Raw genomic sequence first — 144,179 nt, 5'->3', positions numbered from 1 at the left:
GAATTCTAGAAACAACAGCAGCCCACCCACACACACACACACACACACACACACACACACACACGTGTGAGTGTGCAGCCTTTTGGGTCCATGTGTACACGTTAAGAGTGAAATTAACACGTACGATTTTACAGTGTATGCAGTGGATGGATATGATTGAAAGGGCAGGAAAATCTCTGCGTCCATCCATTCCTGAGCCAGTCCACAGTAAAAACAACTCCCCCACAGCCTCAGGCTACGGAGCAAATAAAAGAAGGGTGAGACTGAGGGGAGCAATAATAACGACCCCCTCCCTCCATCTTTCTTCCCATTCTTGCTTTCTAAAATGTCTCTTCTGTCTCGGCCCAGCCACAGTTCTAACATAACACAAACCTGATGAGCTGAGTCAGACAGATAGAGAGAGAGAGAGAGAGAGAGAGAGAGAGAGAGAGAGAGAGAGAGAGAGAGAGAGAGTGAGACAGAGACCATGACAGGGAAACAGATCAAAGACAGGCAGCTGACAGGAAGAGAGAGAGATGGAGTGACACAGGGACGATAGGTCACTGGATCTCAACATGGGGTCCGGGCCGGGTACACCCATCGGTCATGAAGGGTGTTTCATGGGGTCCCCAGCTAAATGGTTGATACTGTAGTACACCCTCTGAGTTAAAGTGGGGATTTTACGGTGTAGATTGGGGTCCTGGAGATAGAAATCCTATCAAATGGGGTCTGTGGCCTAATGCACATCAAACTGGAGGTTCTTGAAATGAAAAAGGTTGAGAATGAAAAACACTGGTATTATAAGTCATCATGAAATGTCAGCAAAAGAAAACGCTTATAGGTTGTGTAATAGGCCTATCTCACAGCCCGCTTTCCACTCCCACTTCCGGTAAATAGTGGTGTCATTTAACATGGAGAATCTAAGTACATTTTCTAATGTAAAAATGTGACAGACCAATATTATTATGAAGCAAACAAGATGGTAAATCAGCTCGAACAGATAGAACAAACCTTACCTTGAGAAAACAAAAGTTGTAGACTTCTTAAATTACCTCTGTTAACATGTAGCGTCTATGGAGTGACGTCACGCTATCACCACTAACCCCGAAAGGGGGCGTATTAAGGGGGCGGGGAAATTCTGTGAGATAGGCTTATTGTCTTAATGAAAAGGATGGTGAGCTTGTGTGTCTGCGTGGGCGCGCGGAGGGGGGTGACTACATTTGCTGTGGGAGGTTATAGCTGTAGTTATTATATATACTGTTGGTTTGTGATGTGGAATGTTTTCCACTTGAAATTTAAAATTGATTTATAGTATGGTTGGTTGTGCATCATGTCTCACACAATGCGAAAATAGCAAATTAATTAAACTATTGTTTCCGCCAGGCCGAGACAATATGTGTTCGCCCCTTAAGGATCGGGAGGCCCCGTTCATGACGTCATCATTTTAATAATTAATAATAATTATTATTATTTCTTTTGTTAGTGTGTATTATCGGACTTCAAAGCATGAACAGCATACAGCACAGCACAGTAGAAAAATACACAAAAGCAGCTTGATTAAAGAATTATTTTACTTTGTCTTGAAATTACTGTAAGGTATAACTGGGAGGCAGCATAGGCTATACAATGATGCAATCGCAACTCTCAGCGCTGCTAGTGCAGTGAGTGCAAACACCGGGAAGTGGGAACAATTACGAACAAACACAGGTCAACGTGACATGACAGGTCAAGTACCTACAGTGATTATTAGCTGGTGCCAACTAGTGGTAAGTGGACAGGATGAGGCTGAATAATTGACAAGGCTGCGATGCAATGCAATACTACTACTACTACTACTTCTACTACTACTACAAATAATAATTACAATAATTATTTTGGAGGCCCCTGGAAGCTCGAGGCCCGTTTCAATTGAAACGATTGAAGCATAAGGCCGCCGCCACTGGCCCCTGTCCGTCTGTGCATTCTTGTGTGTGTGTTTGTCCTTCCATGTGGACTAATCACCGGCACCAGTTCAACGTGAAACTGCTCAACGATCAGCCGATCAGCGTGAAACTGTGCAAGCAACACTCCCTGGAGGCCAGAGCAGAACCTCTTGCCCACATTTTTCACATCGGCCAGTCATAGCGCCACAAGCAGGCTGATTTTTGCAAAACACGTTTTTGGCTATTATTCATACAGATTCTGTCAAACATCACGCAAATCGGTACACATCCTCTCTATAGTCATGTGATGCACATTCTCACTAGGCAAAAGAAGAAATGCGACCCTTTTCACATTGGCCTGTTATAGCGACACCAGCAGGCCGATTTGTGAAAAACACATCGGTACACATGGTCTCTACAGTCGTGTCATCAAGACGGACCTGTCCAATTTTTCATATTTCCTCCTGGTTAGCTAAGATTGACTTCTACTACCTGGCAGAGGCACATTTTTTTCATATATTTTCAGTGTGAAACACTGACACGCAGCTATATAAATCAGGTGTAAGGGGGTTACTATGAGAACAAAACTTAAAATCTACCGAGAACAACACTGATGAGAGCGATGATGAGACTGCAGCCGTGCCTCTGTGTGTGTGTGTGTGTGTGTGTGTGTGTGTGTGTGTGTGTGTGTGTGTGTGTGTGTGTGTGTGTGTGTGTGTGTATTACAAGATGTGATAAACTTAATGATATATAACCTCATTTAAAACAACCTAGTAGTCAGGAGTTCACTAACTCTTTTCAGCACATTCCAATAAAGGAAGCAAGATGATTCTGTTCTGCTGAAAAGGTGACTGTAATAAGAAAGGAAGGGCAAGAAAGAGAGTGAGAGAGGAAGCAAAGGAAGGAGGAGAAACAGTGAGAGAGTGATGAGGGAAAGGAATTGTGGCATCTTAATATTTAAGAATGCATTCCACCAACCCCAACCCCCAACAAACCATTGGGACCTTAATTTAGGGATTCCTCTGTGTGTATGTGTGTGTGTGTGTGTGTGTGTGTGTCTTGACCAAGAACAAAGTCAAAACTACAAAGAGTATTATTCACATGCATCTCTAGTCTCTATCTCTCACACACACACACACACACACACACACACACACACACACACACACACACACACACACACACACACACACACACACACACACACACACACACACACACACACACACACACACACACACACACACACAGAGTTTCCCCTTCAGATTTCCTGGAGGGAAGTTGGGTTATGGACTGTACACAGATGCTCCATTTCCCGAATAAAAAGGCGGGTGAACTAGGTTATTGGTTTTTATTATTATTTGTCCTCCAATGTATCATGGCTTCTGATGCTTTTAAGCTCGTCCCCTGGCCTTGTCTGTCTGCACTCTGTCCTGTCTGCCTGTACAGTGACTGGCTCGTTGTTGTGGGGAGTAAAAATGAATGTGTGATGAAAGACAGAGAGAAAGAGACTACCTCTTTGGTCACTTGTCCATCATGTGCAAACAACATAGAAACAGAAGGTAGAGAGAGACTGGTAGAACAACAGTGTAGTGGAGGGAGGGTAGTGGGGGTTACGAGAGTGAAGCAGCAAGCGAGACCAAGGGGGGTGAAACAGGCAGAATGTAGGGGGGGGGGGGGGGGGGGGCAGGAAGGAAAATAGGGAATGTCAGGTCTGGGTGACCCGAATCCCGACAAATTCAACATTTTCAACATTCAATGCTGAATTGTCCCGATTTCCCATCACAATTTAATACTTGTTTTTGAGTGCTTACATAGACCCCATCCTGATGAAACACCAGGTAGTTGTATATGTACAGGTATAAAGTAAACAAAGTGACTGTGTTAAAAAAAACAGAAAACCAGTGCATACTAACCTTAGTAAGACTTTATATTAAGGTCGGTCAATAATGCGTTATAACATTTATAAGGCATTATAACATGTATAAATGTTTATCAATTATGCATAACAACTTATAACAAGTTGCTGGTCATAATGCATTATAAACTTAGTGGAACAGCACATTATAACTTCCAGTTATCACTTTACTTAAAGAACAAGTCAATAATGCATTATAATCTCATTTATAATGCATCATAACACACTCATAATGTTTCATAACACTCGTAATACATTTTTATAATCATGCATAACAAGTTATAACAAAGACACTTTGTAACTATAGTTAAGGTAATTACAATGTGCTGTTCCACTGAGTTTATGCATTATGATAAGTTAAACGTTGTTATTAATTGCCATTTAGAAACATTGTTGTTATTGTCATTAGAAGTGTTATAATACATTATAGACCAGACCATTAAGTAAAGTGTCATCTCTCTCTCTCTCTCCTACAAGTACCCTGCTCATCCCACTGCTCTGCTCTTCTCTCACAATCTATTCATTATCCCAACCAGACTGTGCCACCTGGGAATTTTCCACCAAGGTAGTTTGAGGGCTGGTTTGGAGTCTGTGCCAAGTCTTGAATCAGTTCCTCACATTTCGACAGTTAACATTAAGATCTCTCACGTACAACACCACTCTGTCTGTACAAGCTACAATGATAGTGGCTACATGTCCTTCACTCCTCTATTGGACTTTTATATGTGACTGACTGTCACTTCAGTCTAAAAACAAAACAAAAAACAATGCCATCCAATTATTAAAAAGATGGAGCTTGCACAAAACCGAATTTCACCCACTGTTTGACACCTGTAAACCTGTGATGTGACAATAAAGTTTGCTTTATGCTAAAACAAGACAATTGTGTGTGTGTGTGTGTGTGTGTGTGTGTGTGTGTGTGTGTGTGCGTGTGTGTGTGTGTGTAAACCTTGAAGCTGTCTAGCTCTTGCTTGTTGAATCCATGACTGTGAATGATCTTCATCTGTTTGACCAATGTACTTTTGCCACTCTCTGCAGCACCTGGAGGGGATGTAGTAGGATTGGTGAAAAGGATGGGAGGAGGAGTATTTACTATTTACCCAAGTAACTTATCATTAATTCATCTGTGGCCTAATTGGACAACACACATACTGGTTAGATTTTACACGAGGGGCATAATATTAAAGTATTATTGAAATAAAGTTTGTATAGGCATTGTTGAAAAACTAGCCTGTTGTAAAACTTTTTTGTTGCCTAAATGTCTAAGGAACAGTTGACAGCCTGTCCCATAACTAGGCCGGTGGGCCAGCATGAAGAACAAATCCGTGATTTTCTCACCTAGCAGAAGGATTTTCACCACATTCATCTCCCGTTTAGCGTCTTCATAGAGGTCTCGGTCTATCTTGGTACTGTTTATCCGCGCCTTCTTCTCCTCCTCCGTTACTTCGGAACCGAGACACAGTCCCATGTTGTCCCATGTCCTCTCCGTCCGCTTAGAAACGGGCCAAACGGCGATACGATGCAGGGAATCACCCCCCGGTTTGCAAAAGCCTCATGTTCCTATATCGGGGCAATATTTACCAAGTGGGCGTTGTGCGAAACTTGGCTCTAGTTGGAAGAATGCTAGCAGATTAAAACTAAAGTATTTTTCTACTCAAAGCGTTGAAATATCCTTCAGCCTGTCCCTGTATGTCCCCGGGGCCCGGGTAAACATGCAGATTGAGCTGCTTTTCTTGTTGTCCCGAAGTTTCTCTCCTACCTGGGAGTCTGAGATAGACTTCAACTTGGTAAATCAGGGGTCGGTTGGTTGTCAGTGACCGTCCACTCACCTATTTTCTGATTGCTAGTCAGTAATCGTCCAAGGACCGTCCACTTGTGAAAAGACAACACTGTTTATGTCACAGTGCGCCACAGGGTTTAAAAGTGTGCACCGTCGTCCACCGTTAGCCTCGTGAAAACCCTCCTCCCTCTGTCTGTAACAAGACTATTCAATATTGTGAAAGTTTGGGACTTCCATGGGAAGTGACGTTCTTCCAAAGACAGAATGTGACACCTGAGTGCCCAGCAGTGCTATTCAACTAAAAACTCGTTTACAACCCACGAGGGTCGTAAACTTTGTAAACATACATTATACAACCCCACGGGGTCCCGCCGTTTGCCAGTGTGTCGATCCCTGCAGATGGGCTACAGCCGTTTCTCGCGAGTCGCGACGCAGATAATCCATATGATGTGCGTGGGTCGCGGATTAAAGGCCCTTTGTATTCGTAATGAGGTTCACTCAGTGAATGGGACCGGACCGGGAGGGTTTAGCTGTGTTCCTGAGTGTCTGAGTCTGTGGCCTCATTTCACTGACTCAGCGAACCGTAGCTCGCCTGATCCAGCAAAGATCACTATACGACACGCTATTGTGCTAAACTTCAGACCTAGACATCCTGAATGCATTTGGCTATAATAGACTATATCATATATTTAAACAAGCCAAGCCATATAACCTTTTATTTATAATAACAGTCTGGCGTATTGCACAAATTAGATTTACAACGAAACCACACCACTCACTCATCCCACTGCAACACAAAACGTTAACAGAATAGCAGTCAACCTGCATGCATCACCTTCAGTCAGACTACTCGCACCTGCACCCCCTTTCCCCAGTTGTGGCATTATTTATAGTCTTAACACATGCTGATTAGAGGACAGTAGCTTTTGATTCTCTCAAACATGTCCCATAAAGCCATAATGTGGTTTCTGTCTTGCCAGTCAATTTCATTCATTTTTTGACATGAGCTTTGTCATTCTAGCTGTCCGTGGGACCTAAAACCAAGTAAATGACTGTAAATGGTGCATTTATATAGCGCCTTTATCCAAAGCGATTTACAGAGATTGTGCATTACATTCACCCACTCCGATGCCGGAGGAAACCATGCAAGGCACCAACCTGCACATCGGGAGCAATTAAGGGTTCAGAGTCTTGCTCGAACTTCCGGTCACTCTACCCCATAGCCACTGTCACCCCCACTGTGTGGTCAAAACCATAAATACTCAGACTACCAGCATTGTTTTGGAACCACTGACCTCGATGCAAGCTGTTGAGAAAGTAGAATAGAGACCGTACGTTGTTTTTTTTGCTTTTACCCAACCAGGTTAAAATTCACAGCCCTTACATTGGTAGACTTGAAGGAATGAGGCACTACTATTATTTACAGCGCACACACTCAAAATGTCCATCCTTCAGGCACACACTCACATCCCTGCACATACACACATTCATTTGGTTTAAATCAAACTTGTTAAAATTGCATTACAGATAATCAAACCTAGGAGATTTTCTTCAACAATGGAGAACAGAGGGAACTAGTGCCCTCTGTGGACATTAAATAACATGATTTAATTTTGATATGTTAAAATTAGATCTTATTAATAATTGCTGAATACACATCTAGGATTAATTCCTTAAAAACACATAAATGTTAAAACATAAATTATACCAAAATAAAAAACATGTGAATAACTTATGGATAATTACAAACTCAACACACTTATGGACAGGTAGTGTAGGATTTCGAGATAAGATTAAAACTCCATCAACCTAAAAGCAACAAAACATGAATTCAACTTCTCTGCAGAGAAGAGAAGGCTTGACACTGTCCAATTACTATTCCTTATTTTACATCAGATTTGGGCTGGAATGGTCCAAGTGGACGGACTGAAAGAACCAAGCCCATCAGGTAAAAGATCATTCCTCACCAAAGAATCAATATATTCTGAGTCCAGTGAACTTGTTTTAAGTACAATAGTGTACACCCACAGTTGTGCCCAGTTTGGGCCCATCCTTTAGGTCCAGTTTGACATAAGGTTGGGCGTACCAGGTTTGGTACATTAGGCGTAGGATGGGTTGGATGCAGGTTCTGGACACAGTTGCCCCTGCAATCTGGATTCCTACTACTGACCAACCAGAGCTACTTCCTCAGTTTGCTCCTTTTCCTCTCTCCTCCTCATGGCCTCGATTACAGCCATCTCCTTAGCCTCTTTCTTCTGGTTCCTCGCCTCAAACTGCAGCCTGGAAGTGGACAAAGAGAAATAAAGACAACCATTTAGTCTAATTTATATTTTGGTGAAAAAGAGATCGAGTTAGTGAGTGAGTCCCTCACCTGTTCTCAATGATCCTCTGGACGATGTCGTCAGTGGTGAGGCCGTTCGCACTATCAATTGTGCGAAATATTCCCCTCTTCTTGGGCTCCTGAGGGCATAACCACAAATGCTACATCAAACTTGAAAAATGAATTGTTTATTTCAGATGCATACTTAAGGCATTCAAAACCCCTCACCCTTCTACCAGAGATTAAGTATGTCTGGCATTTACTTCGCTGGTTAATGTTGGTTTTAGTCAAGGCAATTTTACAGCTACTTTGGAAAATATGATCACTTTTTGGCTGAGTATTTTCTGCATATCTGCAATCTCCCACAGGTAAGAGTTTTTACATACATTTCTTTGATGTAAACACTGGATTGGGACTGTTCATGTGTAACGGCCACTAGAGTGCATCAGGGTGGCCTCATATAATCACACACCAAAATAAATTGTTCACTCACATCGTAAGGGTCTGACCCGTCTTTGTCTGGGAACACCTCTGTCTTTCCGTGACAGACCAGGGTCACCTGTATAATATACATACAAACATCATTATTGTGAAATAACCACAGATATAAATGGCAGACAAAGGGCTGTGTCCATAGAAAACATTTTGTGCGCCGCCAGTGCCTTTCTAAAGTCCAGCATTCTTAGATTGAAAGCTCTGGGTACCTTGAGTTGAAACATTTTGGAGAGGAGTGCCATTCATCAATATCACTTTTTTCTGATGAAAAAATTCCCACCCTTCCTCTCAATTCCCCAATGCAGAAGATCAACAACGTGAGAGGTTGATTTACAACCAGACTAATTAATTATAAGTGTTATTATAACTATGAGAAGCCCATGTTTACTTTACTGTTATTTCAGCTAGGTTATTTGTGCTAATAATGCAGATGACATGACATTCAAGCACAGCAACAGATGATAGGATTTAATGTTGTGTCATCAGTCAACAAATGCCCTGTGCGTTCAGTTTACTAAGAAGTGTTACAAACTTGATATCCAAAGCGCTCCTTTTCTCAAAGAAACATTCCCTGGCCCTTACAGTTCTACAGTTCTTACAGATCTACTTCACATTCAAGAAGACTGCCATTATACACATAGTATGTAAATACTGTCACAAAGTGTGTTTTTTTCACTGTTCAGAAATTCGGCCTTGTACACTGTACATGTTACTAATAATTTACATGTTATTTGAAAATGTAAATGAATGATTTATAAAGGACCAACTTACAAAAGAGGCAAATTACTATTGGCCCTAAAGGTGGAGTTTCTATATACTGTAAATTGTTGGTTTTATAATCTACGTCACCTGCACACCATTCTGCCTTTACTGTGTTTATGTTTTCATGTATTTTATGAAGGAAAAAACCCACAAGACTGCAATTTATTCAAACACTGAATTTCAAGCTGAATTTCAAGCACTCATAATATCATTAGACTCCAGGATAATAATAATAATAATGGATTTGATTTATAACGCACTTTAAATTTGTGAGAATCTCAAAGTGCTACAATGAGCAAATGCATACAATAAAAACTGAAGAAACATCACAACATTAAAAGCATCTAAAGAAATGGGGACAAAACATTTAAAAAATAAGGGCATAGCTATAAAAATTCCTTTGTTGAAAAGGAATGAGAGTGAAAGCTAAATAAAAGCAACTGACCTTGAAATGATCCAGGAGATCTTTGCCCACTGCATAGGGAGCTCCAATCACCACCTCTGATACATACTACACAAAGAATGTGGAGGAATATGGGTCAGAGGGTGACATTTTGACATACAAAATACACGTATTGATGCCACGCTGCACCTTTCTTGAACATCCAAGCAAAATAAAAAACACATTTTCCAGTAAATCACATCTCAATAACTCTTTCTCAAAACTGTTTACAATCCTGTAAATATCTTACAGTGTGCTGTAGTAACTTTGGGGAAGTCAGACTCAGAACATGAATGTGACTAGTTAAGACTTAGAGCTGTACTTTAGTTTAAGATTTAATCCATAGAGCAGAGTATTAATTCAGGCAGGTCACAATAGTCGAGTCTTGCATCAGCTGATGCTCAGCTGGTTCCGGCAAGCTTCCTCATCAGTTGACTCTTATCAAGCTTTGCTTGCTCATCCCAGAAAATATGCAGTTAAAAAAAAGAATATGTGTGTGTGTGTGTGTGTAGATACTGGGTCTTGGCAAAACATAGCTATAACAGATTAGGACTGCACAACGTGTGGTTTGGGAACAGAGTGGCATTCCGATGCCGTGGCTTCCGCGTGCGGTTAGGTTTAAGGGACAGGGTTAGTATTTGAGCACGTCGGATGGTGGGGAATATCGGGCTTCGGAATGTCGGTGTGTAACCATGTGGTTTGTGTAATGTGGTAACACATTAGTTCCAACTTGCTCGCACACGCGCGCGCACACACACACACACACACACACACACACACACACACACAAGTATCATTGTTCTTGCCCGTAGCTGCTCTGATCATTAGTGAATTGGAGCAGAAGCAGCAGAGTTTAGATTTTGCTGTGGTGAGAAGAACAAAATCAATCAGTGCACGTGTGAGAGTACCGGTACATGTGTCCGTGTAGGTACTCACCCTGCAAGCCAGGACACTTAGTGTTCTCTCATGGACATTCATAATTGGGTAGTTCTTCCCTTTATAGCGATTCACTTCCTGTAGAGAGCAGGGATAAGGACCACCAGTTTACTTTGGAACCTCGTTCCCAAGCTTTATCATAGATAAAGAAGTTTGATTCTGACACACACATATACAGCATATATTATTTTAGAAACAGGACCCATGTACACAGCACCCAATAAAGGCACCTACAGTATATTGCTGCAATTGTTACTGTACAGGGGTTGACACTAGGCCTCAGAGGCATTTGCCAATTGGGCAAGTACAGGTCATGTTCTACTTGCCCAAAGGTGATGCCCTCTTGCCCGAAAAGTAAATTGTCCATTATAATTGTCCATTATAAAATATATTGGTTAATTTTTCAAATTACTATTTTATTCTAGAGTATGCGGTGTCACTGAGCAGTATGGGTGGGAGGGTTGAGGGTTTTCTTTCTCTTTTTTGTCCTATTTTTTCTTTCATTTTGTTTTCTATAAAAGAACAATGTAATTCATATCACAATGTTTTATCTACAACAATTTATAATCTGTTCTCAATGACAAAAGATATATATATTGGTCAAAACATCAGCAATAAGTGGTCTAGGAATTTAGTAGGACATTATTCGAAATCAAAGTCTATCACAATTCATACACACCCAGAGTCAGAGACGCTTAATGTTTGTGATAACACATACCCAGCGTTCATGTACTGGCATGGTGAGCATGAAACAGTTTCACATCAACATTGTCGCAGTAAAACAAAGCTGTGTCAAGTGTTCCGTCTTTAGATCTAGAAATATAATGACTAATGACTCTGAGCTTTGTGTGCTTTAGTTTCAACTTGTTATTTCTGAAAAATAGGACTGAACATAGAGATCTTCAGTCAACCAACTCCACCAATTAGGACAAAAGTATTTCACTAAATGTTGGTGTGACTGAAGAGATGCATGTACATGTAACTTGACAAGTGGGCATTTCCGTGTGGAGCCTTCTGACTTGTAGTGGAGAGGCAGATCACAATAGCATTATTAACGGGCTAGTAGTTGATCCCATATGCTACACGGACATCTTGTGCAAGATTGTCTAGTTACGGTCCATAGCCTGACAGGTCACGTATTCCATAGCCTGGCAGGACAAGAGCTCAGTCTGCGATAATTCATTCACAAAAATAATGTTAATTCACAAAGCGATGTGAGAAATATTCAGAATTGCAGCAGAATTCCAAATATGACGCTGATCAGCCTAGTATTAGTCAGCTGTGAACAGACAGAATCTCAACTACTGGTCCATGAACTGCCTTCATGTTTCTTCTCAGCATCACTGATGCAGCAGTGTGAATGTATTTGTAATATGGTATTCTGCGTGCATGTGCGTGTGTGTTTACCTGATCAAAGTGCAGGCCTACGATGACGTATGGCTTCTCTGCCTGTTTATAGACCGTCTCTAGGAAATCAACATGGCCAATGTCTGACAGAAGGCTGATGTCAAGGCAAACAACAACATAACATACATACTCTTAGTAATGCCCCCTGCCTTGCTCCCACCCACTATAATTCAACCTCACGTTTGTCCCCGGTCGTGTTAGGATACGGAACAGGTCGAAGGCCCCGGCTACATAGATGATGGTGTCTCCAGGTTGGGGTTCCTTTCCAGAGGCAAATTGGATGATCTTCTGGGAAGTCTGGAGGAACTGAGACACTCCTGTCCATGGACTGTGCCCCTTAGGACCCTGAAAACAAAACAACATGAATAACCCTAAGCATTTAGGACTGGCATTTCACATTCACAATGCATACACTGATTTATGATTACTTCTGTATCATTTAACATCCTGGCACAAATTATGTTATCAGGAACATAATATTCACCTTGCCAAAGTTGTCTGTGTGCTGCTGGTAGTCTGAGTTATCCTGCAAAAATGTAATTAAGGAAAAATAACCTCAGTTAGAACCTCAATAAGGACACACGCACACACACACACACACACAATGGAAGATTTGCCTAGTAGCAAAGTATAAAACACAAGAAAACGCAAATAGAAACAAACACACACAGAGTCTTACAATGTTGCTATGATGGGCTTTAGTCATGAGCAGCATGCGGCCCACCAGGTCAGTGGTAGAGACTCCCTGCGTCCGTTTACACTCCCGGTAACGGCCCTCACGCTTCACCTCCGCATACGTATCCTTGCCATCCACCGTCAAGGTGATATCATCTGGAATACTTAAAACAGTCAGCTACAGATGAACCACTTCCCTGCCCTGTCACTACACAGAAAACAGAACTCACAAAGAAGTATTCACCTCCATGCACACAGAAATCACTGTTGTATTTGTCCAAAGTCTCCAGGGTGGTGACATAAGGTGCTCCCTCCACTATCTCATCCACCCACTTGATGGCCCGCACCATCTTATAGCGCTCCGACTGGGTGAACACTGGAGGACCTTTGTGTTTGGAGATCTCCGCTGAGAGGAGGGGGAACGAAAGATGACAAAGGACGAGAGGTCAATGAAGAGTTCCAAGTTCAGAGATCAATACTTTATTTGTGGGGAATCTGACTGAAGACAGACATGAAACTCAATATAAATACTGAGCAAACATTTTACAATTTAAAATGCATATAAAATAAATAACGGTAGTGGGTCGCACACACCAAGACTGCAGTTCAAAACATTTATTTCATTTTTGAACAGGGACAATTTAAAATGCATAAATTGATCATGAGTAGTTGAGTACATATTTTATGTTTGTTTACACACACGTGTTTGTACTGTACTACTGTTTGTTCTTACCATCTGTATGCACTCCAACTATGAGGTAGTCTCCCATACCCTTGGCCTGCCTCAACTGGTTAGAGTGGCCATAATGCACCATGTCATAACTAGGGAGAAAGAGAGACACACTTTAACTACATTGATTGATTGATTGATTAAATGTATGGCCAATCACATAATTAAAAACAGAAAACCAATATTAAAGTGAGAACTAATATGAAAATCCAATAGAAATCCAAATCCATTTTGTATTTAAAACTTAATGTGTAGTGGAATGGAAGGCTGTCCACAACATGGCAGCAATCTAAACGCATTAGGCATTTTATACGAATGCACAACAAACTGGTATTGTTTTATCTGAACAGCAGTTCCTTGAGCTACATGAATGTAGATGGAGATGCAGATCTCCATTTAAAAAAATTTATACTATTGGCCCATTGGCATCAGCTAAACTAAAGCCAAGTTGTTGCTCCAGCCTAGAAATGGTATCTGCATTTATTCAAGAAATATTTCACAGAATCTGTGCTATTTCTCAAAAACCCAACACCCTACTTTACATTCCTATCACTGCACTCATTCATATCTCACATAACTACAGTACAAACATAGTCATCTACTACTGGCCACTGATGACCTCCACTGGAGCAGCTGGGAGTTTGCCAGTACATGGTTGAAAGACACCTTGCCAGTAGTTGAAGTTGCCAGATTTTTACAGCTGTTACGAGGGTCTGAATCAGCCACCTCAAAGTCTCACTTGCACAATGTAGGAGGCGGGACTAAGGGGGACTTCCTGTTGGGATATCACCCCTGTGTTTGCTTCCTGTCCATCGGGAGTGCATGTAAGTCAGTCATTTTCTACGGACAATTATAGTATTTTCTCGTCACTTTAACGTTTAAAAAAAACTTTCATTCATATGGTTCATTCATTTACCATTCGTTTTTATCGTAATGTTTTATTTAGGGTTTTTTTCTCAAGGGGAAAGTTGTATGCTCCAGTGCCTGTCTGTGCTGCTGCACTATACATACAGGAATACAGTACAGTGGAATACAGTACAGTACAGTACAGTGGAGTACAGTACAGTACTGTACTCCACCGTACTGTACTGTATTCCACTGTACTGTATTCCACTGTACTGTACTGTACGCCACTGTACTGTACCGTACTGTATTCCACTGTACTGTACTGTACTGCACTCCACTGTGCTGTACTCCACTGTACCGTACTCCACTGTACTGTACTCCACTGTACTCCGCTGTACTGTACTGTATTCCACTGTACTGTACCGTACTGTATTCCACTGTACTGTACTGTACTGTACTGTACTGCACTCCGCTGTATTCCACTGTACTGTATTCCTGTATGTATAGTGCAGCAGCACAGACAGGCACTGGAGCATACAACTTTACCCTTGAGGAAAAAAACGCCAAATAAAACATTACGATAAAAACGAATGGTAAATGAATGAACCATATCAATAAAAGTTTTTTTTAAACGTAATTAAAAAAATTACAAGTGACGAGAAAATACTATAATTGTCCGTAGAAAATGACTGACTTACATGCACTCCCGATGGACAGGAAGCAAACACAGGGGTGATATCCCAACAGGAAGTCCCCCTTAGTCCAGCCTCCTACATTGTGCAAGTGAAGAATAGCCAGGCTCTAGGCCACAACAAATAAAAAGCAAACAGGAGAGAGTTTAACTAAAAATGTGTTTTTATTTACAAAAATATCACACAATAAAGCAGGCAAACTGACAAACAATTGCTAGGGCATGTGGTCATGCCCTAGCAATGTGGTCCAGGTGGAAAGAAGAGAAAGTGGAAGGGCAAATGTTTTATACTCTCCCCATGTCCCTGATTACCTCCAACTCCACCTTCCAACCAGCACTGCAACAGAGACGCGTAATAGCCCTGGCAAAGGCCCCAGAGGGCCGTCGCAACAGTTCTGCATATCCCTGGAGTGTTCCCATCAGATCAAGCAGCTTTATTAGTGACACTTGCCTGGTGACTCTCAGTGTCCAATAGGCAAACCTCTCTCCATTTCTCTCTAATGGCATTAACACAAGCTTCTCCTCAAATTCCTCTTACCCAGCTTGGACAAACTCTTTCCTAGCTGAAAATCTATCATCAGCATCATCAGTCACATATCCATGCATACAACTAAAGCCTAACAGTTAAGTTTAATGTACCTGAAGTTGCTTAATATAAATACATTACTTTTTAAATCATTTTGAAATGATCAGCTTTGCAAGCTGATAAAAATTAAAACAATAAAGACATAAGTGCTAGATTAAAATCAATAAAATGTTAAGCATGGGTTGACATCCTAACTAGACCTCGGTCCTCAGCTAGGAAAAGCTATCCTGAATAGGTGGGCTTTGAGTGAGGTTTTGAAGGGGGAGGGCGGGGGAATTTTTTATGTGGTTAGTGTATTCCAGAGGGCCCCGTCATCCCCAAGTATGGTACTTGGCCTGGGGCACCTCAAAGAGGTTGGTTTCACTGAAACCTGAGGGAACGGGAGGGGACACAATGTTGGAGAAGATTGTAGAAGTAGGGGGAGCCCGGTTATTGAGTGCCTTCTACATACGTGGTAAGCAGGATTCTGTAGTGGATGTAGTGTACTCTTAGTAAAACCTTTTATTAAAAGTTTTACTGGGAGCCAGTGTAGGTTGTGGTTGTGGTCGTGGAAGACTGTGTAATATTGTCCCTGGCTGGACAGGAGCAACTGGTGAGCAGACGGGCACTGAGTTAGCCAACAGGATGATATCAGATGGGATCCATCATCTACAGCCCTGTGTGCTGGATATGGGCTTGGTTTTTGGCCAGCCATGCACTTTCATTAAACAATGTCAGACAGATGAGTCTGCTGTTTCACCTTTCCCTCTTTCCTATGGCCTCCAATTGCTCTCCCAAATCCCAATGTACTTTCCTCTCAATATCTCCCGCCTTTCTGTCCAAAAGGGGATGACCCCTCCCTGGTCGTATGTCACTGTCACTGGACAGTGTGTTCTCTAGGTTAGTTATTTATAACCACTTCACAACATGACCCACTACTATGAGCACATGCTTCCCACAGTAGTGTGTGAGGCGATGACAGGGAATTGGAAATGATGTCTGTGGAAAAAGTGTCAGTTTGCTCTTTTCTACCCCTTGTGACCTCAAGGAAGACCACAATATTCCTTACCAGAAACATTCAATACTAGTTTGACTAGTTTAACTAGTTGCTAACTAAGCACAACAGACGTACATGTCATTTGGCAGAACATGCAATGGTTTTGGGAATAGCTGTCCGAAATGAGTAGGCTACATCTGAGTGAAAGCAGACACTGAAAGAACATTCAGTGTCTGTAATAAAAATCTGTTTAAAGCCCTATCAGACACGAGTTAAACTCATACAACTCAGTTTATAGAGAACCTCCTACACATAATCAGATAAGGGATTAAATAAGACAACACCCACTTTGGGTTGTCATCCATAACCATAACCAATTATCACGACCTATTGGGCCACATCAAGGCACGTTGCTGCACCCCATGTGCTAGGTTGAAAGACGAGAGACATGTCATGAGTTTGAGGTAACATGGACAGGTTGTGTAATAACAACAACAGGTGTGACTGCCACTAATAATGGGTTGGTATGTGTATAAGAATAAGAAACAATAGATGATTTAGCAATTCATCTTGAGTTGTGTATTGCCAAATATAAACCTTATGCGCAGAGATCTACCTTTATCCAATAATTGTATCCTGGTTAATGGTGGAACGATGAATACATTTACTCACTATCTCCAGAATGCAATGTTAGATTATGTAACATCCGAGTCAGAACAGACTACACTGTGAAGTCTATGTTCTGACCCGGAATCGGATGTTACATAAACATCTACCAACATTAAATATAATTAAATATATTATATGCATATAAACTATGCACAGTAGCCTGTTTTTCCACACACACCCCCACCCACTGACCGTATGACCTTAATTGTTTTACTACGTTGTTGTGAAAAGAGGACCTTGCTCCTCCTAGAAGGGCAGCTGGTCAACCGTGTTCCTACAACAACATTAATTTAGGCTATTTTATCAAAACGTACTGAAAGTTAATTATATTGGTTTTGGACTCGTTGCTACTACACTGCTACAGTGTAACTACAACAAGTCGTAGGCTAACGTTAGCATGCTAACCAACACCAACACATTCGTTGGAAAAGTAAAGTATCGAATGTGTGGTTATAAAGATCAAACGAATACATGTTCAGAAACCAAATATGAAATGCCTGTATGTATATGAGAGAGAGACAGTTTATTACTTACCAACCATCACACCACACCCGGACGACGCGTTTCCTTTTCTCGGGACTGCGGACTGAACCTCCCGGCTTATTGCCGTCCTCCCTCCCCGGTCCATTCGCAGCGTGGTGGCCGTTCTTGATCATTTTCGATGGCGTTGCCTTTATGCCTTACCTAAGCTAACGTTCAAACTCGAGGGAAAGTAGCTTCAACTGGTTTAATTTATAATGTATAGTAAGTTTATCCGAGGGGGAATTTAAGAAAAAGAATAGTGGCTCCGTAGCTTTCGAGGACCAGAATGCGAGGAGTGACGTTCGCGAAGCCGGGGAATGACGTCACGACCGGACGAGCCCTTGATTCACGGCAGATCTGCAAGCACACACTACGTCGCATTCCCAACGCTATGTGAGCTTGCAGATCTGCTATTTTACCATGCGCAACACCGAGTTTCGTCGTACGCCGAAACTCGAATCCTCCCCGATGGTTGCACAACTCCCTCATGTCAAATAACGTAATATAAACAGCTAGATGGTTGGTAGCTCTGTCTGGTCCATAGCCTGGCAGAATCGTAGAAGCAGTAGCCTTCTAGAAGGCAGCCAGTAGAAGCAGTAGCCTTCTAGAAGGCAGTAGAAGCAGTAGCCTTCTACTGCTTCTACGATTCCGCCCTGCAGGGCAGAATCGTAGAAGCAGTAGCCTTCTAGAAGGCAGTAGAAGCAGTAGCCTTCTAGAAGGCAGCCAGTAGAAGCAGTAGCCTTCTACTGCTTCTACGATTCTGCCCTGCAGGGCAGAATCGTAGAAGCAGTAGAAGGCTATGGACCAGAGCTAGATGGTTGGTATAATGACATATTCAGAACTCCAAAATAACAGATTTTATTGTCTCACATAGGCAACAGTATATTTTGCAAAGTACAGTTCAGTCACTAGAGATTTAGCAGCGTTGTTTTATCTTCACTCCGCCCCTAATCCACCCTTCATAATTGTGGGAGGTCTACCACCACCCTGATCAATAATACTAATGGATCTTCCTGAGATAATTTAGTATGTTTACTAAATCAACTCTGCAGCCTAGGTGACTTAAAATAATTGTACAAACCAATAAATAAAATTACCAATATTTTCTTCCTATAATATTGTAATAAAGGAGGTTGAAAACCACAAAGTGTAAGTAATGCCTGTAATAAAAAGGTAATGTAAACAAAATAATTACATTCAAAACATTTAGCACACATTAGTATGCAGCAGCACTGGTTTGCCAAGGTGACATCAAGCCAAGGTGTGACATGATTTATGGAGGGTTAAGTGTATACAGTATCACTCCGTCTGCAGTGGCTCAATACACTAGCATAAGAAAATGATTTAAACTCCTATTAGACCAATATTCTAAGTTAACTAACCCAATATATGATATGGGGGGCAATTTGGTGGTAAAAGTTAAGAGGGTAAATGATAGATTAACACCATATTGGCATATATAGCATCTTCACTGTTCATCATAACCATGTTACTTTCATTTCAAGATAATGGCATCAAAATGTGGCTTGTTGTGGCTCATCTATGCACACCTCTACATTGCCCTTGTTTCAGTTATTAACTGAAGTAAATAAAACAAAAAAATATGTACCTCCTCTCAAAACTATAGTTGCAGCAAACCTTGCTGGATAAGATCCAGTCAACAATATTAGACAAAGTGTAAACAATCTGAAAATCACCACAAAAAGTTACATTAGTTAACTGCACAACAAATAGAAGATTTTCCATCTCTCTTATATCTACAGTTTAAAAAACAACGTATCTTTGTACTGGGATTCAGGAAATACAAATAAGGAATTCCATGCCATTCCACAAGAGTCACTAGTTGTGCAACATTCTTGACAAAAACAGTGGTATGGTGATCCTTATCTGCTCGCTCCTTAGGAGCTCTCAAGTCCTCTCTTAAAACTCGTTTTTTCTCCATGGCTTTTAACTCTATTCGATTCTGGATTTCAAATTTGGTTTGTTTGATTGTATTACAACTGTGTAATTTGATGCTATTTTGTTTGTGTTGTTATACCATGCTATTTTGTCTTATTCAGTTATTCTTCTTTTATTTGATCTTGTCTTAAGAGTATATATTAATAGAGACGGCACCGGGAGGAAACCCTCAGGCGAAATGGACATAGTGGCCAAATTTGGCATTGCAGCTTGAGCCAGCACTTGTCCATTGACTATCATTGCGCACGGTCATGTTATTGGAGCATGACACGTGAACACTATGTTTCATACGTGAACGTGTGCAAATGGCACAATGATAGTCAACGGCACAGCGCTTTCACGATTTGGCCCAATCCATCCCAGAATATACTCCTCCTTCCTACCCGGAAGAAGGAGTGAAATCGCCTCATGCGCTTTTGAGCAACTTAATGCAAGTGGATGAGAGGAGAAATCCGGTGCAGTCTCTATTAATATATACTCTAAGGACCTTGTAGTGCACTTTGGTTGACATTTGGTCTTTGTAAATGTGCGTTATAAATAGTTTGATTTGATTTGATCAGTGCCTAATAAAATGTTACTGGTACTGCTTAATATTGTTATCTTGAGTCAGACTTTTCAATGAAGCTGGCCTCCAAATCTCTGAATAAAGATACTGTATTCTAGTCCAACACAGCTTGCATCACAGATGTTAGTTAGTTACTAGGTTGTTCTGCAGTCACTGAACAACACAATATACTTGACAGCAAACTAGACAAAGGTAAGAGCTACTATAAATGTTTTTTCTTCTTCCTTCCTTTGGAATAGCCTCGTCCGAACCAGCCTCCCTGCACTGCAGTGTCCCTACTAGCCTGACCCTGGTTATCAGGTAAACAGTCTTCTTGCCCAGCAGGGGGAGCTATAACTTTACGAGTATGGCTGTTCTCCTCTTCTGACCTCAACTGGGTAGCCAGGCTGAAGATGGGGTCCTCTGCCCTGATGACACAATGGGGGAAATGTGTGAAAGAATTCATGCAGAGGTTTGCCATGTGGTGCATGTTTGTTTGTGTGTGTGTGTGTGTGTGTGTGTGTGTGTGTGTGTGTGTGTGTGTGTGTGTGTGTGTGTGTGTGTGTGTGTGTGTGTGTCTTACTTGTTATATCCAGAAAGTTTAATGTTGAGGTCCTCCATCAAAAGACGCATTACATCATCACACTTGGCATGAATCTTCAATGTGGCATGGTCATCTTTTGGTGTCCACTGAAACAGATGAATAATTACATGATCCACCACTGAAGTACAGACAGTATGTAGTTATCTTCTTTAAATGATTTTGCTCTAGCTCACCTGCAGGTTAACAATGTAGAGTTTGGGTCTTTTGCTGGCTGGTCTGTTCATGCACCATAGGCAAGCATATTTTTTCAACACCTACAGGAGTGATAGACAAACAACTTACAGCTGACAAGTGACAACCAACCATCCAATTAAGTAGCTAGCTATATGAATACATATAGCAGAAAAGCAGTGAGAAATAGCTTTAAAGCGGCTATACGCAATAATGTCAAAATTTGAATTACCTTTTTTTTGGGGTATTCAGACAGCCAGCAATGGGTAGAACGCTCCCCAAAACAATGTAGTCTCTGTGACACATCTAGGGGCCTCAATCTGCATTCAAAGATTTTTCTAGAAGCTTTGTCATTGGTCGATTTGCCTGTCTGCTTCCTGATTGGTTAGTCATTGCGACCGCGTTTTTTTCCGACCAATGACAAAGCTTCTAGGAACATATTTGAATGCAGATTGCGGCCCCTAGATGTGTCAGAGACTAAATGTTTTTGGGAGCATTCTACCCATTGCTGGCAGTGGTGAAGAATTTTGTTTTACCAACGTTTCGGCACAAAATGCCATACCCTGAAGAAGGCATTTTGTGGCAAAACATTGGTCATCTTAAAAGTTTGTTGGATCATGACTACGAGTGCGACCTCTCCTCCTTGTAATGTAAACTATCCCATGAACAGGTCCACACTCCACAGCATGATTTTTGGAACCTACCTTCAGACTGGATCCAAGGCAAATTATGACATCTGCCTTCTCGGCTGCCTCAGCAGCTCCCTTCCAGTTGAGAGGCTGCTCCAGAGTTCCACGCTCCCCGAAATGTACAATGGTGTCCCTGAGCTCACCACTGCAGTAGGCACACCGTCGTCCTGTCCAATGGTGGTGCCGTGATGTCCGCTCCGTCACATCAAACAAACGTACATACTCCTTGGTTGGGGAACAGGATGTACACACCTGGGGAAGCAGGATGTTGTTTACATACAATACATAACTTACCCACAATGGCCAGGTCATGTTAACAAGGGAGTATGAGGTTTTGGATATATATTTTAACAAAACACCTGTCAATATAGCGTTATTATGGATTCCACCAACATTATAAGATAGACCCGCCTTAACTGTCGAACTGTTGGCTCCCTGGCAGGCATAGTTTTACTGAGGTTAAGGGTTAGGCATAGTTTTACTGGGGTTAGGATTAAGGCTAGGTTTAGGCATAGTTGCAAAAAATGAGAATTGTCAATCACAGCGACTACTGGCCAATCAGTGAGTCTCCCTAGAAAAGCGGTGGTATCCATAAGCACGCGTAAATATTCATTTCCAATATTCCCATATTGGAAATGAATGGAGAAGCTGCTGCTTGTGTGACTGAGCCCTTACATTTCATGTGTTTCTGCCTCACCTCAATAAACATGTTTCCATGGAGCTCAGATAGGGCATGTCTAGGAAGCCCACTTCGTAGATGAAGTCCATCACAGTTTTGAGACACCACATGCTGCACCTTTGAAGATGGATAAACAAATTCAATACAAATCAACCTCCACACACACACACACACACACACACACACACACACACACACACACACACACACACACACACACACACACACACACACACACACACACACACACACACACACACACACACACACACACACACACACACACACACACACACACACACACACACACAAGGCCGTAGCCAAGGATTCCTTACATACCAGCTTCTCTTTATGCAGCATTCTGATGCACATGTGTGTGAGGGTTGGTTCTGCATCACTCAGGTCAGATGTACTGGGAATTAAACAAAAGACAGTCACTGGGTCACTTATACGTAAAATGCTATTACCCCATCCCTGTGTGCTTACACCCAACATAGGAAATTTGGTGCAACCCTTAGTGCAACAATGCAGCCAACATCACAAGATGAGAAAGCATCTCTAACCTGACATCCCGGCCCTGCCGTAGCTGCGTCCAAATCCCATTCGGGCCCCTGTAGTCTGGGATAGATGCTGCCTGAAATACAATGCATACAATGCATTAGACCCAGTCAACGATCAGCACGAACATAATGAAACCTAAAGATCTCCAACTTCAGCCTACCGTGCTGATACCAGCTCCAGTGTAAACGACCAGGTGTTGTGCCCGTTTCATTTCCTCAGCCAGCTGGCTAACCTTGTTCCTCAGCTCTACAGCATCATCAAATACCTGCAATATCAATAAATGACCAACATGTCACATACAGACCACCTTGTATTACATTTCAGTTAAGGCCTCTCATTCAACTATTGCATCAATAGTCGTTAATTGTGTCATTCTTTCTTCTAGAAGGATAGAGATCTGCACAGATCCACACATGATCAAACTTAATGTTGCATACCCAGATCTTCCACTATCTTCGAGTAGTCGATTTTCTATGGATATGATCAATTATACTTACCATAATATCAGAAACCTTTAGTCATTAATATAATATTAATATAAAGTACGTTTTAGTGAATTCCATGTACAGTTTTTTGTGCTGCTCATGTGAGACATGCCATTGACCGGATCGGTGTTATTGAGTCAATCAACGGTTCTTCTAGGCGTAGTGGATCTAAAAAACAAACAAACAGGGAGAAGCTTCCCAAGGCGAACAAAATGTTTATATTCTACAGTTTCACCCCCTACCTCTTCTTGCTTTCTCTTGAGAACATTCCTGCGGACTTGTCTCTTGCCGAGCTCCTCCACAGTGTCTTGATGCCGAAGTAGCGTCGAGGTATCCTCTTCTGACCTCTCATCTTTTGGTTTCTTCAGGATCCTCGCGATCTAGTCAGATAAGAACCGTATTTTAAATTAACTGTATTGATAAGTACAGTAGTAACGACTGTTCATTACCCACATATAACCATCTTACGCAAACCTTGGTGTCTCACAAGTTTTAACTTTAGCCAAATAGCCACCTAGCTTAGCCAGTCAGACTCAGAGGAGAGTTCACAACACAAGTCTACTACACGCTCCAAATGAACTGGACTTTATCTTACCTGTTTAAATGTCTTCCTCTCCTTTTCTCTTTGTAGGATCTTAGCTTTCTCCAGCGCCTTTCTCTCCGCACGTGAAGATACACCGGTCTCAGTGCATTCTTCCATTCTCAGCTATGATCCAAAATCGGTTCCAAACATTGAAAACAAACGCACACTTGAGCCAACGAAAGCGAATGCAGATGCTAAAAATACAGCCGCCCAGCAAACAGCGCCACCTGCTGACCTACCTGGTTTTGATTGACTGATTAATTTATTAACAGATTGGAGAATTACTGTACATTTCAAGCACAACTCAATACAAAACTGTTAACTATGGACGAGACCATAAAGTATTACACTTGTTTACAATAGGGCCCACCATGTTCAATTCATAACAATGAATAGAGACGTACAAATATACTCTTCTATATAGCCAAAAAAAACATAAGTGAGGGGGAAAAGGGGTGGGTGGGGGGGATTCAGGTTTTACAGGGGCCAGTTTCGAATTGCAGCCGTCCGTAAGAGCGGTTTTGAAGGAGTCAAGGGATTTGCATGTCTTAATGACTGTTGGTAGGGCGTTCCACATTTTGGTGGCATAGGAGCGAAAATAATTGTCCCTCGTTTGTGCCCTTGTTGTGGTTAGTGTACCGATGTATTTATGAAAAACACATGACCCGGGTTTTAACACAAGCATTTATTACAAAACACGTACAAATAAATAGAAAATGTATAAATGATACAAATGTTAAATATAGTTTGGCTAGAGTTGCAAATTGCGGCTATGTTATCCCATATACTGGCATAAATTAAGTATACGGTAGCCTAACTAGTGAAAAATGACAAGATTTGAAGTGAATAATATAAAAACCCACTGGAAATGTCAGATAGAGGTCTAATGGTTGTTAGGCTCAATTATTGTATAAAAAATAAAAACTATTTGTAAAAACCAAAATAAAAAAGCAACTATTTGGTAGCAACAGGAATGTATTGACCCCATTCTCCCCTGGACTCACATTTGAAGTGGAATGCAGAGATGTTCAGTCTTAAATCCAGCATTAATTAAGCATCACTTAAGTTACACTAAGTGTTTTGCTAAAATTGCTACCTCAGCATTTTTTACTTCCAATAAAGTTTTTCACATCAGTGCATCCAGATGACAATCAATCACAGCTGTGTATATTTAATACATTGCATTCAATACTATGGTGCTGCTGCGACCTTGACTTGAGTTTGACTCAGTATTAATTAGGCTACTTGATTGTTACTGTATCAATAGCTTAAAAAGGTGACTTTATTTAATGACAGTTAGCATGGTCATTTTGGTTAACACATCGAAAACAATGTTATTTTGTCCTATCCCTCTCTTATTACAGACATCACCTTATGTGTCAATATTATATTTCAAACCCCAAGAAACTCAATGCTACAAGTAGTTAATGTTAAGACATATGGGAGAGAAGCTTCATCTGGGTCTACAGGAATAAGTGGTCTTGGGGACCCTCTGAGGGTTTGCTTTGAACTGTCCTCGCTTGGATTCTGATGGCTGCTCAGTCTTGTGTCTGGTCCTATTCACAGCCACGCTGTGGCTCCCTGTTGCCTTCTTCTGGATCCTGAGGGAGGGAGACAAAATTAATGTTAGTTGCTGATGACGACAATGGGACTCCTGCATGAAGCGGTTGCAAAATGTACCATTTTCTAATCACATGTTTAGTACAGTAAATAAGCCAAGCACAAGAAGTTTCATTGATAGAATTTTAACATACTACTTTTCCTTGATGTTGAAAATTGAAAAGGGGGTCAAAATGACCAGAGGACCCCGGAGGGTTAGTTAAAATCTGTATTTGTGCCTTGTAGTCATCTAGTGATTGCATGCTTTTAACACTGGTGCTGTAAACAGCCATATTGACCTATGATTGGATCCCACCAGAACCCGCTCTCCTTCCTATGTACACTTCCTAAAAGACAGTGTGCTATTACTGGCTCAGTTCAGTACTAATCAAGTCAACTACCCAACCTACTTACAAACATAATTTTGTTTTAATAAAAGTTTTGTGACTTTTAGAAAAATCTAAATGCTATGATAAGCATCTAGGTAGGTATGTCAATTTGAGTGGGGCAGCTTAATGGGCCGCCGGTGAGCTTCCGGTCGGCAGCCACTCATTCACTGTGAACGTACGGTCGTGATTTTGTAGGAATAAAGTTCAGTTCTTTAAACCACACTATTTCATTTGATTATGTAATGGCGTAGTTTTTCATAGTTTGTATTATTTGTGTTGCGAGTTCTTCCAGTTGTTACACTGCTGTGTTTCAAAACAAACAAAATGGTAGGAGCGCACACCAAGAGTAGGGAGGTGCTGACCACGGGAGACAAACTTTATAACAGAAAGGAGAGGTCGCACAACTCGTAGTCCCGATGCCAAAAAATATATATATAAGTTGCCTTATACCCTGAAGAAGGCAACTAGCTTGTCGAAACGTTGGTAAATAAAAACTATTTTTTGGCATCGGGACTACGAGTTGTGCGACCTCTCCTTTCTGTTATAAACACTGCTGTGTTTAACAGCTGGAGAAGAAGTAGGCGGAGAGAAAAAGTCCTTCAGTCCGACTGAGACGAGTGGACAGAAACACTGGACTGCAACAATGGAGGAGGAATCATCCAGTGAAAATAATACAATACAGTTCAATACGATCACAAATAAATGTAAAGGAATAAGCTGCCATGTCCTGGGCTGATGGACTTTTTCCTCTGAAGTGGTGTCTCCAACTGTTATACACAGCAGTGTAACAAACAGTGTTGCCAGATTGTGTGAGAGAAATAAGCAACCAGTTCTATGAAAAGAAGCCACTCCACAACTGAGCTACAATACACTTATATTTATACTCTAAGATCGGCAGCTACTTGAGAATAGCAGATCTACAAGCTCACAATGCGTTTGTGTCAGCTTGTAGATCTGATATTTTCCTAAATAGTTTTTGTTTTATACAAATAAAAAATAAGCAACTACACTTTAGAAACAAGCCCAAACCGCAACCTGCAATAGTAACTATGCCATCACATACCGGTAATCAAATGAAATAAGTGTGGTTTAAAGAACTGAACTTTATTCCTACAAAATCATGACCGTACGTTCACAGTGAATGAGTGGCTGCCGACCGGAAGCGCACCGAACTGAACGCGGAAGTGTTTGCTGCATATAGCCCATTGGGGCTAAAGGGTCGTTCCTACTAAGTACTTTAAGTACAGTAAAGACATAGTTTAAAAATTTATCCAATTCTAGTGGATGGCAGAGTTCATAACCAAGACAGTGGTTGAATTATATAGTTATATTGTTACAGTTATAGCGCTTGGTGGGAACGGCTCTTTACATCAGTTAAAATCTTGTGTGATAGCTTTCATCACTTCCTGCACAAATACACAAATAGTATACTAACATGCACATGCACTCTGACTCTAGACCTAAAAGAAGGGATTTTAATACTCACATCACTCCCCTCTTCCTCTCCAAGGATTTTTGCGTAGCAGGAGACAAAGAAGTCTTTCCCTTGGCACTGACTGCGTCTCCACTCTAAAAACACACATGCACAGTTGCACACACAACCATATAAACAATTGCATAATGTTGTTATTGGCCACTTTACATGTACCCAGTCCAGTAGTTTACCACACAAACCACTACAAATACACACACAAGCATCCATAAACAAATGAATGCAGTGATATGTTCATACAGTACATCAATAGAGGAAATATAGTACTTCAGCAACAGCAGGAACAAGCTAGTGAAAAATCAATTCCATCACTAAGCCTTCTTTAGTGAATGACATTTGGGATCAGGATGGCCAGCAAGTCTTTTATTCTTGTTAATTCATTAACTTCGCCATGCCAGAGCGGCCAGGGACAGGGATTGTGTTTCAGTGCGCCTGTCAGTCTCGGGCACCGCTGGACTGATTGGTGTGAAACTTTGCACGCACTCCCCAGTAGGCCTTGGAAGAACACATTCAACGTATCTAATGTTTTCTCTGATGACCAAGCTAAAACGGTAACATTACAAGGAGAAAACGCAAAAACCTAAGTGTTATCTTTGTAAACTGAAAGAAACAAAAGAAAAAATAAATAATAATTAGACATATTTGATCCGGTGGAGAAAATTCTGTTTTCAGCTTCACACATCTGAGTGCTGTCCACAGAGGAGGGAGAAGTTAGTTATTAGGGACTTTAAGCAACGACTGTTTCAGGGCGGCGACGCTATGCGGAAGTACGGCGGCTATGACGCCGTCGCCGTAGCTGTCAAAATCGTTAAGCAAACAGCCGTCGGCGACGGCGACATTGGTTCCCATGGTGACGTGTCTATGCAGCATGTGTCAAACATAAACACTTTTTTTTAAAACACCCCGTCGCGCGTCAGCTAACTTGCCGATATTGCTTAATTCTTACATGCGCTGGACATGATCAGCAGTGGAAAGAGGAAGGTGTTGGAGCAATCTGTGTTTACCGTTTTAATAAACATGGTTAATAAATATGACATATGGTATTAGTGTTATTTCTTCATTCAGAGCATGCCAACACATTACACAGCATAAGAGAGGTGATGGAGCAATCGGTGTAAATGTATGACAGCTATAATTTCAATAAACATGGTTATGACATGGCGTTGTAGACACTACGTGTAAGTGTAGGTTCTCCCGTAGTAGAAAGGGCTGCGACGGAGAGCAGGTTTATGTATCGAGCACTGATCCATTTCCGGTCGCCGTAGCCGACTGCCGTATCCGTCGTTGCTTAAAGTCGCTATTGTCTTGCTCAGGGAATATTGCCAGGGCTGGGATTCTGACCTGGGAACTTCTACTTGCCAGGCATGCTCTCTATCTATTCATCTATAGACGGATTGGACGCCATCATCTCCGTTTGAAGTTACAATTTCACATGAGGAATTAGGTTAATAAACCTTTTAAGTCACGGTTCTGCTAGCATAGCTTGACAAGACAACCCAATGTGAGCAGAAAATAAAGGGCGTACGACACACGACAACACGGGGTTGTCCCTGGGTGAATCACCTGGTTTTCAGGGAATCCCATACAGACACAGCACTTAAAAGTAACTGAGATATTGAAAAAAAGGGCTACCTGTCGTCGTCGCTCCCTCTCTCCGACCAGCTCCCTGTCCCAGCTGATGAGCTGCATCCTCTCCCTGGCAGACAGGCTGAAGAATATGTCATAGAGCTCGTAACGTGCAGAGCGCAGCTGAAGCAGAACAGAGCAAAGGGGGAGACTTAAATGAATCCTCAAAATGAGAGCATCAACCGAAATACTTAGAAATGTGCTTATACAGTACCTGCAGTGTGACTCTCTCAAGAAGCAAACTGTCTTGTCTGCTAGTCTGTATTCCTCTGCCAGGGGTCTGTGGCTGGAAGGTCAACAGGAACTGTCTAGTGTCCTGACACACACACACACACACACACACACACACACACACACACACACACACACACACACACACACACACACACACACACACACACACACACACACACACTTTTATTGAGGCCTGAAAAGTGAGAGTACTGCCATAGGCAGACATGACACTGCTGTCTCAGCTCACCTTGATGGTGCGCAGCAGCTGTGCCACTCTCTCAGTTTTCAGAAGCCGTCGAGTCAGGAACCCTTTAACTGCTGCCAACACCAGGGGGCGGTAGCAGTCTGGTACAGAACTGGGAGACTGGGGGGTGGGGGGTGGTTGCTGGGATGAGAGCTGTGAGTAATGAGAACAGGGAAAGAGAGGAGAATACCAATTCCATCAATGACGACCAATTAATTTCCCGCCTGGATTTTCAAGGTCTTTTTCAAGTTGGGCATCCTTTTAGTGCCTAGTGGTCGTCAGTCATTGTAAAAGGATGTAATACGACTGCAGCCGTTGACCTGTTACATGACAGAGGTTGGAATAACACAATTTAACTGACGACAAACTGTTAGGCCTAGACATTTTATTAAACAAAAAAAAAGCAGAGCAAGTTTGCTGATTAAAGGCGGCACAATACAAAGGTTAGTAAGTCTGATTTGGTACAGATTACACACCAAATGAAAACAGTTTGTGTCCCCCATCCAGTCAAGTTGAGTCAACAAGGTTCTCCAGCTTGCCAGTTGGATATCGCTGTCTTTACAGTTTACACATAATCAGTGGGATATTGCTGACACACCCACATCAGGAACATCACATACAAAATTATGGTTTTGTCTCAAAATACTTGGGAATCTCAGTACTGATGACAAGAGTTTGCTAGCTCCTGCATTAAACTCCACACCGAGTAGCTTTTGGCCGAGTGCACCAGCTTATTGCCGAACAGAGTCAAATAACAGCATGGCCTTCCTGTACAAACTTTAGCTAGTATTGTGCATTTATACCACTTTTATTCATGCATTACATTCACCCATTCAAACACACATTCACACACTGACGGCGGAGGAAGGCATCAACCGGCTCATCAGACACAATTATTTAGTTATTAAGTTAACTGAAGTGAACCATTTTTCTCCTGAACTTAGTACCACATTAAGATGTGCAAGGCTTTATTTAAGAACTATCCGGCAGTGGCTCAGAAAATAGCGTGGCTGGCTGGCCGCTTGGGAAACAGCAGTTCGAACCACAGCTCCCCATGGGTTAGTGTCAAAGTGTCCTTGACCAAGATACTGAATCCCTAACTTATCCCGAATGTGTGTCCGTTCTCTGCTATAGCATGTAGCAGCGTAAGATGTGATTATACTACATTGGTGGATATATACAGGCAGTAAAGACTGAGTAATACAAATATTACTCAAGGCATACATGTTCAATGAGAAGGGAAGGTAAAACGTTTCACTTAGGTGACAATAGTAAGTGAACATGGCAAACTTTACCTGGGAAGAGAAGGTGCTGGAGAGAAGGGAGGGTGAGATGGAGACGTCCCCCAGACGGGAGCTGGAGAGAGGGCAGGGGAAGGACACGCTCTGGAGGAGATGGTAACGCACTGCCAACGCCTGAGAGAGAGAGAGAGGGAGGAGGGTTGTGGGTTGATCAGAAAAACGTGGAGATGCAAGAAAGAGATGAGGGAAGGGAGAGGGAGAGCATGATGGCAAGATCTAGAGGGAAAAAAGGAGAAAAAAAAGAGAGCACTAGGGCGTTGGCGTTAAGGGTGGAGAAATGAAAGAAAAGAGGGTGCATGCGTGTGTGGTACGTGCACACAGTAGTACACACCCATGGGGATGAGAGAGGGAGACATTGGGAAATACTGAATTGGAAAGGATGGCAAATGAGGCAGGAGGAAGAAATTAATTGAGGGTGGAGAGAGAGACAGGAGGAGGAGAGATGGGGCACAGATGCAAGGGGATGAGACGAGAGAGGGATGGAGGAAGGGGAGAACGAAGAAAGACAGAAAACGAGTGAACGCCATGGAGACAAAGAGGGGGGGCATTAGTGGTGGAGCATAGAGGGACGAGTTGGCACTTAACCACAGACGCTCATGAATTAAACAAAATTATTGTTTGCTTTTCTGTGTCAGTTCCCTCACTCCACTCATCCCCTCTACCCTTCCAAACAGTCCATCCTTTTACCCTCGCCACATTGCCCAAGATGGAGCAGGCCAGGCAGCAAAGAAAAATGACAAAGGTCCTATTATTAAACAGCTTATGTTAATTATATTGTTGTTAGAGACACATAAATTAAACAAGAGTGTAATTAATAGGACAAGGACACTGCCCAAGAACAAACACACACAAGCGCCAACACACGTGCTGTGCTCACACGGGAAGAAACAAAGATTGGGTGCCAAATGAACAGTGGGTGTCCTTGGGAAAACACACAGGAACAGACACAAGACCACGATGCCAGCTCGCCTCTTAGAGATGCAATGAAACATTTATGGTAGAATCCCTGGGCTTCTTTACTGGGGAGAGTTTGAAGGTCCTGTTATAATGAGCACATTTCTGTAGTCTTTCCACACACAGGTCTCTAAAATCCCACTATAACAGGTAGGGGAAATGTGTTTGTGTGTGTTTCAGTGCGTGCGTGGCAGCAGTGCCAGTGTTTTACAAAGGTCTGGCACTATTTGCCGTCAACATAATATCATCAGTTGGGAAGTTCTTAAATTGAGATCATCTTCTCTGTTAAAAGGTCAAGAAGCGTTTTTATTATTACTGACCTTGGATGGAGTCCACAAATATAATATACATATACATACCACATTTACATAATGGGGTATCTGTGTTATGCAAAAGGTGGAACAGAGGCAGAGGAAGTATAAATATTAAAGTGCATGTCAAGGTTACAAGATATTATGCCATTTGCATGTTAACACTAATTTAGCAAGGTGTCTGTTATTGAGTAATTATTTATCACTATTGTTTTATTACATTTTCAGTTGAAGCTTTATTATTTTGATCAGAGTTTATCTCAAGTAAGCAACCATTGCCCCACAAAATACCCAAACAACCATTGTTAAACCAATTCCTTTTCATTGACATGTCTTGTGTCATCAGTACATCTCACCTGTAGCAGCTCTAGCTGTTTCCTCTGGTCATTATGCAGTGTTTCGTAGGCTGGTTTGAGCTGCTGCTCATCCTCTTGACCACTGTGGCCTTCATGCCACCGCACAGATTTTGAGAAAACAAATTATTGGCAGATTTGGCACAAGAAAATTATCAATAGCAGCAGCAGTCTTTAATATTGACAACAAATGGTTTTTGATGAAAACTGGACATGTGATAGAATACTGGTGTTCCTGGACAATGTATTGCTCAGTAGTCAGCAAATAAAATATAATACCGGAAACAGTAAACCAAGGCAAAACAAAATGCTGTTTGGATTTGCTATGGTTGAGGAGTGGACAATAATTTATTTTGTAAATATATCAAGTAGTATTCTGCAAACCAGCAGTTTGACTATGTCATTTGAGAATACCTCTTGTGATTCATCAACAGCTGTAGTTTGTTTCTTTTCTATATTATTTTGAATGTTATTTTGCACTTACTCATAGTCCTACCTTTAGAGGTGCTGGAGTGAGGTCTTACAATAGATACTGCTCTTCTGCTTCCATCTCTAGGTCTGTCCTCACTTCCCTCTGTCGCATGCATGAGGAGCCTCCGTTTGGCCTTGGATATCCCTCCATGACCTTCCCCTCCGCTGTCTGGGGTCAAATTCTTACCTTGAACATTGTGACCTTTTGATCGTGAGTCTGATCCAGACCCCAGCTGCAACCAAAGCCCGGAGGGTGTGTCCACATCGTATGATTGGTTGAGGGACAAGGAGTGAGATGATTCCTCCCCCTCTAGTACCATCATCTCCCTTTTCCTTTCCATTTGCTGGTTACTGGTGTCCAGTAGCACTGAGCCTGTATGTGAAACCTCGATTTCAGAAGGCACCTTTCGGAACACATCAGGAACATGCATCCTCTGTGCCCTTGAGGTGATGCATGGCTGCTGTTTTTTGAAGGACTCATGCTTTCTAAAACTGATCATGCAAAGGTCGGTAGCTAGCGGTACTCTATCAGACAACTGGACTCTACAAGGGGCCAGGCCAGATGCAGGTTCTTCTCCTCTACCTGTTCCATTGACTTCCAGTTTCTGTGTAGCTGTGATCTTCATTAGCTTCCCCCCTCCCTCATTCAATGTCTCTTGCCATCTTACATTGGGGCTTGATTCAGGCTCCATATCGTTGTGTTTAAACTCTTTTAATGGTCTTCTTTGCCACTCACCATCCCTCTCCTCTTGACAGTTTCTGTCATAATCACTTTGTCCAACCCGAACAAGTTGGCCTTTGTTAATGTTCTCAATGTCTTTACCAATGAAGTGACCCAGAAAATTGCCATTTTGAATCTGGCACCCGCTCTCCATGTTCTCTGTAATCGTGGCCTCCAGATCTGTGATCAGCAGTTTAAGGCTGGAGAGGTTAAACTCGAGCTGATCGATCTGCTGTGCCTGATCTGAACTTCTCCTGGATGACAACATTCGCTCTACATCACCTTCCTCTGCTAAATACAAGATGGAAGAAGTTGGAGGTGCCACTGCTTCATTGTTTTCCTGTCCCAAAATTACTTTCAGCTCAGTATTATCATTTACATTATGGCTTGTAGAGGTTGGGGGTTTTGTCTTTGGAACAGTAGTTTCATTAATCGCTCTTTCAACTTGGGCTTTACTTTTACAGTGAACTGGACTCATACAGAACTGAAGGATGGGGACAGTCTGAAACTTTCCAACACCATTATCAGTAGATATACTGAAGGTGTTGCATGGTTGTTCAGCTCTGACCTCTGGGGTGCAGTGGAGCTGAGTATTTCCAGAGGCGTCATCTTCCTGTGCTCCACTCAATACCTCAGTGTCTTCAACTCCAATCAAGTGCACATTGCCTAATTTAAATGTTGCACTTACTTCCTGAGATTCTGTCACAACCCCTACTTTGCCTTTTGGTGAGGTTTTTAGTGATGAGGAAAAATGTACTTGGTTTCCCTTATTCCCCCCTTTCTCTCTTATTTTTCTTCCCTCTGTGGCCAATGCTCCTTTGTGGGGGAACTCATCATTCTCCTTATCAGAGAGGCTATCTCTCTCCTCTCCTTTTCTCACTTGGTGTTGGGATCTCTCCTGGGTTTTGGTATTCTTGGCCTGGTTCCTTAGCATCCGCTGACACCGCCGATACTCCTGAGATTTCTTCAGCAGGACCTGGAGGCTCGGAGGGCAGAGTTCCTCTGGAGTTTCTGCTTTACTGACTTGGTCATCCTGTGGTTCCATTTGTTGAACCTGAGGTTGGTGTGCAGTTGAAGGGCAGTGAGTGACTAAGGTCTCTGAAGATTCTGGACTATCTAACGGACAGGTTGTTTTTACTGAAGTGACTGGGCATTCATCTCCATCCTGGTTTTTGTTTTTTTGGGTAAACAGAGCAATGTCCTTCAACTCTGGACTTAACATGAGAGTGCTTTTAGACACTCCTGTTGGAGAACTTCGTACTTGTGATGAAGCAAACTCTGCTGAGTGAGCATGTATGATAGAATCGTGAAAAGGTGAGATGCTGCAAACATCCTTTAGCAAACGATCATCAACGGAGGATACCTCGGCACGCCTCTCTAATTCTTCTCCATCTATGGGAGGGTGGCTGATTATATCTTGCATATTGGTGATTGTGTTTGAAGTATTGTGAAGAAAAAAGCCATTGGCCTCCTCCTCACAACTGAACCCATGGCTCTCTCCCCTTCTCTCAAGTCCACCAGAATGGCTGGTAGTACTTCCTGCATTCACATAGGTCACATACCCTGAAGAGATTGATTGATGGCTTATATCAATTAGGGGTTCTGCAGCTAGTTTTGACACCTGTTTATGTTTGTTGTGATCAACAGAACACTCTTCCTGGTAATGTTGATGTGGTGTGAGGTTATGTGGGGAAAAGGCACTACATAAGGATGATGCAACAGGAAGAACATGCACAACACCCATGCCATCACATGTTAGGCTAGATGTTGGCAAAGTCGTCAAACTGTCATTGGTCTCTATGACATCATCACTCTGAGACATTGACACATTGGTGTTGATGTGGAAAGGTGAAGATTGTGATTCGATAAGGCCCTGTTCTTCATTAAAGAACTTGTCCACTGTAGGTGCTTTCCTCAGCGGCAAAGCCTATAAGGAAATGATAACAATAATGTCAACGTTATTTTCCTCATTTGACAAATGTGTAACTTCATGGAACATAGCAATAAATAATAATGCTGAAATCAATATCATGTCTTTATGAACATACTGTTCTGGTGGTGTATTTAATGAGAGTCGGTTACGATGTAAGTTGCCATCTCTGTGGTGGTGTGGAACGTGTGTGTCAAATTTAAAGTATTTTTGTATGTATAAATTCACAGAATCTCTGTGTATCCGTCTGTCGAGTCTCGCGTAGCCAGACAACTATTCCACAATCTCTGAATGCTATATAGTCTGGAACTACACCAATCCGAGTAAGGAAGCAGACATTTCCGTTCACAAAAATGTTTTAAAATATCTTTAGAGCTTATTTTTTTTATTTCCATTTCTGCTAAGCAGCAAGCTATATATGCTTAGAAGATTTCTATTTACATTAGGATACATTTTTGTGCGACTGTAAAGACGAAACGGAAGTGGGGAGAAGGCTCCACTTCCACTTTATATTTTACTCATCCGTGCTCACACTTCCGTTGCTCCAGACCGTATGACGGAAGCATTTGGAAATTGCGAGAGGCAACAGCAAGACTGTGACCCCAACATAATTATCTTGAGCGCTGGAGTTCAAACTTTGCATATGTATCGCAGAGTGCAGAGTGGGAAGTCGGTCAGATCAGTGTTTGTCCAGAATTGAAAATGCAAAAATCTCTGTTTATCTGTCTGTCTGTCTGTATCCCTTTCATGCCTGTATATGGAGATTCCTGGTGTCATCACTGAGTACTTTGACAATGGGTACAAACTACAAAGGGTATTGCTTAACCCTGAGGCCAATTCTATAAATGTCTTCTAAAGCTAAATCCTAATAAAAGTTCTGAAAAACGTATGTTTCTGTATCAGTAGTGCTCAAACGTTCTCATGTCAAGGACCACCAAAATGGTCCGCAGGAAATGTATTTGCCTGCGGACCCCGCATTTCAAAATATTTTGTTCCAGGAATCCCGAGAAGCAAATATCTGATACAAAAAATGTATCGCTCCCTCTAGTATTGTGGCTGTCCCTCACATTTCTTAGGTAATTAGTCAGGTATGCGGGTACTGAGGGCAAAGCCATATTTATAATTTTGAATGTCAATCACATTTTTAATTGCTTAACTTTGTCTCTATCAAAATTGGTTAAAAAGAGGTGGGGCATGGGCCTCAGGCCGAGAAGTAGTCTAATTTGTTTGTTTTGGGAGGTTGTGGCGCATAATGGTGATATATTCGCATCGTCACCCAACCCTAACACATACAGTATGCTTTCCCAGTTTTAATACGTTAACTGAGGGGTGTGCGCACCCAACGGGCCTTGAGGGCAGATGAAGAGTCATGACTGACAGTGACATACCTGAACACTGTTTAGAATGTTTTCTACATAGGTCACCCTCGCGTGAGCTCTTGATTTTCTCTGGTCAGTGGTCCTTTGTAATGCCTCTCTAATTCTGTGCACCTCCTCTCTCTGTTGCTCTGACAGCTATTGAGATAACATACATAGCATAAAAGATTTAGTGGTGAGTCAGAGAGTTTGTTCAGCAACAGTAATTTGTCCCCCCTGGGTGAATACTGAATAGTAGCCCTGGTCCATAGCCGCAATTTGCAACTCTAGATTTTTTTATAATGGGATGAATCTAGAGTTGCAATACCCTCCATTGACTCCCCACTCATCATTTTGCGTTTGCGATCTGCTTGTCTTAAACGACGTTAAACTCACCAACATTGCAGCTGTAGTCCAAGCTTGAATTATTCTCTTTCAATCTGCAAAGCTTGTTTTTCATAAAAATCCCCCGTAGACATGTTATGAGCTACTTTCTGTCAAGAAATTCTGTGCAAGTGATTCTTTTTCTAAGTGCTGGAGTTTGGAAGCGCTCGTCGTAAGTCACTGAACGTCCCTGCATGCATCTGTTTCGCATTTGCACATAATGCAGGAGGCAGCAGCGCGACCCCTTAATAAAAACGAGCGCTTCCAAACTCCAACATTTCTTCTTCTTGACAGAAAGTAGCTCATAACATGTCTACGGGGGATTTTTATGAAAAACAAGCTTTGCAGATTGAAAGAGAATAATTCAAGCTTGGACTACAGCTGCAATGTTGGTGAGTTTAACGTCGTTTAAGACAAGCAGATCGCAAACGCAAAATGATGAGTGGGGAGTCAATGGAGGGTATTGCAACTCTAGATTCATCCCATTATAAAAAAATCTAGAGTTGCAAATTGCGGCTACCCTGGTCCAGTGCTTATAGCGAGTCTCACCAACGTGCTGGACCAGGGCTAGGTGAATAGTACTGAATGATGTTAAGATTATTTGTTTATCGCACTCTTCTACAACTGTGTTCAGTACGTTAAAGCACATCAAACAGGGTCTATAATTATATTGAATTTAGGACCAACTGTGACTGCTGGTGTTTCAAGTCTCTATGCTAGTAATGGTACCATTAGGAACTAGAAAGAAACCAAACTGTAATTATGAATTAGCTGCTTTCATACCAAAGGTGGAAGGATGGGTTGACCATAGAAGCTGAGAAGAGAAGGAGACCGACGACTGCAACTTCTCATAGCAGGTCTTCTCGATGGTCTGTTTTCCTCACATTGTCTCAGTTGTGAGAGATGGTGCTGTACAAAATCTTCATAATCCTCCATTCTGGTAGGACGACCTGTTTTCAAATTCAACACGGTGCAGGGTTTACTGCAATGGTTTCACTTGATAGCCAATATGAAAACTCTTGTGTTAGTTAGTGTTAGCTAGCCACACAGAGCTAACAACAACTGGCCACAAAAAAGCTAAGTGACTCAAGTGAGCACTCATGAAACTACTGCAACGGGGAAACAACACATTCGATAATGAATCAGAGATGCCTGGTCAAATATCATAGCATAATATAAATATATGGTCTAATTTAAGAGATTATACCTACCAACACAGTACGTCTGCCGCCAATGTTTACAACTACCCGCCTGTGTGAGAGTGTGACAGTTAGCAAAGCAAACATTCTAGATGCCATAGCCTGGATGGACACTCAAGCTGGCATTGGCTAGTTCGCTGTGAGGCGTCCATGGCAACCGTGGCAACGGGGGGGGGGGGGGGGGTAAAACGAGCGCACCCTTGGAAATGGTCGCCTATCCGAACGCGCCCAATCATAAGGGGAGCCCGCTGGGCGCTGGCCCCTATGCGCTGGCCAGGCGCTGGCCAAGTCGTCCATGATCATGCCACGAAAGCGCGTCGCGTGTTCGAGTCCTGTTCATGACGACCTTGGCTGCATGTTTCTCCCTCTTTCCTGTCCATCTTCACTTGATAGTTGATGTATACTATCAATTAAGTCAGAAATGCCAAAAACAAATCCACGACAGCGCGTTTGATTGATTGATTGATTGAAAATTGTATTAACAGTTTGCAGAATTACAGTACATTTCAAGCACAAACTCAATACAAAGGCTGTTAACTGTGAGTGGACGACCCAATTAAGCATTACACTTGTTTACAACAGGGTCCACCATGTTCAATTCATCAAAACATTTAGAGACGTACAAATAGACACTTCTATATAGACAAAGAACAGTACAGGAATTCATCATAATAGAGGTAAAAAGGGAAAAGAAACATATACAGTGAGGGGAAAAAGGGGGGGCGGTGGGGGGGGATTCAGATTTTACGGGGGCCAGTTTCGAATTGCAGCCATCCGTAGGTGCCCTTTGAGAGCGGTTTTGAAGGAGTCAAGGGATTCGCATGTCTTAATGACTGTTGGTAGGGCGTTCCACATTTTGGTGGCATAGGAGCGAAAAGAATTTAGTCCCTTGTTTGTGCCGAATCTGGGTTGAACATGATTCGTTGCACTCCCTCTGGTGTTGTGGGTGTGGACTTCGTTAACATTAAGGAAGTATCTACACAGGTACATGGGTATCTTGGTGGAGTATCGAATCTTGTGGACCAGACCCATTGCAAGATGCTGTACTCTGTCGCCGACCCTAAGCCATGACGACCTTGGCTGCATGTCTCTCCCTCTTTCCTGTCTATCTTCACTTGATAGTTGATGTATACTATCAATTAAGTCAGAAATGCCAAAAACAAATCTTAAAGCTAGAACTGCACTCTGTCAGTGCCTACTTTGCACTGTGCCGAGTGCCGCGTTGCACACAAGTAGGCCTACTAGTGCGCAAGCAGAGCGCGCAAGTACTGTCGACCGCTATGAACTTTCAAATCTCAGCCTTTCTGTAAAACATTGACTTTAGTCCTCTCTTCTCCTGGCTGTAATACTGAAAGTATATCTTCCTTATTTCCCTCGTTAAGTAATCTGAGAATCTGTGAAACGCTTGAATGAATTATTTTTCTGACCCTGTAAACGATTCAAATTCTTTATGAACGATTGTAAAACATAGATTGGTTACGCAACCAACAACAACCAATTAGGGACTACAAAGGTAAATGACGTAATTAATCTATGTTTCTAAATCATTTGATGGGTAAAAGGAATCGTATATTGGTTGTTAATGTTGTAGTAATTGAGATAGGTTTCATGTTTGGAGGACACAAGTACAGAAGTAGACTATGTATGGCTTATTTGTGTGTATCTCGCAAGTTGGTAGCTCTTGATGAAGCATAACTACTCAGCCAAACCTATTAACATTTTGTAGGAAGATTACATATTAAAAACAAACAATCTGATATAGAAAAGTCGCAATTTTGAAACATTGCATTGTGGTTGCCGCAGTCGCTTACATAGGCCCCTCCCTAATTTGAACATTTCTATAACGCTTGAATAGTTTGGTCTTCTGCCCCTGCAAGGGAATTTATGCCTTTATAAACAATTGTAAAACATAGATTGGTTATGTAACCAACAACAGCCAATTAGCTACTACAAACGCTCGGCCAATCACAGCGGAAGTTAGGTATAGGTATAGGTTACTCCAGAAAAATAATAATAAAGTGTGACTTTAGTCTGGTTGCCCTTCATCCTTCATGCCCAACATTTTCTGGTTATAACTGGCTGTCAATGGTGATGTAATTACGATGTTTCAATATTGGTTGGGTATAACATATGTATGTATACATGTATGTAGCCTAAGTTGAAAGTACTATACTGTGGTGGTCGACTGGCTTTTTTATGTACGTATGCTTGGTTGGTATCAATGTCCAATATATATACCTCCCAAGCTCACATGCATACGTCCCAACACGACCACAATACTTGCGCGCTCTGCTTGCTGCTACGGACTTTCAAATCTCAGCCTCTCTGTAAAACATTGGAATTAAATACTAAAGTCGGGTTATAAGTAACTGGCCGTCAATGGTGACAAGTAATAATAATATATATTATTATTATTTACTACAACTACTACTACTCAATGACAACAACAACAACACTACTACTACTACTACTACTACCACCCTTTGGCTGTTTGTTTCCCTGGAAACGGTCAACCAATAGCGGCACTAAACCCCATGTCACCAGACTTTCCACCTACAGCCAGCTGGTCGGCACCGTCCCTCTGAGCTATGTGATCTTTATTCCTTGTGTTTAAAGAGGCATCAATGTCTGATGCAGTAACAAATTAGTACACATGTTGACTTATCTATTATCCATTGGCTATATGTTGTCCTTAATCTTAAAATGATCAGCACTTGATTTTCAATGTAATTAAACAACTTCATTCAACAATCAGTTATGTATTGCACTCAAGAGTACGAACTATAGCTCCGTTTTAAAACAGGTTTATTGGTCATATACAAAATAAAGTAAGCTGTTTATCAACAAACATACAGTATATACAATACATCAATAAATTAAAAGATGTGCCAGACTTGGTGATGAAACAGTTCATTGTATGATTACCAACATTGTCATCATCACTTACGTATATCTACAAATTGCAACAGAAAAAAGTACAATAATTTAGTTGATGATAAATACTTACAAAGACTGTCACATTTTAAGTATTTTTTTCCAATATAAAGTACTGTGGTAGAATAACTTATTACACCCCATACAGAAATATTACAAAACACAGAATCTTCTATTACAAGGTCATTTTTGAATATGCCAGATCCACACAAACTACTTCTCTATAGCTTTTAACTGACCATTAACTGTATACTTTAGAAAGACAAAAATATCCAACTCTCCATTAGCAACCTGAACCTAGTCACATGCTCACCATTAGATGCCATGTGGTTTGGTGGGGGGTAACAGAAAGAGATGAGAGTGGATGGAGTTATTACCAAAAGGGGAGGGAAAATAAATTAAATGAATGAAAAGCAAAGAAATATGGAAAGAATAAAAGGCTGAATGAAGAATTGTGATAGGACACTGACACCTAAATGCTGACTAATATTATGTGTGTGTGCGTGTGAGTGTGTGTGTGCGCGGCTGTGCATGGGCGTTGGTGTGTGTGTGTGTGTGTGTGTGTGTGTGTGTGTGTGTGTGTGTTTGTGTGTGTGTGTGTGTGTGAGTGAGAGAGACTGTGCGTGCCTGCATGTGAAGGGAGAGTTGAGAGCAGAAAGACAGAGAAGGGAGACAAATAAACAGCGTTATTGATGAACACACCAAACAAACACGATCAAAGGAACTCTCGGTTCATTTACTTTCATCGATCGTCATCAGAGATGGGTGAAAGGGCTTTTAGAATCTGGTGGCGTGATTCACTAGACAGAAAAACAACTCAATGACTAGAGGCTGATTGGCCAAGCATCAAGATAAGGAGTTAATGATTTGCGTTTTCTAGAATAGGCAGACTGCCAGACATTGTTTCGGGAAGGGCAAGGTAGTCGAAAAGTTAACACCATTCCCTATAACGTGGACTTTTGTGTAAAGTGTGTATATATGGTGAGTGGGAAATTACTTAAGATCTATCATCAGGCATGTCTTAACCTCTCCTTCCAGCTACTGTAAATCATTTCTGAACAGCTAGGCGCTTTACAAGTTGCCAAAGGGATTTCTGATGAAAATAGCCTTTCATACTGAGGGCATGAGTGAGTAATCTCTATTACGATAGTCATGATACGTACAGACTAATACATTGGGTCAGTCATTTTGTCCAATACACATCTAAAAAAGGAAAGGCTTTCAAGACTCCAACCACTCCAGGCAAAACATAAATCATAAATGCCACTGATCACTGTCAGTTGACCACTTCTGCTAAGAGATCATTCACCTACTGTACTGTGGACAGTGAGAGAAAGCAGGCCTTTGATGGATATAGCACCTACAGTATGACACACTGAATCCTGTCTGCAGAATGGAGGAATCAGGGTTGAAACCCATTCCATCACATGCAGAAATAAACTATGTTAGTAAATCTTAGCATGGAAGAGCAAAACCATGGGAATCTTATGGGTTGACTGGGAGTCAAACATGAAAGCTAGATTGCATCCAATCTTCTTCCAAACTCAAAACGGGGGATTAAAAAGTAGTACAGTATTATTGAGTCTCTCCATTTTTAATCCAACCATATTTGCAACACTAGAAAACGTAAGGGAAGTCCCTCCACAATATGCCACATTTAAAGGCAGAGATAAACTGACATTTGATAACCAAAGATAATACTCTGTATAAAAAGCTACTGACCTCGTCACTTCTCACTGTACCTGCAGTTATAATGATGACGACAACATCAGACAACATCTATAGTATCACTTCTCCTGTATGGAGTACATGTGTTCTAACGTTGCCCCTTCAGAGGCCCTACACAGTTTGCATAATTAGAGGAAGTCAACACGTGTACATACTGTATATTCACTCACTAGTCATCCTTGCTGGACAACAGGGGAAGGGTAAAAAAATAAATAATAATAATCTCAAACTAAGCAACATTGGTACAACTGGACGGTGGCACATCATGTGTGACAAGCACCTCATTGTTTCATATTTGTGTACCTTCCAAAGCCATGTTTTTTTTGTTTACTTTTTTTAAAGATTTTTTATCACATATGACCCCATACCGCAGAACTTGCCAGTCAAATGACGGAACAATAACATAATTAGAAAGCAAATGTAAAAAACAAAACAAAAAAACACAGAAAGCGAGAGACAAAGCTTGTGTGAGAAACAAGATTACATGGAAAACTTCCATCAGAGCAATTTCACAGACCACCAATCAGAGAAAGGCGCTCTGTGCAGCCTAGATAGGGAAAAAAGAAAATAAATGTTATACACACACACACACACACACACACACACACACACACACACACACACACACACACACACACACACACACACACACACACACACACACACACACACACACACACACAGTGTGTTTATGTATGTGCGCAAGTGGTGCCAATGCGTTTCCTCACAGTTAAATGCCAGGTATGTATTGAGAATTTGAGAGACAGGAGGAAAGGTTTGAGACATTTTCACTTGACATTTGTAGCTCTCTAGTTTCATGCTTGATTGGACCTGCAAATGGTTATCACTTATCAGTACACTGACTTGTGGTATATTAACATTTTCCTTACCACCCACCTCCCATTGTCCCTGCTTTTGTCCCTGCTACCTGGATGAGTTTGATGCTGTTATGAGGTACAAATTAAGAAATACCCTACTGTTTTCAATAACTGCACAGCAGTAGGCTGACGAACCACACATTTCTTCTGTGTACTGTAGCAGCTCCAGTCAAATTTGGGAAGCTGAGTACTGTTTGTAGATTCTATTACAACAAACCATTCTTTTGAAGTCACACTCCCCTTAGGTTGCAGAATGCGTTTGAGGTGATTGAACTGATATGAAGCTCATTCTATGACTGATGAACCAGCCTTTGCTTCTTCTATTTTATAAAAAACAGCACAGACAGTTACAAAACGGTTTCATTTTCCTGTAATTTACGGAACAGTACAAAAGCAAATAAATAAAAACAAATACGACCAGCATTAAATATACATAGCAATAGAAAACATACACAGAAGAAACTAAATGTTATCTAAAACACACAGCACAAAAATAACTTACTGGAAGAGCAGAAATGATGCAGCCAGAGGCCCTATATGTGGGTATTCTTCTACCCAGCTACACAACCCTGCAGTTTACCTGAACTCACAAGATCCTCAGGCTTTACAAAGTTATTCATCCCCATTTCTTTAAGTAATACCTGGTCATATCAGAATGAATGCTGCAGTGCAGGAGTGTAATCAAGAGCCAATGCTCTGATCAGAGATATGGATATCTAATAAAATAAGTTTACGATGCCTTATAAATCATTATTAGTGACTGCAGATTTAAAGGTAATTAAACACAATATAATTAAGATCTGTGCCACTACTATAGTGCTAAATGCTGAGAGAACTGAGCTTCCAATGAATACATGAAGAGTCCAATTACCCATGGTTTCATCACCTGCTCTGGTCCAAAATCAAACAGGATCAAACATCACATCCATGAAATAGTGAACAATACAGTTACACCTCGTTACATACCAACACGACACATCACACGCTAGCCCACGGTTACACACACGTGCCTAGTTACTAGAGAAAAACAAAGCTATTGACTTCAATAGTTAAGCCACTTTTGGTACAATTGCAAATATAGAGAGAGAGATATCAAACAATTTTTGTTACACCTTTTTTCCCCAAAGGATTTTCTTTTATAAACAATGCAAAGATAAGAGTGTCTTTATAAAAGTCCAGACCCTACCATACATAGACAAAGATCATTTTGGGTATAACACCACTTATATTATAATACTAGATTTATGGTAAAGCTCATGAGTAAATGACATCCATTTGTATGACTGGGAACTCAGTCAAATATTTTCAAAATCATTAATATTGAAATTACTGACATTGTCACCTGTTTGCAATGTCAGTGGGCAAGCATTTACACAAGTGAGCTCAACGGTTAAAGGCCAGGGGAAAGCCAGTGGCTAACCACTTGGTTCCATGTTTAAATAAATAAAATAAAAAGTCGATGTAGGCATGGCAACCTACATTTCTGAACCATTAGCCAATAAAATTCACCAGTGAACTAAATCAATAATTCAGAAAGCAAGTTAAGCAACATGAACCCTTTCCAACTGAAAATCTAATTACATTGCCTTGCCACAAAGTAGCTTGTAACAGAAGAGGAAAAAGCCCTGTTCTTCAAAACATTTTAAATGCAGGCCTAAGTGTCTTCTTCAGTGGTCGATGACTGGAGAAACGCCAAAGTCACATAAATGGGTGTTATTATTATCCTGATAGCTACAGTACTGTACATGTACTACACGGCTCTCACAACACTACACAGCGATGGTTGTCGATTAATTGCTGTCACAACCTGATTCCTGATTGGTCAGTGCATTCCACTAAGCACAGGTCTGTAAGCATAGGTCAACAGACACCTGGGTTGAATCTCAAACATCTCTCCAAAAGTTCTTCTTGTTTTTTCTCTCAGTACATATCATAATAGACCAACACATCCTTTCCAGAGTATATTCATACTAATACAAGTGCCATGAACTAATGTCAATTTGCTTTCAGATAAAAGTGCCATCCTGTGTTGGTTTTGAGTAGTATCAATTGCTATCGTTTCCTCTTTCTGCAGAGGTAGAATAAATGTAATAATCTGTTGGGGTTGAAAATAATATAGAGAGAAAGAAGGGGGGTGAAGAGTTAAAGGTGAGATACTGTAGAAAAAGACAACTAAATATAGCAATACCAAAACAAACCACACCACAGAATTTCACAGAATTCCTGATACATAACAATTCACACACAGAGAATACACTTTGGACCTCATGTGAATGACAACACAGTACAAAACAGTAGAAATACAGTACAGTTACCACCGTTGAGTAAGATATATTTTTTCCTACAGTATTTTTCTCAAAAAGTTCAGTTTTTCTTTGCTTGGTGGAGCACTATAAGGAATTTTCTTCCTTCTTTGCAGACAGTGAAATTTGTGTCACCTGAAACCTCTCTCCTTTTGGAAACATAAAACCAGGGTTCCTACATCTTATTTGTAACTTAAAATCCCAAGATTCTTCCATGACTAATCAATAATAAATTATCTCCCAAATGAACATATATAGTTTTTCTTATGGGATTTCAGTGTACCGCACCTTGGTTTGACAAGGACAAACTAACACTTTTAAAGTGGTGTGTCAAACATGGAGAGAGAGTTGAATTACTTAATCATCTACTTACAGATCTACCAGTAGTCTTGGTTGACAATTTTGGCATTGTTTATGTTATAAAAGAAAAAAAAAAGAAAAAGAATAAATAAATCCAGGCCTAGAAAACATCTAGGAACCCTGTCTATTTGTCCCAATTGTCCTGTGCTCAATGATCATGCACTGACCAAGGACTGCATCATAGTCTAAGAAGCTTCCTCTACTTCCTTCCTTTCCTATATCTGTACTGGGAGATGACAGGTCTCAGCCAACATGGCTGAGGAGGGGTTGATTAACTTGCACCTGTCTCTCTCTTTTGTAGATTAGTGCACATAGAGGAGAGACGATGAAGTAGAGAGGCAACTGCACCCCATCCCCCTATCCCCCCCCACCCCCACCACACCCAACCACCAACTTCCAACCATCTGCCTCCTCCCCTCAAGACCGTGCATCCGTTTTTGACTTTACTATCGTGATGACGCTCGTTGCCGTCGCCACTTTCCCCGGTATGAAAGGCCCGATGACTGAGGACGCCACCCCTACCCCTCCGCCGGCAGCCCGAACCCCGACGCCGACTGCCGGGCTCCGTGCCACAGTCCTGGCGAAGGTCTGCAGGGCCTCGTACTTGGACCTGAGCGCATCCAGCTCCACACGCATCGAGGCATTCTCGTTAGCGAGTTTGTCCACCTCCTGCTGAAGCTGAGCCTTCTGCTTCTCCAGCTCCTCCTTCTGGGTGACACGCTTCACCCGGCAGCTGGCGGCATAACCGCGGTTCTTCAGCGTGCGACGCCGCTGCTTCAGCTGCAAGATCTCCTCCTTGGTGAGCCCCCGCAGGTGCTGGTTGAGCTCCCGCACTGACATGGTCACCAGCTCGTCGTCTGTCAGGCTGGTGCCATTCTCTCCCGGCTCCCGCTTCACCTGGGGTTAAGAGGTGAGAGGAGGAGGAGAAAGTGGGATGTAAGAGTTGAAGGAAAAAAGACGGGTAGAGAAAGGAAAGAGAGAGAGAGAGAGAGGACATTGGCATAGCAGGTGAGGGTGAATACAGGTGGAGTTCAAACTTACAGTGAAGGCGGTGAGTGGCTGCAAGGTTTGACTTAATTACCATTAAAGCATCAGACATATGTTCAGATAGTTCACAGTACAATAATGCAGTGTGCCTCTTACCTTCAAGGCTTTATTCCCCTTGTTAGTGGTCGTCATGCCACGAGAGCCTCGCTCTTCTGAACAGACCTTTGGAGGAGAAACAAACAAGTCAGCCTATTTGACCAGACAGACGTACGGAGCATGCATGGACAGGAGGTCAAGAGGAAAAGTCTGAACAGAAGACAACATTTTATAACCAGTTAAACCCCACATACTTAGTTGACCGGAGTCAACAAAGGGTCTATCCTATGCTCCCTCCTGTTTTGCCTCTACACTAAATATCTTTGCCAAAAATAGCTCACACCGTGTCGTGAGCTTGTAGATTGGCCATTTTCGCCGAATATTTGCCTCTGAATAGGGATGCTAGAGTTCATGTGGTTAAGTTATCTTTGGTCTCTGTGGGCAGACACCTCCCAGGACTGATATACACATCATTGCATCGAGTAGCACAGTTACACATAATCATGTTGCAATGTATCCTGCAGTACGCGTAACTTCCGTAAGGCTGAAAGTGAGGCAAACGCACCTTTTCTAAGAATGTCTCTGACTTCCTGTTTCCTTGTGGTTAGGCTGACAGTGCCCACTAGCTTAATATTATATCTAGAGCTCTTATTGGTTGGCTCGCAGCCAATAGGAGAGCAGTGAGTCAGAAAAAGTGGTAGAAATAGAGGGAAGAATCTTAGAGTATATATGACTAGAGACGGCACCCGGAGGAAACCCTGAGGAGAAATGGACATAGTGGCCGAATTTGGTATTGCAGCGTGGGCCCAAACACATGAACGTGCCGGTCCGTTGACTATCATTGTGCACGTTCACGATGACACGTGAACGTTGTTTCATATGTGAACGCACGTGAACGCGTGCAATGATAGTCAACGGCAGCGCGTTCATGTCTTTGGGGCAAATCCATCCCAGAATGCACTCTGTTCCTACCCGGAAGGAGGAGTGAAATCGCCTCATGCACTTTAGAGCAACTTGGATGGGAGGAGAACTCGGGTGCCGTCTCTATTCATATATACTCTAAGGAAGGAATCCAGGGGAAAACCAACTGTTAACAGTCATAACACGCGCACACATTACTTTATTCTATACATTCTAATCAAATAAAACTATAGATGTCATAACCATAAGTAGGCATGCCTGCCACCGAGTAATAAACAAGAGAGGCTACGAAATAAAATTAATCACAAGTCAACAAAGAAGAGTGCAAAAGATGAGATCAGTACTTCGAGCCTACAGCCCCACCGATGAGCATCTTCACTGCAGGCTCCACAATGGGATGCTTTATGTTGCTTGTTGGTCTCACTCTCATCGCTAAGATCAGTGTGTTTGTGTGTGTGTGTGTGTGTGTGTGTGTGTGTGTGTGTGTGTGTGTGTGTGTGTGTGTGTGTGTGTGTGTGTGTGTGTGTGTGTGTGCGTGCGTGCGTGCGTGCGTGCGTGCGTGCGTGCGTGCGTGCGTGCGTGCGTGCGTGCGTGCGTGCGTGCGTGCGTGCGTGCGTGCGTGCGTGCGTGCGTGCGTGCGTGCGTGCGTGCGTGCGTGCGTGCGTGCGTGCGTGCGTGCGTGCGTGCGTGCGTGCGTGCGTGCGTGCGTGCGTGCGTGCGTGCGTGCGTGCGTGCGTGCGTGCGTGCGACAGTGAGCGTGCACACGTTAGATGAAGGACAACTATTGTTGCTGCTGCTGCTGAGCGATCATCATGAGACCAGTCATGATGAATCAGCAGATTCCTGATCTCACTCACCCCTCTCTCCTCCCCCTCCACTCACATTTCTTTATCACTCTTCATCTCCCATTTCTGAACCCCCTCTTAACCCCATATTCCCTATACACCCCCATTTAAACTGTGAGAGACTAGCCCAAAAATAGCTACAGGACCGTGAAAAGGTTATTCGTAATTTATACTTGGCGAAGATGGCAGATGTACAAGCTCACAATGCATCGCAATGAGTTCCACACCTCTGCTGAACAGATGCTCAGACCAACCTGTAGGAGTTGCTGCTGGTGCAGTGGCAGATCCCCACCCACCTTTCCACCTGGCTGCGAACCAATTGTTTTCCTTGGAGCAGCCCAGCCAACAAAACACCAAATTCTAAACTACAGCCACCCTCCATAGAGAGGTGATATTAATAAGGTCACCGATTCACCTCCCGACCTGATCTATATATCCAAGTGTCATAACCATCTGAGCTTATATCATATATAGTATAACTATATTAGAAGGATAAACCCTCGTTTTAGAGGGGGTCCTTCAGCTAGGTGAAGCTGAAAACTTAATCATAACAATAATATTCATGATGCTTCACATTCAGCATGGTTTACAATAAGCAGATGGCTCAAGCAGATTTCAAAACATATGATTAGCATGACTCAAAGATTTTAGTCAGTGAACTTGTCAGGGAAGTGAAGTGATGCCTATTGCTAAGTGACAAAAGGGAAAGAGCCTTCTTGTTGACCTCTTCTGATGAGGAGATACTTTCTGTATCTGCTTCTAATTAGCGTGCAGTCTCCCCTGTAGTACAACTCTTTCAGTGAGTGAGTGAGTGAGTGAGTGAGTGAGTGTGTGTGTGTGTGTGTGTGTGTGTGTGTGTGTCTCCTGCCACAATGTCTACAGTTATAAATAGCCTTAGATCAAAGACAAATAAAGCACAAGTCAATGGGGAGATTCTATGCTACACGCACGCACGCACGCACGCACGCACGCACGCACGCACGCACGCACGCACGCACGCACGCACGCACGCACGCACGCACGCACGCACGCACGCACGCACGCGCGCAGCGCGCGCGCGCGCACGCGCGCGCGCGCGCGCGCGCGCGCGCGCGCACGCACGCACGCACGCACGCACGCACACACACACACACACACACACACACACACACACACACACACACACACACACACACACACACACACACACACACACACACACACACACACACACACACACAATGTACACCAAACACATAGGACATCAGCATCCTTTTACTACAAATGTATCAAATGTATGCATATTAAAGGACAACTTTAGTTTTTTTCAACCAAGGTTCATGTTTTAGGTTGTTATTAGAGAAAGTAAAAGATGAGTGTTAAACTTTTTTCATTTGCTGCTTTCTTTCGTTTTTCTTTCGGGGCATTCGAGCATGGGGCTAAATATGTATTCTTTTACATAATTTTATAGCGATTTATTATTTTATCATTTACTATAGTCCTACTAGACCCCAAGAAATTACATCTGGCCACAAAAGTTCACAGGATCTACTGACTATGAAGGTAGCCTATACTGGGGGGAAGCCACACTGTAATAGGCTCAATATGTCAGTTTGACACATTCAGTAGATCCCGTGATCTTTTGTGGCCAGATGTAATTTCTTGGGGTCTAGTAGGACTATAGTAAATAATAAAAAAAGAAATCGCTATAAAATGTTGTAAAGAAATACATATTTAGCCCCATGCTCGAATGTCCCCCTGCCCCCCTGTCAAAAACAGCTAAAATCCCTAAAACGATAGAAAGCAGCAAATGAAAAAGAATTAACACTCATCTTTTACTTTCTCTAATAACAACCTAAAACATGAACCTTGGTTGAAAAAAACTAAAGTTGTCCTTTATTAAGTGAAGGATAAAGGAAAAGAGCAGTGCTAGGCTATTCATCAGTTTATTATTGTTAGGTACTTTAAAACATGGCAGCTCCCTGACACTGCGCAGCCCCAAACAACATTAAAGTCTAAATCTTCTAATCTTCTAAATAACAACATACTACGATGCGACTAGACACTTGACTTCAGCTTGCTCACAGACATAACATTCTAGGTGCTCGGGTGGTGCAGGGGTAAAGTACTTGTAGGAGGTTGCACCACCTCACAGGCTCACACTAAGTTCAAACTTAGCCTAGTATGGATTTTGCGCACAATTACATAGTCTCAGCCACGCCTTTGGTCTGGCGGAAACAATGAATCAAAGAATGTATTTGTTTATTTTGAATATATAAAAAAATACAAAACAGAAAAAAGCAAGCATAACAAAACAACAATGTTTAAAAAGGAGATGGATGAAGTGTAAACGTAATCCTCTTATTACTCTCACCTATGTAAACTCTATTAACTGTTCAAAGAAAACATCAGTTATAATAATAAAAAAAATAGATCAAAACCAACCCATGACTAATTCAACCCTACATCCATTCTTCAAGCGCTTGTTGAGAGGGTTCAACTACAATGAAAACAAAAATAAAAAGTCTTTCTTACTTTGCATTTAGTAAGAAGATGCCTATTTGTACCACATATCCATATCAATGTCTTCTAAGGCTGGGCAATGTGAGAAAATCTATTATATGGCCTTAATAAGATATGATTTATTATTTATATATACACTAATACTGATGAACATCACAGTGTGTGCTCATATGTTAAATAACACATACCGTAATCAATCTCATCGATGAGGCATCATAATGGACCTCATGGTAATGGGAAGTGTGATACCATATCATTTTCAATGGACTATTTTGAAGAGATGTTTTGAAGAAACAGACTTACTGTTTGCTTTTATCATGAATTTAGTTTAGACAACAACATTGTGTATCGCAAGGCATTGAAAAAACACAATACGGATAACATGTGACGTACAGACAATAAACAATAAAAAAATCGATATAGCGCCCAGCACTATGTGTTCATTACCTACTGTATCTATTGCTATCTGGAGCGCAGTCAGTGTACCCCTTTCTGAGAATGGGGGTGCGCTGTCACAAAATGGGGTGGATCAAAGAGCGAGGGTGGCTGGGGGGGATGGGAAGACAGAGGAGGATTCCTGCCAGGCATCACCCCATCCCCCTCATGCCCCATCTGAGCATCTCCACACAAAAACAAACAAACGAACATGCAGGAAAACAAACACATGCACAGACCCGTTCCCACACCTCCATGCAAGTGGGGTGCAAATTTTATGAAATGTAAATGTCATTATATTAAACATGGGAGTACATAATTGAAGCATACAAGAAACATGTAAATATGTCATGGAAATTACGTCACTGAACAACACTGCAAACTCGTGTTAATTGGATCACTTGCGCTCTTCGTCAGAGTTAGTCACTTGTACCATCTTTGTCTCAACAAAGACAAACATGGTATAACCGCATACGCACTATTCTGGGTAGAGAGTAACAATGCTGGAACGGTTCCAATCCATCAATAGGCAGAGCATGGCGGTGAGGTGAGGTGACCGTGTATAACTCAGTAGGTTGAACATGGCACTTTAACACTCACAGCATTAGGGCTTTATTTCCCAGTAGAGCTACGCATTCTAAACACAAATGCACTCAGTTAATTGCAGCACAGCAGTATCACTGCACTGTGCGTGCGTGCGTACACATGTTTGTACACACAATGACCTGAGACCGCGTGTTTAAGTGTCAGGCGAGTCAGCCAGGTTTTAGGATCATCTGCTGAGCGAAGGCATGTCCATTCATCATGGGTCTGCACATATACATACACAAACGCATGCTTCACCGAAGGTGTCCTTGCCACCCCATGCGTGGCCGTCGCAGTGTGGTCACTGCCACAGCCACTGTGTTGCTACAACAGACTTTTTTTCTCTTTTTTGCTGTGGCAGGCTGTATTTTTATGGAGCAAACTGAAAGAACGCTGACAACTCAAGAGCAGAGCTGCTTACTGTTACAGCGGAGAGACAACACACAAGCACACGAACACGTACACACACACACACACAACAGGACAGGACGCATGGAGGAGAAGGAGGAGGTGAGGAACGGTAGGTAGCGAAGAAGTGGGAAATACAGAAGTGGAGAAAGAGAGAGCGAGAGGAGAAAATGAAATAATAGAAAAGGAGGAAGAAGGGAAGGAGGGGGGTGTGAGAGAGAAAATAGAGTAAGAGTGGGGAGGGGGGGGGCTGAAAGAATTGCTGACGTCTCCAGAGCTGATTAGCGGCGTTACAGCGGAGACATCACACCCACAGCGGAGGGAAAAAACGCTGAGTATGGAGGGAAGACAGAGTCGTGTGGAGGGGGCAAATGACAGGGGAGAAAGAGGGATAGAAGAAAAAAGACATAGGCTAGTGAGAGAGGAGGAGGAGGAGAGGACAGAGGTGCAGGGAGAGAAGGATGGAGAGGGAGGCTGATGAGGAGCAATAAGAAGGGTGTGAGAGAGAGGGAAGGAGGAATGGAGGGATAGAGGGAGGGAGGGGGGCAGTGAAGGAGGATGAGGGGGTGGGAGAGTGTTTGGGTGAAAATGCATCCTCAACACATTTGTAAGAGCTTAGCTGTTGGGTATGGGGGGTAGAAAGGAAGGGATAGAGGGATGGAAGGATAGGGGGGTTGGGGTCGAAAAGGAGGGAGTAGAAGGGGAAAAGAATCTACTGAACTCAGCAACGGCCACGGCTAAAACCTCCAATTAGAAAAAGTTCTGGAGTTGATCCGATGCAACAAAACTGCTGCCTCTCTCTCTCCCTGACTCCCTCTTCACTCTCTCTCTTTAAATGCTCCCCCTCACGCTCGCTCGCCCGCCCGCACGCACGCACGCACGCACGCACGCACGCACGCACGCACGCACGCACGCACGCACGCACGCACGCACGCACGCACGCACGCACGCACGCACGCACGCACGCACGCACGCACGCACGCACGCACGCACGCACGCACGCACGCACGCACGCACGCACGCACGCACGCACGCACGCACGCACGCACGCACGCACACACACACACACACACACACACACACACACACACACACACACACACACACACACACACACACACACACACACACACACGTGGACAAGTCTGATTCGAGTGAAAGAGCAGACCACAACCGCATTGAAAAATCCAGTGTTAATGACTTTGGACCCGTCTTTTTTGTTTGCTTGTTAAATAAAACCTGTGAATTTTAAGTGGTGCAACTACTTCCTTAAGTGACTATGTGTGTGGGTGGGTGTGTGGGTGGGTGGCTGGGTGCGTCTGAGCACGAAAACAGCATGGTTGTTTTTCACCACCTGTGCGCAACCTAACACACACACAAACACACGCACATATTAACTGTATATATGGTGATTTCGGGTGTGCCAGTACAGTACAGTACAGTACAGTTACAGTACAGTGGAGGGTACAGTAGAGGGACCCCCACACGGTAACTCTGTCATTTCTCAACCCTGGGTGCGTTCCTGTGGGTCTGGAACTCCCCCCCCCCCGGGGACCCCCACACGGAGTTGCACCACTTACTTACTGAGAGAGAGAGAGAGAGATAGAGAGAGAGAGAGAGCTGGTGATGTCAAGTAGTGTGGGTCATAGGTGAACTCACTTATCACAGAAAAGGATACTGTAGATTTAAGAAAATGACAGTCACCAAAAGATGACACAGAGCATGCTTCCATCAACATTGTGTGTGTGTGTGTGTGTGTGTGTGTGTGTGTGTGTGTGTGTGTGTGTGTGTGTGTGTGTGTGTTTGGCTCCAGACACAGCTCTAATTAATCTCGTTTGAGAGAGAACCCTTTGCTCTCGCCTCTACCAACTCACAGAGAGGAATTTCTTAGAAATACACTTCCTACTTAATAGCTTGCAAACGCCCTGCATGCACGATAGCCCTTCATAACGACCACAGGCTGGTGTCAAGTGTCTATATGAGCACAATACAACAGCAGTGGCGCATCGCAGATACTACCTTAGACTCCATCTCTATCCGGGTGTTTGGTAGGTATGGCAGTGTGACATTGATTCACAAAACTTATACAAATCACCAAAAGATAACCATGGTCAGCTGTCAGAGATATTTTGCAGTGTAACCAGCAGCGTCTGCATACCCTACCCACTATCAATTGAGGCTCCTCTGAGTACCTCGAGTCTAAGCAGTAATACCACTCGAGAAAATAAAACAAGACGGGCAAAGAGAAATGTGGACACAGGGTGGGAAGAAACTGTGAGTGCGAGGACAAAATGCTAGGACGAAGATAGAGCATGACGGAGAGGGAGAGAAAGATGTAGTGACACGAATGCAGAAAGAATTAAACCTTGAAGCGCTACAGCGCTCAATTCCTGGCTCCTCTGCCTGCGTAAAAATAAAGCAGTGCCCATTGATCCAGCGTGGGCTGGGGGTGTTAAGGGAGCCAGTAAATAATTAACGGTGAGCAATGTGCATGTGCAGTGGCTAATTGAGAATTAGGAATCTGATCAGTGATAACGGCAACCTCACAGTCTCACAGCAGAGATATGAGAGAGAGAGAGAGAGAGAGAGAGAGAGAGAGAGAGAGAGAGAGAGAGAGAGAGAGAGAGAGAGGGGTGGGAAAATCAAGGGAGGGAGATACTGATAGAAAGTGTAGGAAGTAAAAGAAGAGGAGGCAGGAGTTGGGAGTTTTCCATGTGGAGAGAGTAGGAAGCTATTAACTAGAAGGTACACAGAGCGTGAAATAAGCATGATAACAGACACAAACACACAGAGAGACAGAGAGAGAACAAGAGAGAGAAAAGAGATGCAAGTAAAAACAGGGAAAGTAAAGATCGGGACTATAGTGCAGACTGCAGAGTGCAGAGAATATGGAGAAAGAAACTATCACTTCAGACATTTCTTCTCAGGGTAACAAAAAAATCTATTGTGTGTACCGTTTCAGTGTGCACATGACAGTGTTTGTGTGTGTTATTAAAGAACAGAAAAAGTCCTGGCGTCGACACGTTTTTCCCATTCCAGGTAGTAAGTCGAAGTGTGATGACAAATTTCCCAACACAAGCAAAAAAACAGCATCGTCAGGCAATTGAGCGCTGGCTCCTTCTTTTTTTTCTTTTTTTTTGTATTTCGTAAGGGCTTTTTTGAGTGAAGAGAAACCTTGTAGGTTAATTTGGTTTCCCCCCACCACCTCTCTCTCTCTCTCTGTAGGTGTGCGTGTGTGTGTGTGTGAGAGAGAGAGAGAGAGAGAGAGAGAGAGAGAGAGAGAGAGAGAGAGAGAGAGAGAGAGAGAGAGAGAGAGAGAGAGAGAGAGAGAGAGAGAACACAAAGAGCTGCAAGGGAGACGGTGATAAGTTAAGCTAGCATGTCGTTTATTTCCCCTAGACTTAGTACATCCCAGGTCAGCAAAAAAAATAAAGGTAGAGAAACAAACCCCACAAAAACTGACTTGCTCTCAGCATCTAGTTGTGCCATTAGGTAAGCATAGGATGACCCTACGAGGAATAATGATTAAAGTTACATTAAAAGTCCTACTTTTATAACCATTCTATTCACCCAGAAGCAGTGACATCATATTTTGTGCATATTAAAAAGGAAACCATAGACAGGCCTTGTATTGTAGTCTGGAGATGGAGAAGCGAGAGTGAGTTTAGTGATGTGTGGGCTGGTATGTATGCCATGGTAACCGGTGGTCAGTGGCATGGAGATATTCCAGGTGGTGACAATCTTTATTCTTTATGGAGGCACAGTTCCTGTGTCTCATAGTAGGTATAGCATGACTGGCTATGTGACTCATGCACGCGCATTCACACGAGTAGTGCACACATCAATACTGATGTGTGTGACCAGACAATCAGAGATCTGATATGCGTAAAATAGATTATAAAGGGTCGCTCCTCTTCCCACCCGCATTCATTTTGCGATTGCATTCGCAACTGGAAATCAAAGATGGTGGATTTGAAATTTCTGAACTAGAGATTTCAAAACGGATTTGTAGAAACCAATGGGTGCCTTCGTCCATATTTTTTGGACATCCACATTTTTTGGACGAACCGAAAAACAGCATTGGGATTTTATATCTAATCTGTGAGAGTAGAAATAACTCAGCAAAGAGCAAACATTGTATCAGTAAGAGATATAGGAATGGTTAATCAAATTATGTCTCTAACAGCCAAAATCCAAATCTGATCGACTATAAGGGCCTCTGGATTTCTAGATACAAGGTACTTGCTAATGGTGGCACGCCATTAGCAAGTGATGTATCCCACGGTCATCAGGGTTTCGGGTCTCCCAACATCATACCCCTCACTCAGGTGACCCAGCCGGGGTGATCAAGTCCTGACTTACGTCCCAGTAGCTACCCTCGATCAGTCCCATTAGGGAAAAACCAGGGCCACACAATCCACTCATCCTGAACTACTCTGCCTTGACTGGGTATGCGGGAGGATCGCATCAATCTGGCGTGTGGAAGGACTAGGCTCTGTGGGTTGACTCCTGTCCGGCCCCTCCTACAGTACGTCTCACCAGGTCCACTCCTGCTCCCAGCACCAGGCACTTCATTCAGGAGTGGTGGATTCTCGAGCCGCAATGGTTCTGCATGCTCCACCTGGCCCATGGTGGTGCCGCAGGCTCCACTTGCGGCTTGAATGGCCCTCCTAAAGGCCTCACCGTGGGTTGTTGGGCTTCTTTCTCACAGAAGACAAAGGCTGGGGCGCCAACCCATCCTGCTCCCGGATGCCGTCTACATTCCGGCTGCCACCCGTCTCTCCGGTGGTCACCAGACTATTCCTGGTTGTCACGTAGTCTATTCCTAATTTCCTATGAGTCACTATAAATAGAATAACTAAAACAAAAATACATCGCATGGATGCACCTGGGACGTATCCTCAGTGATGTATCCCATGAAGTGATATTGGCAGGGATGATGTGCCTAGTCACCCCTAGTGTGTCAAACCAAAAAACTGAACTTAACTGTCGAGTGCGCAAGCACATGCACACAAGTCATAGCTGCGGTGTCACTGTATCTCACTCTGTTTATGTGCGGGCACACATGTGTTACATACTGTACATTACACTGTAATGATTACAGTATGTCTCTATATTTCTATGTGGGGTGCACACACAAGCGTAGTAGGTGTCTCTGTATCTGTGTGTGTGTGTGTGTGTGTGTGTGTGTCAGGACCAGTGGAGGCTGCAGGAACCAGTGTATGCCAGTGTTTCTGGCATACGGCCCGGGGACACCTTGAAGACTTAAGGTTGGATATGGCACTGTTTCCCAAGCAGTAGGTCGGGACCCATTGGTGGGTTACGGACAAATGTTTATGGGTCCCTTTATTTTTTGTTTCCTACATTTTGTTTTCAATTATTATTATTTCTTAACACTTCCAAAAATGATTCCCAAAAATGCATTTTTTCATGAATCCCCCATTAAATGGCAGTATCAATAGTTCAGCACAGGCCAATATAGATTTGTTATATTTCTTTAGAACGAGAGTTGTAAGATTTGGTCTTTGGCCTGGAGGCTATTTGTGAAAAATAAGTCAAATAAGTACTTGGCCAAGAATTACTTAAAACAAATTCAATGATTTGTTTTCAGTAATTTCACAAAGATAATAAAAGACAAAATCATTACAATACCATGAATTAGAAAACAAATGTTTAAGAAGTAGTGAAAATAGCCAATCTACAAGCTCACAACGCGGTTCGAACCGATGCATTGTGAGCTTGTAGATCTCCTATTTTCACTAGTTTGGGTCCCGGGCAAACCACTGCAATATGGGATCCGTTTTGCAAATACAGGTAATATTTGGTGTGTGCGATTCCTGGTTTTCACTCTTTGCACTGATCCCTTGTGAATTTCTTAACATGGTTCAGAAATTCATACCACAAGTCTCGGATCGTCTCACTGCAGTTAAAAACTGCGGCAAGTTGGCACATAAAGATGATGCAACTGGAAGACAACCCCTGGCGTGGATACTCTGGTTACCGAAGCTTTGCTTATCTATAGCTACAACCCGCTCTTAGTATCCCAAGACATCATGTAAAAACAAAGCATTGCTATTGGGGCTTATGTATTGTATTGTGCGTCTTTGTGCATGTGTGTGTGTGTGTGTGTGTGTGTGTGTGTGTGTGTGTGTGTGTGTGTGTGTGTGTGTGTGTGTGTGTGTGTGTGTGTGGAGATGTGGTAGTGTCCTCTTACATGTGCTGTACTCTCTACTACACTCAAGCCTTCTCAAAAAGCACACAAATAAACTTTTGTATGCTGGATGAGTCCTGAGGGGCCAAATATGAGAGCTTGAACCTCATGCCTGGTGATCAAAAAGAGAGGCTATCGATATGGCAAAGAAGCATGGAGATCATGTTAACCGTGTGAAGTAAAATACCACGAGAAACACAGTAAGACAAAGTTAGCCCCTAAAAGTAATTTGAGCAACTTGGCATAAAACTAAGAGTCAATTGCATTATTGACGATGATGCAATATTGTTATGTTGTAATGGGATCTCTTTGTAGGCTATTTTTGTTCATTATCTTGTAAATAAGGAGCATACTGTATGTGGGACCACATGTGTACACAGATACAAAGATGCACACACACATACTATAGACACAGCCAAGCATGTACTGTGCACCCCCCCCCCCCCCCCCCACACACACACACACACACACACACAGAGTTCCCTCTGTGACCACCATGTCAAAGACACAAGGAAGCAGAAGAACAGTGGAGCACAGCAGTGATTATGCACCGGATCTGCTTACACCATATTTCATCATTACTGTAGAGAAAAAAACACTCAAATATTGATCTACCCCACTCTCTCCCTCTTCTGATTTCCCCATTTTTCCTCTCTTACTCCTTTACCTGAATTTCCTTTATGCTTTTTGTCTACCCTCCCTTCTGTCAGCCTCACTCCTCACTTTCTCCCTCTCCCTACAAGCTTTTACATTTCTGCAGAGACATTTGCTAACCCAACAGACGTCTCTGAAACACATCTCCAAGTTGTAAACAAGATTGTGAGCATACACACACAGGGTACTTAAAGAATCTCTATCACACACAAGCCTAGGAAAGACAGCACGATGGAAAATAAAACATTAACCGAAATAACTAATTGATAGTACTTGCATCAGTGTAGCCCTTCGTTTCATCGGCGCAAACGCCTCTTGGTTTAATAGCTCCTGTCCGATTCATCATCATCTGACATACCTAGTGGAGCTCTTGCATACTGTTTCATCACATTGTAGGTGCACATAAGCACTCATTACTACTAACACACACACACACACACACACACACACACACACACACACACACACACACACACACACACACACACACACACACACACACACACACACACACACACACACACACACACACACACACACACACACACACACACAAATCATGTTTTATTTCATTGATGTTGAAGAAGAGGGTAATGCAATATGTATTGCTCACAGCAAGCACCAACTGTCTCATATGGCAACATTTTCCAAGTAAGGGAGATTGTAAAATAATTTCCCAATCGCCAGCCACATGAAATGCGAGCGCACACGCACACTCACCTGTGTGCTTACTGAATATTATAGGACATACAAACTAGTACATCCTAGGTCTACTCCCCTCTAGATCTTAGCATCTTGCAGGTGTGTTCTATAACACTTGCTCTCACTCTCTTCGTTCTCTCATGTGCGTGCACACTCATCTAACACTTGTGCGCGCACACACACACACACACACACACACACACACACACACACACACACACACACACACACACACACACACACACACACACACACACACACACACACACACACACACACACACACACACACACACACACACACACACACACACACACACACACACACACACCAATGCAAAGAAAGTAGCTGTGGTAAGTAACAAGTGAAAACGCCATCTGTCAAGCGTAAGAGCATTTGCTTTGCCTCAGCATTTTTGGGGGGAATGCCTTGAAGACAAAAGGGTCCTTGTTCTCAATCTCTCCACAAATCCCATCTCTCATTCTTCTCCCTCTTCCTTCATCCCTCGCTCTGCGCCTCGCTGCACTGCCACCATCAGCAAAGTTGCACACATAAGCATTGGTCAGCGTTCAATTACCGTGAACACCAGGGAGGGATGGGGAAGTACTTGACAGAGAAATGCACTTCAAGCACTGATTAAATACTGATACCATGTATAAAAAAAGCTTAGCCCCTAGGTTGTGTGCTGGTGCGGGTGCACTTGTGGGTGTGTGAGTGTGTGTGTGTGTGTGTGTGTGTGTGTGTGAGAGTGCGCACATGCGACTGTGTGTGCGCGTGTGCGTGTGTGTGCATTGCACAACATTTGAGGAGTTGATGGGAAAAGTAGTCTATATGGGTGTGCTAGGGGGAAAAAAATGGTGAAAGCATTTGTGTGTATGAAAGAGAGGGAAGTAGAAAAGGGGGACAGAGGGAGCGAAAGAAGAGAGGCAAAGAGAGGCCACTCCTCTCTCCAATACTGATACAAGTGTTTCATCATTGTGGCCCTCTATTACAGTACTTGCCAACTTGCTTACTACATACTTTTGATACACTCAGTAGAGTGCTGACTCCAACGAAAGCTGCTGATATGGAGTCATTAGAGGGTGAAGTTTCTGTTTCTCTTCAGCCCATATTGCTTCCCTATTACTCTTCAGTGTTTAAGATGTACAGTGTTCATCAAGGTTGCTACTAGCCAAAAGATAATGGCTGTTCAGCAAGATCAATTAAAGGGCATCAATGCGTATAGACCATACCCTTGTGAGGTTTATGTTTCATTTTGGTACTATTTGGTATTAGTTTTTTTTGTACACAGTTCATGAACACTGGCCTTTCAACAGAAACTGCCATGGATAATACGTATTGCACTTTAAATTCATCAGCACTTTTTTATTATTATTATTATTTATTTATTTTTACCAATGTTGTCTGCTGTCTCTCTACTTTTTAATGTGTCCAACCATGTGTTGCGAAAAACGGTATTTTGCTCCCTTGTATGCCTATGTGTATGTATTAAGGAAGTGACAATAAAATGTATTATGATGGGACTGCCATATATATATAGGCTATAGCCTATATAGAAATGATTTTTTTGTGGCTTTCGCCTTTATTTTATATTTTTTATGGAGGGACAGACAGTAGGCTGACATGAAATGGGGAGAGAGATGGGGGGAAGACGTATGCAGTAAAGGTCGGGATCGGGAGTCGAACCCGCGGCACACTGCCAGACTGGATTACCAGCCAAGGTGCCTGGACCACGGACCAGGCATACACACACACACATATATGTGTGTGTGTGTGTGTGTGTGTGTGTGTGTGTGTGTGTGTGTGTGTGTGTGTGTGTGTGTGTGTGTGTGTGTGTGTGTGTGTGTCTGTGTGTGTGTGTGTGTGTGCGTGGCTAGCCGCCTTAACAGCCAGGAATATCACTTTCATTGTCCTAGTGGTGATAAATTAACTTAATTAAGCAGTCACCGTCTCTGTGACATGTTGTTCTTTAGAGATCGTATAGAGATCGACTACTATGCAATCAAATAAATCTGTATACAAGATAATTTCAGATTTCAGAGAGGGAGGGAAATACTAAATTAACTGTTAACTACATTAAAAAAAATCGCGGGGGCGAGTTGGTAAAGGGGCGAGCAGTCTCGTATTCGTGGTGACTAATTAAGCCAATAGCAGACCAAGCAATAGGCTGTTCAACTGATATTTTACCACCTTTATTTCACGTGTTCACCAAAATAACAAAAGCTCCCCTAAACACAATTAAATGTCCAGCTGAAACAGTCGTGTCCACACACACACACACACACTCCTGTGTATACGAGTCCTATAGGACCCGTCACATTATACATATACAAGCATATATTTATTTCAAAGACTAGCCTAATAAACAGATCTCATTCGCTCGCGCCCAGACCTTTGTCCGCCTTCCGCCGGTGCCATATTGTTGTAGCGAATTTAGTAACCTATCGAATCATGAGACTCCAGCGCGAGAACTCGATCTCAGCAAGGGAATTTACTTGATTTGAAATTACACAGCAAGAACCAATCTCACCGTTATCAATAATAGCAATTAGGAATTTAGCATATGAAACAGCATATCACTATGCAGCATCCTACGTGAATGTAACACATATAGGTAGGCGAATTGCCTATACCAAACCCCAGTATTTTGGTGACCTTCCAATCATGCACGCGCTGCGCATAATAAAGCAAGCGAATAGACAGGCAGTGATAAAACTGCCAAATCTGCAATAATAATAATAAACCTGGAATGTTGGGAATACATTTAATTTAATTCGATATGCCACCAATGTCAGTGTAACTTCATGTTGCCATGGCTCCCCTCATGCCTCCGCTCTGCTCGCGCAAACGTTCAGATAGTCTACAACGTTGTGATGAATCAGCATCTCTATATGGCCAGTCAGTCTGACTCTGAGGAAATATAATAAAACAGGCTTTACGTCATGCAGACCATTAATGCACGAGACAACTGAAGGCCACAAAGCAAATTGTGTAATTTCATTAAATGGCAATACTAAATAAATATAGTATTGCCACAGTTGTACTTGTACCCTATACCCTCTTGGCTCATATGGCAAATATTTGACACTTTGCCAGCTTTAGTTACGCAAAGAGGCGATAATGTCAGGGGGTCTGTTTATTTTTGTTGCTGCGTTAAGCTATAGGGGTTTGATTATGCCACATGCGAGTAGTAAGCAGGTGGAGGGAGAGTAATGAGTCAGTAAATATGGAAACTATATTTTCACCAATTACATCTGCGAACAGCTGACTAGATAGTCAAGCTATTATAGCCACCTTACCTCAGAACGAAGCAACAGATTATAATCAATGTGCAAGTGCTCGCTGTGTCCACTCCACTGTCCAGTACAGTAGTCGGGTCAATTATCTTCGCTCCGGTTCACGTCTCTCAACAGCTCCCAAGCTGCTTTCACCTGTCTACATGAGTCTGACACTCAAAATTGGGGAATCCCCAACCCTTTCCAGTTTCCATACTCTACCTATACTTGTCCTCCTCAAACTCTATCCCGGTAAATTCCGACATGCCTGCACTGTGCCTGGACAGTGGACACTATAGTGAAAGTGTACACAGCGGCCGCCCTCTTTGTCTACAGGCAATACTGTCTACTCTTATGATTCTGAAAGCTCCGGTTGCTCGGTCGGTCGGCGTGGCGATAGCAGCGACCGCTGGAGCGCAAGGCTGTGTGTGACGGCCCAATGGTGATGATTCAGCAGGGGAGGCTAGCCCTTTAAACAGCGCCTCATTGGTATGATGTCGCTCGTTTTGGGCTGTGATCCAGTCAGCATAACATAACAGCAGCACGGCACCACCACGCAGTGGCACGCACGCACGCACACACCGCACCGGGACGGGACGGGAGACGACGGCGACAGCGGCGTGGCAGGCAGTGGTGGCGTGCACAGTCAGCAAAACAATATATATATATATCTATATCCAGCATCTCATATAGAGCAGATCAGCAATGATTTATTTATACTACAAGTACTAACTAAACCGTACAAACTTACCCGACCAAAAGTGAGATGGTTCCTGCGCCCACCGCACCGCCAAAGGTTTTGATTTACCGCTGAATGCCCAGCCGGCGCTCAGAGCGACAGTTGGTGTTCACACCTTCTTGCAGATCGCGGATCTATCCACCCCTTCCTCGCTTGTTTTAGTCTATGGTAGGAAACGCCAGACGTCAGATGATGTTTGGATCACATGGTTTCATTCATGAAGGATCTACGCGACGAGCATTTAAAGAGATAGGCTAATATACGACTCGTATATTACGAGACACTACAAAATGACTACATTGTAATAGGTTGTTTATTGCAGGTAGGTAACAATCACTAATTCACTATAGGTATTTTGTAAAGTGTGACCAAGGGCTACCATACTACCCCGGTCTTGTGTTATTTTCCTTATATCAGAACTGTCCATTTCAGTTAATTAGGCTACCGGTAGACTAGGTACCTGCCTTGTACCGTGTGTGCAGTACAATATAAACATACCTGCTTTATACTAAATCAAGGTAGGGAGGGGAACTAGTAGGGGTTTAAAATGCAACCGTTCCAATGCCAGACAGACACCCTTAGTAAACATGATTAGCCTATAGCAGAAACAGAATTGGTAGCCCTTCAGGTGAGTTGCAGCCAAAATCTACAGAACTAGTCACCATTTAGGAAGTTGATCCACACAATCATATTAGACACGGGTGGTGTATAAACATATAGGCCTATATGAAAATATATACACCTCAGATAGGCTATATTATCTGATGTCCATTTATTATGCTTCACTAATCACTACCTACCGTATACAATCTGTAGTACACACTGAGCCCCAAAAGGAGGCCAGTATTGCATACTCACAGTTTCACACTCACTGTGTGGTAACCAACTTCCTCTGTTGCTATTTGACCAGACATCAGCACTGAAATCACAATCAACTGCATCAGACACAGCACACTTTCATGAAAAGTGCACCATGGTCCATGTGTCAAAGCAGATAAACATACAGGCTTCCCCGCACACCCACACCACTCTCCAGCATGTCTTTCCAAGTTTAGAAAAATATTAGGATGTTATGTGCTGGGTTGGCACATACCATCTACAAAGTCTCTCTCCCTCTCGATCTTTCAAAGAGGGGTGCTGAAAGCCACCCGGCTGATGACGGCCTATAATGAGTGGCAAATGGAAGACTCCAGGAACGGACTAATCTTATCAGGCAGCAACTGGAGCTAGCAGAGAATAACCCATTAAAATAACCGAAGAGGGATTACCTAGTCACTTCAGCAGTGGGGTAAAAACCATTGCACGCACAGATAAACATTCAGAGTGCTTTTGGAGTATGCCTGCAGAGGTTTAATCAAGGGACACTGGTATATTTGTTTAACGCAAATAAACTAATCCTACAACGGTGGGAAATTGTTCAATTATAATGAGGACATGGCTCCTAACAAACTCACACTCTTGCCATCATTTTCCAAGACTATTACTGCTTGCCTGTGTGTTGCTTGAATAGATATCTAGCCCTATCTCATTCTACCACAAAGTGGACCCATATGCCACTGTTAATCCCCCAACTGTTGCAGCCAGGAGTGAGTGTGCAGACTAAAATATTTACTGTAGAATTGTAATAGTTCAGTCTCAAACTCACGGTTTCAACTTTTCTAATTACCATATAATCCCATCTCATAGAGGTGCACTTAAACTCTGCCCCCATTACCACAAACACATTTCAAAACGACTGATATCCATCATACCCACAATCTGGGAAGTGGGAACCCATCAGAGATTAGTATACCCATAAACCAATCTCATGTTTCTGAATAAATGGGAGTAATAATGTGAAATAATGTGTGGAGGAGTGGAGAAGTGGGAAATTGAACTGATCCTAGAGACCAGATCATGACCCCACTCTCTGGTCATATGTCCTGCTGACAGAAACATTCTAAAATTGGACTCGTGTTTCCTCTTAACCAATCACGACCCACTTCATGGCCAATGAGGAACAACATATTTATGTCTATTTATGGCCTACATGCAGTCCATGTGTGCAACAGAGGAAGTGGATTCTTTGAAGTTCTGAAATTGTGAGGCACACAGGGGTCAGGGGAAAACAAGGCAGTTTGGGCGGATGAGTTGAAGGCGTTTACAGGTGAAACATTACACCATTTAGTCTAGTTCAGTGATGACAAGCTAATTACATTCACAGATTGTGAGTCTATTCTGAGTGAAGTTACTCCTATATAATATAAATCAGTTCAGGGATGGTTAAGACATGCCGAGCTGGTTCAGGTTGGTATGTAGAGATTAGAGAAGGCACACGGATACTTAAAGGGGGCCAAAACATAATTTGATTTCAGGGCACCATCTTCAGGTCTGTCTTTTCAAGATCGCCCTTGCCCCAAGTTAATCTCTGGCCTCTATAGATACACTTCCTCATGAAGGACTACACAAACTGAACGCTGGGGAAATATAAATGTGAACGTTGAAATTCAAGAGTAGACATGACAGATTGTTCAGAGCCAGACTGCATATTCAGAGCTATACTATTCATACTCGTGTGGGGGTAGTGTGTGTGTGTGTGTGTGTGTGTGGTGGTGGGGGGGGGAGAAAAAAAAAGGGTCTTTAACAGAATGTTCTCATTCTGCAGCACATTTAATATTGACGTATTCTTGACAGACAGACCACCACAGAAGTGGTTATGCCAACATACATGTAACATTATGAACGTAGAAATATAAGCAAATTATACAAATTACATCATTAGGACAGACTGGGCTTTTCTCAGATATAAATATTTTAAGTGCCAAAATATAGAGGACTACTTCAATACAAGTGTTTGGTATAATAGATTGTTTTCTACTAGCACTTTCAATAAATGATACAGCACTTTCAGAAAACAAGAAAAAAAGATTACTCGAGTACCTTTATGAGCTCCAAGACCAAAGTAATGCCCTGACAAAGACTGTCCAGTCTAATAAGTGAAGTAACTGACCTGAGGAAACCAATGGCAAAAGTGTAATAAAACTTGTGTTGACCGTGACATGTGAAACGCATGACCAAAAAGGGTCAAAGGTGACACAATGTAAATAATGGCAAGAAAAGGCTGGACTGCAGTAAGGCTGACAATTATCAGAAGTATCTGAATTATGTATGAAGATCAAAACAATAAAAACTTTCAAAAGCTTTTCAGTCTATATAATTTTCTTCATTAAGGGCATAATACTGTTGGCCAATGAACAATGAAAATTATACTATCAAAACATGCGTGTAATCAAAATAAAGTAAGATATTTGCACATTGTGGCTTCATATTGTTTTTATGAAAAACACCTACCCTTAAAAATGGTATCAGTCACCATCTGCCTCAGAATTCCAAGATGGCTCACTGGGCCATTATCAATGAATAGTTAACACACAAAGCCATAGACTTAATACCAAACAGGTAGACAGAGGATTTGCAAATGCCTTTTTTCTCACTAGTGCGTCTATTGAGTGGACAGCACAATCCTACATCACGCCCTAAGGATATAAATCTGTGCGCGTGTGTGCGCGCGTGTGTGTTGTGAGGAAGGTCGCAGGTCAATTTGAATTTAAACTTACATAATATACAAATACAATCAGCAGTATTTGGTGTAGGGCTCTCTGATGCAATTTCAGAACACGGTCTGTTCTCTTCACTTTCCAACTCTGGGTTTGTATATATTTTCCGGTCGTTTGTAGTTTTCAAAGTGTGGTGTTAAAGCTTTCCCTGATCCTTTTAGTTCTTCTTCTTGACCACAGGGCTGCGGTTGTTGAAGAGGCTGAGGCCTGACCTGCCATTAGCCGTGTCAGAAACAGTGACTCCAGGCTGCTGCATCACCTTGTCCAATGTAGTCTTCTTAATGGCTGCGGGAGAGATGCGTTCCTGGTCTGCCAGAAACTGCAGCTCACTAATAAGCAAATAGAAATAAAAGTGAGAATTGAGGAAGTTACCAGGCCAAAATAAATGGAACTGAATTGACCAAGTCTCAAAAAGGATCAAAATAAATTCCCCTCACTGCACCTGGAGTTGCCCCAACACCTTCCTCTCCCACAACACTTGTACGCCGATTGGCGCAAAAGTTAAAGGACTACAGGCTTGATCAAGCAACGATAATCGTTTTTAAATATGGCTCCTGACCTCTTCTGTTCTTCAGCCCCAACTTTGTGTCTTGTCTCACAAAGATAGAAATTAAAGTAATTCTTGAAAAGAAAGATGTAGGAAAATGACTTTGCCGATACCAAGACAGTACTTTGGGTTAGAGTTCTCAATCTCTGCCCGGCCCAAAATGCACGATAATTAGTCGGGCCGGTCCGAGCCTCGGGCTGTGATTTTCTGTGATTTTCTTTTTTATTATTTTATTTGTATTTATTTTTTTAATTTTATTATAATACAAATAACAATTATGTTGTTTGTGTAATGTATTTATGAAGAGGGCTGAGCTGGTGAATGTTGGCGATTAACTTTTACAGTTTAGGCTACTATACTATGTGACCGGACTGCATGGTGGAGGAGGCAGCAGCAGCGCACCAGAGAAGTGACAGAATCGAACGGTGGTTGTTGAACTTGCTACCGCTGTCTGGCCTCTGGTTTGCGAACCAAATGAGTTGCTTAGTGCTCAGCATCAAAGTTTATAACTTAAGTTAACTTGCCATATGCTTAAATGTTCTATACGACCATCGATTCATCCGAAATAGCTCGTTTTGGAAACGTCGGCGCTTAGCGCTGTACAGCAATTTAATTTTCCCATCGTAGCGCAGCGCGCCTCATTGTGTAACCAAAAGAACAGATCTGCAAGCTGTCGACACGCAATCGAGCGGCATGTTGATTGTTTGTATGTCTGTTCTTTTGGTTAGGCAACGCACATTACGTGTGGTATGTGGGTTTGAGAGGCAATGATTAATGTAAACTATATAGGCCTACAGTAGCCTAGTAGATTATAGCCAAGTTGACAGTCGTTAATAATATTGTATAGCTCTGTTCGGGACTGTTGCAGAACGTTAACCAACGGTGAATGATGAAAAAGTTGCACTTTGTTAACGGGGACAGTATTGGACATATTAACTGCGTCACATCAGAGGATCGCTGCTACTTGATTCAAAGATGTTTACTCACCCCTGGAAATCGCTGGAAACCATTACAATGTTGGAAATGGAACATTATCAGCCAATTAACGTGAGTTACATTAATCCTTTATTTCGGCGATTAGTCCGTTCACACTCGCCTCAATAACATTTGAACCACGGCGCAAGGCACCGCGGCCATATAGTGGCATTTTTCTTTTTTCACTCAGGCTTTTTCGGGTCTGCAGGCCTAACATTATGGGAATTTTTAGGGTCGGGCCGAGCCTCGGGCCGAACCAGTTAGGGTAGGGCCGGGCCTTAATTTTCAGGCCCGATGAGAACTCTACTTTGGGTGCACCGCTCAAGATAGCATGTTAAATCTGTGATGTCAAGTTTTGCCTCTTCAGATTCGCCTTGACACCCAAGTTCTTCTTAGAAGATATACAGTATAATTTTAAATGTCCAAATTATAGTAACGTGAATTTCCCAGCTCACTGTGCAAATGTCCGTATGCTTAAATGTCCAAATAAAAATAACGTGAATATCCCAGCTCACCGTGTTCTAATACACGAAGCTTCTACGGCATTGATGAGCAGACTACGGAAGCCGCCACTCTCCAGGGTGTGCAGGGCGAAGATGGTGGCTCCTCCAGGGGAGCACACATTATCCTTCAGCTGGCCTGGGTGCTGCTCCGAGTCCAGCAGCATCTTAGCTGCTCCCTTTAAAAAAAAAAATGGGTGGGGGTGAACCATAGGACAAGATGAGGTTAGTTTAACTGGGTCACATATCTCAGAGAGTCAGAAATACATCAGACACAGTATAACTGGCCTAATCTGATACTGTGCCAAGTTTTGTTAAGTAGAATCAGCCAGGTTCTGTGCCAACTAAGGAAACCTTGTGTCCAAAGGTAATTCAGGAATATACTGAACACTCCTTATCTCATGGATATAAATATATTAAGAACAAAATATACGATAGTAATAACTTATAGCCTAGTGGTTGATCCTGGGAACAACATTTTAGCTAATGATGAATAATTGATTCAAATTTCAGATTTCAACATTTGTTCCAAGGACAAAATCAAACCAAGAACACCTTCAAAACCACTACGGAAGGAAACAGGATATCAAAAATAAAAATACATAATTTATTTTACACACAGTAAGGTTTTTAATAAACATTTTCAGACCACATTTGTGTACATGTAGCTCAGTCTTTAGAGCACTCGCCTTTCGACCGCAAGGTCATGGGTTCGATTCCGGGCACCGCCAACTCAGCGTATGAGGAGCACGGCTTGAAGTCGTGCAGAAAGTACTGAGAGCTGATGGTAGGTGTTGCGCTCCACCTCTGTATTCCATCTCCCAGAGGTCTAGCGCATTGAAACGGGGATAGACTCCCGGCTGATACCGACAATAAGCCTCTCTGACTTACTTACAGACCAAATTCCAGCAATTACCACCTTGACAAACTGGTAGCATGCAATTTAACATTTACAGTGCAGACAGAAACAGCAAGAGAGACACACAAACTGACCAGAAGGGCCTGAGCTCCAAGTCTGATTGCCAGTCTTCTGGGGAGGCCCATCTTCACTCCTCCATCGGCAAGGGCTTCTAGAGCCGTAAAAGCCTGTAAAGATATACCAACAGTACCATCACAATGATTACTACACGGCTTGATTGAATGCTTGATTCTAATTGGTCAATCGCCAAATTCAGCTGTTATTTCTCGATAATGACCGCTCCGCTCAATAACAGGCCGATGTCTAATCAAACGCTCAGAGCACCTGGCTGCAGTGGGTACAGGCTTTAGTTCCGACATACTATTGATCCGAAACCTCAATCCCTAACCTAACCATAACCGCAAGCACGGGAGCAGCGCATGTCAGACCATCGCATTTTCGCATCGCATGTCCCTACGCTTCGGACCTTTGGTGTGTCGGATCTGCGTGTGCACCCCGCTGCAGCCACTGTGCTAAGCCTAAACAATTTACTTGTGTCTCCCTGAGTGGTCTACAAGGGGAGACACGTCATGATCCAAGGAATCATTTTGATTGCACAACCTACAGTTTTAAGAGTTAGACCAAAATGTAAAGCAGGCCTGACCAGTAAAAACATAAACTCCGCCTCCAGCATGGCGGAGATAACGCATTTATCCCTAGTTCGTTGTCCGATTCTGGGTCTGGCTGCCCACATGTCCCACAATCTCTTTATTTTGGGGATTACCAGGTAAGTATTTCTAATTAGACAGGACAGTGAAGACATAGGTGACCCTATTCCCCGCTTCTGTCATACAGACAGTCACTTACGTAGGCGGGGCCACTGCCGCTCAGTCCAGTGACGGCATCAATGAGGTCCTCCTCTACTTCAGTGCAGTAGCCCACACTGGACATCAGCTGCTCCAGAAGCTTGCCATCTTCCACCTAGAGGATGGGAGACAAGCAATTTAATAAAGTAGGGAAAAAAGTTTAGCTCAACCTCTTTGTCATTTGTATTACCTTTGTCAGGGTTGTGGCATGATCCATGATTCGACCGATTGTGAGGTGACAATTCAATCATTTTCATTCACCACTGCTATGGTGCCTTATGAGTCTACCATCACATTCCTACAGTAGATGAAATCCCTCACCCCATACAAAGCAATTTGTACTCGATGGACCCCCATACCCAGTTCATCACACCACAGAATAATGTGTAACTAATTAACACAACCCAGTCAAATTTGATTGACAAAAACATTGGTAAAAAACAAACAGTATTTTTTCTGCTCTGAACGCATGCCCACTGAAGCTCAATATGTGCATTTACCATGATGCACTTGGGTGGCAGGAAGTGTATTTATATAATTATGGGAATATGACAATTCTACACTTTTTTTTGCTCCCGATTCCAATCATTTGATTTTGAGCATCTGCCGATACCGATTTTTCCCGGTCCGATATTTATATTTTATAGAACACGTTTATGTCATATCCCAATAGTACAATATCCCAAATCAGACAATTTCCAGTCTAATATGATATGGATATAACTTTGATACTAGGGATGTCCTGATCACGTTTTTTGGCTCCTGATCATTTGAAAATGACGTGATCGGCCCGATTTCCGATCACCCGATCCGATCGGGACAACCCTAATATAAAGTGATCGGTTGGCTGCCGAGACAGACACAAGTAAAGTGTCTTTCAAATCATTCATTACCCCGATTGCAGCATCTATCCCTCCCTCGCTCCCTCCACACCTCTGCATGTGTTCCTGTGGCGTAGACTGTAGCCCCCTCTCTCACCACCACTGGAGTATTAGTCATACACCTCATCACCTTAGGAGCCGGACGGTACTGGAGTAGCTTCTGTAAGATGACAACAGGGTAGATAAACACGACAGAAAGAATGAGAACCGAGAGTACCTCTACTCTACCGAGATGGGGCCTAATCAGAACACTGCCGCACAGTGCCGTCTCTTGGACACATGCCAATACAATTTTAATTGAATTGAACCTGATATCGAGAGGGAGTAAAAGGGAGAAAACAAACATGTCGATAGGGAGTTAGAGAAGCCTGAAAAGGAGACAGGAAGAGCTGTTGCGTGGCTCAGTCTCTAACAACAGATAAGGTAATTATGCAAATTGCTAAAGAATTTTTAGCAATTGTGGAAATGGTGACTTAACAAATACAAACAAAGACCAACAGTCACCAAGTATTATTTTCTTCATATCTCTGCCACCAGACTTGTGACATTTCAGCAGTGTAAGTGAGGGACTAAGAAAGAGAGAGGCTGCTGACAGAGAGAGAGAAATGGGGAGAGATAGAGTGTAAGCCAGAAAATGGCTGAGAAACGAACGCACTGCCAGTGAAGACTAGAGTAGAGCTGGTAACAGTTGAAGCTGACCTTCTCTATGGAGCTGATGGTGACTCCTGCAGCACAGGATACTATGAGGTGGCGGTCCTCAATTTCAGGTCCAATTTCATCCAGGACAAAGGGGATGATGTGGGGCTTCACAGCCAGGAACAACACATCACTCTTACGGACTGCCTCCTTGTTACTCGTGGTCAGGTTCACTCCCATTTTCTACACATGTTGACACAAGGAGTATCATAGAATCAGCAGCAGACACTTTATTTGGGAAACTCAGTTCTGTCATGGCTGATCACATCAAGCCACAGCAACATCATAAAGTCTTGATGACAGGTTCTCATGTGTGCTCAGATGAGACAGACCAAGAAGAAAAACACAGATACCGTTTATCTATCTCAGAGATTGCAATAGGTTTTAAACTCCTGGTCATCATAGAATGATTACAGTTCAGTTACAGTTTATAGCGTCTGATAAAAAACAGACAATCATTTTCAATGCATGAATGACAAGCAGGTGCATAGGCGTTGCCAATGTGAGACTGAAAATTATTTGAATGTAAAAGGAATAAGCCTTGCCGAGCCACAAAGCCCATAGGGCAGGAGCCTATCTCCCTTTACTGTAGCGTGAGGCAGCTGGACATGACGCTAGTATGTCGCAGGGACTGACCCCCAATCCAACCCTTGATGCCGAGTGCCAAACAGAGAGGCATTGGGTCCCATTTTTTGTGTCTTTGCTCATTTGATTTAGCTATTTTGTCTCATCTGTTTAAGGAAATAGGTAGCTGATATATTGCACTTTTACCTTAGCACTAGGTATACTCTTGGTTGCTTGTTTTTGCAGAAAATGCACTAAAGACTTCTGGTGATTAGTAGTTTTTGTTCCCTACCTATGTTGAATACACTTATTGTAAGTCGCTTTGGATAAAAGCGTCTGCTAAATGACTGTAATGTAATGTAATGTAATGTCTTTGCACTTTATGACCTGGGGATCAAACCCCCAAGCTCAGGGTGGACACTTAAGCGCAGGTCACGGAGCTGGTGTATAGGAGAAGGCTATGGGGAAAGAAATGTACAGCTTCAACTTGCTAAAAGATTCATTATCTAATATCTACTTTAGGCTTCAAACACACAGATTGTGTCTGTGGCTGTGTGCGTAATGATTTCTCAACAACATGTTGCAGCATTAGTTTCATGCTAACGCATGTTTTTCAGGATAATGAGCAATAAAAGCCAGGTCTGAGTTTCAAGGGCAATGCCAATAGTGGGTAACATTGATTTCTCTCCATCCATAAGTGATACTGGATTCAGTCGTTGGGCTGATAAGGGTCTTAAAACCATAAATCAGTTATTTGAGGGAACAACTTTTAAATCCTTTGCTCAACTCCAGACGAAATTTAAACTCCCTTCAAGTGATTTATTTAGATATTTCCAAATAAGGCATTATATCATGGATCATAGAGAGAGAGAGCTGGTTAGGAAAACCCCAAACGAAATTGAGGTGTATTTCATTGGTATTGCAGAAAAAAAATTCCCAACTAAAAAACATGTTTCTAATTTATATAAAGCGCTGGATGATGTTTCTCAAAATACATGGTACATTAAGGATAAATGGGAATTGGAATTAAATAATAATTGAAGACAAAACCTGGGAGGACATGTGTGAAGGTTGTCACAAGGGAATAAATAGCCAGTTGTGGAAGGAATTTGATTGGAAACTCAAAACTAGATATTTCAATACTCCTCTGGTCATTTCTTCATACGTGAAAACACCATCCATAGAATTATGTTGGAGAAATTGTGGGGGAGTTGGAGACCATACACACATTTTTTGGGATTGTCCAATAATTTCAGGGTTCTGGAAAAATGTTAAAAAGGAAATTGAAAAATGTTTGGGGTTGAATATTCCCTCTGGACCCGAGTTATTTCTGCTGGGAATTATACCCGAGGAGTTGCGTGGATGGAGTTACATATTAAGGATACTTTTACTGATTGCTAAGAAAATGATAACAGTAAATTGGAGGGAGGTAAAACCACCTACTATAACCCAATGGAAACAGAGACTGAAGCAGGTTTATATAATGGAGGAAATGACGGCAAGGTTACAATTAAAAATGGAAAGTTTCATACTTAAATGGACTTCTGTAATATTGTACTTGGGTGTTTCGGTGTATGTGTAGAGGTCTAAGAGTGCTGAGTAGGGGTTGTTGAGTCTATAAAAATGCTTCGAATGTTGGATATCTGCTGTATACTGTATTGTATTGTGAGTCATGTCTGTACTGTCTGAAGAATGCTGTATTTTTGAAGTTTGTCAAGCTGTTTTTCTGTTTTTCTTTGATTTCTTTTATTGTCTCTGTTTTTGTTATGTATTTTTGTTTTCTTGTATTCACATTTATGTTTGATTTCTGTTTCATTGTTCGTGTTTCATTTTTTGAAATAAAAACAAAGTTAAAAAAAAAAAAAAAGCCAGGTCTGTAGCAGTGCAAATCTTTCATTAAGTTGATTGGTTCATCTGGCCATGAAATCAAAATATAGGCTATACTCACAGGTAATATCAGGTATGGTCATATGGTGCATAAACCATAAAAACAAAGAAAGGAGTAAACAAATGGACTGAGCAAGAACACACACATCCTGCATAAACTTATCTTCTCACCCTTAATCCAGCTACAGTAGGCAGGTCTGTGTCTGGGGAGCTGGCTGTGATCCTGTTCGTAGCTATAACCCCTGGAGTGAGGTGAAGTGAGATGAGAGGAAGATAAAAATAATGACAGTCAAGACTTTGATTATTAAGGAATGCTGCCATCACAAAGTGTGTGTGTGTGTGTGCGTGTGTTAAAGTTGGGTGCTGTATCCAATCAAATGGTGCAAGCAAATATTTTTTAATTGATTGGATACTTTGTCAGAAATGTAAACAAACAGCACATGGTACAGTCAGACATTAGGCTAAATCAGTGGTTCCCAAACTGTGGTACGTGCACCCCTTGCGGTGCGCGAACGCCTTCTAGGGGGTAAAATATATTAACATATTATGCCAATATATGGCAGGTATATGCAGAATATAGCCTATGCTGCAGTATGTGCCATATTCAGGTCCATATATATGTGCATATATGTGGCTAAATAGGAAATATATGTCTCTATATAGCTTATGCAACTTATATTTCCATGTGGGGGGGGTGCGTCAGCTAGGTCACGAGATAACAGGGGGTGCATGGCCAAAAAGGTTTGGGAACCGCTGGGCTAAATGGATAACACATACGTAATGGGGACTGGTTTCCATTGTGATCCTATGTATCCAATTCAACATACCGGTAGCATAGAAATCACACCCGTGTGAACTGAGTGGTGCAAGGTCTTATATAGCCTGATCAGCTGTGGTCTGACGTAATGTCAGTGACCATAGTAACCATGCTCATTTTTTTGGTACGAACACGGGTACACGGGTACAAAGCCAGTTGTTAGAGTGGTTTACACCACTCAAAAATAACACAATACATACATTTTATGATAAGCCTTTATTTTGTTGCCGTCTTTATTGTATTCACGTGACGCTACTGTCTTATGTGTTTGTCATTTGTCATGATGCTGGTGGTACTGTATGAGTGTATATGTACGTATCCATTTCCCTGCGGGGATAATAAAGTACATCTCATCTCTCATTTTGGTAAGATTAAAAATATTGAAATGTTGGGAAATGGGTGGATTTCTCCAGCGGGGTGTGAGTGATCAGTCATCACTGACTCACCTGCAGCAGTGAACCCTTTCACCAGTGCGTGAGCCAGCTGGCCAGCTCCGATGAAACCGACGCTCATCTTGTTGGGATGTGTGACTTATTTGCCCTACAATGCAAATTCAAAAAGACTAGGTCATTGTCATTCATACATTATTACATTTAAAAGAGTCAAGCACATATCCGCTATGCAAACAAAACGTGAATTTGCTTTCCACGTGGCTTTTGTATTAAACGGATACCAATAGGCTACTACTCTAACCTAAGTTTGATTGCAGCAAATGTAACATCAAAGCAATGATTTAGTGATGCTAGCAGTTTGCTAGCATCACTAAATCCCTTTGCTATTGCTAAGCTCATTTTGACCACCAACCCGGCAGACATGCTATAGTGCTAACCTAGCTTGAATTCAGTACAGCACATATTTCATTAAGATTGTAAATTATGTAAAGGTGATTAACTTACCTGCTCGGCTGATCCCAGATGTTCCAACTCTTTGTGCCTCCTGGTCGACTTGGAGTAGTTACCGCTGTTCAGTCTGTGAATGATGAAACAAACCACCACTTTCTGTGTCAACGTGGCTTCCTCCTTCACCGGTCACCCCATCCGATTCATCCACAAGGCACCACAAGTGTGATCGATGGGAGGTTAGCCAATCACCAACGATACAGTGCTTGCTCGTGGCCAATAGCAAGTCACTCTTCTAGCTTTGGGCGGGGTTTTGTAGTCCACCACTCCTCCTTTGCATCAGTAACAGCAGAGCGGAGTAAGAAATGTAGGTCAAGAGTGAAGAGTATGACCATGACCATGAACGTTATAAAGTGGGTTATGTTTATTTTGGCAAGGGAAGCTCACGTAACTCCTATTCAAACTAATAGTCATTGCTTTGTCAAAGATTGTTTTGTTGTGTGTGTCCATCTGCCTTAGTAGTTTTTATTTATTTTTTACAGACTGATCTCATGTTTTAGGTTGTTCTTAGAGAAAGTAAAAGATGCGTGTTAATTTTGTTTTATTTGCTGCTTTCTTTCGTTTTAGGGATTTTAGCTATTTTTGACAGGGGCGGGGGCATTCGAACATTGGGCTAAATATGTATTTTTTTTACAAAATATTATGGCGATTTATTTTCCTTTAGTCCTTTATTTTTTTATTATTTACTATAGTCCTACTAGACCCCAGGAAATTACATCTGGTCACAGAGGATCACAGGATCTACTGAATGTGAAGGAGGCCTACTGGGGGGAAGCCACACTGTGTCATAGGCTTAATATGTCAGTTTGACACATTCAGTAAATCATGTGATCTTTTGTGGCCAGATGTAATTTCTTGGGGTCTAGTATGACTATAGTAAATAATAAAAAAATAAATCGCTATAAAATGTTGTTAAAAAATACATATTTAGCCCCATGCTCGAATGCCCCCGCCCCCCCTGTCAAAAACAGCTAAAATCCCTAAAACGAAAGAAAGCAGCAAATGAAAAAAATGAACAGTCATCTTTTAATTTCTCTAATAACAACCTGAAACATGAACCTCGGTTGAAAAAACTAAAGTTGTCCTTTAAGTTAATGTACAGATACTCTTCTATGTGAATAGTATCAGGATGGAAGTCAGACGCCTGAAGACATAGGCTACAGTAGTGGTGCCTTTGTGGTCATGATCAAATTAAATAAAGGTGATCATGATGATGATGATGATGATGATGATGATGATGATGATGATGAATCAAATATTTATAAATGAGAGCTAGATTACTATAGGCCATAATACTAGTGGGAGCGTGAACAACGATCTGGTGCCACCCATTTATAAAACAAATATGGGCAAATTCACCTTCCAAAGCACTGCTACCCAGGTGTGGAATGCCCTCCCCCCATCCCTCAAAACAAACAAATCACTGGCTTCCTTCAAGACAGGCCTAAAAATGCACCTGCATGTCAGCGTGTCAAAGGGAGAGGAGGTGATCGCCCCAGCCTCTTTATGCTAATAATCCCCTTCCGATTAACTTCGGCCCCAACCTGTGCATACTGTATATTTCATGTTTAGAGGAAATTCATATGTCGTTTTAAATTATTATTGTTATATCGATTGTTGTTACTGTGTTAATTTATTATTCATGTCATGTGTGAGTGGATGGGACCCGAATGGAAACAAGGCCGCAAGGTCTTTCTTCGGTGAAATCCTTTTTGGACAAAAATCCCTGACTGTACATTGTGCTGTTTACATTTATATGTTGCCTAATAAAATATTCAATCAATATTAAATTACATTATATTAAAAAGTTCCTACTTTCTGCCCTGGGTGGTAATTAAGTAATTATATATAATTTATAACACCACATGCACATGTACGATAGCCCATAATATTAGAATCCACAATAAATAAATGGTGGTTTGTAAAATATTTCCATCAATTTTCTTGTGGTTTCATTAACACAGTATAATAAAGCATGAATAATGGAACACATGGCGTCTGAACAATTAATGCATCTGAGATGTTGCAAGTCTTAAGTTGCAATAGATCTGTTTGATATACTGTATAATTGCCAGCCTCGGTCATTTAACCTCCTTAAACAAACAGTTATGTATCGATCAATGTCATTTTGTATTACCACCTCACATTAATATAACACAAAATAAATTATCTTTCAAATATGCTTTAAAGGAACACTTGTTACAGCTGACCACATGACCAGAATGTTATTCTTATTATGTTGCATTTAACTTTATAGAATAAATTGTAATTATGTATTTTCATGTATTTAATCTTGTTGAATGTATTTATAATTATGTATTTATGTACTTTTTGTATGTATTTTATATGGACCCCTGCAGGAAGATTAGCTGTCGCCCCGGCGTCAGCTAATGGGGATCCATTCAATAAACAATAAACAATACCACTGTTTGAGGAAGGTGATTCTATTTAGTTGTAGGTGCTTACCATTATGCGTCACCAAGTCAATGTCTATCCTTGTGCCTGCACATGAGTGCCCATATTTCAATATTGATGAACTTCAATGCAAATGCAGCAATTTGAATATACAATCAATAAAACATTTGAAGGGAGCAGAGGTGGACAGGGACCATGTATTTGAATGATGCTATTCAAAAACCTCTGTGTAGCCAAATGTTTTTGTTCTCTCATTTGATTTGACAGAATCTAAATAAGTTAGACCAGCGAGTACACTAATGAGGCACAGAATTTGAACAGAGCTTGGTTTCATATTTTATCCCTGGGTAGTTCTCTAATGCATGCTCTTGAAATTTGTCAGGAACTCAGCCTATATACCGCCTGTCAGTTTGATGGTAAGATGTGCCATGTGAACATTTAATGGACTTATGCACCTTCCCTCCCTATCTGTCTGTTTCAATCTCTACTGCCCATGCTCGGCCCCATATGCTATATGCCATGCCATGCTAAAATTACACTCCATTAGAAACATTCCATTTATTTCCTCTGTTGGGCAGGAATGCCTACTGAGGGATTGCAAAGACCAGTGTCTATATATACAGCAGAATGTATGGTCTGGGGTCACGTTCCAAACGCACCAGCTGTTATACTGCACTTTTTCTGTCAGCTGGGAGAAGTGACATATGATTTAAGCTTTCATAGTTTTGAACCATTGAACAAGCCCATACAGTTCTATTGACTTCTGCATTTTCTTCAAAGGAAAAGGGCAGTCATAGCTGATAGCTGTCATGTTTTCCATGTTGTTGGGGAAAATAGAGATGTTGGACAAAGTAGCCTACTCAAATCCAGTACTGGAGTGAAAGTGAAACATGCTGTGTGAATTTTGTACTTGAGGGAAAGTACTGGAGTACTTTCTTTAAAAAACAAACACAACATTAAAGTGAAAACAGTTAAAATGGAAGATCTACAATCTCACCAGGTGTTGCATTGCAACACAATATTTGTCTTTAAAATGTAATGGAGTGAATGTCACTTAAAAAATACTAATGTGCAGAGCATGGTGCACAAGAACATGTATTGTTACTGCAGGTCAGATGGTCTCCTCTGATATGATGTTGGAGAAGATAGAGATGTTGCCAAGAGCAAAACAACAGCACAGTGAGCAGAGAGGACCCATACTGTCTCCTCTTGTTCAGGTGACATTCAGAGAATACTGTTGGTTTTGTAATCTTCAAGTAAGCTGAAAACTTCAGCATTATATCCTTGCAACAGGCAAATCGACATATGCACACACAACACACACAAAGTCAATTTACCACTCACTGCCTCCGACTCCGTGCTATCTATCACTCAGACTCTGCATGTGTGGCGAGGCGTGACAGCACTTTATTTTTTATTTTTTACAAACCCCACATGTATTAAAAACGCCAGCCAAGTGCATGACTTTTTTTTCACCATAGAGAAGGAAGACGGTCTACTGTGGACGTCTACGTCCACAGTGATTTGTTGCTTGCAGTGATTAGGGCCTAGACATATAGGTGTGTGTGTGTGTGTGTGTGTGTGTGTGTGTGTGTGTGTGTGTGTGTGCGTGCGCATGCGTGTGCGTGTGCGTGTGTGTGTGGAGGGAGTGAGAAAGAGGCAGCCTTGTCAAGTGAGAAGTTGTGCACCTAATGCCTAGACAGATAATCTCTTCCAGGAGCTCATGTCTCCCTCCTACAGTCTGAGAAGAGAATGAGTGAGAGAAGCAGAATACCAAAGCGAAGAAAACCAACAGACGGAACTGTTGCTGCTAAACCAAGGACTCCCACATGCACCTGTCTCATAGAGAAAGAAACCATGTGCCATTCAGAAAGAGAATACTACAATTGTATATATATGTATGTATATGTATGTAGGCCTATGTATGTATATATATGTATATATATGTATATATATATATATATATATATATATATAAAGAGAGAAAAATGTACAGTGGTGGAGTTAGAGCTTAGTTTATAGAGGAGCTATTTTTTGGGACTACGTTTTATCAGAAAAGATCAAAGCAACACATACGCACGCACGCACGCACGCACGCGCACACACACACACACACACACACACACACACAGTATGTACAGTATGTATGTATAGTATGTACCTATACGATTGCCCTTATAGTTTGGCTCCTCTTCCCTAGAGACCTCAGACAGAAAGAGAAACACACACAAAATAATGTCTTCATTAACGAAGGCAGTTTATTTACAGCTATAGAAATTGTCAGATTATTTCATAAGGGAATTCTGTGCAACATAAGCAAATACAAGAGTGACATGTTGTGTAGTTTCAGGCAGAACTCCAGATTTGGGTACAAGAGCGGCCTAATGGTCCTGGATTCATTTTTAGCCACAAAGCTGTTGCTGTGCTGTGTGTGTTGATGCAGGGGTGGTTTTCCATGGACTTATTATAGTACAAGTATTGTATTTACAGACCACCAGGGATGGGACTCACTGAGCTCTTGGAAGAGCGATGGAGCGTTCATGGAAAGATAGTGAAGAGACACAGGTGAGGACTTGTAAGAAGAGTGAAACAAGGAAGTTAAAGTTGCAATCCGGGACTCGTTTTAATAATTAAACTTCTATTGAGGAATTTAGACCTTGTGTTTTGATGGGAACTGGGAAAACTAATGGTTCTCAAGAGGTATTGACTGAATTTCAAAGTGCAATATCTCCCCTGAACAAGTTGGCGCTCTGTCTTAGCTCAGCAGTATAGACCAAGGAGCCTAGGTTCCCAAATCCCGGGAAGGAAATGTTACGGTCTGCAGCTTTAAGGAGTAGAGAACAGAGGGATGGAAAAAGGACAGGGCGAGAGGCATAAGATAGCATGTGGGGAGGTGAACATCTGCAAACCTTTCAGATCTTGTTATAGAGACAGAAGGACAGGGAGAAGAGGGAGAAAGACGGGGCACAGGTCTCCACCATGGCAGGTCAAGTTGTGGCCTCCTGGTATAATTGGATGATTTCAGGCATTTTGTTCCAAAAATGCGTTTTGCAAAAATCCACCTGTTGGTGGCGCTATAACAGGCCAATGTGAAAAATATATTCCTCAGCCTAGGAAAGTGTGTGAAAGATTTCACATAAATTGCACGCTGCGTTCATGATTTGAGGCTTTTTGTTCAAAACGGGTCAGTCCTGCAAACTTTGAAAGCCAATGTTAGCCAATTAGGATGGAATATGAAATATCGGACAGATCCGTCTTGAGCACATGACTATAGAGATACTGTGTAACGATTTGCAGGATTTTTGGACAAAATCTGGAGGAGTAATAGCAAAAAATGTCTTTTACAAAAGTCGGCCTCCTGGTGGCGCTATAACAGGCCGTTCTGGAAAATTGGGCCAACGGTGCCGGAGATTAGCTGGTAACGGACGGACGGACACTTGGATGGACGGACAGCCGGACGAACACACGGACGGGACGGACACACGAACGCACACACGGACGGACGGAAGCAAAACATACTCTCTCCCCATGCCTTTCGGCCTGGTGGAGACAATGAAGGAGAAATGGGATGACATAATGAGAGTCAGAGAGAGGGGGGGGGGGGGGGGGGGGGGGGGAGTAAGGAAGGAAGGATAAGGGGAAGGAGAGAGAGGTGGCGATCGAGCTGATCTGGCCAGATCTTTCTTTACTGTTTGTCCCTGGGAGTAGATAGTGCTGACAGAGGGGCTTCAACCAACTGGCAGCTACTGGGACCACTTTCTCTTCTTTACTTCTGAAGGGTGGAGGGGTTGTTCCCAAACTTTTTAGCTCGAGACCCAACGCGACACCACGTTGTAAGCTTGTAGAGCTGGTATTTCCACTACTTCTTAAGCATTGTTTTCTAATTCATGGGATTTCTTTGATTTTTTATTATTTGTGTCCATGACTCACAAATGTGTCCTGACTCAGTGTTTTGGAACCAGTGGTCTAGGATATTTACCATTAGACTGTAGGTTACACATGGAAAGCAAGGAATAGTCTAAAAAGTGTGTGTGTGTGTGTGTGTGTGTGTGTGTGCATGTATAAAAGCACACGCGTGCGTGCGTGCGTGCGTGCGCGCGTGCTTAGAAATTGTCAGATTATTTAATAAGGTTATTCTCTGCAACATAAGCAAATACAAGAGTTACATGCTGTGTAGTTTCAGGCAGAACTCCAGATTTGGGTACAAGAGAGGTCAAATGGTCCTGGATTCATTTTTGAGCCCCAAAGCTGTTGCTGTGCTGTGTCTGTGTTGATGCAGGGGTTTTCCATGGACTTATTATAGTACGTGCGTGCACGCGTGCGGGCGTGCGTGCATGGGGTGGCGTGGGGGCGAACCTCAGATTTGGAAAGGTGGGTGTGTATGGCTTCAACTGCCAGTGGGGCCCCTGGCTGGTTGGGTGTGGCTGGCTGGGCAGACCCATTTGTCTGCATGTATTTTTAGGGCGGGCAAAGTTCAATGGGTAAGATACCTCCCTGGGGTGTGGTGTGGCAGAGGAAGTAACAGGTCTGAATTGTTCTGTATTTGGGTCCAGTGGTGTCCTTACGATTGAGCCTTTATGTCTGTTAAAGATATTATACAATAAACAATAAAGTACATTAAAAAAAAATCACTTCATTATCCCTGTGATGCTAAACGCTGGGAAACTAAATGAGATGGCACACATTTCCCATTCACTGTTGCTATACCCGTGGCCGAGCAGAGGTCTGTGAGGAGACAAAACGTATCCTCTGGGAGTAGATCAGGTCTGTCACATACAGCCCCAGGTTAACAAATGAGAACACCGCCACCACTACCTTACTATCCCATGGGCACTTGCCTCGGGGACACGATGCCGGTCGCCATGGAGAGCCGTATTTGGTGTCAAAGCAGAACACTGTCCAGATCACGGATGCACTGAGGTAGAGCAAAACAGCCAGGAGGGTATAGACCACCACGAAGCGCTCAAACGGCAGGAAACGCACAGCCGTGGTCCTGCCGCATACAGTGAGGACGACCACCAACGTGGTCAGAGCGAAGCAGAGGGCATAGACGACAACGCAGAAGATTGTGGCAGCAAAGCGGTAATACTCGCTCCCATTGGCCAACGCTCCGAAGATGATGCAGGCCACGAAGCCTTGGACCACTTTGAGGAGGCCGGAGACTGTGGCCATGTAGCCCACTACCGTATGGCCCGGTCTGGCTCGGGATAGGACCACCTCAGCTCCGTAGGCCAGGGAACCGGCGATGGAGCAGACACTGACAGCGATGCGGAAGTCTCGGACCTCACAACCCGCATAAGGGCATTCAGTGCGGACAAAGTAGAGTGGATAGACCACAGAGGCTGTCACATACCTGTGGTTGAAGACAGAGAAGTAAGTATTGGGGTAAGTGGATGGGAAAGAAGTTGTTGTTTAACCAGACATTTCATGTGTAAACGATCTATAGAGTCTATAGACTATCATGCCCCCCCTATTTTAATATACCATATATTCTATGTAATTACAATTATAGAGTTTTACTTGATTTCACAGCCTGGCGACTGTTGCTGAACCCTATACCACATTGACAAATGAGGTAAGAGTTATAACTGGAGCAGTGTTGGATAGTAACATTAAGCCTTTTTTCCTCCAGTATCTGTACTTTATTTGAGTATTTGTGGTTTTGGATATTGACTTTCACTTCACTACATGGCAAAAAATATATTTATCTTTATTGGAAAGCACAGGATAAAAACATTACAATTCCAACACTTATGAAGTGCTTCCCATATTTTCCTTTTTTCAAGAACAATCGTGTCAAAGGTCATGTCTCACCTAGACACAGGATCTGACAGATTTTGACCTGATGGTCAAGATTCAATTCATCACCCGAGCAAGCAGGCGGGCTCTATTATCTCAATGGTAAAACAAATGTCAGCACAGTTGAGTAATACCTGACCAGGATTATCTACGCAGCGGTCCCCAAACATATTTGTTCGTGCACCCCGTTACCTCCTGACCTATAGCTGACGCCAAGTCTTGTTGTATTTGGCGGAAGATGATACATTTTTTAATATGATTATGGCAAATAATCACAGAATGTCACTGCACTGAGAGACATGCAACTGATGTATACTACCGCAGCTGCTATAGACATCTCCTTACAACATTGGTTTACTGGATTTTGCAGTTTGTGCTAAATAACACCATAAAACCGCCATTACCCTTTTCATGTCACGCACCCCCTAGAGGCGCACCACAAGGGGTGCACGCACCACAGTTTGGGAACCCCTGGATCAGGTATACTTTGACTGAATTACTGGGGTTGAGCACTTTGTCCATGACTGACCGGAGCGATACTTACATGAGGGTCGCCAGGGCAGCGAAAGCCACAGTCAGGTTGTCCCAGGATACCCGCAGGCAGCTGTAGAGATGAGTGGCATCCAAGAAGAACACCAGGGTTGTCACAGCAAAGCAGAGACACCATACCGCCATGCAGAACACACCATATGATCCACTGTAGCCAGCACTGTGAGTCACCATGGCAACAACTGCACAGCCCAAAGCTAATTGAGAGAGGCGAGCAGCACCAAGAGGCGAACAAACCGCGCTCTTGTTGAGATACGGACCTCCCTGCGAGTCCATGGTCTTGCAAGTCTGTACCTCGAGAGGGAACTCCCACAGACAGCCCAGATGGTTTACCTCAGGGGGCAATGTAAGTTACCGAAATCCAATTTCAGGCCGGTTCCAAAACTCACTGGTAGTAAAAGATTGAGTTGAGTCCAGGCGTTGTAATTTTTGATTTGAGTCCTTGTTTTCTGTAGCATGTAAGTTTATCTATTATACTTGTGGCCACATACATCTCAAGAGGCAATAGTTATGTTAAAAAAGAAAAAGCTCTTTAGGACCTTTCTGAAGTGCTCTTTTTCTTGTTTTGGAGGTTTTGGACAACTTTTTAGTTTTTACACCTGATCATGTGTCCAAAATCCTGTGTCCAATCTACAGGTACATGTTTCCCAATTATTATTCATCTGAAAAGTCAATTCTCAGTTGTACTGTTGGGTCTCTGAAGCGTGTGGTGCCCTGGAGCAGTGTTCGACAGTACTGTATATCTGGATGGTCAGTTGGTCTTAGGTAGTGTTCGCACCGTGTGAGTAGTACTGTATGTGTGTGGGTGTTGTAAAGTAAGCTCAGCATATGGCTGTCACCCCAGTGTTGCCCTCTTCTGTCTACACTGTTTGTTGCGTTGCTGAGGACTGTGAGTGTTTTCTGCTATTCTATTTCTGTGTGGGTGAGTCAGAGCATGTCACAAACAAAATATGTCAAAAACTCTCCTGGATTTCTGCACACACACACATACGAGCTGTGTGAGCGGACACTATAATCTATGCACAGTATATTCACACAGTAACTTCTGAATTTAGATACCGCGCTGACTCATCCCTTTGGATCAAAGAATACAAAGTAAATATCTAATCTCAGTAGCCTATATGATTACCATTCAAGACAGGTTGACATTCACAGTACCTTTTGATAAACAAAAAAAAATCACCTTCAAAAAAGTCCCCCTATGATGATATGTTGTGCGGTAAGTCCAGACTGTTAAGTGGCAAGATCACTAAAGTCACATATAACCAAAACAGAGCCCTTGACCTCTTCTATGTAAAATATGGATATAATCCACTCCATTCCTTAGACAAGATAGATCCCGATTAGTGTTGGCGTGCTCACTACTCCGTTCTTCTATCACTCTATCTGTTAGAGTCAACTATCTCTCTTAGGCATGCCATTCTCACTGACACACTGTTGAACCACGAGGCCATGTGGCGGCTTGAAGTAGCTCTCCAAATGCCATTTCTGCCACCCCCCCCCCCCCCCCCCCTCTCTCTCTCTCGGAGGAATGTGTGTGTGTGTGTGGGGAGGGGGGGGGATCAAGATCAAATATGCAGACATGTGCATATCTAAGACCTTAAGGAATGGGATGAGAATCTAACCTAACCCACTTCACATAGAGATTACATTACTTTATATTTCATTACAGGGGGTGTCCTCTGCCAGGCAAAGGTACCAGCTCACATCGCCAAACAAAGCCAAGAAGAAGACACTCAACGCCATGTAGCAGAACTGAGATATACATCTGAAAACCGAGAGCAGGAGGGCGATGTGGTCCTCAACCGGGTCTGAGGTTGTTTGAAGTGTGTGTGGGGGATTTGACAGCTCCTGGTGCCTTGCTGGGCAGTGATGTCTGTGAGTAGACCTACCTATATCTATAGGGGAGGATTTTGCATTGCGTGAACGTTCAACCTATCTGAGAAAACCAGCAGCAAGTTGATACAGCATACAGGAGCTTGATTCCCGAGCCCGGTGGATTTCTGCATGCATGTCACTTCCTCCCCTGTTTCCTGTCAATCAATCAATCAATCAATCAATCAATCAATCAATCAATCAATCAATCAATCAATCAATAATAAAAATTAAAAAAAATCACCCATCATAATGGTATATGTATAGCTCCTGGCTGTGCCTGTGAAGTTGGGAAGCACATGGAGAAAGTGGAAAGTATTCTTTCTCATGCAAATCATTTATTTCTCTCTCTCTCTCTCTCGCTTTTCTTTTTTATGGTTCTGGTATGGTTATGGTTATGGTATTCTTTATGGGTTTTTTCTATACGCAAATTATGCTGACTGACATTTAATTTGGTTTTCATCTAGTTTTACCACTTGCAAAAAATAAAAGGTTCTGAATATTAACCTATATTTGGTTGGTTGTTTAAAGTTACATTTAAGAACATAGACCAAACAATACATTTGGGAAAGGGAAATCAGAAATGTCATGTGTTATTTAATTGTGTTTGATAAATGGCTACTTTTTACTTAACTACCTGTTTAAACTTGAACATATTGAATATCAGATCTGGGTCAATTTACCATCCGTTTTTGTATTGACCTGTACCTTCGTTTGAAATGTACCTATACTAAATGTAAATAAACATTTCAATCAATCAATCAAACCCCGGGCCTTTGACTTAATAGATCAACTTGTCCCATGGGCCAAGTTAACCACAGGATCCCCCCCCCCCCCATTTACTTTACTTTAGATTTTATTTCGGTCTCATTTTGACTTGCTTGAAGCGTTGAGTTAACTTGTGGCTCAACAAGGACAATATGTGTCTTATCTTACCTGCTATGGTCCTCCTGGGGACAGGAGACTTCTCAGCATGCCACGGCCCACGGGTCATGTTAATCTTTTTATTTTATGTTTGGTCACTTATTTTTGGTTATTGTTTTATTATCCGAGGCGTGTGACGTGTCAGCCTGTCATGAACGTGTTGTTGGAGGAGAATTTGTGGGAGTTGTGTCCTGAGGGAACCGCGTGAAGTGGTAGACCGTCCTAGAATGTCTGTGATCATTCATATACTTCATAAATTCTGTATACACATACATAGATCGGTTGCACCCGCTCTTGGTTGCAATAAAACATGCGCGGCATAATTGTGATAAATGCTCTGTTTTACTCACCCATTAAATAATTCCAAAGTCGTGGAGTGAGATATTGTCCTCTAGTTTCACATCTATGTGAAAGTTCTGGCACAAAACCTTTAGTCAATTATCTTTCACGAGCCAATTTATTTACCAACAATTCCTGTTGATTACCACAAACATCATCACCAATTGACCAGGGAAGCACAAATGTTTGGGGCACACAATTGGCAGGTGGTGTGATTAATTACCCAGCACCTATGCAAGGCACCTGGTCAATTGTGACTTTGTCCAGCTGTCATTCCGGCCCCTCACCCCGAGAGAAAGCCGTCCGGGTGCTGCTCGTGAAAAAGTGGAGATAATTGACTAAATAGCCTGCCAGAACTTTCACATGGATGTGAGGACAATATCTCACTCCACGTCTTTGGAATTATTTAATGGGTGAGTAGCCTACAAACGGAGCATTTATCACATGTATGCCACCGTTCTGCCACTGCAACCGCAAGTCTTGGACACTGATCTATGGCTCTGCTATGTGGAATACTTGCAAATGTATGAAACGTAGGCTACATTGGCCTAGGGCTAGTGTGTCGGGATCAGGAGTGATAATAATAAACGGGACGGATGTTCCCGACAGGCTATTATTCACATAGGCTAAATACGAAACGGTAGTAAACTAAGACATAAAACAACACTTACAATCGCATAAGTGTGTGCGCCACAGCGGCCCCATGCATGTAAGTCTTCCAGTAGGTATCCGGAGAACTCGCCAGTTTACCACTTGTTTACCACTACTTGGCCTCACCCCCCGAACCCACCTCACCCCTGCCCACTTTGACAGACTGGAATGGCTAAAGGGTCGACGACAGAGTACAGCATCTTGCAATGGGTCTGGTCCACAAAATTCGATACTCCACCAAGATACCCATGTACCTGTCTAGATACTTCCTTAATGTTAACGAAGTCCACACCCACAACACCAGAGGGAGTGCAACGAACCATGTACAACCCAGATTCGGCACAAACAAGGGACTAAATTATTTTCGCTCCTATGCCACCAAAATGTGGAACGCCCTACCAACAGTCATTAAGACATGCAAATCCCTTGACTCCTTCAAAACCGCTCTCAAAGGGCACCTACGGACGGCTGCAATTCGAAACTGGCCCGTAAAAATCTGAAGCCCCCACCACCCCCCCCCCCCCCTTTTTTCCCCCCTCACTGTATATGTCTCTTTTCCCTTTTTACTATCATGAATTCCTGTTCTGTTCTTTGACTATATAGAAGTGTCTATTTGTACGTCTCTAAATGTTTTGATGAATTGAACATGGTGGACCCTCTTGTAAACAAGTGTAATGCTTAATTGGGTCGTCCACTCACAGTTAACAGTCTTTGTATTGAGTTTGTGCTTGAAATGTACTGTAATTCTGCAAACTGCAAACTACATATTTCAATCAATCAATCAATCAAACCAACTCGCCGCGATTTAGTGCATTTTAGTTTTACTTCACCTTAATTTAAATTGCATTGAATTGAGAGAGAGAGAGAATAGTTATTTAGAGTAAACACTAGAGAAAGTAGGAATGCTAAAAGTTTAAAGACCAAAGTAGGCCTACAGAAACAATGTAATTCATAAGTAAACAATTCCTGAAATGGTAGGCCTACTTATCAATCATTGGTATTCACATACTCACCTTTTTATCATCATCTAGCTACAAAAGTAATTTGATCACTTTGGAAATGAACTATAACATCTGTGAGTTTGACATACTACACTGATGAAGACAGCATGTTAGCATAACGATGAAGACATTGATGAATCTTCGCTGCGGCGAGTTGGTAAATAAAACTGGCGAGTTCTCCGGTATCACAATTGAAAAACTATATGGAGAATGCGGGCATCGATCCCGCTACTTCTCGCATGCTAAGCGAGCGCTCTACCATTTGAGCTAATTCCCCTGAAAGACTTCACCACTAGCTTCAAACTTATCTTGGAGCCATCTACAGGTGAACGCTACAACCACCAGAGGTCAGTACAGCTCTACAAACTATAAACTGATAATAAGGTTAATCTTATTTCTTGCGTGTATGCTCTTAGAGCATGCACTGCTTTCTGTGTTTCTCAAATTCTCTCCCCCTCTACATATTCTCCAGGTCACAGGTGTCCTAAATATCAGTTCCAGCTCTTCAGTGATCATTGCTCAACTCTATTATTGGTCCGCCAATAATGAGTCCACCAATCATCTCCAATTCCCTTCCAATAAAAGCACCTTTGTACTAACAATCAGCCCCTCTTCCTTCCACCATGTCAGACAGAGACAGCTCTGGTTGTGTACAGACTTCGTGTCAAATTCAGGCCTGCTTTATGTGTCTCAGCCTTCACTATATTGTTTCTGTACGATAAGTTTCTTTCAGGGAAATGCTGGGGTACTCTTAGCTCTGATCCATAGCGCTAAATGCGTTTAGAGCTATGGACCAGAGCTAGGGTACTCTGTACATTTTCAACACATTATTTTCACGTTACACGTTATTTTCTGTTAAAAACATTAGGTTAGGTGTGAGTGCCAGGTTTTGGTTTTGTAGCAGGTTTTGGTTCTGTCTAGTTATTTACATTTTTCAGCTGACAGAGTTTTGGTTTTATGGTATTTTAATTTGGCACTCACCAGTTTGTTTCCCTGTTTCCTCCATTCTTTCACTGGATAATGGATATGTCATACCCGGATATGTCGGGTGAGCAGTATGGGTTAGCGCCCCAGCCTGTGTCTGCCGTGAGGAGGACACCCAAAAAACCCACGTGAGGCCTTTTGGACGGCCATTCAAGTCGCAAGTGGAGCCTATGGCACCACCGTTTCCCAGCCAATCCACCACTCCCGAATGAAGTGTCTGGTACTGGGAATTTGGTGCAACGCACAGGTCCTGGCTGCACCTAAAAAATATAAAGGCTCATACATAGTCTGGATTTTCGGTTGTGAGGTGACCACCGAACTACAACATGACGTCACGAGCCGTGGTGAAGAGCAAACCAACGTGGCCAACGCCTTTCTGTTTTTACTCACCACCGCTCAATGTTATTTCAGCTCCGGTGGTCACCTCACCACCGAAAGTCCAGACTATGAATGAGCCTTAAGAGCAGGAGTGGACCTGGTGCGGCGTAGGAGGTGCCTGGCCAGGAGTCAACTCACAGTGCCTAGTCCCTCCACGCACCGGATGGCCCGCCCAGTACCCACCCAGTACCGGATGGCCCGCCCAGTACCCACCCAGTACCGGATGGCCCGCCCAGTACCGGCAGAGTAGTTCTGGAGCAGCGGACTGTGTACCTGGTTTTTCCCTAATGGGACATAACCGCGCTGCTACTTGGTTATGTTTAGGTTAGGAGGCTTGTCATTCTCAGTAGGCTCCCAGCATGTGCAGTAGACCGATAAGATCGGCTTGATAAGTAACTTACTGGGAATTATCGGTTGATTTTCACTCAAATGTTTTATCAATGCCAATCGCAGCCAGTAGGCTCCCAGACTACAAGCAGTAGGTCGATAAGATCTGCTTGATAAGTAACCTTCTGGGAATTATCGGTTGATTTTCAGATGATCTCAGACCCGAAACCCAGAGGACCTTGGGATACATCACTGAGGATACGTCCCAGGTGCATCCATGCAATGTTTTTTAGTTCTTAGTTTTTAATTAAAGCCCTAGACCGCCATATAGGGACGTAACAACCTGCAGATTGTAGACCTTCTGTAAAACATACTTAAATTAAATGTGGAAGATGGCTATGTTTTAAAGTGAGAAAGTGTTTTCAATGAGGGAGTCACATTTTGAGTCACAATTGCCTCAAATAATTTACAGTATAAAATACCGACATTGCTTTAAATACAAAAAAATATCATTAAAACACACATTACTAGTATTTCACAACCACCACTGACAACCATGCAGCCCTATTCCTTGTGTAGAATATTGGTCTTAGTAATGGAGATGAATATACACAACACTCTCAATTAATTTTTTTTAGGCCTATGCATGTTCATTGCCACTGCTTCTGTTGTATGAATGGAAAAACAAATTATTCACTCACATATAAAAAGTAACACAAATAATGGTTCTATTTAAGTTCTTTACAGTCTGACGCATTCTGACTCTGGCTCGGTCTCTGACGGATGTGGTTGTTCAATATAGAACATCTCCTTATTGACGGGGGGAGGTGTGCCAGGAGGGCTCCCCACGCCAGAGTCTGGGCTTGGGTCTGGAATGGGCAGGTGTCCAGATGTGTACTTCTTCTCTGTCTGGTTTAGAGGAGGAGCCTTGCGTTTGATTCCTGTGCCATGATGTTGTGCATTCCCGTGGCCGTCCCCCCTTGGCTTGAAGCGTTTGAGCTTGACCGTGTCTTTGGCTTCGCGGGTGCAGGGCAGTAAGACGGCCACATCCTTGCGGAACTTGGAGCTCAGGCCAAAATAGATGAGAGGGTTGTAGAAGCTGGCGGACTTGGCAAAGAGGCGGGTGAAGATACTGGTGAGACTGGGCACGTGGAAGCCCCAGGCAGACCATATGGAGACCACAGCATACGGCGACCATGCCAGGATAAAGGCAGTGCAGATCACTATGGACACCTGAAGGGAAAGGGAGTAGAATTCAGTAAATGGGTCCTGGGCCACTTTTGCGTGCCATCATCCAGCCAATCCAGTAGGCCACTGGTTCTCAACGATAGGTCAGGAGACCACCTCTGACAGACTAGTGTACAATGGGGTATCTGTGGAACCCTAATCTACTCTAAAATCTGCCATGGTCCATTTGGACCCCTGGTGGTCGCCTGTACCGACGTTGAGAACCAGTGCATTAGTAGGCTACTCACTATTGTGACATCTCTCTCAATTTTTCTCTGCCTGTCCGTCAGGTCGCCCTCTGAAGACAAGGCGTTACCCCTCTTCACTGTGTTGATGATGGATATGTAACAGAAGAGCATGACTAGCACAGGGATGAAGAAACAGCTGATCAGGATGGAGATAATGTAGGACTTGTAGATGGTGGAATAGCTGGCTTTAGCCCAGTCAATTTCACATGTTCCATAGCCACGATCTAAAGAGAAAACACACACAAAGGGCATGGAGGTATACACACCAATTTACTGTTAGATCGTAACGATTTTTCTTAAAGGGAGTTTGTAGTAAAATACTGTACACTTTCAGGGATACCAATTCTATACAAAATACAAATACTACAAAGATCATTTATAGTGTTCCAGTTCCAATTTTGTCTGCTATTGTTATTTGTTTCATCAGTTCCACTTGTTTATCTTGCATCCTGTATTAGTTCTCTCTCCTGATTGGATAACATTGGTATCCTGACCTGAAAATCTATTTTTGAGTGGTGTAAACCACTCCTACAACTGGCTTTGTTAGTCTGTGCAGAAAAAATGAGCATGGTTGCTATGTTCACCCTGTTCACCCGGGTGTGATTTCATTACGTCAGACATGATTTCATTACGTCAGACAGGCTATATAAGACCTTACACCACTCAGTTCACACGGGTGTGATTTTTTGTTGAATAAGAGCTGAATAAGAGATGGGGAGGACCCCTATTTACTAAACAAACACTCCTATTGCTATTGGAATTTAGAGCTATTTAACGCTTATGTTTAAAAAAAAGATCACCTTTTAATGTCATTTTACATAAGTAAACTAAACTGAACTGAGCTGAGCAGAAGTTGAGGGAAAACTGGTTGAATGGGTGGTTTTCCTACCTGTGTAACTGCCCCAGCCCACCAGGGGTGCCACTGACCAGAACACAGCTCCTAGCCAAATCAACACCAGGCAGATGACAATGGTAGTATTGGTGATGAGGTGAGCTAGCAAACAAAACAACAAATGTTTTAAATGATCACATTTGATTTGAATGTATCCAACGCAGTTGATATGAAAGGCTATCTATTCTCCATTGCCCAACCATTCTGGCACGTGTATAGGACAAAGTATTAGTATTTGACAAAAAATACTTTATAAAGAAAGAAGACATATTATTAACCTCAAGTATAAATTAGCCATCATTTCTCACTAAATTAGCCATCATTTCTCACTATCTATACTAGTCAGTATAGATAATCAGTTCAAAAACGAAAATAACCCCCCCCCCCCCCCCCCCCCCCCCCCCCGAAACAACTATGAAATCAATCAGAAAATATGAAAAACATTAAAACAGTTCTCTCAAAAGCATCAATAAAAGGTAGTCCTTCCAGCAAATTCAGTGCTTAAGAAAGTGAATTGCATGGATGGGAGGTGCCCTACCTCTGTTGGGATGACATCCTTTGATGTATCTGGTGACACTGATGATGGTCAATGTGTTAATGCTGCTCAGGCCAAATACCAAGGTGAAGAAACCATCCACCTGGTAAGGACAGCAACAAGTACAGTCACATTACAATACACTATCAATCTGATTAAGTAAGTAAGTAAGTAGCCTTGCCGAGCCATGAGGCCCATAGGGCAGGAGCCTATCTCCTGTTTCTGTAGCGTGAGGCAGCTTGATGTACAAGTACACCCCCTGGACATGACGCTAGTATGTCGCAGGGACTTACCCCCAATCCAACCCTTGATGCCGAGTGTCAAGCAGGGAGGCACTGGGTCCCATTTTTTAGAGTCTTTGGTATGACCCGGCCGGGGATTGAATCCCGACCTCCCAGTCTCAGGGCAGACACTCTAACCACAAGGCCAATCTGATTAACATTAACAGTAAATGTAAATCTGCAAAGGGAAAAAAACTGTGATAACTTGTATTCGTTTATGCATTTACAGTGACTTTAAAAGGTTTCTTTCAAGACCAGAGTAATAATTGTTCAAATCACACTGTCTAAATTGAAATAAATCACAGAATTAGTTTTAACCCTTGCCCTGTCCACAAGATCCTATGCCCCATATAATATGTGTGCAAGTACAGTATGTGAAGAAGAAGGAAATGTCCGCACACGATATACTGTTCTCCCTTTTTTATTTTAACCAACAAGCCAGTGTAGGTCTTCATCAGGTTCTGATGAAGCCCTACACTGGCCCTTAACCAACATTCAAGATTGTTGGTTAAAATAAAAAAGACAGGAGAGCAGTATAACGTGCAGAAATGTCCTTCTTCTTCACTTGATTATTTTTTGGATCCAGTGTTTAAGGAACTGTGAGGATCCTATACCTTTTTTCAAGTATGTACTATATTTACTCTACAAGTCCATGTCAATATGCCTCTGTCATTAACACGAACGCCTTTATGTTAGCTGCAGATGCTCTGGAAGATAATTCTGATTGCAATAAGTCATTACATAGACGAAATGGTCAACATGGTTGACAGTATCTACTGTAACAGTGAAGTCAAGCTTCCTGATGACCAAGGAGCTTATGTTAAGTCATGTGGTTGATCCTATTACATGGAGTTTATCTGTCTACACACCCACAGTTTTCATTCACACCTTTATCTAATGATCTTTGTCAAACAATATACTGGTAAGTTCAACTATAAGATCTGTTTGGGACTAGTGTTTTATAAATGTTGTATGAATAAGACTTGACACATCAATCAATCAATCAATCAATCAATCAATCAATCAATCAATCAATCAATCAATCAATCAACCAATCAACCAACCAACCAGATTACATCTATCTATCTATCTATCTATCTATCTATCTATCTATCTATCTATCTATCTATCTATCTATCTATCTGGGTGACAGAGGGTGACAAAACAGGGTCCATTTAAGGCTCATTTCAAAAATAGCTAAAATAACCTATCTACAAGCCCACAACACATTGCAATGCATTGTGAGCTTGTAGATCTGCTATTTTTGCTATTTTTGAAAAGAATATACACCTGTAATAAAATGCCCAAAATAGGGGAGCCAGTTTTAAAGTGATTCCTGAATGTATGGTTGCAGAATGTAAACAAGTGTCTGTGTGAAATTAAAGGGGGTGGCAATTACCATCTCCTGGAATCCCAAATGATGCCCCTGATCAATACATTAATATACAAATTAAATGAATGTTGACGTAATTACGCCTACAGACAGAGATATGTCACTGGAACTCTAATCTCTGGTTGTCTCATAAAAATAATAAACAGCCTGATTTAACACTGTTTGTGCTGCCATTTGGGTGTATGGAAAAAAAAGAAATGCCATTTTGGCAGAAATATAGAATCTATATCATTATTATTTTGTGTTTTCAAATAATTAAAGCAGACTTACAATGGGTGTTGCAATGGGTCTGGTCCACAAGATTCGATACACCACCAAGATACCCATGTACCTGTCTAAATACTTCCTCAATGTCAACGAAGTCCACACCCACAACACCAGAGGGAGTTCAACAAACCATGTGCAACCCAGATTCGGCACAAACAAGGGACTAAATTATTTTCGCTCCTATGCCACCAAAATGTAGAACGTCCTACCAACAGTCATTAAGACATGCAAATCCCTTGACTCCTTCAAAACCGCTCTCAAAGGGCACCTACGGACGGCTGCAATTTGAAACTGGCCCCCTGTAAAATCCAAATTCCCCACCCACCCCTTTTTCCCCTCACTGTATATGTTTTTTTTTCCTTTTTTACCTCACTCTGATGATTATTTCCTGTTTTTGGCTATATAGAAGTGTATATTTGTAGATTTTGTACGTCTCTAAATGTTATGATGAATTGAACATGGTGGACCCTATTGTAAACAAGTGTAATGCTTTATGGTGTCGTCCACAGTTAACAGTTTTGTATTGAGTTGTGCTTGAAATGTACTGTAATTCTCCAATCTGTTAATACATACTTAAATCAATCAAACAAGCTCACAATCTTCCCAATGAATACAGGTGTGCCTTGAGATTTGACTTTCCCTTTCGTGTACCTTGGGCACAACATGTTTGAAAAGCACAGTAGTAGAGCGTATGGGAGCATCCTGCAAATCGTTCAGCCCTGTGACTCCATACAGTGTTCCTATACCTGGCACGTCCAAATGGAGGAGATCAGAAATCCGTTGTCCTTAAAGAGGTTGAAGATCTCGATGATTCCACGGGAGTAGCCGAACACAGAGATGCTAGCATCAGAGATGGCCAGGTTAAAGGTCAGATAGTCAGTGGGCTGCAGGGTCGATCGCTGCTTGATCAGAACAAAGAGTACAATACTGTTGCCGAACCATGACAGCCATCCTGATGAGGAAACACAAGTAACAGGGGCATGAGCTTGTAGATCTGCTATTTTAATACTTGTATTTTTCTTTTACTCAAACTTTTGGATTCTTACATTTTATTATTATTATTATTATCTATGAGATACTTTTGAAAAATATTTTTTTATTGATGAAAAGGTGTTATTTGTTTGGGAGGGAATTTTCAATTAATGATAATTAAAAACAAAATGTAGGAAATAAAAAATAAATGGATATTTAATCACGACCCATAAATATAGTTCCGTAACGTAACCCACACATGAGTCCTGACCCATTGTTTGGGAAACAGTGAGGCCCTTATTTATCAATGCAAAATTGGGTGTACACCGCGTTGATAAATAAGGGCCTGAGAGTTGAGAGTTTAACACTCATTAGAACATGTTCAACTAGAGAGGGTGGAGATATGGCTAATCCCCCACATATTATGTTAACACTTAAACCCTAGTTTATAGCCTACTTTGGCCATTCAACAATATCCAATCTACAAGCTCTCAACATGTGTTTTTTATTTCTTTCTTTTTTCCCCTTTTTGCTATGTCACGCCTTGTGAGATTGTAGGAATAAAATAAAAAATATATGTTTGCCTATATATAGTCTTGACATGCCCAAAATATGGACAGCAGGGTTAATGTAGTTACAAAACACGCAAAAACGTGGTATCCAAGATTAGTCAACTGGGCACATTGAAAAATACAATTTGTTATATAGAGTAATAAGCTTTTATTACAACACCATGATCAGCATGCTCTCATTTTGTCATGTTATTCATTTAAACCCAGTCTTTCTGTGTGTGCTTTTTAACTGCACAGTGGAGAAAGACAGGAAGCAGAAGTGATTGGTGATGACTTGCAAAATAGGTTTTAATCCAGATTTGAACCCAGCCCCTGTATTACCCCCTAGGAGGTTATGTTTTCACCCCTGTCTGTTTCTGTCTGTGGCCAACATATTTTATCTAAAAAAGTAGCCTAATGGCCATGACATGCTCCCAAGAGTGCAGGGCCTTGGTGGTGGTCTGTACTCTACTGACTGAGTGCATTCTTGTTTGGATATAGAATGTCATTGTACGCAACATCCATTGAACTTTATAACTCAAATTAAACAAGGCCAAATGGGTCATTATTTAGTTTATATTTATTAAATAGGCCTTCTCACATAGCAGTTTTCAAAAAACATATAAGCTAGTATGTGAGCACTGTGAGAACCAGCCAAATAAGTGAGCACAAGGGGATACATTTAAAAGCATAACTCTCCATTTAAAAGTGAGGCAGTATAGGCCAGCAGGCAAATCATGTCATGAATGAAGATCTCTGAAGTGAATCCAATCCTTGAGGTAAGCTTGGAGGAGATTTGTCCTGCACCACTAATAGAATCAAATCCCACTAAACCACCACCACCACAACACTGTAAGAACTAGTTACAAGACATGTATACAGGGTCAGTAATATAATATATTACTGTCGTCCATTAACAAGTGGGCTAATAACTTTCAATGCATTCATGTGTCTGCAACCACAAGGCTCATCTGTGTGACTTTATACTGTATATACAACCTGGAAATTATGGCAACATAGTGTGAAATTGTGAATTAATGAATTAATGAATGAATTAATTAATGAACGAATGAACGAAGGAACGAAGGAACGAAGGAATGAACGAAGGAATGAACGAAACAACTTTTATCAACAATTCACCAGTCAAAAGCACGTGGTTACGGATCTAAAAAGTGCGAAGAATACGTAGGCTAATTTATACCCACCTAACACCAACAGATAAACTCCTATGATTGTTTCTCCTTGTTCGGACAGAGGTGGATCCCTGCTGAAATCCCTTGTTAAACTGTTATTCCGCCACTGTGAGTTGACAGATTCGAAGGGACCTGTGAATGACATATCGTGGTATAGACCTCACAACCCGCCCGACATCTGAGCTCTGGGGCGTCGTTCCGCCAAGAAGACGTCCAGAAGCCACACCGAGTCTTACCGTCCAAGTTTCTTCACGGTAAATGCCGTCTACAGTGCTGTCAGTGGGGTGTCAGTCCGACTCCGAGGCGTGAGTGACGCGACCACTCTAATCCAACTACACAGCTGGTGATAGGCTGTATTATAGGCTAGCACTGCAGAAAGGTCAAGTACACGTGCTGGCACAATAGTAGATAGCCTACAATAGTAGTAATCGGCTACAAAAGAAAAAAAACACAACTAACCAACTCTGACTATTTGTAAACTAAAGTCTGAACGATAAACCTACCACCTGCGTGCTTTCAGCACCATGGACAGAGTACTCTTTTATCGGAGTGGGCCATACTCTGTTCAGCGTAGGCCTACTGACTGTTTTTGCGATAAACACGAAAAGATGACATTTTATTTTAATGGTTGATTACTTCATTTATATTGAAAGATATTGTCTGGAACGCTGCGTGGTGAATACAGAAAGTATTGAACCATCCCGAAAGGTCATAGAACTTCATGGTAGAACCTCGGCCACTATGTCCATTGCGCCTCAGGGTTTCCTCCGGGTACCGTCTCTATTCATATATACTCTAAGGGTAGAACACGTTACACAACTGCATGGTCTGATTGCAGGCCTATCTGTAAATGGTAGGTGACTATACCTCTAAGTTGATTACATCGAAACTTCATCAGTAGCCTAAGTTGATTAATGGCTGAAAAGTAGTACCCTACTACTATTTATTTTAGATTATTAAAAGCTTCAAGTCATTCATATAAGCCTACATTTAAATGACTCGTGAGTCATGACTCATGTAATGAGTAGCCTAAGGGATTGTGAGTTGCTATATAAATGCGTCACTGAACCTTGCATGTCTTGACCCCCCCCGAATTTGACCTTGACATACTTAAAGGGGAATAGCACTCATTTTCGACATTTTACTGTGTCATAAATATATTTACATCTGTAGCCTATATTGTGATTGTGCTATCATGCCTTGACTTAATTATACTTATATATTATTGTAGAAATTGTTGTTGTTGTTGTTGTAAAGTTCTGAAAATAGACTACTTCAATATCCAATAGGAACTATGTCACCATTAGTTCAGTAAAGTATATAAAAGAGCTCAAAGGCTACATATTCAGTCAGACAACTCACCCCGAAAGTGAAGACAACTCACCCCGAAAGTGGCCGAAAGTGAAGACATCTCACCCCCGAAAGTGAAGACATCTCACCCCTGGTGAGTTGTCCGGACGTTCGGGGTGAGTTGTCCTGACAACTCACCAAAAGTGGCAAAAGGGGTGAGTTGTCTTGTTACCATATTATCACCAATACGATCACACAATACCAGGGGAAATGATCACACCAATACCAGAATCGACTTTATTGTCATACCACAGGTTTGCAGGTGTAAAACAGTGATTTAGTTTCTGTGCAAATTCAACCTTTTTTTGTTATTTCCATAAAAAAGAAAGGGAAGAAGAAGGGCGGGCCGCGGGCGTATGGGAAGACAGATCAAAGAAACAAACAAATTATCTACATATTTACACATACCATAGGCTCCTTAACAAACACAAACCCCCAATACCTGATTCACCTCAACTGGACCTGCTTGCCAGTGCCCCCGGCGCGCACGCACGCACGCACGCACGCACACACGCACACACGCACACACGCACACACGCACACACACACACACACACACACACACACACACACACACACACACACACACACACACACACACACACACACACACACACACACACACACACACACACACACACACACACACACACACACACAGGCAGATGAACTGGACTGAGCGCTGATAATGGACATGTGTGCACGCACGCGCGCACACACACATTATGAGTGTTTCATGGTGTGGAGAGAGACTTTGCTTTCTTTTAAATAGCTTTAAAAATTTAGAATTATTTTACTAGTAGGCCTACTTTGCTGGGTGTTTTATTGTATTTGTATAATTATTTATTGTCCTATATGTATTGTCCTGAATAGGCCTATGCATTGACCTGAGCAAAACAATTTTCCCTTGTGGATAATAAAGACATCTAATTTAATCTAATCTAATACCCGGGTAAGACATATATAGGATATACCGATTGCTATTGCTTGATTTATTGATTGAAATATTTATTAACAGTTTGCAGAATTACAGTACATTTCAAGCACAATCTCAATACAAAAGACTGTTAACTGTGAGTGGACGACCCAATTAAGCATTACACTTGTTTACAAGAGGGTCCACCATGTTCAATTCATCAAAACATTTAGAGACGTACAAATAGACACTTCTATATAGTCAAAGAACAGAACAGGAATTCATCATAAAGGAGGTAAAAAGGGAAAAGAAACATACAGTGAGGGGAAGGGGGGGCGGTGGCTGGGGATTCAGATTTTACGGGGGCCAGTTTCGAATTGCAGCCGTCCGTAGGTGTCCTTTTTGAGAGCGGTTTTGAAGGAGTCAAGGGATTCGCATGTCTTAATGACTGTTGGTAGGGCGTTCCACATTTTGGTGGCATAGGAGCGAAAATAATTTAGTCCCTTGTTTGTGCCGAATCTGGGTTGTACATGGTTCGTTGCACTCCCTCTGGTGTATCTAGACAGGTATACATGGGTATCTTGGTGGTGTATCGAATCTTGTCACCCCACTGTACTCTGTCGTCGACCCTAAGCCATTCCAGCCTGTCAAAGTGGGCAGGGGTGAGGTGGGTTCGGGGGGTGAGGCCAAGTAGGAGCCTGACCAGTTTGTTTTGGGAAGTCTGGAGCCTAGTTTTAAGGGCCTTTGAGGTGCTGTAGTACTGTACCAGGAGGTGCATGCATAGTCAAAGAAACCTTGAACGAGGGCTCCTGTTAAGGTCTTAAAGGTGTTTTTGTTGACCAGTGAGGAGATCCTGTAAAGGAATCTTGTTCTTTGGTTGACTTTTTTGATTACGTTGGTGGCCATTTTATCACCGGAAAGATTAGCCTCCAGGATGAAACCAAGGTAGGTAATTTCATCTTTACGTGTGATAACATTGTCACCCACTCTAACCAAGAAGCCATTTACCTTGCTGAGATTACTATTAGATCCAAAGAGAATGGATTCAGTTTTTCCCAGGTGTAAAGATAGTTTGTTATCAGCGAGCCAGGTGCAGATTCTACCGATTTCAGAGCTGAGGGCCTTTTCAACCTACAGTTTGTTCCTGTCCGAGTCATCTGCGAACAGGAACAAGTTGCAGTCACAAGCTGAAGTCATGTCGTTTACATATATTAGGAACAGTAAAGGCCCTATAGTATGCTTCCTTGTGGAACGCCACAGCTCACTGGGAGGGGGGGGGGGCAGTGTTCCGTTCACCTCCACTGTTCTCTCCCCTCCAGGTAGGATTGCATCCAGCTCACTGATGTGCTATCGAAACCAATTGCTTTTAGCTTGTTAACCAGTATGGAGTGGTTCACGGTGTCAAAAGCCTTTTGGAGGTCCATCATGACCATGCCGCAGTATTTGCCAGCATCCACTTCATGTTTGATGTGGTCGCTCAAATAGAGAAGGCGTGTCAGTGGAGCATGTGCATGTGCTATGGATGTTAGTTAAGGTTGCGGAGAAAAACACAACAACAAAAGTCAGCGCATTGTACATGGATGAGATTTCATTTAGGTGCAAAGAGTCAGCGTGTATCAACGGTGTGGATCCACCAGGTATTGCTTGCAAATGACGGAGGTGAAGTGTGTCCAGCAGGGTCAGAGGTTTGATTGTCTGTCAGGGGCGTGCTGGATATAGGCCCCAGATATCTCTCTCTCTCTCAGCACACACACACACACACACACACACACACACACACACACACACACACACACACACACACACACACACACACACACACACACACACACACACACACACACACACACACACACACACACACACACACACACACACACACACACACACACACACACACACACACACACACACACACACACACTAATTGAATGACTTGATTGAATTGGTGTTGAAAAAGATGCCAGTTTTCAGCCCCCAATTGCAGAAGAGGCTGTGCATGGGGAAACTATATTGCTTATTTGTAATTTCACTTCAGACACATAACACCTCTGCTATACTCCTTGCCAGTACACGCACGACTGGCCAGTTACTGTTCGAACACCATATCAAGCTGATGCTTGTATTTTTGTTTAACTCTATATTTTTTAATTTCTAAAATTATTATTATCAACGGCCTTCGTCAGCGTTGTAAAACAAATATCAGTATGAGTAGGACACCTACTGGTTGACAAGCAGTATTGCCTCAAGGCAATAAGCACAATAGGCCTACTGTAGTACTGGTCAAGTGTTGATTTTCTTCTTATTTGAGAAGTACATGTTTAGTCTCCTACACCTGGGCTTGAATCTTGGGTAGAATATAGGCCTACAACTAAATGGATTGAAAATAATTCATACAATGAATGAACTTTGAAGTATCAACCGGTAGTCACTCCAACAGACATAAATGGTCAAGTTTGTGATGAGACGTTAGTACTAATGTAGAATAAATGAGGCTGAATCATTTCAAAACCAAAATATGTGCTTAATAAGACGAACGTCTACTAGGTTGTGATTGGCTAATTTAACCAACAATAGCAGTTAGCAGTTAGCCTCACGGACACTGTAGGACAAATTGAAACCCTGTATCATTTATGTTTTTAGAAACATACAACACACCCATGTTGTGATTTGACTACCAGTGAAGCACTGTAGGTTGTCTCACTTTGTGTCCCAACTTATAATACAGTGATAAAATGGTTCAATATAAGTTTATCTTTTATAAACAATATACTATTATCTGCCAGTATACAACCCTTCAAAATGACTTCCCCCAAAAAATGACCCCCCCCCCCCCCCCCCCCCCCTGTATATAGCCTAGAAACGAAACAAACCCCAGCAGACTCAGACTGACAAGCTATCAATAGAAAACTGTTTATTCAACTGGCATACTTGCAAATAAGAGTCTCCTTATTCATGTCATTTTTTGCATCGTTTCCTTCAAAATTAGGAAATGTGTTCTACAGACAGCAGATTCATTCCAACTGCTTTCAAAGCAGTGAGGTTTCTTTCCTAAATGAAACATCCACCATTTGTATCCTCCCCCCCAAAAAAACAAAAAACAAACAAAAAACAAAACAAAAACCTTTAGCTTATAAATCGTAAGTTACGTATGTAACTATGGTTCTATGAGTCCCGAATGACCGCCAGAGGCGGTGCTTAAGCACTGAATACGTCCCTTCGCGCATGCGCCGTCGAGTATTTTATACCAACAATGTCAATTTTGACCCCATGATGACCCGGAGTCGTCTATATCTTCCGGCAGTCTACAGGGGTTCAGTCCCTACAGAATCTTCTCGCGAGACCACGAGGATTCTGAGTGACAAGAGTGCTCTGGCGGTCATTCGGGACTCATAGAACCATAGTTACATACGTAACTTACGTTCTATTTCGTCCCTGCTGACCGCCAGAGGCGGTGCTTAAGCACTGAATGACTTATACCAGCAAAGTCACGAGGAATCCTGATCCCAAGCCATAAGGAGTAGAATCGGAGGACTCTCGTAAGAGGACCACGTCCAGCGGGTGGGAAGTGGCAGCACTCACCCAGTGGAACATAGAAAACTCGCTGTGATGCCCATGAGGCAGCGGCAGATATATTCCAGGGGTACTTCCCTCGGGGCAGCCCATGATGTGGGGACGCTCCCGTTAGAGTGGCACCTCACGCCAAATGGTAGGGTACGGTTACTCGCCCCATAAGCGTGGTTAATGGCATCCACAATAGTGTGGGGCGGGCGCTGTCTGGAGAGAGCGCCACCTTTGAAAGGGCCATCGTCACAACAGAACCGCCATTCTGACCGCCGAATGCATGCGGCAGGTCTAACAAGCGGCTCTCAGGGCCCACATTGGGCGCAATAGTTCCCGCTTGTCAATCCACTCTCCTGGTGGAGGGCAAGACTGTGCTAGCCGTATAGGCTGGTTGAGGTGTGTATGTGACAGCACCCTCGGGAGGAACACTGTGTTCGGCCACAGAGACACTCAGGCCGTCTGAGCTTTGCTCCAGACGCAAGTCACTGACAAACGGGGCTTGCCCCCACTGTGGCTGTGCGATATTGATTCTAGCATATCGACATGATATCTCCCCTACTTATGCTTTTAGAGTAGGAGATCGGCCCTCGTCTAGGAGGGACTGCGGAACTCCAGAAAGGTAGGCAGAGCAGCGCACTAGGTCTTTGCTCTGACCCTCACGTCAGTTGGAAATAGATTCCATCGGTTATCGTACCGTAGTCTGATGGATGTCATGGCACCTTTGAATTCAGGGTGGCATGCCTGGCTGGTTACACACAGCTGCTCGGCAGCGGTTCAGGGCTGCCAGCGGTCAAACACACAGTTGGGGGCGTCGAGCATTTGAATGCCATATCCGACCGCCTCCCAGTTGAGGAGACCTCTGTCGAGGAGACGCCATGGCGTCCTCCGACTGGGTCTGTTCAGCAGAGGAAACCAAGTACTTCTTGGCTGGAGGGGGGCAACCAGAAGTATGGTGTGACCCTCCTAAAGAACTCTCTGAAGCGCTGGTCGTATCAGAGAGGCAGTGGCAAGGCATATGCAGTGCCTCTGGCCAGTGCGCATTTAGAAGGATAGTGCCCTGTGGGCGGTGGGCTACTTAGGGCCATGTGTGTCGGAACGATGCAGGTCGTTCTGTTCATACTGGCTATGTGGCATGAAGGCCTGCGGGCTGACAGCCATTTGTGGCGTTCAGGTTCTATGAAACCATCGGACCATTGCGTCCTGGCCCGGAGGGCTGGATGTCTCCGTTAGGGAGAACCAGAGAGGTTAGTGAGTCAGCGACTCTAGGGTGAGGAGGTCCACCTCCGAGGTCCACCTCCGCTCTGCCATGATACACGGTCGAGGTGTTGCCCGAACGTATGAGAATGTGCTTGCCTCTCAGGTACGGCAGGAAGTGCTGTAGAGCAGAGCATGAACTTCATAACCCTGTTGGGTCCCATCAGTTCAAGACATGTCGACAACAGTCTGTCTTGCGTCACGAGGAAGTATGTAGATCGGACTTCCCTTGGTGTGACTGAGGATCTACGGCCTCTGTTGCGCCCTTGGGCAGGAGGACACATCACTCCTGGTCTGATACTAGGGCTCTCGTCATGTTGCTGATAACGGCCATTTTGACCCCGCCGGATATGGGGGGCTGGCGTCAGAGGGCACTGCACAGCCCGGAGAGTCACAGGCAGGTCCCTGCGTGGGACGCCAAGGAACACACTGGCCTAGTGTGGACCGGCGGTGATACGCGAGCTCAGAGGACAGTGATTTCATCTCTGTTGGAGCTCGTTGGGAGGCGTGATGTGTCATAGGCCTGCATGCTGCAGCCTGGCTTCCCCACCTGGATGGTTCGCTCCAGCGATTCTTGCACAGCTGAACCACCTAGTGCTCCTGGCTCCTCAGGGAGACTACGGAGAGTTGGCCTAGGCTCCTCAGTCAGGCTTGACTGTGAAAGCCCGACTTGGCGGGTGGCACCGGTTCCTCTGGACGGGCCAGTGCACACCAGTCACACCAGCTAGCCCAGGGCGCGGACGCTACTGGTTGCTAGGTGTTGGCCATATGCTGAAGGAAGGGAGCGTGTACGCTGCCTGTACCAGCAGAGGCTTTAATCTAGATCGGCATAGTGCACACCGGTGCACACCAGTCCCAACTAGCCCAGGGCGCGGACGCTACTGGTTGCTAGGTGTTGGCCATATGCTGAAGGAAGAGAGGCTCCTCAGTCAGGCTTGACTGTGAAAGCCCGACTTGGCGATGGGCTAGAGCTAGGATGGACATCAGCCGTCCTCTCTCTGAGGACATGACACCAAATGCCTCCAGTGACGGTGAGGGCTGATCCGCGTCTGAAGAAGGCGCTTGGAGGATCCGACTGCCTACTGTGGTATGACTAACAATTAGCGTTCCACGGCTATGCGCATGAAGGTGCGCATGGAGCCATCTCGGCCAGTGGGTCCTGAGCTGAGAAGTGGGAGGCTGGCTCTGATGCCTGGGGGGCAACGTCTTCTGCATCTTCCTCATAGTCATGGAAGTGCATAGCTTAAGCTGTCGGGGAGAGTACATCGTCCTCGAGTCAGCTGTGGCATCGGAGGGGGAGGCACTCGAACCCTCCGAGGTGCCTAGGTGTTATGTTAGGTGAGCATGGACCTCATGTGGGCCAGCTCCGCAGATAGCTGAGTCCTCTCAGATCTGCTGTGGCCGGCGGTCAGACCTTTTCCTCCTGGCACACGGGGCAGGACCAAGGTCGGCTCACGGCTGAAGGGGAGCTTCACACGAGGTACAAAAGTGGGAGCTCTCCCTTGTGGTGGCACCGGTTCCTCTGGACGGGCCAGTGCACACCAGTCACACCAGCTAGCCCAGGGCGCGGACGCTACTGGTTGCTAGGTGTTGGCCATATGCTGAAGGAAGGGAGCGTGTACGCTGCCTGTACCAGCAGAGGCTTTAATCTAGATCGGCATAGTGCACGCCGGTGCACACCAGTCCCAACTAGCCCAGGGCGCGGACGCTACTGGTTGCTAGGTGTTGGCCGTATGCTGAAGGAAGAGAGCGTGTACGCTGCCTGTACCAGCAGAGGCTTTAATTTAGATCGGCATAGTGCACACCAGTCCCAACTAGCCCAGGGCGCGGACGCTACTGGTTGCTAGGTGTTGGCCATATGCTGGAGGGAGTGCGTACGCCGTCTGTACCAGCAGAGGCTTTCGAGGTACAAAAGTGGGAGCTCTCCGTTGTGGTGGCACCGGTTCCTCTGGACCGGCCGGTGCACACCAGTCCCAACTAGCCCAGGGCGCGGACGCTACTGGTTGCTAGGTTTTGGCCATATGCTGGGGGGAGGAGGCGCGTACGCTACCTGTACCAGCAGAGGCTTTAACTTAGATCGGCATATAATGACTTAATCAAACAACTGAATGCTGCTATACCTGCCGCAGCATGTGAATATGCATTTACGTTTTATGCAAATGCTCATTGTAGCACTTTGAGATTTAACCAGATGTAAAGTGCGTCATAGGAACAGCGCACAAACGCTGCTGTTAGCTAGACTGTGCGACCTGCATGGTCGCGGTGGGGGAGGAGAGCTTGCACGCTACCTGTACCCCCAGCTGAGGCTTACTTATAATAAAGTAGCCTTCAGTCGAGGCTTGGACGCTGCTATGTAGCAGCTGTAGTGTTTCCTATGCGAACGTTTATCACAGCACTATGACGTTTATCCAAACTCCAAGTGCATTATTATTTATGTTTGCTAGTCCAGAGCGAAACAAAAGACACTTCCAATGCGCTAGTCAAGGCACTACTACGCATTCATGCTGGGAGGAGGGAGCACTAACGCTGCCTACACCAGCCCAAAGTTTGGTTAAATAAACCAACAAACAAGTTTTGGAGAAAGGGCTACAACCGATAGCTCCACCGATAGGGGCCGCCTGCTGAAGGAAGGGAGCGCGTACGCTGCCTGTATCAGCTGCAGCTAATAAACAGAACAAGCTATACACCAATAGCTGTTAATAAATGCTTGAGCTAACAAACGATTAGTAGCAAGTAACATCAAACTAGAGGCCGTATGCTGGAGGAGCGGAGCGCATACGCTGCCTGCCCTGTACCAGCTGGGCCAATAAACAGTAAGGCAAGCTATACACAGATAGCTGTTATAATAAATAGTATAATAAGCGCTTGGGCTACAACTACGGGTAGCAGCGCCAGTCAGAGACCCAATGCTGGAGACCAGCTGGGCTACTAACAACAAGACAAGCTATAGCCTACACGAATAGCTGTTAATAAACGCCTTTAGCTTTAAGCTACTGGTAGCAGCTGTGAGCTACGCTGGCAGCAGCGCCAGATGCCCTGTGCTGGGGACCAGCTGGGCTAATAGGACCTAGAGGTACCCAGGGGCACCTGTGGGGAAAAAACAAAGTTGTACCCACTGTATACACAAAAACTGTTAGAGCTTTGAGCTGAGTCCAGACATACTGGTAGCAGCATCAGTATCGAGGCCCACTGCTGGGGGCCAGCTGGGTTAATAACCAGACAAGCTATGTACACCAATAGCTGTTAATACTATTGAGCTACAAACTACTGGTAGCAACATCAATACCCTGGGATGACGCAGGTAGCTGCTCCTGTACCGGGCTAATAATAACAAGTTGTTATTGTTATTATTAACAACAACAACAAGAAGACAATCTATCCGCGGAGGCAGTTAAGCTTGAACGCTGCCAATATTATCGGCATTATGGCTTTGGCCAGCAAGGCTTGCCAAACAGAAAATGACACTTAGCCTTAACTAGCTTAACTTATCATAAGTTATATGCTGACTGCTGAGAGAATGGAGCGCCAACGCTTGCCATCAACAGCAGGGGCTAACCAAAGCTTGCAAGTAGCGTGTTTATCAAACGAAGGCAATATGACAGTGGCCATCCTTCGGCAAATCTTAGTCGCTTATAATAAGCGCTAGCGTTCACAGTCGAGCAAGCCTCGTATGCGGAGCAGGGAGGCGGCGCGAACGCAGCCTTTACTCACAAGAGGTTATGCCATGATACAATACATCATATAATTTGAACGTCTGTTAGCGTTCACCGTCAAACAAACCTCGTATGCGGAGCAGGGAGGTGGCGCAAACGCAGCCTTTACTCACAAGAGGTTATGCCATGATGCAATATATCATATAATTTGAACGTCTGTTTAGCGGGGATAGCACCGCTTTAGACGATAACGTACCTTTTGTCCAGGGAGGTTTTGTTCGCCTTCATTACCGGCGAGAGAGATTGGACGCTGCCGTCCACGCGAATCCAAATAAACTCCACTCATAGAGGAGTAAAAACAAAATCCATAGTCGCAGTTCCTGGAGGGCGAACAGCCGCTACTCCGACCGATTCGGTCACGGAACTACCAGCGACTCGGCAGACACCATAGGCTACATATTGCATTGCATAGCAACACATCGCAGCTCGGTGCAAACTTGGTTCTCACAGGCGAGCGAGAAGAAATTAGGGACTGAACCCCTGTAGACTGCCGGAAGATATAGACGACTCCGGGTCATCATGGGGTCAAAATTGACATTGTTGGTATAAAATACTCGACGGCGCATGCGCGAAGGGACGTATTCAGTGCTTAAGCACCGCCTCTGGCGGTCAGCAGGGACGAAATAGAACACTCCTGACATGAAGGTAAAGCATGTTATTTGTTGTTCATGAATTCAATTATAAAATAGTTCAGGAATCATTTAGGAATGAAACCAACATTTGGTCTGTAAATAATATGTAATGAACTGAACCATTGATACTTCCCACACTGCAGTGAGAATAGCATGCACAGAACATAAAGCAGTCCATGGACCATGTCATGGAAACAATCCATGGCACATTATAGTATGAAATCCACTGGGGACAATGCTACAGCCTTTTTCTGCAGCAGCAATATGCCACTTTGCGAGAATGGACGGGCTGGTTGTGCACATTCAGGCATTACATACTCTAACTGCGTAGAAAAGGCATTACAATATCTGTGCCAATGAGGTGAGTGTGATGCTGCTGTCGTGGAAAACACACACAAATGCATGCTTTTTTTAATGGACTATGTTTAGTTTAAAGTGTGTATCCGTCTCTTGGCTCATCAATGAGACAATGCACTCCTTGATTATCGACAAGCTTGCATTTTACATTGGTTCTTCCAACAACAATAAGACTATATGAGACATTAGTCTTGTCAGGCTTATATATAGCTATATCTACAGAACAAGCATTACATAAATAAACCAGCATTCATGGGCATCAGTTAACTATTACCCAGTATACAGTATATCCCAGCTAGGAGTTCTATATCAAAATCTACAGAGAAACAAAAAGTAGGGAGTATTTGTCCTATTTTCAGTACAACATTATAAAAGTCATGAACTCTTCTCTTTGTGATCTTACTACTCAGAAAAAATGCTAGTATATTATTCAGAAGAAAAACTGAAATGTCAGACATCACAGTCGCAGACTTGCAGTGACACATTATGAGCTATCAGAGAAAAAGGCAGTTAAGGGTTTAAAAATCATGGAACTTTGGTACAGTGCCAGTAGCCTAAAGGCTATGCCTGATTTATGCTTGCTTGCTTGTGTTTGCACACTGAAAATAGCCGATCTATAAGCTCACACCGCATTATGCTGTGGCAAAATATAACTCAGACTTTAGAGGATGCTGGTTCAAATCCCAACGATAGCAGACCTTGATTGGACAATAGGATTTAAGGTGTGAATTACTGTAGCACTAGCAACTGAATTAATTTGGACCAGGGTAGTTTCTGCCTTTACTGTAGAAATGTTCTACAATGGATACAATAGGAATCAGATAGGGAGCACCAATATACAGAAATGAATAGATAAGGCACAGTTCCCTACTAAAAACTACAAAACAAACTCTGTCTAGAAGTGATATCATCAGGGCTGGAGACTCACTTTTTATTCACAAGCCATACAGGCAAGTATACACCTCCTTTAGGATTTTACCAACCAACTACATTTATCAAACAGAATAAACAGTTGTGTGGTAACCTGGCAAAGTGACTGCTGGAGTAAACTTGATTAGCACCATAAAGTTGTCTGTTCCCATGCAATGTCATATAAATCCTTACTTTGTTCACCACAGGTTAGGTGTGTTTACTATTAGTGGTATGTGTATAACCAATTCTACACAGACTCCTCGCACTAATATTGTATTCCAATTACAGGAAAACAGTAGGGAATTTCAAAATTCAGTTTGGAGAAAAAAAGAAGAAAAAATGATGCAAATTTTTTAATATATATAAATACATGTGTGTGTGTGTGTGTAAAGAAAAAGTGTTTACTCGAGTCGTGACCCATGGAAATTGGTCCGTGACCCACAGGGTCCCGACCAACTGTTTGGGAAACAGTGGGTTAGAGGACCCTCAATGATTTTGGCCAAACTTTTGCAAAAGGCTGACTCCAGAAATAATGTGTAGCCTACTGATTTGTGAGACCAGCCTAGTCGGTTGAACAGAGCAAGGGGGAAATTACAACTGTTGTTTGAATTGTTTGGCATTAGCATTAGACAGCTTCACAGAGCAGAATCAGATTGTGCTAAAGCAATTAATTGGAATATTATTTTGGTATTTGATCATTGACCATGCACAGTTCTCTGTTAGTTCTTCAGGAATCTACATACAGTTCATCATGGACCTCTGTATGTTTCCTAAAACAAACAATGGAAAGCATTTTTATAATTGTTTTTTATTCTCTATTGTACCAAAAATGTATTAGAAATAACGGTGATGGGTCGCACACACAAAGAACTGCTTTAGTTTTTATTCTTGCATAGTGAATAATAGACAAATGTTTCAGCTATCCATAATCCAGCCTTCATCAGTGTGAAGGCTGGATAGCCGAAACGTTTGTCTATTATTCACTATGCAAGAATAAAAACTAAAGCTGTAATTGGTGTGTGCGACCCATCACCGTTATTTCTATTGCATGATTTGAACGGGTAACGCACCATGAGTCAGAGCGCGGTGGTCACAAAGAAAAGTGACCAAAAATGTATTGAAATGTGACCCATAGCCGCAATACGTACCAAACCGTGCGTTTTGTCATGCCGCTACACCACTAAATAGTGGTGCTTGGTTGAGTGTGTGTATGAGAGTATGGTTCTGTCATACAGCTGTCGTGTCGCCATAGTCTCTGTTCCAGCGAGCGTAAAGATCTAGAGTCTGTGGTCCAACACTTCTCTTGATCTTCTTCAGAGACTCCACAAAGTCACAGAAGCGGATGTTCCGCACCTGCAAACATCAAACGATTAACTGCATTTGCTGAACACCTGAAAATCTAAATGACAGCCATCATACATCATAGCATTCTGTTGTAATGATATAATGAACTGTCGTCAGTGTTACTAAAACAAATGTAACATCTATTACCAATTATCAATGCTATAAACTCACCTCACTAGCGGCCATGTTCCTGACTTGTTCTGGACGCAACTCTGTCAGAGTAGGAACAAAATATTAAAAACCATGGATGTGACATTCATAGCAATGCCCCAATCTAATTACACAGCTGCTAGGTAACTGATTCAACAAAACGCAGCTTCCCTCGGAAGGTCAAACAAGTAATCTGGCAATGGAGATGTTATTTTATGTTTTCTTCAATAATCTATATGTTTCGCCATCTGTTTTTTATCTTTGAATGTCAACATGAATGAAGTGATTACAATTTTGTACAACTAAGGAAATAGAGTTTTCATTACAATCCACTCTGCAAAGTAGTTTTGTTTAAGACAACAAAAAGGTTGAGAGGGAAGAAGGACAGAGAAGGTTCAAGGGGGTTTGATCCTAAAGGTTGAGAGGGAAGAAGGACAGAGAAGGTTCAAGGGGGTTTGATCCTAAAGGTTGAGAGGGAAGAAGGACAGAGAAGGTTCAAGGGGGTTTGATCCTAGGACAGAGAAGGTTCAAGGGGGTTTGATCCTAGGACAGAGAAGGTTCAAGGGGGTTTGATTCTAGGACAGAGAAGGTTCAAGGGGGTTTGATCCTAGGACAGAGAAGGTTCAAGGGGGTTTGATCCTAGGACAGAGAAGGTTCAAGGGGGTTTGATCCTAGGACAGTAGTTTGTTTTATGACTCGTACTGGAACTGAATAATACAATCAAGACCCTACAGATAAATTATGAGTCTTTCCACGATCAAAACTTACAAAAATCCATGAATGAGTCCATTGAAAACCATTGTAAAAAGAAGGCCACATAGGCCGCTGTGACCGTACCCTTAAGCCCCATTTCAAAAACAGTTTTTGTTTTCTTTTGTAGGAAAAGGTTAAACACTTTTACTGATGACCCATAAAAACAGGTCCCAAAAGGACTCCCTAATGTTTGTGAAACACTGATTCACTCAATGTAATGCAGATATCGATTCAAAGACACCAAGAGCTGCCAGCCAGCAAACTAGTGCTGTGGGAACCAACACACGGGCACCGGTCACGAGGACGTCCCACATTAACATATGTGGATGTACTCAAGAATGACGCAGGAGCGCAAAACACCAATGAGCTGGCTAGACGGAAAACCGTCTGAGGACGACCTAGACTAGAGAGTTCCTACTAGCGGAGTTGAAAAGGCATCTAACTATAAATGCACCAAGTCTGTGTGTGTGTGTGTGTGTGTGTGTGTGTGTGTGTGTGTGTGTGTGTGTGTGTGTGTGTACGTACGTCTGTACATGTGATAAATGATGTAAGGTCTCAAAGTGTTCCTCACCTCTGATGGGGCCCAGCGAAGCATCCTTTGCCAACGATGTCAGGTCACTGCCGGAGTAACCGTCTGTCATTCTGAGCCAAACATAAACACAACATGAGGATTTACTGTAGAATACACTGAATCTCCAATCTCCAATTTCAACCCAAACTGGTGTGCTACTATTATGTGAAAATAATTCATAATTTTCAAGATTTTGTTTTACATGAGAGCATATGACTTAATAATGATACTATACTACTAATAAAAAGAAAATGCAAGAGATACATGAACCAATCCTTTCTCATTGATAGAAATGGTAGATGATGCATTTATATAGAGCTTTCATCCACAGCGCTTTACATAGATTGTGCATTACATTCATTAATCATACATCCATCCATCCATCCATCCACCCACTGAGACACTGGCGCCCCAGGTGATAATATACAGAGTTCCCTGCCTGTCAAGTGCTTCGTCATCAGCATGACTAATTGAACAATCAGAATTAGGCCAAGGTAGTGTGATACCATCATGCAAAGTAGGCTACCAGTACCACCATGGTCATTTTATGAGTCACTTCCACTAATAGACTGCAGGTGTTATGTGAATGAGAATGTTAGTGAGTAATCTGCTATGAGTCACCTCAAGGCCTTGCTTACAATGTGTTTTTGAATACATGCCAATGTTCAACGATTCTGAAAACCCAGAAATTCACCCTGGAAGAACCAGAAGTAAACATCGGCCATAAATATTCTGCCAATCTACTACTACTTTCACTTTCATCAGAAAAACGCAGATAAATATTGTGCTTATATTATAATGAAAGTGGACGGCGATGAACCATTTAATTGATGGACCACAGCGGAAGTGAGTGTTGCCTACCGACCGGTAAGCTACTTCTCGGTAGATATTAGCGAGACTATTCTGAATCAATAAATAACTCAAAAAGACGCCAAAGACAGGCAGGGAGTGCCATTGGGAAATAGAATGTCAAAGACGTCATTGGCAGTTAATGAGTTTTAATCAAATATTACATTTTATCATCATCAACTTACTTGGCCAGTTGAGACAGTTCCTTCTGAGTGAGAGGGTTGCCATGTTTCCCTAAAAGGTTCTTCATCAGCTTAAAGCGGGTCTAGAAACAACAACACAAGCACAACACATTCAGGTCGATGGCAAACAGCAATAAACAGTAATACAATAAACAATAAAAAAACAATTCATAAGCTATCATACATTTTAGGCTGAATGCCTAACATACACATATGATAGAAACAACATTGTAGGATCATAATACATAAGTTCAAGCTTCAACATACCGCCTCAGTTGGTAAAGCCACATACACACGCTTAGCAAACCGCCTAGAGAGAAAGAGAGAGAGAGTGAGTAAGTGTATAAAGCTCTGGGTACTCAGGGCTGTTTGGTTTTGGACTACCATCTAGTGGTTGGCAACCAAAATGGAGCCATGCGGATCTGACCTGAGAACAGCCTCGTCCAGCTCCTGAGGTCTGTTGGTTGCTCCCATCACCAGCACCCGCTCGTCATTTCCTGACTGTACCTGTACTCGCGCGCACACACACACACACACAAACGCACGCACGCACGCACGCACGCACGCACGCACGCACGCACGCACGCACGCACGCACGCACGCACGCACACACGCACGCACGCACGCACGCACGCACGCACACACACACGCACACACCATACCATGGAAACAATAGTTAAACATGTACAGACCATTACATTTACCGTGATGCAGGATCTGATGTAACTGTCATGGCATTTCCTTATCTACCTAGCCAAATTATTTTGTTATAGGTTCCTACTTGTTCTGTTCAACTAGGAAGATAAGATAAGAGCCTGGCTCGGTTGCTAGAACAAAGAAATGTGGGTGAGATGAAGTGCATTTGAATAAACAGACGAGCAGACAGAAAACAGAAAACATTTTACCCCATCAAACTCGATCAGGAACTCAGTCTTCAGTCGTCTGCTAGCATCATGCTCGCCCTCTCTCCTCTCACATAGAAGACTGTCGATTTCATCTGTGTGGAATGTGAATGGATTCAGTTAAATAGTATCACGTAGCCAGACGACCATTTCTGCCAGGGGATGTCAGGGGAAATCTAAATTCAATGATTGGGCTTGACCGGCAGATTATAATACAAACCTACACCCAATGCTTTAATCCTGAAACCATATGAAGGAACGCCCCTACCAGTTTTAGCCGTTACCAGTATCAGTGGGCAGAGATCTCGGATCGTCTGGTTACGTGAGACTATGCAAAACTTAATATCAGTCACTAGTGTTATTGCAGCTGTCAGACCATACTCGTATTTCTGCAAAACATATGTTCTTCTAAAATTTAGAAGAACATATTTTTTTACCATTTAGAATCTAAATGGTAAATGGTGCATTTAATAGCGCCTTTATCCAAGGCGCTTTACAGAGACTGTGCATTACATTCACCCATTCACACACACATTCACACACCGATACCAGAGGAAACCATGCAAGGCACCAACCTGCACATCGGGAGAAATAAGGGGTTCAGAGTTTAGAGTATATATGAATAGAGACGGCACCCGGAGGAAACCCTGAGGAGAAATGGACATAGTGGCCGAATTTGGTATTGCAGCGCTGGCCCAAAACACATGAATGCGCTGGTCCATTGACTATCATTGTGCACGTTCATGATGACACGTGAACGCTGTTTCATACGTGAACACCGCTGTTTCATACAAGAACGCGTGCAATGATAGTCAATGGCCAGCGCGTTCATGTTATTGGGGCAAATCCATCCCAGAATGCACTCTGTTCCTACCCAGAAGGAGGAGTGAAATCGCCTCATGCGCTTTTGAGCAACTTAATGCAAGTGGATGGGAGGAGAAATCCAGTGACGTCTCTATTCATATATATGCTAAGGTTCAGAGTCTTGCTCAAGGACACTTCAACACCAACTCTGGGGGAGCCCGGGTTCGAACTGGGAACCATCCGGTCACTCTACCCCTGAGCCACTGCCGCCCTGAGGGCGACCTTCTAACATTTTTTCGCATGGTTCAAATGGTACACATGTAATTTGGAACAAATAGAAGTCTGTGATGCCATACATAACTTAATCTACAAAAAGACAATATCTTTTTAAAGAAATATATTGGTTACTTAAAATCACACTATGCAACCTAATGATGTTGTCTGCACACACAAAATGCATAATGTGCGTTAGATCACAGACCATAATGTGATTTGAAATTCTGTATACAGCACAATATAATTGACAAAGTAAAGTAAACTGTTACCTATAAAAATGATAGAGGGCTGCAACTCCCTAGCGACTGCAAACAAAGCTCGCACCAGCTTCTCCCCCTCTCCTACCTGGAAACATAGAGGACAAAGGATGGGCAATGTGGAGATAAAGTGCATGTCTCAAGAGTTAATACAGTTACAATTTCTATACTTTTTCGGGGTGCATAGTACTGCATACGTTGGTTAGACATACTAACAGTCCGACAGGCATTACTCCGACAACACAGTCACTCCTGACATGCATGGCAGGTTAAAACTAGGCCGTGGCAGGTTAAAACGAACCTGTGGCTCCCGACAAGCGTGGCAGGTTAAAACTAACCTGTGGCTTCCTGTGAGGAAGGATAATGCCCACCCACTCGAGTCAGAGTACAGGCTGTTGCCATCGGGCCGTCGTCTGGGGGCCCCCGTTGTAAAAAACAACAGATATAAGCACTCCTTTGTCCCTGCCTCGATCCGTGCAGTCAATGCTGCCGGTGGTCTTGTGGTGTGATGATGATGATGCTGAAAGATGCACTTTATGCAGCACTTTATATATTATATCTTATGCACTTTTTTATTTTTTATTCTCCTACCTGCACTAGATGCGACCAGACCTCCGGTTATGCTATGCTATGGTGTCTCTTGTCTGTTGTTGTCCTGTATTGTTTTGTATTTGTATTTGTTTGTCGGAAACCACTACTGTTACTGTAAACACAATTGCCCTTCTGGGACATTAATAAAAACCTTGAACCTTGAACCTTGGATAGGTTTAGGGTTGGGTTTTGGGTAGGGTGTTGGACTAGTATGTTAGTATGTCGGACCAAACACATGCACCCCACTTTTTCACTGTAGTCGGCATTCTTGTAGTAACATCAATTTCCAGCTTGAGTAATTGAAATGTGAGAGAAAATACAGCCTCTGTATTATTCCTTGCATCTGTAGTATGGAGCAGCACTGATGAATGTAGCAAAGGAAGCTAATTTTATTTTCAAAGTTTCGAACTCTAGCTTGCAGTAATTACTCTTCCAAAGTTACCTACCACACCTTTAAGGGTTTGGTGTTTACTTTACAGTATGCTGACAGTGACAAGACAATTTTACTAAACATTGTTCTTCATAACAAAAGATAGAATGTATGAAAAGGACAGCGTGTCTCGGAAAGTAAAATTAGAATTCAGGGTATACTTACATATTTCGAGGTTAAGCTGGCGGCACTAATGTTGAAAAAGGTTGCATTGGATTCCATGGCCACTGCTTTAGCCTGGGTTTTAAATTAAAAGACAAACAAGAGGAGTTTATTTCCAAGATGAGGTGTCAAATGTTCAAAGAAAACAGACAATTATAAGCCATGAGCCAGTGGTATGTCGGAGATAAAATACATTTAAAAATAATTAATTGCAAATAATTTACAATTAGATTAAACACAAACTTTATTTATATAGCACACACTCTTTTATCCTTAATCTTCATCCATTCCTGTACCACAACAATATTGTTTTTTTGACTAACTCATATTTGCGTTATTACCACTGCTCTGGAGAATGAGCTTTAGCACAAAATCTAGGTCAAATAGCACTGTAGGAGCAGTTTTGCTTGGTAGGGTACTGTAATCAGTTATGTGTGGTATATTTGTGGATATAGGGGTTGGCAGAGACCTAAAGCCTGGGAACGATATACGATTCTATAAATGGGAGTGATTTATAAACACACACACACACACACACACACACACACACACACACACACACACACACACACACACACACACACACACACACACACACACACACACACACACACACACACACACACACACACACACACACACACACACACACACACACACACACACACACACACACACACACACACACACACACACACACACACACACACAATTTTACAATGTTCTGCCAGTATTTTATGCTTTTCTTAAAACCACCGAGAACAGAATTTACCCAGAGGGTTGTCAACTCATCACCTCCTGCTGGGTTCGTTATGCTTAATTTATACTCCATCATACGACTAAGTATAAATCAGGCTTTACTGGGATCGAGAAGGAGGGCATCCACCACTATTCCCCATTTCCTTTTTTTGTAATCTAATGTGAACTCTTGGGTGTATGCTTAAGTCTAGTATAGAGCAATGGTTCCCAAACTTTGCAAACTCATGTACCCCTGGCCCTGAGACACTCTAGTCTACATCTTGTGGAGTAAAAACAATAGTTGGTCTCTAGACTATTATTATAAATATGTATCATTAAGCTAATGGGTTACAAAGTCATGTGCTGTTTCAGTTCTGTAAAGCTGACTTTAAAGATTATGCATACACATATGTTTATTTTTTAAGAATTTATTGCATTATTAACTATTGCTAAAATCTTTACATAAAGTTGCATTGTATTTGGTTTGTATAGTACTTTCTGTGTAAAGCACATTGTGTTCCTGTATATGAAACCTGTGAAATTATATTTTTATTTATTTGTATATTTATTTGGAAGGGACAGCGAATATTAATGAACACCACACATACAATGTTGTGTAAATACTTATTACCATTTTGTACCAATGTATACCATTTTGGAAAATAAATAAACATTTGAATTATAAAAAGAATGCTAATTAAACAACAGTCAGTAAATATATATATATATATATATATATATATATATATATATATATATATATATATATAATAGTAACGTTTGACATGACAAACTCACCAACATAGTCTTCCCATTTCCTGGAGGACCAAACAGGAGAAGGCCTCGTGCTGGAGCCCTCAGTCCTGTAAACAGCTGGGGAAGAATTCGTAGCATATACCAAAGCACGTAAACAACAGAAGAATTCATAGCATATACCAAAGCACGTAAACAACAGCACCAAACAAAGATTTCTATTCAGGAATCTTATTCTCAAATTATATTTTAAAAACTGGTGTAGATGCAATTTGAGAATCCCATCGGAAAATAACGGAAAATCAGCGACCCCTGTTTTGATGCGAGTCAACAGTCTGTCAGACTAGTGCAGATCATGTGACCCAATTTCAAATATATTGTAAAATGTTGAGAATTAACTACTTGTAATTAGGCATTCAGGGACACTAGCAGCATTTCTACATAATAGCTTTCTCTAAGGTTTGTACATCATGACTAACCTCTGGTCTCAGTGCAGGAAGGATGACTATCTCCTGTAGGGCTTGCTTGGCCAGCTCCTGACCAGCGACATCGTCAAACCTTACTGCTGAACCACTGGAACACAATCACAATCACTTTATTCCACAGGACCAGGAATAATATACGGTAGACTACAGCAGACTTTTTTTATGCAAATCAGCATCATTTTTAGGATCCTGTTATTGGAGAAAAATGTAATTATAAACAGCATTGTTACAATCAGGGTTGCAGTTATTAGATATATCTGTGACATATGACTAATTTGGGCAAGGTTTCAGTACGATCACACACACACACACACACACACACACACACACACACACACACACACACACACACACACACACACACACACACACACACACACACACACACACACACACACACACACACACACACACACACACACACACACACACACACACACACACACACACACACACACACACACACACACACCTGTCAACAATGTCATTGAGGATGAGGCTGGCCAGCTTGCTGTCCACATTCTTCAGGTTTTTCATGTCCTTTTTCAGTGGTGATGTTGGGGTGGTGGAGGGTTTATTGTTTTGTCGGTTTCCTGCTTTTCCCTTGAGTGAAAAAAGCAAACAATGCGAAAATCCCACAATGATTAGGAAAACTGTATTATGCTTGATTCCCTCAACCTGTGATGTGCCCTGCAAACTCACAAATACAATTCCTATTTGAAAAGGTCATCCTTCTCTAATCATTCATTTCTCGGTCAGTGTCCAGTATGAAGTGTATCCTTAGAACCTCACATGTGAAATGACAGTGTCTTTAAAACCACATCAACCCACTTCATAGTAAGACTATAAACTCACCTTATTACTGTTGGTATGGGCAGCTGGCCTCTGTATGTGACTGTTTGAGGGGGCATTATAATTGGAGGTGCGCTGATGGCTGGCATGCCCTCCTGATGAGGAAGAGGCGCTCTTTGGGCCCTGTTTTGGTCGTGGCAACAAGTGGCTAGACGAAGTTATGTGGTCCCTCTTTTTGGGTACAGCACCAGTTACTACAAACAATAAAAACACAGGCATGCGTACACAGGCACGTCATAAGAAATTTGTGTATAAACTTTGAGTAGTCAATCATTTTTAGTCATCATGCCATTTACCTCCCCACAACATTCTGTGTTACCAGTGCTATTGTACCCTACTGGCTACCCTGCCAGTGAGGAGCCCCCAACGGGAGGATGTAGTGCCTCCGCCCTACTCCTCCCGTTCAACATTTCACACTAGGTGCGTTTCCATGAAGCCGTTTTTTACGCATTAAGGCTCTTGCGCAAAATCTCCTGGATGGAAACACCTCAAAATGCGAATAAGTCTCGATTTTTCGCAAAAACACTTTTTCGCTTGAAGGTGGCGGTTTTCGAGTGAAATGCACAAATGGGGTATGGAAACACTTGCGGAAAAGATTTCTAATTAGAAAGCATTGAACTCGCATTATATCACTTTTGAACAGTTGGAAAAGAAGAAAAAAAAACACGCAATGGTTTGATCATGGAAGTTAGATGAATATAATTCTCCAAAACACCTCGGAACGGACGAGACTACTAAAATACGCTATTATTGCTATAATGTCCATAGAGAATGTATCACCACCAACTATAAGGATGCTTTTAAACTGGTAGACCTATTGCCTGGCATTGCAAGCAACCGTGATGAAACTACGAACGGCTTTTGCCGTTTTCATTGATGAGAGACGTACTGTAGCCTACCAGCTGCAATGATATCGCAAAACTGTGCAATCAATATATAAACAACCAATTTATCCCCCTGTAGCCTACTGTACATGCGCCCCGAATATGAATGCAAGTTCAAGCCTGCATGTATAAGGATTACCTTTCGTCGCACGATGATGTCATGCAGATAACATTACGATGTACAAGACCAAGTGCCCGATGAGACGCGTTGTCAGCTTATAGATCAGTTCTGAACTTCTGACACAATGTTCTGTGGTAAATATTAAGAAGCGCATATCAAGCAACAGTCTGTAGCCTGTGTGTGTGTGGATGAGATGCGTTGAATCAGTTCTGTACCATGGTAAGAAGCACAAATCAGGCAACAGTAAGCTATAGGGCGGCTATATACATGTATGTGTATCTGTTTCTGTGTGTTGTGTTTGCGAGGAGCAGCAGGCTGTCGGGGAGAAAAACATCTTTAGGCTATTTTTTATTAATGTGTTCGGCTTATAGTTAAATGTCCCTTAAATAGAAAGTCAGGAAATTAGGCCTACTTTAATAATTAGGCTACAATCTAGTGATTCTAGTCTTACCAGCTATATAGTTTAATAGTTAAATACATTCCGAGGAGCCGATGGGACAAAAACCTGTCCCCGGACAGCCTCTGCACAGCACAAAGGACTTGTAGCCCAATTGCCAACCAGGCAGTCTGTGTATAATATTTTTGTATAGCCTAAAATAATGTCAAAAAGATAAATATATGTCATATAACGGTAAGGCTCACTTTACTGGCAAAATAGTGCCACCTACTGCTTATTTCATGAACTTATTTTCGCATAATCAGTGGATGGAAACAAGAGACAATGCGCATTTCTTTTTTCGACTTAATGAACATACGCTTCCTATTTTCGCAAAGGCTTAATGGAATCACACCTACTGACAGGTGCTACCCACCCCATAAGAATATGTGCAATGACAAAGATCACTCTCCTCGCCCAGCTTCCGTCACCTGGACATAGCCAAATGTGTTCGTATAGACGTTCAGCCAAACCAGATGCACAAAGGTAGATACAAACCCGTAGACTCTGTGGTGGTGGACAGGTACTTTTTTATCCCTGCGCCACCCAAGCACTGTATAAATTATTTTGAAGGCAGTATGCAAGGGTAAGACCTACCTGAGCGTAGATGAGTGTTATCGTAAACTGGATTAGTGCTGTCAATATAGATGTCTCGCTGAGTGGTGTGTCCTGAAATCACCTTGGCTAAAAAACGTCAAAGGACAAACAGCAACACAAACAAAAAGAAAATAATCCTAATTTATGATGATATATTATATAAAAGAAATCAATTGAATTATATGAAGTGCTTGCTTGTATGCTTTAAAATGGCACTAATCTGTCAACCATTAAGCTAGTCATTACAGGAGAGCATTATTAGTATTCGGACTAGATTATTAATGCCTACAGTACGATAGCAGTCATGTCTAATTCTCTAAAGCTACAGTACAGTACAACATCATGAACTGCATAGATTTGACTGTGAGAAGAATTTTAAAAGCAAGAAGTAAATAAGAAAAGGATGCCTTTTCTTCATGCTGGCATTGAATGAATAAAGCATCAGATGTCCATTAATAATTTGGATCATCATGCATGATGATGCATAATGAATCTATGATATTAAGTTTGAACGCATAACTGTTTGAAAAGTGATTTAACGTTAACATTTCTTTGAATATCAAGTAATGAACAATGCCATAATTTCCTACATCTAGGCTAAAATTTGAAGCATGTGGACCTATTTTAGCCATCTAAACCTATACTGTACATACACATGCATACTCAATGAATCTATCGTAATTGGACATTTCGACATATACTTTCCCAAACTAACGTTTGTAGACTTTCCATTCCAGTGTAAGAAACTTGGAGGGTGGAAGACAGTAATACAGTAAAGCCGGATTTATACCAGAAATAGACGATCTACAATACAAGCAAGTGTTGCAGCACATGTTGTGTGCTTGTAGATCTGCTATTTTCCGTGTTCACTTTGAAGTGCAACAAGCCCTTAACTTTCAGAAACTTTCATAGGGGGAAAGGAGGTTTACTCTACCCAACAGTTCTAGTCGGTCTTTGGCCATGATGAGATTGGTGGTCATTTTAGCCTGAAGGCGTTTATCACGCTCATATTTCTCTCCTGGAAGAGACAGGAATTGTAGTTTTAGACATAATATATATATTGGTGTTACATATTTAAAAATAGAATACACATGAAAAATTACTACTAATAAAAGGTAAATGTGTGATGTTTTAAAAAGAAAAATGTAGATTCTACCATACACTTTATAAAAGGGCATAAAGGTTACATACTGAAAAACGCCTTGGGTTGGTAAATCTGTAAAAGTTGTTTTTGTATGACACAATCTACTAGTCACTGACAATACATTTTCTGTATTCAAAATCACCTTTTTCTGGAACCTTAATGGCAATGCCCTTCTCCAGCTCTGCAATCCCTTGTTTGTACCACTCCACTGCTTGATCTTTCTGGCCTAATTACAAATAAACACATTGGTCAGGACCTTTGGAAATGATAAATAAAAGGTGCATTAATTCACTAGGAATCAAGTCACTCAGTCATTGTAAACCAGAATCTCTCTGCAAAGTAGAACATACAGCTACATGTATACTGGCACAGCTCTGGTATACCAGAGCCATTTGCTGTTGCAGATTATGGGGTGTTTTGTCTTGATTGAGGTTGGCAAAGTGTCCAGTAAAAATGTCTGAACCGGTGATACTGCTGCATGAGAAAAAATCAAGACTGTGTCTTTCAAGAGACAAATACAAGGCTATCTTTTCAGGGACTATTTTAAAGCCTCTGGGATCAACAGCAGTATATGTCTCTAATACATAAGATGATACTAGTCATGCTGGTATATTGTCCATATACTGAAAGTGCTTTACCAGCAGTGTACTACAGTGTAAGCTTACTATAGCACTCACACTCTAGTGCAGTGCCATTTTCCACTCTTCCCAAGAACAAATTTAGTACACAAAGCCCTCACAAAGGGGTTGGAGTGGCTGGGTGAAACAGGCCATTTGTTGGGCCCCTGGCCTGTCTATTCGTCCGCCTGCCATAAGAACAATGGAGCTACAGTGAGAGAGAGAATGTCTGATGATACGAGTGTTTCTGTTCCTTCTGACCAGGACACAGCACCAGAGGGCACCCACAGCAGCTTATACAAGCACAGTCTTCTATTGAAACACAAAGGCTATCGGATTCGCTACACACACACACACAAATGAAGAGAAGTCTAAAGCTCTCAGGCGTATACAAAGGTTTTATCTCAAACACCCAACACTGTTCATTAGTTTCCGAGTTGTGAATTGTTCTTTAATATGTATTTTATCTTTAAGCATAAAGGAATGTGAATATATAATATATAACCGATGAGCATGTTGTATTGCCTTGCATGGTTTCCTCCGCCATCGGTGTGTGTGTGTGTGTGTGTGTGTGTGTGTGTGTGTGTGTGTGTGAGTGTGTGTGTGAGAATGTGAAATACATTGAAAAAGCGCTTTGGAGAAAAGCGCTATATAATAAATGCAGACCATTGATCATTTTACAACAATAAACTGCTTTAGTTTATTGTTTCCCAAGTTTTGGGAAATTGCTGATATGACAGATGAGAACATATTGATAATTGCCATGTTGATATCTGATCACTGCCATGTTGATATCTGGTTTTTGTTTCTTTCTTTCTCTATCACTTTACACAGACTTTCTCTAAACTTTTTTTTTTTAAACATATAAACCTGTGATGACAAAAGTCAATGACCAAAAGTTGAGACGAGTTGATGGACAACTGATAAACAGATCAAACAAATAATTTCCTGGTTTAAGGAAATTATTTTGAATGAGAGCCATTGTTCGTTATTTTCTCTGACAAACTTCCACTATGTGCCTTTGGCTGAGCAATGAATTGAACACACTTCTGTCTTCTGTTTGGAAAGTCACTTTCACTGAACCATAATGAGGCCACTGTATTAGGCTCCAGATCAGCTGCCTCCCTCAACCACATCCTGCCATCAGTTTGGTTGGAAATCAACTTGTAGAACAAGAACATTAAGCTACTTTCCTCAAGCCATACAGAAATACCTACTCAACTGGGGTATGCTTTATACTTTTATTTTCAATAAGTTTTTCTATACCTGCTGACTGCTGAGCAACATCCACCCTATGCAAGTATTCATCCACCAAGTCCAAGATAACAAGCCAACTTCCTGGTTACCATCTTCCTTGGTTACCATTACATTTTAATGGCTCCTGCTGAGTATGGAATGAAACTGACAATATGACATGACTAGACTTGTCGCCTAGAGCCCTAGACATACCTTTAACAGCAGCTTATATAGTCTACCAATAGTTGTGTCTCCTCTCCTGTACATTCAAGTTTCAACAATCACATTATTACACAGTGACTTGACAGCTGGCCTGCCAAGCCAATGAAAACTCGCAGACTATAGGGGAAACAGAAGGGCACGGCACAACAAACACCTTTCTCATCTTCATCTATCCTGAGTGCCAGAGAGATGTACTCAAAAGCTTGTTTGTGGTAGTTCTTGATCCGCTCTTCATCGTTGTACTCCACACTTCCCTTGATGTCTCCCTGACCGTCAGTCCGTTGTTTGGATCTCGCAGCCATACCTCGTCCTCGACGGGTCAACCGCTCGTACAGCCAGGCGAGGACAATGCCACAGTACACTGCGACAAGACGCAACAATGACAGCACGGCCCGCAGCGGAGAGACGATGATGTGCAAACCGCTCTTAAGTGCCGACACCGGATCGCAGCTGTCTCTGTCGGCGGCGGCGCCTCGCTTCTTCCTGCTGCTCCTTCCTCCCGTGGAACTCATTCATCCGCCTCCCTATGAACCGAGCCATGTCATAATAACTGACTTTTTGTATTGTGTTTTTTTGTTTTGGTGGCTTTTGGGTTTTACCCACTGTCTTCTCTCTACCTCTAATGCTGTCATCCGTTGAATCTTGATTAAATAAATAACGACCAAATGTTAGTTAGGCGTAAAGCATTTAAAATAGATGTATTGTATTGCAATTTGCACCAGCATGCTACCATGCAGCCCACTCCACTGTTGCCAAAAAGCCAAAGGCAAGCACCAAGGTAAAGATAGCTGATAAATCGAATTTGTAAGGGCCGGCCGGGGGACTTCAAAATAAGACTCTTGACTAATATTTTAGAAGATTTTTTTGTAACGAATTTACAATGAAAAACTACTAGTGTAGATCCTGCCAGTAATATGTTGGAAGAAAAACGTACACATAAAAAAAAAATCTATATATATTTTTGCGATATGTGAGTTTTTTAAATGGCATAAAAGTCACAAGTGAATGCTATGTGAATATGCATGCAATTACTGATTCCAAATATCCATAGAATGTGATACACATTCATACGGTACATTACATTCTAGGGCTAAATTTCACTTAGGTTTCGATTGACACACACACGTATGTGACTCTTCATTTAAACGAAATACCCTATGCGAAATACGAATTATGTTTTAATTTGGAGGTAAACGTCATTAAAGGAAGTGTTTTTTACGCGTTCTAGATTTCTAGCGTAGTAGCGTAGCCAAGGAAGCAGAGTTTACGTAGTCGACTCCACGCGCCCTGCGTAAACACCAACAACAAACATGGCGGATGGTAAGTAAATCATTGTTCGTCTAACTGAATTTATCTGGGGTTTTTTCCAATGTTTTTTTTTATTTGGTTCTATCACTATAGTGTTGTATAATATAATATCGCACAACTAACGCTTGCACTCTGAAGTCTCTCTTGTTATTGCTCTGTACAATGTATGTGTCACTACATTGTTGCTAAGCTAGCTGCTGCTTACCGCCACTGATTCACCATGATTCACATACGATTTGGTTATTCATTCATTCTGTGATACGCTGGATTTGGTGCTGGGTATAACAGTATGCGACCAAATCCAAAGCAACATTCAAAACCACAAATTTCAAGGGACACCAAAATAATCTTGGTTTTAAAATATTCAAGAAAAAGACAACCGAAGGAACTGTACGGCTCTGCTGCTTCAAATCAAACTGGAAGGAATTAGAATGGGCTTTAACTTCCCTCACAGAAATAAAAGTTAAAAGTTACTCCAGAAGATGCCATTCTTACCATGCCCCTAGCCCTGAAACATAACTGTCAGTACGGGCGTCATTAGCCGCAATTTGCAACACTAGATTATTTTTATAATGGGACGACTCCAGAGTTGCAAATTGCGGCTAGGGCGTCATGTGAACCATGTCTAGTAGTCTACATAGCCCCATATGTGCCCTCAGTCCACACTGAAGCAGTTTAGACATACACCACGTTTGTTTACAATTCGCTATCTTACTGTGACTTTTGTCATACATTAAAGAATGCGAAAATAATGACAAAACTGCACATCATGTATGAGTTAAGAGTTTGTAATGTGTGTGTGTGTGTTTAGACCACACAGATGCAGATCAGTCCATGGAGGGACATACCCCAGTAAGTAGCCTAAGATGCATCTGTTCAAAAAACAAAATGCAGTCAAACTTTGTGCTCTTAATATTATAAAGGTGTTACATTGTGTCTTCTATTCTTCTAGGTGGCTGAAAACCCCCATGCTGAATATGGTCTGACAGAAAATATCCAGGTAACTATTGAGAACTACACTACAATGTTGGCTAGAGAGACATTCATCAGCGTCCCTACATGCAGACCCTCAAAAGTGCCCCTAGTGTGCTAAATTAACATTGGAGAATTGTTAAATAATAATATTGGTTTGCTCAATTTGAGGAACCCATTTGGTGGGAACCTTGCTTTTCATGTGTATTTTTGCCTCTGGGGCACCACCTCCTTTCCTGTGAAAAACAGTAACTTTATTTGGCTCCTCCCATTTCTTAGTCCACTTCCTGTCTTAAGAATAATCTTTGCCATAAGGTTTGCTATGTTATGATTGTAAGAGCACCATCTGGAATGTAAACATCTAAATGTCTGCTTGTTGTAGAGAATAGTGGAGAATGAGAAAACCAATACAGAGAAGACTTCCAAGCAGAAAGTGGACTTGCAGTCCCTCCCCACCAGGGCGTACCTGGACCAGACCGTGGTGCCCATTCTGCTTCAAGGTTTATCAGTGCTGGCCAAGGACAGGTAGGCTTCAATGGGATCATTAGAAATTCATATTAGGATCTGGTTGGTATGTATTGTCAACATTTCACTTGATTTGAAGTAATTTCTTCTCTTCTGATTTCTTCTCTTCCAGACCACCGAATCCAATAGAATATTTAGCAGCTTACCTTCTCAAGAACAAGTCACAGTATGAGGACCGAAATTAGACCTGGACACTGGAGAGACCCGTGTTTGAAAAGTAGTTGCTTCATGTGTTTACTAATGATTCAGTAGTGATTTTCTTTTTACAGAATAAAGATGTGACTATGATTGTCAATCGTGTTCTGTGACCATTATCTGCCATATAGTGATTAAATGCATTTTAATATAGCTGGGTATCTTGACATTTTTCAATAACGGTAAAATATAAACTCATGTCTTTGCCAATAATAGCATGTATCATTTTAAGTGAGGTATTTGCTGTTTCACATACCATTTGTTTCTAAATAGATAATTTGATCGAATAAATACAAGTTTTTAATTCATTATTACAGGTCAGCATTTTGATGCTTTTGCTTAGTACACATACTTACATTGTCTCGCTCTAGGCCATTTGTATATTGTGTACCACTTTATTGCACATCACAATGGAAACAGTAATTTGAATTAACAAAAATGACCATTTGGGAACATTCACTTCATTTTCATTATTTAGTTACAAAATCAAATGTTACACCTTAATTACAGTCTATAAAATATACATCTTCAATATAAAGACTAAATACAGTACATACTCATAGCAAGTAAAAGTCCCCCACCCAGTCAGTTTTATTTTGTCTACCTATCTAGAATGTTACATGTGGTAAATGGCAACTGAATAGCAATGAAGGTGCAAAAAAGTATTTTACGAGACAGAACGACATTGGCACACCATTGTTTCCAAGTTATTGTATCACTTGCACAATTTAAATTGCCTGAATCAACATTGATAATGTAACTATGTATCAATGATTAATTATTGGGTTCTATGCTATTCATCTTAATTATTAGAAGGGAAAATGTCACGGGTAAAGGGCACTCAAGAGTATATATTATGTTAATTTAAAACGTAGTCTATCTGGAATATCCTTGAATATAAATATCTTACTGGAATTTTCTCTTATGGTTAAAAAAAAAGACCTGTGGTAATCTTGGTAGAGATTTAAGGGAGACAGACAAAATATAGATTCAAATTTGGTAACTTATTCACCTTGAACTCTAAACTCTAGTTTGGTTAATCGCATGGACAATATGAGCCAGGTTCAGGTAAATATCACTTGTGGCTTAAAAAAAAGGAATATAAAAGTTACATAGTCATTTATGTATTGAGTGAGTTTCATTATATCTGGTACAATTTCAAATATAGGTGGTAAGATCGTGATAACGTGTTGTAGAGACACTTTCAGTTCAAAAGCTATGAAGTTACAAATTTCAAAATTTGGAAAAATATAAACCTGCATCACTTGAAATCACGCTAGTAGCCATAACTCCCACATAGAAGGCCACACAAAACTAACAATCCCTGATCCTCTGCCCACTTCCCAACTACCCCCCACCCCTTATGGCATGGGCATGGCAATTTCAAGATGGTCTTCGATGCAACTGGCATTACGAATGGGCTACGTAATAGGCTGATTGGCCACACCGCCACATTGTGGGCTTCAACATATTCGTGCTTGTTAATACAAGCTCTTAATCCTTTGCCCAGCTTCCATGCAAAGCTTTAGTTGAAAAAAAACCCCATTCCTTAATAATGCAAAAGGTGACATGGGAGAGAAGCATCTGTTCATTAATGCTGAACATACAAATTAGTTAGGGAATAGGGCTTAGTTAGTAAAATGTGTGACCAATCTGCAAAATAAATGCCTACCTATAGCTTTCTTCACAAATGTGTTCATAAAGGGGTCTACTATCACTTCTCAATTTGTTCCAACCCAACTCCCTTGGAAAATGTTGTGACAGCTGCTGAAAGTTGGGGTACCACTAACAACCTATATGCAGGCAAAATTTAAGTAGCATGTGACAGGTCAAACTAGGGTGTTCATGATTCTGAATCCATTGCAATTTTTTATGCATGAAAAACACTTCTTGGCCCAAAAAACAGCCATAGACACTTCCAAATGTGATGACCTCATCACATTTTTGATGAGTGATAAGATGAACACATTTGTCAAGAAGCTATTGGTAAGCATTTATTTTGCAGATAATTGGTCTAACTAGCCCTAACTAAATCCCTGGAGATGGAGAGTAGGAGTTGGTTTGAAGCTTAGATATAGTACTGGTGAGCAGCAAGGTTTTCCATGAAGGGTCTGACGAGGTAGTCTGTTGAGAAGTAGAAGACCAAGCCAAAGGTGATAGAGATGGGAAGGGCTGGTAGAGCTTTCTTAAAAATGGCCAGAAGCAGAAGGGTGAGGCACAATCCCTGCATGACACAGAATGTAGAGAATTATAAGATGGAAATTTACAGTGGTAGGAAATGTGTATCTATGACACCAAGTCAATAGGCAGAACATTAAAGAATGTGCATCGTTTCATGTGCTGGGACGATTTCTTTCAGTATAATGTACCATGTATTTTAATGCATGACCTTAAAAAGATTCACATACTGTATATCAAAACTCAGTGTTTTCAACAAATAAATATAGCCCTATGTCCTACATAGTTTGTGGGAACTATCTTATTTACATTATGGTTAAAGTTATAATACATAGTTGATATCTTAAAAAGTCTCCAATTTAAGTGTTGAGAAATGCAGAAGAGTGTCTTGACCATGTACTGCATAGGAACAGTGTTTTTTATAGGGAAATCTAGTTAAAAATTCCTTTGCATTCAAAATATCAGTTGGAAATTTTTTACTTACTATGAGAATAGCCACAAAGCAGGCTAGCAAGGTGTTCCAGTCTCCACCAGTGGCAGCAGCCTTCCCTACCAGTACGCTGTAGAAGATGAAGTCCCCTAGACCTAACTTTATCCCTCCTAGAGAGACGAAACACAAGTCCAGTTGATCCTTTAGAATTTAGTTTGTATCCCTCTGAGTAAATGAAATAAGTTGAAACCTACATATTTTACCTGAAGACAAAAACATTGATAACTCACATAAACTGTGTTTTTAAACCATTTACAATTAAATGATCACTTACTGTCCTCTTCAAGCTCTTCCTCTGTTGAATAAGACCTGGACATTCCTGAGGGCACACTGCGGTCTGGCTCTGTTGTCCTGTCTGGCTCCACATCACTGCCATCATTCTGATGGGCCTCCTCGTCTGAGACACAAAAACGGCAGCGAGCAATGCAAGTCAAAGCCTGCCTCATCTGACAATTTTTTGGTGCTCATGTTAGATACTTTTTATCACCACTAGAGATGTGTGTGGCATTCTGCTAGACCAACTTTGAACTAATTCAAATCTCATACCCCCAGTTTGTACATGAAAAGGCAGAGAAAACAGGGAGGCAAACTCACCTACTAGCCAGAGGGCCTATGGGCTCTGAATGTGCATGTACACAGAGTCTGTATTTGTTGTCCGCAATTGGCACACATAAAATAAACAAATGGGACTCTGACACCTTTGTCCGTCATTCAAGATTTCAGATCAGGCTCCATTTCCTGCGTTTTTTTCTTTGCAAAATATAGACAAGATGATGAATTTGAGAAGTGTTTTTCGGCTGAACACTGAATAGCCTACAGTGTCTGCAGATTCAGTCCATCACACTGTTTTGATGCAATGGTGCAATTTGGAATGCCAATTAAACTCTTGAAGTGTGTATGTATCTCTAGTGCCAGTCACTGGTCAGGATCAACTTGGTCACAGAAATTGTGGCTCGGTATTACTAAACTGGGCCAGTGAAAAAAACATTGAAACGATAATTTTGCAGCTCCTTGATGTCGGGATCAGCAGGTGAAACTCTCCATGCCCTTAATACGATCTCAGAGTGGATGGACCAATATTTTATTTTATTTTTTCTGTTTTGTGAACACAAAATCATTTTCACTGATTGAAATAATTTTGTTTTCTTCTGCGAATTCTTCGTTCCACAACAAATAGGGAAATATGGACTCGGTGTGGAAGGGCCTTTAATCAATGGACTTTTAAGAAAAAGCATAGCATTCATCTAAGCCTAAGGAGGCCTAAATATTAAAATTGTATTTATTTTATTCCCTTTTATTTTTCTTGCCTTTTGGGTAGACTAAACACTTCATTTGGTTAAGGTTTGTTTGAAAAAACACAAAAACATACCTGTATCACCATTACCGGTCCCTCTGCTTTCTGGAGGGTTAGCCATTCCTACCATCCATATCATGGCGGCTGGAAATTGAAGACATGAGTTGGTCAGCTGACTTGAGAAATAACATGAATATGAAAAATATTCTTGAAGTTGAGATTAAATGAAAAATGCCTTGTTAAGATATTGTGCGGCGTTACAATTTAACGGTAAGTCAAAAAAGAAAAGACAAAAATGAAAATCAATTTTTATTCTTATATAAAAATCTAATCATGCTTTTTTCGTGTAAAATAAAATACAGTATGACTTGAGCTTGGACCAACCAATTTCAACAAATAATATGACATCGACCTATAAATTAATCTTCAACTTCAAAATTGAAGTACTGTAATCCATGTTTGTTATGACACGGCTACTTTTCAACACAGATTCCTCCTAAATAATGTTATGTCACGCCTCCATGTCCCGTTTCATTTGGAAATACATCACTATATGGAAGTTACATTGCCTGGTTAACCACTCCCGTTTGAAAACATTTCATTTCAGAATGGAATGAAAGTGTAGTATACTGGAACACCAACCTGAGCAGCTGATAATCAGGATTACAATACTGACCCGTGTTCTCATCACTACTGGCTGCTTTGGGTGATGACCTCGAAAATTAACTATCATACTGTTCCATTTGTAATTCAACATAAACTAAATTGTATACCTACATGAGTATATGAGGGCAGGGAAAATTGGTTCATTGCGTTCCTGGGCTGTTTCCACCAGCATCCTCAGAGGGCCTTTGGGACACAGGACTGCAACTAAATCTGTTAACAAAAGAACATGACTATGAAGTACTTGAACACAAATAAATGTCACACCCAACACCCATAGCCATATTCAGGCTAACTACTTATTGGGATCTCTCCGCGCATGCTAGTGGTCAGAATAACGGGAGGTCGAACCAGGGGAGCTCCCTTTAGTCCGAACGGTCCGACGAGTTGACTTAAAGTGAGATCGGATTATTGGTAGTGGATAGTGGTAGGACCTCTCTTTAGTCCAACCAGTCAGACTATTAGGTGGTTGGACCAAGGGGATGTCGGAAAAACGTTAGGTCGGACTTAACGGTAGGTCAGACTTAACAGTAGGTTGGACCAGCGGGCACTGCAGTCCCCGGCATTAGTTATGGGTTACATACACTGTGTAGTTCAAATTACATGAGTTTGGCACAAACACTGCCGTGGGTAGGGATTCTATTTACTGATATGGTACAGTATCACCTTCATGTTTATACTGTACATAACATGTGTTAGTGTTCCTGTACTGAACATGAATCGTAACTTACTAATCAGCACAATTATGCAGTGGTAGAGAAACACAATTCATTCACCATAGATGGAGATAGCCCCTAGTATGACCCAGGCAGACCACTCAGGCAGGTACTTGACAAAGACCAGGGCCATGAGAGCACTGATGATAATTAGGTAAGCCTGTTGGAGTTGTAGAGGTCCTTTCCAGTGTATACAGATCATCCCCACTGCCCCAAAGTTCCAGACGATGACGGCCACTGTGGGGTAGTCCATGGCTATGTTGTATGTCTTAAACACCTCCCTGAGAAGATAAGTCAGAGAAAGTAAAAATACACCAATGTGCGTGCACGCACAACTAGGCTTGAGAGAGAGATAAGCCGACCTCTCCTTTATCTCCCAATAGTCAAAAAAGCCACTTCTCTTGTACCCTACTGGTACACCTGCTGGTAAGGAGCCCCCACCGGGAGGTATGTGCTGGATGTTAACACCCTGAGCGGCATAAACGGAGGTCTCCGTCCTATCAAATACTGTAGTTACACTCAGCGCTCAGGATGGAGATTAATTACAGGACGGAACATTAATGATATCATAACAGAACACACCACTCCACTTGAAATGGGCCCTGAAGAAACAAATCGCTGGGTGTCCTGATTTAATGGTTACAAATACCCCCGGGCGTTCTAGGTGTTAACTAGATCTGTGAACTGAGTAATTCTGTATCAGCATAGCATGCAGTAAGCTGTTTCACATGAGATCCAGTACTTACCCCAGATACATGTAACTGAACCAGAAGAGCAGCATAAGAGAGGAGAGTATCAGCCAGCCGTGGATGAACTAAAACAACACACACACAATGATAAATTAAAATCTTAGATTTTGGAGAAAGGTATTCATGGTCTAATGTATATTGTGTTGTTCCTATAATGTGCATAAGTAGTACGGTATACAGTGGTGTCATGCTCGTAGCAAGCAGTACCCCAGCGTGGTACCAATATTTACTGCCCCATTCGCAGCTTTTAACAAGCAACAAACGCAACTTGTGCAGAACAATGGTCCATGTGTGATCGGTTAGTACCAGGACCAGTTAAAGAACCTGTAGATTATCAACACAGTATTATGGTGCTATTAACAGCAGTAACAATTAACACTCTATGCTTTGCTAGTAGTAGACTGGTAGTGTGTGTTGTTACTGGTGTTTTACGGTTGTTTGAATTAATTTGTCACGAGTTGACTCTCATACAGGCCCGGTTCTTCCTACAGGCCGACGAAGCGGCGGCTTCGAGCGCCATAGGGGAGGGGCGCCAAAAAAACAACAAAAAAAACTCTGTCTGCCCAGTGTCCCCCCAGTGCCCCCCCAGTGCCCCCCAGTGCCTCCCCAGTGTCTCCCCAGTGCCAGTGTCCCGCCAGTGCCTCCACAGAGCCTCCCCAGTGTCCCCACAGTGCCTCCCCAATGGACCCCCAGTGCCTCCACAGTGTCCCCACTGTCCCCCCAGTGCCTCCACAGTGTCTCCTCAATTTTTGGGACAGAGTAAAAAAAAAACAAAAAAAAAACTTTTTTTATTTTTTTATTTTTTGAAGGGGGGGGGGGGGGGGGGGGGGGGCGCCGCGAAAAATCCTGCTTGGGGCGCCAGATTGCTCAGGACCGGCCCTGCTCTCATACACTATACTGTAGCTGTGCACATGTAGGCGCACACGTGTTTGCATGTGGTACCGGGTGGAAAACAATACACCACTGGTAGTATATAAATTGTAGCTATGCCCATGTAGCAATCCCACAAAAGACCAATTCCAATATATTTATTGTACTTGATAAAATAATTATGAAAAGGTTTCTTATATTTGTGCTTTGACTCTCATACAATACAGACTTATCAGTGATATTTGTCTACATTGAAATCAGTCCATGCTGCAAGCCCCAACAGTCTGTATTCAGTTTCAATGCTGAATGACAGACATGCCAAAGTAGCTATCTTTATGTGATCATAAGGGCCAGTACAGAAGAAAATGCTGTTGTATCCAACAGCAACAACAAAAAATCACCCCACCAACACCCTAGTGAGATGAAAATCGATGTCTTATTGTTAAACCGACATTTCCCACACCTACTAACAAGCCAATAAGCAGATCAGTTTCAACCTTCTAACCTTATAACAGCGGTACTTGTACAAGACCACCAGGAAGATGGTCATGACCACAATGACGCTGATCATGATGATGGTGTTCAGAAGTGAGTTGAGGAGACGCAGGCCCACTGATGGCGTGTCCTCTGTGAAGGGAGTATAAATCCTGCAGGTACACCAAACAAAGTCCAAAATCTCATCAGCATTGATCTTGACAGTAATACAAAGGAAAATATGTAACTCTCCCTCCCTTTTACCTATAACAGAGTGTGTGTGTGTGTGTGTGTGTGTGTGTGTGTGTGCGCGAGCGTGTCATCCGAGCCATCAAGTCAGTATATAAAAGTACATGGATACAAGAAGCCACTGGACGGCTTATCAGTTCTGCACAATTATTATCGCAATGCAGAGAAATGCAATGTGCAACAAAATCACCAGGCAAAGTCTAATAATGCCATGGCTTCCTTTTGGGTCTCTGATTTCAAGTTGATGATGTCAGGTTACAAATGTTTCTTCTTATTGTGATTATTAGGTTGTTATTGTTAGGTTGACATTAATCCCTAGAGCCAGACAGTTGCCTCCCACAATTTTCAAATGCTTCCGTCATACAGTCTGGAGCACGGAAGCTCTGACAATGATTAGAGGATAAAGCAGATGTGATGCCTCCTCCCCGCTTCCATTTTGTTGTTACATAGTCACACAAAATTGCCTTAATAAATATAAATCAAAATAATCTAAGCGTATTTAGCTCGCTGCTTATCAGACATGACAATGACCATTAAATTGGTTGACTGGATTGGATGATTTGAAATTAATGAGAAATGTGGGGTCTGGCCCAACCACTAAACGGCACATGGCTACTGATGGACATCATGGTTGTAATGGTGATACAACCTGGAACCTTTAAGTTATTATGACAAGTTCTCTCAAACAAATGGAATAGGAGACCTCTGTGTCTTTCAGTAATGCATCACTAAGGAGGAGTCCTTTTACAAAGTTATATAAGGAAATATAAGATGCACATGTTGTTGTTTTCCCTAGTCCTGGCCCCAAAAAGAACAATGAGTTATCATGCTGTCAGCACGGTTCCTATTTCAAGTAACAACTTCAGCTTTTGTTATCTATTTAATATCCAAAATCTTCACACTATCTGGACACTCTCCTCCCGTCTTTCCCCATCTCTCTCCAGTGTGTTCTAATTAACGCACACAGACACTTCCAAAAATAATAACGTATGTGCATGGCAACAACTGAATGAACACCTACAGCTGCTGCCCGTTCTTCTCTGTGTAGAAGCTGACAGATTTGATGGTGGCGACCACCACCACCATGCAGAGGGTGACAGGAACAAAGAGCATGATGACATGCTTGGCTCCATATTTCAGGGTCAGTTCCTCCTCATCCACGTCTAGCTCACGTTCCACAGTGCTGTGGTCCACACCAGCAGCAGGCCCTCCCCTTCCGTCTGGCCGACTCTGCATTGAACGTGGGAGGGGGGCAGACAGGGTTAAACTCATAGCCTGGAAACCAGACGAATCTGCCACAGGAAAAATAATCCCTGGGGAAATTGGTCTGGCACTCCTCAGTTTGAATTACATTTTGCTCACCCCAGAGTTGTGGGTTTGTAACCGCCCCTTGGAAAGAAATCTCCACACCGAAGTTCCAGACTAATATCTACGTAGTGATATTAATAGTCTGGCCATGCTATTATACTCAGTGTGGTGGACAAAGTACTCAACCCCACAACTTGAGTCAAAGTAGTAGTACTCATGGTCAAAATACTCAACTGAACAAGGTTCAAGGTTGTCTTTATTTGTCTCCTTAAGGAGAAATTTCACAGCTGCATACAAATAACATTATAACACAATTAACAAAAGAAAAACACCATGAAACACACCAACATCAAAACTGAGATATTGCACACATTCCCTTGATAAAGTGCAACTAGTCAATAAAGTGCATCTAGTCAGTTACGGATGCTGCCGTTAGGAACGTTGCTCAGTCAAAGTATTTTACAGTATAGTAAGTATAACTATGACTTACCCTTTTGGGCTCCATATCCGTGGTGGGCATGGGCTGGTCAGGGTCTGGCTGGTAAGGCGGTACAACCGGAGTCTCTGATGGGACCAAAGCAGTCCTCTCATTGTATGAGTCCTCTTCGCTGTCTGATGTATTCATGGGTGTAATATTCACTACCACACCAAGGCAAAGACCTGAACAGGTGGTCACACGTCATTAGCAACATAACATTTGAGTTTAGACCTGATTCATTTGATCAAAAATAAATGTTATTCCTGCAACTTCCCAGTTGTTAGCTATACTATAGTATGTTATATAAGGAGCACGATGATCAGAACTGAGTAACTGATGGATGATCAGAACTGAGTAACTGAATAAACTGATGGATAGATTGCAAGCACCGTGAAGCACGCTAGCAACAGAAGTGAATCTTGCCGAATGATCCCCTGCTACGTCATGTACTGAACTATTTTGGTGTTACTGTGATTGCCACGTGCTAAACCCAATTATTTGGTCCAAAACAAAGTAATTACCTTCACGAATTCCACTTCTTTCTCATGAAAAATGTTAATACATCACTGGGATTTCTCCACCGACGGCAAGCAGAAACAAACACAGGATCAACAAGGAAGGAAGGGACGGGTGCATCTGTGTCAGCTGATTTGGAATAGACCACGTGATCACTCGAGAATGACGTCATTTGAGACCTCATGACCAGAAATCTCTGCTCATGAAGTGCACGATTAGATGTCATGTGGCGCGAACACACCGTGCGCGTGGGGGTCGGGGCCGAATATATACTCTAGGGGCCGACCACAAAACCGAGCAAAAGCAAAACTCATATCTCCTTTCTCCATATTTCCAACTTTTTATGTTTTTTTGTAAATTACTGCCGTGGCGCACAGAAGAAGCGAACATCAATATGGATAATTGACGGGTACACTTGTAATTCATTCACTGACTCATTATATGATGATAAAACCCTTGCAACTAAAGTGTATTTCTACAAATTATGAATAACAGTGTATTCTATTGGAATTAATAATAATTCCAATAATAATTATGTCCACAAGGTGGAGCTAAGTGCAATAGGTCCTCTAACATCGTGTGTGTGTGTGTGTGTGTGTGTGTGTGTGTGTGTGTGTGTGAGAAAGCGAGAGAGAGGCATTGCGTATTTGCATTGTGTAGCCTATTATAGAGATTTCTCTGTGATATAAAGCTAACTATTGGTTCTCATGATAACATACAGTAGCCTATATTTGTGTAGCCCTATTGCTACATTGTGTTTCTTAAAGTGTACAACTGGACCAAAATGTTTTACACCTTCAATTTGAAATTAATAATAACTAAGCATTACTATTTTCCTGTCCAATCCTCCTGCAAAGGGGTTCAGCTTGTAGAGTAACACATATGCAAAGGTTTGCAAAGGTTTAATCATAGGATATGTAAATTAGTCCGTTTGATGAGGGCTAGGTGCACAGAAAAATGACAAACCAGAAATCTCAATTGTTGCCGAGAATTTATTTTCTCCAAAAATAACTAGTTTCCAAAAAATAATGTTAAAAAAACTCAGGAAAAATATTCTTTCACAAAAATCAAATATAACTTCTCAAAATGAAAATAACAAACTTACATCATATGCTTAAATTCAAGCATCCAGTCTGGACATTACCAGTCCTAACACTGTAGTGCAGAGCTTCCCGCATGGTGCCCCTTCTCTCTCCCCAATAGAATGACTACCTACATTCCAAACCCAGGCCTCTGACTAGTGGCCCGAACCATCGGTCTAGTGACAGGTTTGCTCAAAGTATTCACTTGTAAATCTAGTGAACATGTAACCCAGAAAACATTTCCAAACCTTTACCATAACATTGTCAATCCAAAGTAATTTAACAACCCAGGTTTTAAACAACCCGTCCCTTTGTAATCATGCTAAATAGTATGCATTACCAGATACATGCACCCCTTCAAAATGGTGCAACCCAATCTGAATCCTCCACCTATAAAAGGAGCAGTGGATTCGGTGATGACTCCTTTGTGCAACTTTGACCAGGAAATGAGGATGGTGTGAGTAGTGTGTGTGGTTGACAATATAGTAATGCTACTTAAACTGTTTGACGTTGAAATAAATAAAAGTATGTTTGACCAACCAATTGTCTGTCCAATTTATGTGGTGAAATGAATGAATATATGTATACCAAACTGTAGAACAACTGATTGCTAACCTAGCCGGCATAGTTAGCAAACAATGACTGACAGAAAATGTGGAAAATAATAACAGGTTAGGAGGATATATTGTAATGAGGTTATGACAGAAAATGAAATACAATTAAACATGTGTGGCTCAAGAGGAAAAGTGAAAAGCAGTGAAAAGCAGTCTGTCTTTATCACACATCCCCCCCTTTAAGACCTGTCCCTCACATGTCTTTGCGGGACAGGAAGTCAGCCACCACATTATCCTTTCCAGCACGGTACTTCACAGTAAACTTATACGGCTGCAAAGAAAGGTACCACCGTGCTATTCTGCCATTTGTGTCTCTCATCCTGTGGATCCATTGGAGGGCACGATGATCAGTCTCGAGGATAAAGTCTTTTCCCAGGACGTAATACCTGAGCGTGTCAAGAGCCCACTTGATAGCTAGACCCTCCTTTTCGATGACTGAATAACGTGTCTCTCTTGGGTA

At 42.3% G+C, this 144,179-nt stretch overlaps 11 protein-coding genes across 14 annotated transcripts in view; 1 reads left to right on the top strand and 10 right to left on the bottom strand.

Annotated features, from left to right (window-relative positions):
• The window catches only part of gnav1 (guanine nucleotide binding protein (G protein) alpha v1), a 28,687-nt gene extending 22,942 nt beyond the window's left edge, over positions 1 to 5,745 (bottom strand). The window contains exons 1-2 of the mRNA XM_079498917.1: positions 5,158 to 5,745; positions 4,769 to 4,860 (exon numbers count right to left, since the gene is read on the bottom strand). Coding sequence (XP_079355043.1) covers positions 4,769 to 4,860; positions 5,158 to 5,287 — 222 coding nt within the window. The 5' untranslated portion in view covers positions 5,288 to 5,745. The remainder of the gene's footprint in view (positions 1 to 4,768; positions 4,861 to 5,157) is intronic.
• Positions 5,746 to 6,773: 1,028 nt separating this feature from the next.
• On the bottom strand, positions 6,774 to 17,921 carry pcyt2 (phosphate cytidylyltransferase 2, ethanolamine). Its single transcript, XM_079500034.1, has 12 exons — positions 17,669 to 17,921; positions 13,370 to 13,458; positions 12,881 to 13,042; positions 12,641 to 12,792; positions 12,446 to 12,487; positions 12,168 to 12,306; positions 11,962 to 12,044; positions 10,555 to 10,632; positions 9,622 to 9,687; positions 8,413 to 8,478; positions 7,971 to 8,059; positions 6,774 to 7,879 (listed from the first exon to the last, which is right to left on the bottom strand). Exons 1-12 carry the CDS (start codon positions 17,788 to 17,790, stop codon positions 7,762 to 7,764), a joined length of 1,206 nt encoding a protein of 401 aa, XP_079356160.1. The 5' UTR covers positions 17,791 to 17,921; the 3' UTR covers positions 6,774 to 7,761.
• Positions 17,922 to 18,498: 577 nt separating this feature from the next.
• On the bottom strand, positions 18,499 to 24,120 carry sirt7 (sirtuin 7). Its single transcript, XM_079498522.1, has 10 exons — positions 23,944 to 24,120; positions 23,591 to 23,728; positions 23,024 to 23,128; positions 22,866 to 22,936; positions 22,642 to 22,714; positions 22,321 to 22,419; positions 21,639 to 21,875; positions 20,937 to 21,017; positions 20,743 to 20,849; positions 18,499 to 20,587 (listed from the first exon to the last, which is right to left on the bottom strand). Exons 1-10 carry the CDS (start codon positions 24,046 to 24,048, stop codon positions 20,383 to 20,385), a joined length of 1,221 nt encoding a protein of 406 aa, XP_079354648.1. The 5' UTR covers positions 24,049 to 24,120; the 3' UTR covers positions 18,499 to 20,382.
• A 487-nt stretch (positions 24,121 to 24,607) lies between these two features.
• Positions 24,608 to 38,645, bottom strand: cp110 (centriolar coiled-coil protein 110). Of its 3 annotated transcripts, none has more exons than XM_079499816.1 (11): positions 38,507 to 38,645; positions 38,079 to 38,245; positions 36,945 to 37,070; positions 32,919 to 35,553; positions 32,438 to 32,526; positions 30,811 to 30,930; positions 29,519 to 29,668; positions 29,252 to 29,353; positions 29,044 to 29,160; positions 27,406 to 27,488; positions 24,608 to 25,532 (listed from the first exon to the last, which is right to left on the bottom strand). In XM_079499816.1, exons 2-11 carry the CDS (start codon positions 38,229 to 38,231, stop codon positions 25,385 to 25,387), a joined length of 3,723 nt encoding a protein of 1,240 aa, XP_079355942.1. In that variant the 5' UTR covers positions 38,232 to 38,245; positions 38,507 to 38,645; the 3' UTR covers positions 24,608 to 25,384. The 3 variants fall into 3 exon arrangements, with proteins under 3 accessions (XP_079355942.1, XP_079355943.1, XP_079355944.1); XM_079499817.1 differs by having other exon boundaries at positions 32,931 to 35,553; XM_079499818.1 differs by lacking the exon at positions 36,945 to 37,070.
• Positions 38,646 to 47,114: 8,469 nt separating this feature from the next.
• On the bottom strand, positions 47,115 to 65,202 carry LOC306921545 (transcription factor MafK-like; the record flags this gene model as incomplete). The annotated part of the gene is made up of 3 exons (XM_079498715.1): positions 65,070 to 65,202; positions 47,841 to 47,906; positions 47,115 to 47,594 (listed from the first exon to the last, which is right to left on the bottom strand). The coding sequence occupies exons 2-3, from the start codon at positions 47,874 to 47,876 to the stop codon at positions 47,115 to 47,117; spliced, it is 516 nt and encodes a 171-aa protein (XP_079354841.1). The 5' UTR covers positions 47,877 to 47,906; positions 65,070 to 65,202.
• Positions 65,203 to 67,687: 2,485 nt separating this feature from the next.
• Positions 67,688 to 78,386, bottom strand: pycr1b (pyrroline-5-carboxylate reductase 1b). Its single transcript, XM_079498645.1, has 9 exons — positions 78,181 to 78,386; positions 77,731 to 77,824; positions 76,639 to 76,709; positions 74,020 to 74,199; positions 73,373 to 73,480; positions 72,441 to 72,554; positions 71,669 to 71,761; positions 70,691 to 70,854; positions 67,688 to 68,982 (listed from the first exon to the last, which is right to left on the bottom strand). Exons 2-9 carry the CDS (start codon positions 77,795 to 77,797, stop codon positions 68,811 to 68,813), a joined length of 969 nt encoding a protein of 322 aa, XP_079354771.1. The 5' UTR covers positions 77,798 to 77,824; positions 78,181 to 78,386; the 3' UTR covers positions 67,688 to 68,810.
• A 6,649-nt stretch (positions 78,387 to 85,035) lies between these two features.
• On the bottom strand, positions 85,036 to 87,222 carry LOC306921969 (myeloid-associated differentiation marker-like protein 2; the record flags this gene model as incomplete). The annotated part of the gene is made up of 2 exons (XM_079499315.1): positions 85,036 to 85,951; positions 86,942 to 87,222. The coding sequence occupies 2 exons, from the start codon at positions 87,220 to 87,222 to the stop codon at positions 85,300 to 85,302; spliced, it is 933 nt and encodes a 310-aa protein (XP_079355441.1). The 3' UTR covers positions 85,036 to 85,299.
• A 6,944-nt stretch (positions 87,223 to 94,166) lies between these two features.
• LOC306922096 (rhodopsin, GQ-coupled-like) lies at positions 94,167 to 112,009 on the bottom strand (the record flags this gene model as incomplete). Its single annotated transcript, XM_079499489.1, has 11 exons — positions 94,167 to 94,658; positions 94,901 to 95,124; positions 95,790 to 95,894; positions 96,331 to 96,430; positions 99,015 to 99,220; positions 100,997 to 101,116; positions 107,652 to 107,741; positions 108,006 to 108,189; positions 108,619 to 108,760; positions 109,419 to 109,526; positions 111,978 to 112,009. The coding sequence occupies 11 exons, from the start codon at positions 112,007 to 112,009 to the stop codon at positions 94,167 to 94,169; spliced, it is 1,803 nt and encodes a 600-aa protein (XP_079355615.1).
• spast (spastin) lies at positions 106,150 to 129,811 on the bottom strand. 2 transcript variants are annotated; one of them, XM_079500032.1, is made up of 19 exons: positions 129,193 to 129,811; positions 127,106 to 127,189; positions 126,754 to 126,837; positions 125,820 to 125,906; positions 123,785 to 123,975; positions 123,402 to 123,532; positions 122,924 to 123,017; positions 122,490 to 122,564; positions 120,957 to 121,028; positions 119,783 to 119,858; positions 118,437 to 118,528; positions 117,959 to 118,038; positions 117,799 to 117,841; positions 117,535 to 117,614; positions 116,501 to 116,571; positions 115,198 to 115,238; positions 113,731 to 115,035; positions 112,402 to 113,647; positions 106,150 to 106,380 (listed from the first exon to the last, which is right to left on the bottom strand). In XM_079500032.1, exons 1-17 carry the CDS (start codon positions 129,548 to 129,550, stop codon positions 114,910 to 114,912), a joined length of 1,785 nt encoding a protein of 594 aa, XP_079356158.1. In that variant the 5' UTR covers positions 129,551 to 129,811; the 3' UTR covers positions 106,150 to 106,380; positions 112,402 to 113,647; positions 113,731 to 114,909. The 2 variants fall into 2 exon arrangements, with proteins under 2 accessions (XP_079356158.1, XP_079356157.1); XM_079500031.1 differs by having other exon boundaries at positions 112,402 to 115,035.
• A 397-nt stretch (positions 129,812 to 130,208) lies between these two features.
• Positions 130,209 to 132,138, top strand: dpy30 (dpy-30 histone methyltransferase complex regulatory subunit). Its single transcript, XM_079500035.1, has 5 exons — positions 130,209 to 130,358; positions 131,158 to 131,198; positions 131,299 to 131,346; positions 131,701 to 131,843; positions 131,956 to 132,138. The coding sequence occupies exons 1-5, from the start codon at positions 130,349 to 130,351 to the stop codon at positions 132,026 to 132,028; spliced, it is 315 nt and encodes a 104-aa protein (XP_079356161.1). The 5' UTR covers positions 130,209 to 130,348; the 3' UTR covers positions 132,029 to 132,138.
• A 273-nt stretch (positions 132,139 to 132,411) lies between these two features.
• On the bottom strand, positions 132,412 to 142,158 carry psen2 (presenilin 2). The gene is made up of 11 exons (XM_079500033.1): positions 142,029 to 142,158; positions 141,520 to 141,689; positions 140,743 to 140,951; positions 139,504 to 139,645; positions 138,126 to 138,193; positions 137,440 to 137,660; positions 136,778 to 136,876; positions 136,076 to 136,144; positions 134,981 to 135,103; positions 134,701 to 134,816; positions 132,412 to 134,262 (listed from the first exon to the last, which is right to left on the bottom strand). Exons 2-11 carry the CDS (start codon positions 141,652 to 141,654, stop codon positions 134,107 to 134,109), a joined length of 1,338 nt encoding a protein of 445 aa, XP_079356159.1. The 5' UTR covers positions 141,655 to 141,689; positions 142,029 to 142,158; the 3' UTR covers positions 132,412 to 134,106.
• Between the last annotated feature and the right edge of the window lie 2,021 nt (positions 142,159 to 144,179).

Source organism: Electrona antarctica (genome assembly GCF_951216825.1).
Source record: "Electrona antarctica genome assembly, chromosome: 4".
Lineage (NCBI taxonomy): Eukaryota > Metazoa > Chordata > Actinopteri > Myctophiformes > Myctophidae > Electrona > Electrona antarctica.
The sequence above is the reverse complement of the archived record's forward strand: the minus strand, read 5'-3'. Positions and strand labels throughout refer to the sequence as shown.

Bases quoted from the DNA above. Each gene is read 5' to 3' on its own strand.
- pcyt2 (XM_079500034.1), bottom strand. From the start codon at position 17,790: ATGATCAAGAACGGCCACCACGCTGCGAATGGACCGGGGAGGGAGGAC. The intron at 9,688-10,554 runs GTGAGTACCTAC...TTCTTTGTGTAG, and splicing joins TAAGTGTCCTGGCTTGCAGG to TATGTATCAGAGGTGGTGAT. The intron at 8,479-9,621 runs GTCAGTTGCTTT...TATATTATACAG, and splicing joins ATCTCCTGGATCATTTCAAG to GTGACCCTGGTCTGTCACGG.
- sirt7 (XM_079498522.1), bottom strand. From the start codon at position 24,048: ATGGAAGAATGCACTGAGACCGGTGTATCTTCACGTGCGGAGAGAAAG. The intron at 23,129-23,590 runs GTAGGGGGTGAA...TTGATATTGCAG, and splicing joins TCAAGAGAAAGCAAGAAGAG to GTATTTGATGATGCTGTAGA. The intron at 21,018-21,638 runs GTAGGTTCCAAA...TCACTCCTGTAG, and splicing joins GCCTTGGATCCAGTCTGAAG to GTGTTGAAAAAATATGCTTG.
- cp110 (XM_079499816.1), bottom strand. From the start codon at position 38,231: ATGGAGGATTATGAAGATTTTGTACAGCACCATCTCTCACAACTGAGA. The intron at 29,354-29,518 runs GTGAGCTGAGAC...TGTGTGTGTCAG, and splicing joins AGCTGCTGCGCACCATCAAG to GACACTAGACAGTTCCTGTT. The intron at 27,489-29,043 runs GTAGCCCTTTTT...GTGTGTTTTTAG, and splicing joins AGAGGGAGCGACGACGACAG to AGTGGAGACGCAGTCAGTGC.
- pycr1b (XM_079498645.1), bottom strand. From the start codon at position 77,797: ATGAGCGTCGGTTTCATCGGAGCTGGCCAGCTGGCTCACGCACTGGTG. The intron at 73,481-74,019 runs GTCAGCTTCAAC...GTCATCTTACAG, and splicing joins CCATCAGCTCCATAGAGAAG to AAGCTACTCCAGTACCGTCC. The intron at 71,762-72,440 runs GTAAGTGACTGT...ATATCTTTACAG, and splicing joins GCGGCAGTGGCCCCGCCTAC to GCTTTTACGGCTCTAGAAGC.
- spast (XM_079500031.1), bottom strand. From the start codon at position 129,550: ATGAGTTCCACGGGAGGAAGGAGCAGCAGGAAGAAGCGAGGCGCCGCC. The intron at 127,190-129,192 runs GTGTTTGTTGTG...ATTTGTAATTAG, and splicing joins GATAGATGAAGATGAGAAAG to GCCAGAAAGATCAAGCAGTG. The intron at 116,572-117,534 runs GTAAGTTGATGA...TGTTTGGCTCAG, and splicing joins GAACTGTCTCAACTGGCCAA to AATGACAGACGGTTACTCCG.
- dpy30 (XM_079500035.1), top strand. The intron at 131,199-131,298 runs GTAAGTAGCCTA...CTATTCTTCTAG, and splicing joins CCATGGAGGGACATACCCCA to GTGGCTGAAAACCCCCATGC. The intron at 131,844-131,955 runs GTAGGCTTCAAT...CTTCTCTTCCAG, and splicing joins TCAGTGCTGGCCAAGGACAG to ACCACCGAATCCAATAGAAT.
- psen2 (XM_079500033.1), bottom strand. From the start codon at position 141,654: ATGAATACATCAGACAGCGAAGAGGACTCATACAATGAGAGGACTGCT. The intron at 134,817-134,980 runs GTAAGTGATCAT...TCGTCTCTCTAG, and splicing joins GGAAGAGCTTGAAGAGGACA to GAGGGATAAAGTTAGGTCTA. The intron at 134,263-134,700 runs GTAAGTAAAAAA...TGTGTCATGCAG, and splicing joins GCTTTGTGGCTATTCTCATA to GGATTGTGCCTCACCCTTCT.